The 144179-nt window shown below is 39.6% G+C and overlaps 2 protein-coding genes across 3 annotated transcripts; one reads left to right on the forward strand and one right to left on the reverse strand.

Moving 5' to 3' along the window:
* The first annotated feature begins 1596 nt into the window (after positions 1-1596).
* On the forward strand, positions 1597-34832 carry FRMD7 (FERM domain containing 7). Its single transcript, XM_060086400.1, is given in 13 exon segments — positions 1597-1606; positions 2091-2152; positions 9964-10068; positions 10876-10918; positions 13167-13200; positions 15826-15923; positions 23600-23714; positions 23937-24084; positions 28893-28988; positions 30362-30525; positions 31839-31907; positions 32250-32325; positions 33753-34832. Coding segments are annotated over 13 exon segments (2100 nt in total).
* A 1990-nt stretch (positions 34833-36822) lies between these two features.
* On the reverse strand, positions 36823-104977 carry STK26 (serine/threonine kinase 26). Of its 2 annotated transcripts, XM_060086594.1 has the most exons (12): positions 104796-104977; positions 104543-104693; positions 59212-59442; positions 50972-51028; positions 44368-44476; positions 44125-44282; positions 43023-43208; positions 41777-41925; positions 40647-40740; positions 40160-40222; positions 39941-40077; positions 36823-38891 (listed from the first exon to the last, which is right to left on the reverse strand). In XM_060086594.1, the coding sequence occupies exons 2-12, from the start codon at positions 104582-104584 to the stop codon at positions 38867-38869; spliced, it is 1251 nt and encodes a 416-aa protein (XP_059942577.1). In that variant the 5' UTR covers positions 104585-104693; positions 104796-104977; the 3' UTR covers positions 36823-38866. The 2 variants fall into 2 exon arrangements, with proteins under 2 accessions (XP_059942577.1, XP_059942578.1); XM_060086595.1 differs by lacking the exons at positions 104543-104693; positions 104796-104977 and adding an exon at positions 85083-85103.
* Positions 104978-144179: the final 39202 nt, after the last annotated feature.

Below are 144179 nucleotides of genomic sequence, written 5' to 3' on the forward strand. Positions count from 1 at the left end.
CTCCTTGGCAACCACCATTCTGTTCTCTATGTCCGTGATTCAGTTTCTGTTTCATAGATAGGTTCATTTGTGTCATATTTTAGATTCCACATGTAAGTGATATCACATGGTATTTGTCTTTCTCTTTCTGATTTTTTTTCAAGTTTCAAACCCAGCTTCCATATATGACAGAACATAAATTCATTAGAATATTCTGGTAAGCACAAAGAAGAAAATAAAATGCAAGTATAATCCCATCATCCAGATTTTAACATTCTGGTGTATATTTTATACATTGAAATACTACTTTCTTATGGAACCCTAAACTCCACATGTGTCTCTTGACTCCATTTAACTTGGAATAGTTTCTGAAATATTTTTTAAAAAGATTTTTTGTTCAGCCAACACGGATTCTCCATAGTAACCCTGATACATTGGGTTTCATGGCCTCTTATTAAGTAGACGTTCTAAAAGGAATTATTGTTTAATGGCTTCTTTATAGATTTTCTGTGAAATTCACAACCTGTCAGAACAGAGTGGCCTCCAACCTGCTCACAGCCTTGCTGGGCAACATAGTGAACACTTTATAAACGGAGTAAAACTGATTCTAGAAAGAAGAGTCAGGAATGTAGAACAATCAAGGAAAGGGAGGCTAAAGAAGGAGAAACATTGGAGTAATAAGCAGAAGAAGAGAAAAGTGAGTTAACAGTACAGTCCAAAGTTGAGAAAAGATGGTAAAGGAAAAAAACAGTGAACATGAAAGGAAAGAGTGAATCAAAGGAACAAGTTTCAGTGTTTATCTCTTTCTTGCCCTTCATACACCCAGATATTAGTTTTCCCTTTATATTTAAGGACAGGCCAGTGTAATAAAATGAGTCCATTACTGGAGGCCAGAAGACCTGGGTTCCAATCCCAGATCTGCTATTAACCTGCTGGAAGATCTTGGGCAAGTCTCTTCCTTTGTCTGGATCTAAATCTCCCCACTTGTAAAATGAAGGGCCCAGATTACATGACATTGAACGATCTCTGTTGTGTCCTGAATGTCTCAGATTGATAGATATGCACAGAATGTTTTACCAACCTGAAGTTTAAAAGAAAAGTCCGACTACCATTTGGAAGCTGGTTGTGCATCACACACAGCACGTGGATTTAGTGCTAAAGCATTAAGTGGAAACAAACAATTATAATTGTTTTAATTACCTGAGTAGCTAGTAATTTTGACAGGACTTGGGAGCACTGCCTTGAGAATTCATTATTACACTGTCACTTTTGAACAGCTTTTCCAATGTAGGCATGGTAAATTCAATGTCCCAGTAGTGGGGGCAAGATTGCTATTAGGGTGGTAATCTTGTTTTGTTTTGTTTTTTTCTTTTTTCTTTCCTTAGTATGAAGAGCAATTCTGAGCAAGGATAGTCTCTTAGACACATTCCAGCAAAGTGTATGAATCAGATGGAACATGTCCAGATCATTGCCAAATCAACCTAAGGCCTCAGGCAGTAATACATCATTCTCTTAGAGCTTGAAAAGGGTGTCTGCTAGGAAGTATCATCTATCAGGGCCTAGACGAGCTCTCTGACTCCCGAGTTCCCTTCTGAACTTAGTTTAATCAGTATCAACATGGCTGCAGGTAAAGAGAGTGGTATACAGGTATAACTGAATCACTTTGCTGTACAGCAGAAATTAACACAACATTGTAAATCAACTCTACTTCAATAGAAAAAAAAGAGGCGAGTGGTCAGTCAGCTGCTCAGGTTGATCCTTCAGGACCCCCCTAGGACAGCCACGTGGGCCGGAAATCTTTCTGAGCTGTTAATCTTAAGCAACTTTAAGCCTTCCATCAATCACACAGGCAGTACTTTGAACTGCTTTATGTTTTCAGAAATAAAATAAAAACCAGTTGTAATTTGGTGTGAATTTCACACGTGCACAAGAAACTACAAGGCTTGTTCTCTCTGCTTACCACCACCAGGAAGTCTTAAGTACCCATTTAAACTGTTCTTCCCTCCAGGGTTTATTGCTGAGTCCTCTGGGCTCTGGGGGAAGGGCCTCCCTTGACTTCCTACTTATTCTTTGTTCTTTGATGTGTCTAACTGCACCTTGCTCTCTACCAGATGCTGAAAGACTTGACTGCCTGCAGAGAGGGCTCCATTTTAGGATGAACTGCAGCTACCTGGTAATTAGCCTCTCACCACTCCCAGCAGTTCTCTTTTTACCAGGAGTTGAACCCCCAGGAGGGTTATAGCTTGGCCAGTAATTTCTTCTGCCCTGCCCCAAAGGAGCTCTGTTTCCTAGTTCCCTGGGTGGTTTACACAGTGTAAATTTTGAAAGTATGTTCAACTTCATTTTTAGAAAACTGGTTGCATCTGACTATATTGGTAGATAAATAAGATATGTGTTGGATTTTTGCTGTTGTTTGTTGCAATGTCAGGATATTTGCATTAAAAATTTTTTAAAAATTTATTTATTTTTGGCTGCGTTGGGTCTTCATTGCTGCGCGTGGGCTTTCTCTAGTTGCAGTGAGTGGGGGCTGTTCTTCATTGCAGTGCACGGGCTTCTCATTGCAGTGGCTTCTCTTGTTGTGGAGCACGGGCTCTAGGCACACGGGATTCAGCAGTTCTGGCACGCGGGTTCGTAGTTGTGGCACATGGGCTTAGTTGCTCCTCAGCACGTAGGATCTTCCCGGACTAGGGATCGAACCCTTGTCCCCTGCATTGGCAAGCGGAGTCTTAACCCCTCTGCCACCAGGGAAGCCCCAGGATATTTGCATTTTTAATGAAAAGTGAAACAGCCCTTTAAAAGGAGCAGTCCCAGGGTTTAACACTTAAAGGGTTCTGAGGTTTCTGGATGTAGCCTGCAGACAACAGGAATGGAGAAAGACTTACCTTCCTTCGGAAGGGTCCAAACTCTGTAAATGAAGTGTGTGCCTATTGCTGCTTATAAACAGAGAGCTGGATGGAGGTGAGGGAGTGTAGACCAAGATGCAGAACAAGATTTCTGCATCTTGGTCTACACTTTCTACAAGATTTCTGCCCGTCTTGGTGAGGCTCCTGCTCAGTGTCCCTGTATCTCCCTCGTTCCTTTAGCAACACCACGCTGCTTACAATCGAGTTGTTCACACCCTGTTTTCTAATCTCTTCTGCCTCTGACACCCTTCTCTTTTCCTCCTCTTCACCTGGCTAACTCCAACTCTTGCATCCTATCTTGGATTAGGTGTTCCCTCTGTTAAGAATCCATTATGCAGAGACTTCCCTGGTGGTTCAGTGGTTAAGAATCCGCCTGCCAATGCAGGGGACATGGGTTCGAGCCCTGGTCCGGGGAGATCCCACATGCCGTGGAGCAACTAATCCTGTGCACCACAACTACTGAGCCTGCACTCTAGAGCTCACGAGCCACAACTACTGAGCCTGCGTGCCACAACTACTGAAGCCCACACACCTGGAGCCCGTGCTCTGCAACAAGAGAAGCCACAGTGATGAGAAGTCCATGCACCGCATCAAAGAGTAGCCCCTGAGTGGCAACGAAGACCAAATGTAGCCCTCCCCAAAATTAATTAATTAATTAATTTTAAAAAAAGAATCCATTGTGCTATACCCTCATCCACGTTTCTGGGTTAGGTGCCCTTTGGGTATGATATCACATTACCCCCTGCATACAAGCTTAAAAGCACACTTAGCCACGACCACTGTGATCACCTGTTGATGCGTCTGCCTTTCCTGACAGCCTATGTGTTCCTTGGTGGCAATGCCTGGGTCTTGTTCACCTCAGTATCTCTGCAGTTCAGGAAAGTACCTGGCACAGAACAGGCACTCAATATTGTGTGGTGAATTGAAGGGGTGGTAGAAAGTGTCACAAAAGAGGAAAGGCATATACAGGAGGAAAAGGGCAAACGCATCAAAAGTAAGCCTGGAGTTCACGCAGGGGAAAATTACAACAGGAAAACAAAAAGAACTGAAAAAAGAGAATAAAGAATGGAGAGGAAACATGTTAAAAGAGAGGGATTGACTTTTAAAATGTTTATTAGGGAGAAGGTTAAGACTGGTGAGGCAGTTCTCTGTTCCTGGTTTTTTGTGTGGTTGTTACAGTTGAGCCTTACCTATAAAAATACGGGACCAGGGTTAACATGACTGAAAGGCACCTCATTCACTTGGTACTGGAGGAATGATCATCAGACACCGGTTTCTATGAGGGGAAACTGCTAGTCATGTCTCTGATTCTTAATATTCCAGATTTTGAATATTCAAATAAATGCTACCCTTGTCCAAACAGACCCCCTGGAGTGGTCCAAATGCAAATAACTAGGTGACCATACAGCAGAGTTTGTCCAGGACAGTCCTGATTTACACCTGTTGTGACAATATAATAATTACTAGTGCCCTGTCAACTCTCAAAACCGTCCCAACTTGGATGATAAATTATGTAGTTGCCCTCTAAACAGTCAACATTTCTTGAGCTCTTCCTTTGGACCAGATACTGTGTAAAGTACTTGACAAGAATAGTCTCATTAGATGCTCACTATGACCCTTCTTTAAAATGGAGATGCCATTCACATGCCAGAAGATTCATCCTTTTAAAGTGTACAATTCAGTGTTTTTTAGTATATTCATTGTTGAACAACCATCACAACTAATTCCAGAATATTTGCATCCTCCCCAGAAGAAACCCTATACTATTTAATAGTCACTCCCTATTCCCCTCTCCCTGCAGTCTCTGACCACCACCAATCTGTTTTCTGTCTCTATGGATTTGCCTGTTCTGGACATTTCATATAAATAGAATCATATAGTATGTGGCCCTTCTGTGTCTGACAGTCTTATTTTGCAACTGAAGAAGTGAAGGTTCAGGGAGATTAAATAGTCTGCCCAAGATTACCCCTTTAGCAGGTAGACAGGTCAGAACTAGAGCCAGCTGTGTCTGGCTTCAGAGCCCACATTCTTAGCCACCGTGATTAGCTGCCTTCTCCTATGTATTGCAGGTACTCAGCACATTTTGGAACTCCTTTTTGGCCTTCTGTAACTGGGCACATTGCTTCCAAAATGACTCACAAATCTTCATTATTTGAGAGTGGATTTCATGTTTGGCAAGAGTCAAAAATCATAAAGAGCAAGTATGGTAACTAAAGTGGGCTATCAAGTTGGGTCATTGCTATGGACTGAATTATATCCCCCCCACCCAGATTCATATGCTGAACCTCTAACCCCACTCCCCATGTGATTAATCTGACTGTATTTGGAGATAGGACTTTTAGGAAGTAATTAAGGTTGAATGAGGTCATAAGGGTGGGGCCCTAACCTGATAGGACAGATGGCTTTATAAAACAGGAAGAGACAGGTTTCTCTCTCTCTCTCTCTCTCTCTCTCTCTCTCTCTCTCTCTCTCTCTGCTATTTTGTTGTCATCACCGGAGTTTATAGTCATATTTTGGGATTAAAAAATGAGGCATAACCATAAAATCAGGAGAATGGGTGATTATTATCTGTGACTTCAAAAACAATTTCCTGAGGGGAGCATGAGAAATATTTTGAATGTGGGAAATCAGCACTGGAAACAAGAGAAGCATCTATAAGACTCTTTGTATGGCACTATGCTTTTAAATTTTATAATGTGTATTGTGTTTCTCTGGAAAATATAACAAATATAAGGAAAAATTAAAATGTCCTATCATGCTACTGTTAATAATACGCTGTTGTTCCAGCTTATCCTTTTCTGAAACCTTAATTCTGTAGCCTACATTGTTTTGAAGTACACAGTCATTATGTGGATGCATTAGAATCTCTGTTATCTAATGTGATCAAAGGTGATTGTTGATCAGTTAATTGATAAAATTTGCCAAAGCAGAAAATCATATAAATATGTACATTTACACACAAACACCTTAAACTTCTTACTTCGACATAAAACGTATACATTTATATTCATATGCCAAGCTTTTGATGCAGGGTCAAGGGCTTTTTGAGTAAGGACTTCTGACAGGTGTTTCCATTTTTCTTCTCTGACTCATACCCATAATGCATTATCTATGATTTCCAGTATTTGTTCATTTAATGTGGAAAAATTTGAGTACAGAATCCTTCCAGATTTTATCCCCCAATATTTTACTGCTGTCCTACCCAAAACTAATTGGACAGCATATTTTGGGGGATTCCCCCCTTATTAATTTTTTTTAATTTAGTTTTCATAGAAACTACTCTTGTTATTAGTGATCATGATTCTTGTGATACACATACAATATAATTAAATTGTATAATTACAATAATAAGTAGAATTGTCAAAATATGTTCAAGAAAATAATTATTATCAAGCCTGAGACTCAGTCGATGGATGTAGAAGTGCAAAGTCATATTAGCTTACTAGCCATGAGCTTTCATCATGACTTAGGCATCTGTCAATGTTTTAAAGGGGGAATGGAAAGCATTCTCTGTGCGTTGTTGAGTTAAAGTTTATTAAGAGAGTTTCTACCGTCCCTGCTCATTTAAAAAAAGAATCCAGACATGTACAAACTAAAAAGGTAAGGTTCCCTTTAATCTAAACCCCTCTCCAGGAATAATGCTGTTAACAGTTTGGTATGTATTCTTCCAGACTCTTCTCTCTATGTATCTATAAATATATGTGTGTATTACTTATGTCTTGTGATGTGCCAGGCATAGTACTAAGGCCTTGATGTGAATTATCTTGATTAATCCACACAACGACTCTGTAACATAATACTATTATCATCTCCCATTTTACAGATGAGTAAACCGAGGCTCAGAACGGTTCAGTAATTTGCCCTAGGTCACATAGTAACTAATTTCTTCCTCTTGAGAGGACTGTCCTGCTAATGCACATGAATCAAGTTAAATGTTTGGATCCATTCATCTATTTATTCAGTAAACATTTATGGAATGTCCACTCTTTTCCAATCACTGTATATAATGCCAGGTACTCAGACACATGGTTTCTGTCTTCAGGTACCTGGAAAAGGGAGATCAATCTGTGAGCTAAAACATTTGCCCCAATTCATCCAGTTAGTAAGTGGGTAGAGCAGGATTACAATACAGGCTTGTTTTAATAAACTGTTATATGACAGCTCTATGTGCATAGAAGATTTGGTGGGCTGTTTTTTGGAAACAGTCACCTTGAATATTTATTGTTTCCATGAGAAGATGAGTATGGAGCCCCAAGAAATCAGTGTCCAATGGTTAAGACCGAGTGTGTAAGCTGAAGATTATAAATACAAGTTCTGAAAAGTTTTAAATTATATGTGTGTGTGTGACTTTTTTAAAGGCAAACACTGCTCTACTGTAATCCAAGGGAGATGAATATAAGACAGGGTTCAGGATTGGAGTTCCAATTCCTTGAGTGGGAGGACCGGTGATAAATAATTTAGATCCACTAAGGAGCTTGATTAGAATGTTGAAAAGTGTCAGCTTAAACAAGAACAAGCAATGGAAAAGAGAATCAGAAGTCCAGAAAAGAGAATAGGGAAGTTGTATATAGAGATACTATGAGAAAAATAATCATAACATAAAAGTTGAGGAATTGGTTGAAAAAAATTAAAGGCTGCATGTTAAGACAGAACCAAGACCTTACCTACTGTGCAACACATTCCACTAGGCTGGCCAATTTCAACGTACACTACGGAGGGTTGAAGGGAAATGCCTCTCCCGGAGATGTGGGTAGAGAGCTTGAGCCACATGAGCTCCTGACCTCCTAATGCACAAATGCCAAAGGCTTTTAGAGCCAGTTGGCAAGATGTACAGGGGTGGACGAATCAGGGGATTATTCTTATAAACATGGTATGGGATCTTACAGAAGGGAGCAAAAAGGCAGCCTGGATTGGAAACCTTACAGGAATGGCTATATATTCTTTGTGACTGCAGAAACATTTAAATATACGAACACATGGAATGTGGCAGCATTGATGGCGATGATTAAGCACCCCAATGGTAAAAAAAAAAATAAAGAAAAAGAAAAAATGAGGAGGAAAAAGGAAAATCTTGAGTTTCTTAAATTGTTTGCAAAGAAACTGGAGTCTATGACGGAATTTGGTCCTCATGACTGAAATGTTTCTTTGGTGTTGGAAAAAGTATTGCTGTCATCTCTCTCTCTCTTTAGAATTTTTTTTTAATTCATAATAAAAATCCCGTAACAGCTCCTTGTCTGGAGGACTTTGAAAATAGGAGCGATTTCATCTGTCTGGAATGGTCTGTGTCAGGACTTGCCCTAGGCAAGGTTGCCACATAGGCAGAAGCGCCCCCTCCCTCCTCCCTCCCAGACACCCCCTCCCCCACTGCCCCCTAATGCCCTTCAAGCCCACGAACCCTACCATGGTCTGACCCCTTTTTCCTGGATCACAGCTCCAATGTGACCTCCCACATAAAATCAAACCCCCTTTCCCTCAGCTCTCTCTCCAGGCGCTAAGGATGCAGTAGCTTTCACCCTCTGCATCCTATTTGCATTTAAAAATAGGACCCTGGTTAACCCTCATGAATCTCAGTTGGTGGAGCTTTGGACTACAAAACTAAGTGGAGAGAAGTCCAAGGGAGAGGGGAGCATTTGGGGTCGTTGGGGGAAGGGGATGGGGGAGGTCGCCTTCCTGGAAGCTATTAAATCCCAGATGTGGGTTCTGTTCCGTGTGGGACTGCCTTGAGGGAGAGGGTGGGGTGTGGGAGGAGGGCGGCTGGACTCTCTGACCTCTCAAGGTTGGCATTAATTCTATGCGTCGGTGATTTCCAACTACATTTCCCTGCACCCAGCTTCCTTTGCAGCACCAGAGGCACCGTGTGACTTGGCTTTAACTTGGGGTTTTCAGCAGCGTGTCTTTGTGCCTATCAGCCAGGGCCCAATTTTCCCATCACCATCCTCCCTGCAACTGCAACCCTCGGCTTCAGCAATGCTGGCTGAAGATCAGCTGCAGCCCCACTCAGCTCATAGAGATTTTCACAGAGAGCTCTTTACAGCTCCTATTCTCAGAGAAGCCTGAGAAAGGGACTGTTTTGTGCTCCCAGTGTATGCGGGCTTTATGAAAAAAAAATATGTGTGGCCTTATGTGAAAGGAGTATGCTAGATGCAGTTATGGTGGGAAAAGCTGTAGAATGAAATCTCCTCACAGAGCTCGGAGGAGGAAGTTGGTCAATTTCATGTTGGATCAACCAACATTCAAGACCCCTAGTATGTGCCAGGCTCTGAGTTAGACCTGGTGAGTAACAAGACAATTAAAGCAAGGCCCCTGCTATGAAGGAATTCAGTCTAATGGGGAAGATAGACAGCCCGTGTGGGAAGTGCCGTGTCTGAGGTAAGCAAGAGTGTTTGGGAGCGCGGAGGTTGCCCTTGGCTCCAAAGCTCTCCCGGGGAGTGGCATCTGAGCTGAGTAGGAGGAAGCCAAAGCAAAGAAAGGTGGGAAGGGCGTTCTGTGTAGAAGGAATGACATGAGCAGAGGCATGGAGACATGAATTTACTTGACGTGTGGGGAAACATGAGCAGGCTGCGATTATTAGAAAGGAAGGGGGAAGGGAAAGAGATGAGGCTGGAGGGGCAGGCAGGGCCACATGAGGGAAAGGGCCCAGCCTTCCTGCTAAGGAGTAGAGACTTTATCCTGAAGGGAGCCACTGAAGGGTTTTAAGCAGGTCAGATTTGCATCTTGATTAAACTATCTGTCAATTTGGGGAAAATCTTTCAAATTGCCTGTGGGATGAATTGATGAAAGAATTCCACTGAAAGGGTAGATTTGCAGATCTAGCCACACGTAGTGAAGTGCAAGGCTGTCTTTTTCCAAGAGGGTTTGTCATTAATCTGAGGCTTTTTAAGAGGTACCGCTAAAACAATCTACAGATAGATGCATGTATTTATGTGTAAAACTCAACAAAATTTGGGAGGATACAGGGCCTGAAAACAGTGCTTAAAGGAAACGGAAGAGAGTCTAGTTGCTTCTACCCTTTACTCCACACTGCAGCAACAATATCAGCTTAGGATCGCAAACTATGCTATGGTCTCTTTGTTTTGTTTAGCAAAAGTCATCCGGGAAGGCGCTGTTTAACCTGAGTTGCAGCCATCTAAATCTTGCTGAAAAGGAATATTTTGGATTAGAATTCTGTAGCCATTCTGGAAATAATGTAAGTTGGTTTCATTATAGGGTTCTTTGTGTCTAGAATTGCTTCTAAATGCAGCTTGCAGCTAGATATGCAGGGCTCAAACCCCCAACTGCAAAAGGAAAAACCATTTAAACCCTTGCAAAATGAGTGGATTTAATAACTATTTCCCCTCCTTGTCTATTAAAAGTCACCTCAGTTTGCCAAGCACAAACTCTTTCACCCTCTGCTCCTCTTTTGCCACTGTGTGAAGAGGTCTCTGTGCTTTATTCTGACTTTCCAGAGGCTGGACCTCAACCTCCAAACTGAAGACTCCTAACCTCACCAGTAGTATTCGGGAACGCTCCTTGCCCCTCTCTCACATCCTAACATTCCCGGTGTTCTGCCCTCTGTGTCCTGCCTTGGCGGATCTGTTATCTGGCTCCTTCCCAGAAAGGCTCATTATGACTATTAAGCTGGCATTTGGGGGCTGTAGGATTCAAATGTGGAGCCAAGTGCCTTCATTCGTCTTTGTGGCAACTAATCAGCCTTGTATATGACACCTCTGTCATTCTCCTGAGGCAGGGGAGCACTGACTCAAATGTCAACAGCAAAGAGTTTATAGATCAACAATGTGCACTGTCATTGGGAAAATAGAAGGGGACGGATTGAGTGTGGTGGAAGCACAGCATTTCTTTGACGTTGCTGTTTCTTACTATCTTTAGAAGTCTAAAGAGTCTTGATATTTGTTTGTTTCATGTTGATTTTAATCTGTTACCAAAAAAACCCAAAGAAACAAAAAGCTATACTCAGTGCCATGTTCTACCAATTCTTTCATTAATGTTATTACAGGTCTGGTTGGAACTTCTGAAGTCCATTACAAAGCAAGTAAAAAGTAAGTATGGAAAATCACTTAAGGAATAGAATTCCCAGTTACAACTTGAAAACATTTCAACAATACCACACTGTTCCTCGCCTTAATATAAGCGGAGAAAAGGGCTTTGATGTATTATTTTAATCCTTCATCCATCCAGTAAATTTAACAATTAAAAAAAATCATTTTAACTTTGCCTGAGATGAGGAAAATCAGGCTGCTGGATCTTTGAGTAAATTTCGAGAACCCTGGTAATGACAGCACTCTGTGAATTGGCTCTAGGAATACATCTCTGACTCTAGACCTGCAAATCTTCGAGCATCCTTGATGTCAAGCAGCAATGCCATGCACCTTCTTCCAGGAGGTGTTTCAGTTTAATCCCGTCACAGACATTGTCCATCCATTTCAGGTCATATTTGAGTGCCTACTATGCATGAAATATTCCCCCAAACCCTATATGTCACAATCCAGTGCGGTGGTTCTCAAATTTCAGTGTGTATTAGGATCATGGGCCGGGAGGAGGGGGCCGTTCTTGTTAAAATGCATATTCCTGGGCCTTATCCCCGAGTTGGGGGCCAGCAACCTGCATTTTAAAAAAATTCCATAGGTGCTTCCGCTGCAGGTGGATTTCAGTCCACACTTTGGGAAAGGCTGTTTCGTGTCACTTCCCCCTCCTGCTCTCTTCGTGTTGGTGTCTCCCACAATTCTGTCTTTTCCCACCACGTATTGATAATCTGTCACATGATCCCAACAGCTTCCCAACTGACTCCCCCCAGTCCATCATGTACACTACTCCCAAAGGGAACTATTGCAAATACAAACCTGACCACATCAGTCTCCTGCTTAAAATGCTTCCATGACTTCCTATTGTCCTTAGAATAAAGTCCGAACTCTTTTTTTTTTTTTTTTTTTTTTTGTGGCACGCGGGCCTCTCACTGTTGTGGTCTCTCCCGTTGCGGAGCACAGGCTCCGGACGCGCAGGCTCAGTGGCCACGGCTCACGGGCCCAGCCGCTCCGTGGCATGTGGGATCTTCCCGGACCGGGGCACGAACCCGTGTCCCCTGCATCGGCAGGTGGACTCTCAACCATTGCGCCACCAGGGAAGCCCAGTCCAAACTCTTTAACATGATCCTCAAAGCACCGGACTCTGCCTGCCTTTTGAGCCTTTACCTCTGCCTCTGACCACTTCATACTCCTACCTCTCCTAATGTGAACAAAACTAACCTCAGGTGTAGGCTTCTCAGATAAAATAGAAGTTGCCCAACTAAATTAGAATTTCAGATCAACAGAGACTAATTTCTTTGTATAAGTATGTCCCAGGCAATCATTGTATATCTGAAATTCAAATTTAACTGGGAGTCCTATATTTTTATCTGCTAAATCTGGCAGCCCTACTCAGATGTCAGCTCTTCCAGGAAGCCTTCCTTGACCTCCTCCAAACTCTTTTCTCCCTCTTGTGCTTACCCAGTACTCGGGGCTTATAACACTTTGTGGTTCTGTGATTGTCTGTCTAGGTGTCTGCCTCTTCTACCAACCTTTGAGTCCTTAACTGTATTTTTATTTCCAGGAGCCTCTAGTACAATGCTTAGCATACAATAGGCACTCAACAAATATTTACTGAATGAATGGTGCTAATGCTGCATGTGTGTATTTGCTTTTGATACAGAGAGTTTCTTATTTTCAAATGCAAGTAGGAGTGAAGGCAAGTAGATATGTTTTCTTCATGTAGATTTTAAGATACACAGAGACCTCAGTCCCTACTACTTCTAGTTCCCTTTATGAATCCTTGAGCCAGCTGATATTCACCTGCCTCTATAGCTGGGCCCTTCCCTCAGCCAGGAATGCAGAATCCCAAGTAGCAAGTGGTATGTTTTTCTAAATGGAACACTTCTTAAGAGAGAACACAGTAGGCCCCAAACGAGGCACATCTTTACAAAAAGAAACTCAAAGAAAGAGAAGGGAGGAAGAGGGGCAGGAGAACTTTCCCAACTGTTATCCACATAGAGGCACAATTCAAAAATAGCAACATCTCGCAAATGTGAAAAATTGAAATTTAAATGAAAAGTCTGTGCGAGAGAGTGATGGGGAGAGGAGGGAAGAGGAGAGGGGAGTGCGTGTGTGTGTGTGTGTGTGTGTGAGAGAGAGAGAGAGAGAGAGAGAGAGAAGACCTGTAATTGTTGTGATGGACATTTAAATAAAACTTATGGAGATATTGTGTTTTAAGATCCTAAGGAGGTTGTTTTCAAATTTATGGTGAAATTTTTCCCAGTGGACCCTGGACATCTGCGAGAAGAGCTTACAAGGTATAGTACTTGCATGATGCATGATGTTACTTAATCATTATCCTCCATTTATCAGGGAATGGGCTTCTAGCCTTCTTTGGAAGGCTTGGCTCTCAGTCACTCTCTGGGAGATGGTAAGAAGTTGGTGACAAGGAGGACCTGGCTGGTCCCCAGTGTTAATCTTCCAAAGGATAGGGACTTCAGGGAGAAGGAAGGGTGGTGTTCTAAAAGTGGTAACCAGCCTGGGTGCCCACTTGGGGGTTAAGCCATTAACTGCTACAACAGTTAGAGTGTTTGCCTTCATTGCATCTGTGTTCTAATCAGAGGGCAGCTTGACAACTAAGTTCCCTGCATACTGAAAACGGTTGTGTGCACATGTGTGTGTGTGTGTGTTTGTGTATATCCCATAGGTAGAAAGTGATGATGACATACACTTATAAAACCTTTTTGAGAGTAGAAAAGTAAAAAATATAAAAAATAATTTAATAAATTATTTTGCATAATTATACATTATTGATATTTTATTATAATTATTAACAATTACAAATGATTAATAATTTATATAAGTAAAATACTTTTATACCTACAAAAATTAAAAAGCTAAAAAGTAAAAAACATTTTAAAGTATTTTTATATTTATAAAAATGCCCTTTAAAATGACAATATAAACCTACTTCTTCAAAAATACTTTGTCAACATAACACTCCCCCAAACCTTACTCTGCTTTCTAGACTTTAGACTCCAGACTCCTACACATAGAAAGGATGTAAGAGATAATCTAGTCCAGACCTTTTGGGTTACAGATGCAGAAACTGGTCCTGAGAACTAGAGTGACTTGATCCAGGTCACAGCGTGTTGGCAGTTATTCTACCTGAAATATTCCCCATCATGGTTCATGGCCAATTTTTCTTCACCCTTTTTGTAAAGGCGGGGGGTTCTTTTCTGAGGGGTCTTTGTAGAAGTCACTTTTAAAAGGTCAGTCTCTCTCTCTCTCTCCCAACCTTCTCCAAATTTGTGAGTTGTAGGCCCTTTTCCCAGATAACTTGATGTCTTGGTATCTCTATCAGTTTGCCTTTGCTAACTCATTTCAGTCGAGTCTCAAATTGTAACCAATTTTGATGGAGATAAACTTTCTCTGGGAAAAAAAAAGAATGAGAAAATCAATGTGATGATAAATGATTCATCAGCTGTTCAGAGGAAGGATTTGGTATTTGCAGCAGGCAGCTGCCTTCTTAACAGCAAGGAATGTGTCAAATGACAAGAAGGTTACTTTCTTTCTTGCTAGGAGTAAAATGAAATTCACGTCCCCTTTAGCAATTGAGGCTGATTATTCTCATTTACATCTATATTTGAAAGCAGGTAATGGCAAGGGCTAGACTTCCTTTATTTTTTCCCCATTGGTCCATTTGAGAATACTTAACTGTAGTTGATTTTACAAAGATGCCTTGTTTGGGGCCACTACGTGAGTTTCTCAGAGTGGTGTGCAAATATAACTTTTCTAATTGCATCATTTCTAATCCATTAAGAGAGATCACAATTTGAAGGATTATAATGAATGGCTTTGTAAATTGAATAATCACCTACTAATTTACCTGTTTTTTCCCAGTCTGATTTTCACCTATCACGTGCAATTAATTCTGGTTCACCACATTGCCGTCAAGTCTTAATTGGTTTAAAAAAAATCTAGATAGAACTTTACTCAGAAAATTACATCTTATATAGGGAAATGCCCACAGTAGATAGTAAATGTTCTAATATCTAAAATAAAACATTGGAACCAATTTTGAACCAAGAAGGAACATAGTCGGCAGTAGAATCTTAATTATACACATCTTTTCAAAAGTTGATTGCCTCTGATAAGGGCTTAAAAGTGTGGGGCAAATGCCGTCTGTTTTGCAAAGTTCTGGATACCAATGTGTACTTTATGGGTCCCTGCTTATCGGTAGGAAAACGGGTGGTCTGGCTTCATTCTATTCAATACACAGTAATCCCATACCTCCTCTGTGCAAAGGGTTAGGCTGGGCTCTGGTGATACGGAGACGGTGGTCCAGGTGAAGGGGCAGAATCTTGATTTCTGAAGCACAGTCTTTTGGATAGGAGGCAGCCTAGAATTGACAGGCAGACCTGACGTCTTGCCACAGTTTCACTGTCTTGGGGTGATATGACTCTGCCCAAATCGCCTAACCTCTGCCTTTCTGTAATTGGAACATGCGGTGATGATGCCAGCCTTCTAAGTTGTTACGATAGTGAGTAATTGATAGCATTTTGTAAACAGAGCGGTACTGGCCTCCTGAGTAGGCTTATTCTTGCTGAATCTCCCTTTCTCTCTGGCTGGGTATGTGGCTTTGCTACGTGGCAGAAATCACCAGAGGATGGTTGGCCAACTCCCTCAAGTTGGCGGGAGGATTTGGCTGGGGTGGTTCCTAATGGCTGTGAGGCCTGCTGAAGTGCTGGGTCAGCCGAGTTGTGGTCTAGTGCTGGTTAGGGGTAGAAGCAAAGCCTATGCATTACTCACCACCTCGAGAAGGCATCTCCCTGACTGGGGGCACCGTGTCTTTTTTGAAACATCTTGGATCTGGGAGAAGGGAAATGCTTCTTTCTTGTTCCTGTTTCTTCCTCAAGAGATTTCCCCCCACTTCTTTGCAGGTATCTTTTTACTCTTCAAATAAAGAAGGATTTGGCTCTGGGAAGGCTTCCATGCAGTGACAACTGTACAGCATTGATGATATCTCACATCTTACAATGTAAGTAGCAAATGTCGGCTTCGGGGCCTATCAGCCAGCTAGAGAACCAAGCAAAGAGGCTAAAGCACCCTCAACATCCCTATCATCATGTTAGCACTTCTCTGTAGAGGAGAGAAAGCCTGGATGAGATATATAGAAATGGCATGGCCCAGTAGAAAGAGGCTGGTTACTGTAGTCATTGAGATTTGGATTCAAATCCTGTTTGTACGTTCTAACTCTTGTAGCCTTGGATGAAGTCCCCTCATCTGTCTTTGCCTGAGTTCCCTAGTCTTTAAAAGAGTGACAAGAATGCCTTCTCACAGAGCAGTTATGTAGATTAAAAGTAAATGCTGATTTTCTTCTACCTCGGTCTAACCTTGGCCTCCCACTGCCCCGGGCTTGCTCTCCAGGAGCTGGTCTGGACTAATCTGGGCATGGACTTTGCTAGGCAGGCCCCCACTCCCTCTGCTTGCCCCAGGATCCATTTCTGGTACGTGCTTTCTGCGGCACATTGTCACATTTAATGTGATTCCCATGTTGCTCTTTATCATGATTCCAGAGAACAAAGCACAGAGTACAGCAGGTGGAGAGAGACTAAAAGGGAAAAAGGCCCCAGGCGTCTATTAGAGTTCCCCATATCCTAGCAGCCAAGTCGTTGGACTAGGCTGAGTAATGTAGGCAGGGAAAAGAGGCCCGGGGAACAGTGGGGCCTTGCCTGGGAGGGGGTGAAGCTGGGCACGTCAGGCTGCTCCTGTATCCCTGAGGGCAGGATTGAGGCAGTTGGAAATAGTATCTCTTCTTTTAGGGCTGGCTGGACTTCCTCTCTCTTCTAGAGAGGCCGTCCAAGAATAGGATGTTCCTTACAGTTCCTGAAGGATCATAACTTCATTTTTTTGTTTCATAAGTTCATTTTTGACCTCTATCCATTGCCTTCCTGACAGTCCAGAAATGGTAGATTTCTGATTTCACTGGGAACTCCAGAATGAAGGGCTTGGATAGAGACAGTATCTGAATCAATGTTTACCAAGTGACTCATAAGCGAGACAGGATGAGAGCCCAGGATCTCAGGAAGGCAGTGAGAGCAGTAGTTATCAGGGAAGGCTTATGGATGAGATAGCTTTTGCGCTGGTCCTGAAAGTGATGCATAGAAATTGGATATGTAATGATAAGCAGAGAAAACAGAAAAGAAAAAAGGGTGATGGTACAAGAAGAAGTATATAAAGAGGATGCAGCTCAAGTACAACTCGAGCATAGGGTCTGTTTAGGAGAGGTGGCAAAAAACTAAGCATCATTTTGAAGGGCCTTGAATGCCAAGGACACTAACTATATGTCCAGTATTGTTCTTGGGGTGGGGTCGGGAGATGGGGTAAGGCAGGTGGAGAAAACAATATTGGAAGACTTATCCTCCTCCGTTAGCTGCCTGTTTAAGGCAGCAGTCAGAGGACTGGGGGTCCCCAGACAGCCTCTGATGGGGGAGCCCAATTTCATTCTTAATAGTTCAACATTATGGATTTGAGCATTCCCTAGTGGCCATTTCAGGCATAGCACAGAACACTTCAGCTTTTCTAGAGGATATTTTGTTTGTCGATAGAAGCTCTTTCCATAGAAAAAAAGCTAAAGTTTCAAGGAGTCAGCTCTTCACAATCCATCCAGGTCAGATTATTTCACTGGTTGCTAAGACAGCGTGCAGAACACAGCCAGGCTGCTCATTCGTTTGCTCATTTATTTATTCATCTAATGTGTATGTTCTAGGCATTCAAGAACCTACACATTCTGACCTCACCTGCTTCAATCTCTCTTACACACCCCTCTGGCTCTAGCCAGACTCTTCCTCCCAAATACAGTTTGTACAATTCCAAATGAAGCCTCCCTTTTATGAATGCCCTTAGTACAGTAACTCTTCTTTGTCATTCATTCAGCAAATTTTATTAAGTACCTACCACATGCCAGGTACTGGGAACATAGCAGTGAAATAAAAAAATCCTTGCTCTCGTGGAGCTCACATTTTGGCAGTGGAGGACAATCAGACCAAAATAAGGAAATATATAATGTAAGTTTGAAGGTGATAAGTGCACTGGAGAAAATAAAGTATGGAAGGGAGAGAGGGAAATTCGGGGGGTGGGTACTGAATTTTTAAATAAGGTGGTCAGGGTAGGCTTCACTGTGAAGGTGATAGTTAAACAAAACTTGAAAGAGGTAAAAGACCAAGCTAAGCAGAAATCTGGTGTAAGGGAGTTCCAGGCAGAGAACATCCAGTGCAAAGGGCCTGAGGTAGGAGCATGCCAGGAGTATTCAAGAAACATTAAGCAGGCTTTGTGGATGTCTGGAACTGAAGGAGAGAGGGAGACGGTAATCATGGAGGGCCTTAAAAGCATATTAAAGACCTAGGACATTACTCTAAATGTGATGGGAAGCCACTGTAGCATTTGAAACAGAGGAGTGAAATGATCTGAATTAGGTTTTAACTACATCATGTTGGCTGCTGTGGTGAAAACAGAAATTTGTAGCAAGTAGTAAATAAGCCATAGTGATCTAATGTACAGTATAATAAATATAGACAATAATATTGTACTATAATTATGTAATGTGATAAATATTGCTACAATGGCAATCATATTGCAATCTATAAATGTATCAAAGTAACACACTGTACACCTTAAATTGCTGCAATGTTATATGTCAAATTTATTCAATTTTTAAAAATGAGAGAAAATAGACCTTATGAGGGATGGTGGAAGTGGGGAGATCAGATAACAGACAACAGCAGGAGAGAGAGAGATGATGGTAGTTGGGACCAGCGTGGTAACAGTGAAGGTGCTCACACCACGTGCTGCCTTCTATCACTAATGATATTTACTCATTTGTATGCCATAGGTCTCTTCCTAGATTGTCATAGTCCTGCATGGAGAGAAAAAGAAGCATGGTCTTATATGTTCCTATGTTTTCCTTAGGGTCAACGTAAGGTCTTGTGCTTAATACTTGTGCTTAATAAACAGAAAGATTGGGGTGTGTGTGTGTGTGTGTGTGTGTGTTTAATTTATTTTTTAAAACAGCTCTATTGTGGTATAATGTGCATACCATAAAATTCACTCATTTTAAGTCTGTAACTCAATGTTTTTTAGTAAATTTACAGAGTTGTGCAACCATTACCACAACCCAGTTTTCAAACATTTCCATCATGCCAAAAGAGCTCTCTCATGCCTATTTGCAGTCACTCAACCACTAATTTAATTTCTGTTTCTATAGATTTGCCTTTTCTGGACAATTCATGTAATAGGAATGATAAAATATGTGGTCTTTTTTATCTGGCTTTTTTCACTCAACACAATGTTTTTGAAATTCATGCATGTTCTAACATGAATCACAGCAGTTTGTTCCTTTCTATTGCTGAGTAGTATTCCATTTTATGGGTATACCACATTTTATTTATCTATTTACTTGGCCAGGGACATTTGGATTGTTTCCAGTTTAGCTATTACGAATAATGTTATGAACATTCATGTACAAGTCTTTGTATGGACACATGTTTTCATCTCTCTTTGGTAGATTTCTAGGAATGTAATTGTTTCGTCTTCAGGTAAATTTGTGTTTAACATTTTAAGAAACTGCCAAACTGTTCTCCAAATTGTTACAATAAAACCAGAAATGTATGAGGTTTCCAATTTCTCCACATCTTCACTAAAATTTAGTATTGTTTATCTTTGTGATTATGGTCATTCTAGTGCAATGAATCTCATTGCAATTATAATTAGCATTTTCCTAATGACTAATGACACCTTCTCATGTGTTTATTAACCATTCCTATGTTTTCTTTGGTAAAATGCCTACTCAAATTTTTGCCAATTTTAAAATGGGTTGTCTTATCGAATTTTAAGAGAGTTTTATATATTCCTATTAAAAATCCTTTATGAGATATATAATTTGTGAAATTTCTTCCAATCTGTGGCTTGACTTTTCATTTTCTTTGTGTGTGTGTGTGTGTGTTCTTTTTTTAAAATTGAAGTATAGTTGATTTACAATGTTGTGTTAGGTTCAGGTGTACAGCAAGTGATTCATATATATAGATATATATATATCTACATATAGATATATAGATAGATACATAGATATACATATACATACTTTTTCAGATTCTTTTCCATTAGAAGTTATTAAAATATATTGAATATAGTTCCCTGTGCTATACAATAGGTCCTTTCTGTTTATCTATTTTATATATAGTAGTATATGTCTGTTAATCCCATACTTCCAATTTATCCCTTCTTCCCCCTGACTTTTAATTTTCTTAATGCTGTCTTTTGGAGTGTGACAGTTTTTAATTTTGATGGAATTCCACTTTCTCAATATGTTTTAGTCAACTATGCTTTTGGTGTTGTATCTAAGAACTTTTTGCCTAACCTAAGGTCCAAAGTTTTTCTCCTAAGTTTTCTTCTAGAACAACTGTTTTAGGTTTACCTCTTAGGTTTAGGCCTATGATCCATTTTGAATTTTTTTGTATGTTTGTATGGTGTATGGTTGTGAGGTAGGAATTCAACTTCATTTTCTTTTCTTTTTTTTTTTTTTGCGTGTGGACGTCCCTTTCTCCTGTTTGTTGAAAAGACAATTATTTCCCGCATTGAATTGTCTTGCGATCTTTATCAAAAACCAACTTATCATAAATGTAAGGGCTTATTTCTAGATTCTCAACTATGTTCCATTGATCTATATGTGCTTACACTATTATCACACTATTTTGTTTACTCTAGCTTTGTATTCAGCTTTGAAATAGAGGTTTATATTCTCCAACTTTGTTCTTTTTCAAAATTGTTTTGGTTGTTTTGCATCCTGTGCATTTCCATGTTAATTTTAAGATCTTTTGTCAACTTCTACCCCCAAGTTTGGTGGGGATTGCATTGAATTTATAGATCAATTTTGGCAGAATTACCATCTTAACAATATTGAGTCTTCTAATCCATGAATATGAAATCTCTCCATTTACATAGATCTTTTAAGAATTTCAGCAATGTTTTGTAATTTTCAGGACACAAGTTTTACATATCTTTTGTTAAATTTATCGGTCTTTTATTTTTTATATGCTATTGTGAATGGAATTGTTTTCCTAGTTTTCTTATTCGATTATGCATTGCTAGTACATGCAAATCCAATAACTTTGTATATTGACCTTTTATCTTGCTACCTTGCTGACTATCTATTACTTCTAGTAGCTTTTTTGGATGCCTTAGGATTTTCTACACACAGGACCATGGTGTCTGATTGCACTGACTAGAATCACCAGTAGAATGTTGGATAGAAGTGGCAAGAGCAGACATCCCTGTCTTGTCCCTGGTCTTAGGGGAAAGCACTCAGTTTCTCACCAATTATTATTATTATGATGTTAGCTGTAGGTTTTCCAACTTTATCAGGTTGAAGAAGTTCCTTTCAATTTTTTTTTTTTTTTTTTTTTTTTGCTGTCGGTACGTGGGCCTCTCACTGTTGTGGCCTCTCCCGTTGCGGAGCACAGGCTCCAGACACGCAGGCTCAGCGGCCATGGCTCATGGGTCCAGCTGCTCCGCGGCATGTGGGATCTTCCCGGACCGGGGCACGAACCCATGTCCCCTGCATCGGCAGGCAGACTCTCAACCACTGCACCACCAGGGAAGCCCCCTTCAATTTTTTGTTTGTTGAATGTTTTTACCATGAATTGGTGTTGGATTTTGCCCAATGTTTTTTCTGCATCTATTGATATGATAATGTATTTTTTGGTCCTTTATTCTATTAACATAGCATATTACATTAATTAACCTTCACGTGTTGAACTGATCTTGCACTCCTGGGATAAATCCCACTTGGTCATGATGTATAATTCTTTTTTATATGTTGCTGGATTCAGTTGACTAGTATATTGTTGAGGATTTTTGCCTCTGTATTCATGAGAGATATTAATCTGTAGTTTTCTTGTGATGTCTGTGTCTTATTTTGGTATCAAAGTAATACTGGCCTCATGAACGAGTTGGTAAGTGTTCCTTACTCTATTTTCTGGAAGAGTTTGTGAAAAATTGGTATTTGTATCTTATCTGAATATTTGATAGTATTAACTAGTGAAACCATACGGGTGGGCCTGATTAAGTTTTAATGAGATTTGTACATTTATCAATTTGGGCAAAAAATAAATAGATAAAAGAGCCACTGATTTGGTCTTTTTAAAAAAGCTTGTTATATAAAGATTTTCATTCTAATGTGGTTTTGAAATATACAAATACACTTCACCTATCTAAAAATGAGCATGCCATCTGTCTAAAACACAATAGAAAACCAAGACAAAAGAGAAAATAACTTTCTAGTACTCAAAATTGATGCCCCCATGTCCATGAATTTTACTCAATAGGAGAGCACCACATGATTCCATGCAGAGTCTATTTACTCTTATAATTCATAAAATGCTAACAGGTTTGGATATCTGCATTCCCTTTTTTCATATTAAAATGTGAAGTTTAATTGTAAAAATTGTTTTGGGTGCCCATTTTATGGTAGATTAGAAGTCACAATTTGGAACCAAATAGAGACTTCTTCAGGGGAAGTCAATGACCAGGAAGTGATTCCTATTAATCTGACAGAGAGGGAAAAGGCATAAAAATTATAAAGAACACACAAGAATTCAAAAATCAAAACACTTCCAAGCCATTTACGGTAGGGGCAGATAATCCTATATACCTCAATTGCCTTTGTAGGCACAGTGCTATAATAGATGTTTATAACAATAAATTGGATAGATCTAGAATAGATTATGAGCAGGGATAAACTTCCAGTGATTTGGAAAAGTGAGAATTATTTCCAGAATTATTCACCGACTGGGGATTCCATATAGCAGCGTTTTACTAGATTCCCAATGTACAGAGTGATGAATGGCTGTGACTGTCTTGCATTGGAGTTGGCATTTGTATTCACCTTTCTTAATAATGCCTGATCAAGGCAGAGTGAGGTTAGAGGGCTGAATTAGTTTGCTAGGGCTACCATAACAAAATACAACAGACTAGGTGACTTAAAGGACAGAAATTTGTTTTCTCACACATCTGGAGGCTAGATATCCAAGATTGAAGTGTCAGCAGGTTTGGTTTCTTCTGAGGTCTCCCTCATTGGCTTGCAGATGGCTGCCTTCCTGATGAGTCCTCACCTAGTCTTTCCTCTGTGTGCCTGCATTCCTGGTGCCTGGTGTCCAAATTTCCTCTTCTTATAAGGACACCAATCAAATTGGATTAGGGCCCACTCTACTGCCTCATTTTAAAAATAATCACTCCTTTATAGGCCTTGTCTCTAAACACAGTCACATTCTGAGGTACTGGGGGTTAGGACTTCAATATATGAATTTGAGAGTGAGGTCACAGTTCAACTCATAACAGGGACTGATCAGAAGTAGAAGAGATCATAAACAGAATGTGGGAGAAGAAAATAACAAAATATTCATCTATGATCCTGGAGCCTTTAAGACCTGCACTGTGTCTGTGACTTCATAGCAACCCACTGCTTCTTATTTGAAGAAGAACCAGTTAGTTCCTTCCCCACCACCCATATCCTGAAACAAATACACATATATTCAGGAGGTCTAGGGCTGCCCTGGCTGCAAAGAAAGGGCTGTTTGGGGGAAGTCAGAGGGTCTTCTGGGTGCTCCATTGCTTAACTCCTCAATGGTAATGTAAAAAATGTCACTTTATGTCATGCAGCAGAACTGGGAGACTTTCATGAAGAAACAGATAGGAAATATTTGGCACAAACCCGGTACTTACCGAACCAAGATGATTTAGAGAGCAAGATCGTGCACTTCCATCAGAAGCACATGTAAGTACCTTCCCTCGCATCTGCTTCCACCTGTTCTACTGGCAGGGAAGACTGAAGCTGAGGACAGACTCTTAGAAGTAAGCTGTAAGTCAGAGAAACTTCAGGCTCAAGAAAACACTGAGTTCCTCTTCGAGCTCTCAGGGTAGAGGTGTCATTTTTTTTTTTTTTTTAGGCGTCATTCTTGCTGCATTTATTAGGCTCATAAATTCTTTCCCCTTGCAGTGGCAGGAGCCCAGCTGAATCTGACATTCTGCTACTGGACATAGCGAGGAAGCTGGACATGTACGGCATCAGGCCACACCCCGCCAGTGATGGTGAAGGGATGCAGATCCAACTGGCTGTTGCTCACATGGGCGTACTGGTGTTACGGGTAACAGCTCTTTTCCTTTAAAGTCTTCAGCTTTGGGTGTTATCTTGGCTCAAACTTGAATGTCCATTCTCAAGGTGACCCCACCCCTCAGTCTTACCACCAGCAAGAAAAGGAGGCAGTGCTTGGAAGAGTTTAGGGTAAGTCTCCTCCCCTTGATGTGCTTTGCTTCCATTTACAGTCTGGAACTGACTGTTTTGATTCTCAGGAGCTCACACATTAGATCAGGCCAGCATGGTGAAGAGATGAAGTCAAGAGGCTCTTTGGAACTTTTAGACCTTAAATAAGAATATAGGTTTTTGGCATCCTAAAAGCTTAGGCTGTGACATAAAGTGCATTCAGCCTGTCCAAATCCACCAGAAGCAAACTGAAGGGTTGTTCTCATTCAGTTAGCAGTTTTGTTGGAGGTACCCAGTGCCAGCTAGTAGGGAATTAGCGCCCAACCCTGAAAGCAATGGTTGCTGTTTACTGACTCATCCTTTTCCCAGGACTCTGTTTTCCAGAGAGGGCTCTCTCCATCACCATTAATTCTCACTCCTTGCAATGTGGCCAGAACATATCTTTCAACAGTTTTTCAGTCTATTTGGACTTCTTATATCTGTGAATATTCAATGAATTTAGATCCAAGTTAAGGTTCAAGAAGCTTCAGAATGATAGGCAGATACCTAGGCAGGTTTTGGAATGAATCACCTGTGACAAAGAAAGGGGTGGCTTCAGACCCACTGACCCCCAGGACTGAATTAGAGCACTGAAATAAGTCACAAAGCAGATCAGGTACAGACTTGGCAACAAGAATCTTAACCTTCTAATTTATTTGGTTATAAACTTTACAACATGAGAGCCACACCGATGGACAAAAGACCCAATGGATCACAGGCACACCTGTTCACCCAGGAGGGAATTTTTACCCAGTCCACTCAAACCCTGATTCTTTGTTATTTTTATTTATTTTTTAGATAAGCAACAAAGATATATTATACAGCTCAGGGAAATATAGCCATTATCTTGTAATAACTTATTTTTAATTTTATATTGGAGTATAGTTCATCAACAATGTTGTGTTAGTTTCAGGTATACAGCAAAGTGATTCAGTTATACATATACATGTATCTATTCTTTTTTTATTAATCTTTTTTAACATCTTTATTGGAGTATAATTGCTTTACGATGGTGTGTTAATTTCTGCTTTATAACAAAGTGAATCAGCTATACATATACATATATCCCCATATCTCCTCCCTCTTGAGTCTCCCTCCCACCCTCCCTATCCCACCCCTCTAGGTGGTCACAAAGCACAGAGGTGATCTCCCTGTGCTATGCGGCTGCTTCCCACTAGCTATCTATTTGACATTTGGTAGTGTATATATGTCCATGCCACTCTCTCACTTCGTCCCAGCTTACCCTTCCCCCTCCCCGTATCCTCAAGTCCATTCTCTCAGTCTGCGTCTTTATTCCTGTCCTGCCCCTAGGTTCTTCAGAACCATTCTTTTTTTTTTTTTTAGATTCCATATATATGTGTCAGCATATGGTATTTGTTTTTCTCTTTCTGACTTACTTCACTCTGTATGACAGACTCTAGGTCCATCCACTTCACTACAAATAACTCAATTTTGTTTCTTTTAATGGCTGAGTAATATTCCATTGTATATATGTGCCACATCTTCTTTATCCATTCATCTATAGATGGACACTTAGGTTGCTTCCATGTCCTGGCTATTGTAAATAGTGCTGCAATGAACATTTTGGTACATGGCTCTATTTAAATTTTGGTTTTCTCAGGGTATATGCCCAGTAGTGGGATTGCTGGGTCATATGGTAGTTCTATTCTTAGTTTTTTAAGGAACTTCCATACTGTTCTCCATAGTGGCTGTGTCAATTTACACTCCTACCAACAGTGTAAGAGGGTTCCTTTTTCTCCACACCCTCTCCAGCATTTATTGTTTCTAGATTTTTTGATGATGGTCATTCTGACCGGTGTGAGATGATATCTCATTGTAGTTTTGATTTGCATTTCTCTAATGATTAATGATGTTGAGCGTTCTTTCATGTGTTTGTTGGCAGTCTGTATATCTTCTTTGGAGGAATGTCTATTTATGTCTTCTGCCCATTTTTGGATTGGGTTGTTTGTTCTTTTGATATTGAGCTGCATGAGCTGCTTGTAAATTTTGGAGATTAATCCTTTGTCAGTTCCTTCATTTGCAAATATTTTCTCCCATTCTGAGGGTTGTCTTTTCATCTTGTTTATGTTCTCCTTTGCTGTGCAAAAGCTTTGAAGTTTTATTAGGTCCCACTTATTTATTTTTGTTTTTATTTCCATTTCTCTAGGAGGTGGGTCAAAAAGGATCTTGCTGTGACTTATGTCATAGAGTGTTCTGCCCATGTTTTCCTCTAGGAGTTTTATTGTGTCTGGCCTTACATTTAGGTCTTTAATCCATGTTGAGTTTATTTTTGTGTATGGTGTTAGGGAGTGTTCTAATTTCATTCTTTTACATGTGGCTGTCCAGTTTTCCCAGCACCACTTATTGAAGAGACTGTCTTTTCTCCATTGTACATTCTTGCCTCCTTTATCAAAGATAAGGTGACCATAAGTGTGCCGGTTTATCTCTAGGCTTTCTATCCTGTTCCATTGATCTATATTTCTGTTTTTGTGCCAGTACCATACTGTCTTGATTACTGTACCTTTGTAGTATAGTCTGAAGTCCAGGAGCCTGCTTCCTCTAGCTCCATTTTTCTTTCTCAAGATTGCTTTCATGTATCTATTCTTGCTAACCCTGATTCTTGCTATTCCCTATTGCAACCCTCAGAAAATGGGAAGGGTTTGAGAGCAAGACCGTCATGTTAGTTGTGATCGCTTTCATTGTGAATACTTCTGTGGACAGTTGGGAACAATATAGATGATCTATTTTGTCCTACCTGAAATCCAGTCAAAGTGTATTTATGTATTGAGTACCCTCTATCTGTTCTTCATTGTACTATTCTTTCTTTAAAAATAAAACAACTTTATTGAGCTATAATTTGCATAACATAAAAGTCATCTGTTTTAATGGTACAGTTCAATGAGTTTGAGTATATTTATAGTTGGGCAGCAATCCATTCATCCTTCTATCAGTATATTTATTGTACATCCACTCTGTGCCAGGTACTAGAGCTGTAGAGGTAAACAGGTATGACCCTGACTTAAATTCTAATAGGAACTTAAATTCTAATAGGAGGAAGACAGACAATTAAACAAGTAATTATAAACAAATGTGATGTGCTTTGTGCTAGAAGAATCACAGGATACTAAGGTAACACATGTGAAAGGGACTTAACATTTAAGCAAGACCTGAGGAAGTTATCCAGACCAATGGGATAGAGTTGGCTGATGAAGGAGGGTGTTCCAGGGAAAGGGCACACAGGCAAAGGTCCTGAGAAGGATAAAGGATGACATAATCAAGAAACTAACATTAAGCATGACACATGGCTCCTGTCATTACGATAGTCACAATTTGTTTTGAAAGACCAGAGAAATAACGATCAATATCAGACAATGAGTAATCAAAAGCTAATCTATCACATTTACTTCAGTTGCAGAAGTAGTATACCCAACAAAATAATGTGGTTACCTGTAGACAGTGGTTAGATGGGGACAGAGGTAGGAGTGACAGTGGTGGGCGTGAGACTTCTCAATATATTTATTTTTGTACCCCCTTTGATTTTTGGACTATGTGAACAAACAAACAAACAAACAAGAGAGTTAAACTGTTTGAGTAGTCCAGGAGAGCTAAAGGAGTTCAGAGGAGTTAGAAATGGGTGTAGGCTATGGCAATGCTATGGAATATCCTAGAGGAGGCACTAGTCATTCTGGGTAAGGAGAATGAGGAGACCTATGGGAGGGAAGGTACAGAGTTGGATGGAAAGGTGTTTTCTGGGAGCAGTGGGATCAAAGTTATAGCCAATATAGTTGGGGCAAGAAAATCAAGCCAAAATAGTTTAGAGTTGATGTAGGTGGTGCAGAGCTATTGAAGGGGTTTGAGTAAATGAGGTGGCAGAATAAATGGGATTTTTTTTTAAAGCAGTTGAATTTGGAAACATGGGAAGGGGGTGAGATTAGAGGAACTATTGCAGTTCAGGTTTCCCCTGCTATTTGAAAGTAGAGCATTCCTATGAAACCTTTCCTAGCTGAAAGAGTGTAAAGTGAAGAAGCATTACCTGAGGACACATCTTGCTAATGGGTGCACAAAATAAATCGAGATAAGTACCGATGTACGGTTCAAAGGTATGGTGGCTTGATGCTGAGCTGCCGAGCAGAGTGTAGTTCCTGGGGAAGGAGCTTAAGAGGTGCCATTCTCACTGCTCAGGGTGTGTGCTGCCTCTATAACAGCTCACTGCAAAACAAATGCTGATTTTTATTTTCTCCTTTTTTGGAGTAAAAGCAAAAATACTCTTTGGATTTCTTTCAGTTAGCGAAAACTTGTAATAATGTGGGTTTTTCGTAAAAGCGAAGTAAAAGCGAAGTGGCGTAAAGTGAACTTTCGAAAACTGGGGTATACCCGGATACCTGCAATCTTTTTCTACTGTGATCCCCTATCCTGGTTAGAAACTTTTCCCAGGCATGCCCCTTCTTACTTGCATTTCAGAGCAGGCTTGTGTCCCACCTGGAATGCCTTCTTTGGCCATAGCTTCTATCTGGTACAACTGGATCAGTCTGTGCAAGAGATAGATCAAGGATAGTCCTGTTCATGAAGTGCATTTTCCAACAGGTTTGCATTGTCTTACAAACCAGCTTGTGCTGACATTCATCCTGAAATCTGTCATGTGTTTCATCATAGGGAAATACAAAGATCAATACTTTCAACTGGGCTAAAATCCGCAAGTTGAGTTTTAAGAGAAAACATTTTCTCATCAAACTTCATGCCAACACCTTGGTAAGTAGCTTTTGAATAAATTCTTTTACTTTCTACTCACTTGAGATTTCTTGGTTGTTTCTGCAAATGGTTTGATTGTGAGTGATGAAAGCTGCCTGGCCCTGACCAATAATATTCTCCCTCTTTTGCTTCTACATAAATAAACCAGAGCTTTAGTCATATTTTTACTAAAGGCAAAACACTAAGAAATCCTATTGGCAGTTCAAAATGAATAAAGTAATAGGAAAATGGGGTGGCTGGGATGAAAGATAAGTCTCCTTAGAAACCATTTTTCAGGGATTTGGTAAGTCAAATGAAAGAGCCCAGATCTAAGACTGTGGACATATTAATTCAACGTTATTTGCTTCCTTTTATAAAGTGTTTTCATCTTCTTTCCTTAAGCAAAAGTAATTGAACACCTACTACATGCCAAATAATTGAACACCTACTCTTTCCCAAAGCAGGATGTGGGGAGTGGGTATATATTAAGCAAAAGAAGCTACTATTGGGCAAGACTGCATTGTACAGGGTGGGACAAAGGGGCTAGAAAGAATTTTTTATGACTATAAAGGAAATTAAAAATATGTATCAACTACATTTTTGACCTTCAGATAATTCAGTAGTTTGGGCTTGATTCTCTGAACCTTAGCCTTAGATAAAAGTGTTCATTTGAGCAGTTCAGAAGACTGAAGCCAGTGTGAAGCTTGTGACGAATCCCAGGGCTGCATCCAGGGACCTGGAGAGGAATGAGAAAAGGGGAGCAGCAAAGTGGAGTGCACACGTGCATGGGCAAATGGGGGTATATAGTGAGTCAGGAGATGGGGCAACCTTGCACTTTAGGTCTGGAAGACTAAGCTCCCCTACAGCCAATTAGAATACGCTAAATGAGCAACACAGAGCATCATAGAATAAGGCAGCATAAAGAGGGAGAATGTTTCTAGCTGGTGTGTTAGAAAGACTCATGTATATACAATCATCCTATAAAGCCTACCATTTGTAAGAAAGATCTCCTCCTCCCTCCCTTTTTCCTGTTGGTCATTTATAACTTCTTGTCACTTTGAAAGGATGTCCTTTGATGTTCATTTTAACCTAGTTTACAACTTCATAAATATGTTCCTGGCAGAGAAGAGGGGGTAAAAAAGCGTGTGAGGTGAGGAGGGTGTGCAGAGCAAGATTTGCTTCTTAGAGAAGGTTCTGTTTTTGAGCAGTGGCCCTGTCTGTTCCTTGGAAGTTTGCCAATCATTTGGTTTCAGTAGGTGTGAAGCTGAAAGGGAGCCAAGTGGAAAATCAGAAGCTGGATGGGCCCCTGGACCAATAGTTTAGAAAGCGTTGGGATGTGAAGGTCTTTGATATTCTTGAAGGATGTTTTGCTTGATGGAAATTGGTTTATACAGGTGTTGTGCAAGGATACCTTGGAGTTCACCATGGCCAGCCGAGATGCCTGCAAGGCTTTCTGGAAGACTTGTGTGGAGTACCATGCTTTCTTCAGACTTTCTGAAGAGCCCAAATCAAAGCCCAAAACCCTACTCTGCAGCAAGGGTTCCAGTTTCCGCTACAGGTAATTAAATATTGCACACAGGCAAACTAAACACACAACTTCTTTTCAATAACATGGAAGGCAGTAGGAGGAGCTTGAATTCTAGAAGCAATAAAGAATCAATTTCAATCACATAAAGGATGATACCCTTTACTGCTCATTCTCTGTGTGACTCATTAAGTCAATATTTCCTAACAGGGAGGTAGGGGCAGGTGTACACCCCACTTAAGAGGTTAGATCAGAATTTCTGCAAGGATAAGGGGGCATATGCTGTTTGAGAAAACGTAGTCAATGAACCTACTGTTTTCCTTACGTGCAACTTACATGCTAGCCATAGGAAGGACAGCTCAACAACATCCTAACCACCACCAAAAGGATGAGAAAGCACTGGAGGGGCTAAGGGATTTGAGAGGTGGAACAATATTGTAGTGGAGGCTCCTTACTACAAGTTAACACCTTGGAGGAAAGGAAGCGAGGTCAAAATAAGAACTTGTTTTTACTTGATCCCACCAGCCTAGGAGTTCTTTGGAAGACGCTTTCAAACTCTTAGCTAAGATAAAAAATTCAAATCCAATGCTTCCTGTGAAGGATTTTTCAAGTAGTAGAAGCCTGCCCCAGTAAAAAGTGAGATTTTTACAATGTACATATTTTTATGGACTCTTTCCAAAATGTATTCTACAAATCCCTGCCTTTTTAAACAGATGATACTGAGGATATTTTTCCCTTTTCTTAATGACCTATTATAAACATCACTTATTATCCTCTGCCGGCAGCTGTAGTGCAGGGGCAGCCTCAGGGCGGGGGAGGCATGTCAGACCCTGCACCACAGTGATAAATGGCCCAGACTTTTTGGATTTTATTATGTTAGTGATTTCTTTTTTGGCTCTTGTGTTTCTCCCAGCAATCAGCTGGCTTTCTTTGCTAGTGTATGTCTGACTGGAGCAACCTTCTTCTACTGTTTAGTTAGCTGTTTTTCTCCTGTCATGGATTGGGAAACCAGACAAATAGCCTCATTAGAAACTATGTGTAAGTTTGGAGGAGGGGGAAAGGCCTTTAAAGGAAAGTATATTAGCTTTCAAGGCCAGAATTTGTAACTGTTATAGAGCGCTGTTCAGAAACTTTTAAAAAATTTCTGGGTTCTGAATAGTTGAGGTTGCTCTGCCAGATCCTCGGATAAATGGGTATATTATTAATGTGATGGTCAGAGATTCACGACATATGTCATTCATCCAGAATCTTTCGATTTCAACAATAAATGACACTTTTGGCTTTTAGTTAGCCTACTGGGTTACAAAGAATGTACATAAAATTGTTTATCTTGTTTTTTATAATAGCGGAAGAACCCAAAGGCAACTTTTGGAATATGGGAAAAAGGGGAGGTTGAAGAGCTTGCCATTTGAAAGGTACATGGTTTTGTTTCTCTTTGTCACATTGATTTTTTCTTTTTTAACATCTTTATTGGAGTATAATTTCTTTACAATGGTGTGTTAGTTTCTGCTTTATAACAAAGTGAATCAGCTATACATATACATATGTCCCCATATCTCTTCCCTTTTGCGTCTCCCTCCCTCCCACCCTCCCTATCCCACCGCTCTAGGTGGTCACAAAGCACCGAGCTGCTCTCCCTGTGTTATCTGGCTGCTTCCCACTTGTCACATTGATTTTTAAGTTGAATTTAGAGATTTATAGGGATCCTGTACTCACATGAAGACTATTTAAATTCCTTCTCTGTTTGGGGATTTCAGGAAACATTACCCATCTCAGTACCATGAACGACAGTGCAGGTCCTCACCAGACCTCCTCTCTGATGTGTCAAAACAAGTAAGGTTTTGGAAAATTCCTTCTTCTTTAGATAAATGTAATGCATCCCCATTTCAAATGTTTCCAGGAATTGATTCTGCCAGAATCTCCCAGTATGTAAAAAGGTTACTCTGGTCAAGTTAGGTTAGCCTCCTGGGGAAGTCTGTCAACTCAGTCTCCAGCCAATAGAAGACCATTGGGTAAACTGGTGTGTGTGCCTTATAGACTGGAAAGATCTGGCACGTCTTTAAATTGCAAACTGTATTGCTAACATCTTGCAAAATGCAGATCCAAACGAATGTCTATGGCTTTGTATTTTTTAAACTAAAAGCTGCTTTTTTACCTATGAAAATCTTAAGGCTTAGAGGAAGCTATAAGGTCTTGGGTTAAGTTTTTTTTTAATAAGTAAATTTATTTATTTATGGCTGCATTGGGTCTTTGTTGCTGCGCACGGGCTTTCTCTAGTTGCGGCGAGCGGGGGCTACTCTTCGTTGTGGTGCGCGGGCTTCTCATGGCGGTGGCTCCTCTTGTTGCAGAGCACAGGCTCTAGGAGCGCGGGCTTCAGTAGTTGTGGCACGCAGGCTCAGTAGTTGTGGCTCATGGGCTCCAGAGCACAGGCTCAGTAGTTGTGGCACACGGGCTTAGCTGCTCTGCGGCATGTGGGATCTCCCCAGACCAGGGCTTGAACCCGTGTCTCCTGCATTGGCAGGCAGATTCTTAACCCCTGTGCCACCAGGGAAGTCCTTTGGGTCAAGGTTTTAAAGTACTTTTGCTATGTAATTTTGTTAATTTAAGAACAAAGTGCTATTCTCCTGGAACTGTGAGATGATGGCTTCATTTGAGTTTTATAGTATGAACCATGTTATTTTTCTTTTGCTCTCCCTTGAAAAAAAATTTATTAGAGGTCTCATAAACTCTGTCTTCATTCAAGTCAGAGGCAATTTTTATCTGAAAGGCATCACAGAGGTCTAATTCTGGAAGGTACCATCTAATGATTGACCGTCTCATGCCATTTACAGCCCTCCTCCCCACCATTTTACAGAAAATAGGGAGGAGGTTGGAACAGGGAGGTTAGGAGACTTGCCTAAGGTCACACAGCAAATAAAGGCAGAGCCAGGACCAAAAGGCAGAACTCCTAGCTCATGAATACAGCTACTCAACCATACTGCTTGAAGTACGATGCTGGCTCAAGTAGATAGAGAATGCGGAGGCTGGGAGTGTGATGGTGTTGAGAAAGGAAAGTGTCGTGTATTTTTCAGCACATAAATTGGGATGTGGTACAAGTTATTACCTTTTACGTATCTATTTATCAACCCTGGCATAGAACATGGGTTGAAAGGCCTTTGTGAAAAACTACCTTTGCAAAATTCAAGGCTGATTTAGATCCCTGCCCCCACCCCAACCAAATGGCTTTTTCCTTCTTTCACCAACATGTTCTTTCTCTCAAGGTGGAAGATTTGAGACTAGCCTATGGCAGTGGGTACTACCGAAATGTGAATGGAGTGCACGCCTCTGAGCCTGTGCTGGACAGCAGGAGGAGAAACTCTGCAGTGGAGGTGACCTTTGCAGCCGAGCTGGAGCATTCCAAACCAGAGTCAGAGCCCACATCATTACATCAGTCCCAGAGCAGTTCCTCGTTCCCTTTTATTTATACAGACCCTGTCTTTACCACCGACCCCGATCCTGACTACTTTGAGGAAAGGAGTCCTCTAAGCTCCTTCCAAACAAGCTGTAAGTTTGCTGACAATCACACGAGCACATCTTCTGGCCTTACAAGCAAAATGAGTCCAGCAAGGCAGCTAACTTACACAGATGTGCCCTATATTCCTTGTACTGGTCAGCAGGTTGATATTATGCCTCCCCAAGTCTTCTTTTATGTGGACAGACCACCCCAGGTGCCCAGACAGTCTCCAATCATGGCAGAGGAAAGGGAAAGGCCAGACAGCTGTCTACAGCCTACCGCAATGAAGCCAGCCAAACGAGGCCCAAGGAACCTCAGAATGAAGAGCTTTCAGCAAGACTTTCAAGAACGCCAAGAAGCTATGGCCCAAACTACTGGCAGGGGCAACCTCAATGTAGATCTAGAAGAGGAAGATCCAAATTTAGAAGATGCATTTGCATATAACATTCAAGAGCCATCCCCTAAAGGGTCCCAGAGCCAATCAGACATGAAAACTATCCGTTTTCCTTTTGGATCAGAATTTAGACCTTTAGGGCCTTGTCCTGCTCTGAGTCGTAAAGCTGACCTGTCTACATATGTGTTTGCAGAGCAGGAGTTTCCAACAGTTTTAGTGGATCAGGGAGCAGCAGAAGGGTGTGTAGCTAGTGAATCCAGTGATTCTGAATCAGAGATTCTTAAACCAGACTACTACTCTTTGTATGACAAAGGAATAAGTTCACCCATGGCCAGAATCCGCTTGTCTTCTGGTAGTCTACAGCTAGATGAAGAAGATGAAGGTGTCTCTTTCAATACATCAAGTGCTGAAGATAGGACTTTGTGAAAACCATGTAATTACTTTTTAGCTTAAAATGTGAAACCTATGAACATTTCCAGGCCAATTCCATGTTACTAACTTAGATGAAACATAAGGAACCTTCTGCAAAAACCACTTTCTTTGTTACTATTCATCGGTATTAAGGGACTCTTCTAGGATTAGGCACTTAGCTTATGAAAGATCCAGCTCTGCCCCGTTCCTCAAGCCTCACTCTTCTATTCCCTCTGAATCATTCTGGAACATGCCCTTTCCTCACCAGCCCCGTAGCAGAGTGAGGTGGGTATTTGTCATCTCCATTATACATTTCCCCAAAGAGACATTATAAACGAAGGTCAGGCTCTTCAACACTGAAGAACAGTGACAGTATGGATTGACCTACAGAATTGGGTTCTGATATCATTTAGCGATTTACTAGACTGTGAGTGTGTTGGTCATTTTGTTCTTAAACAACTAAAGGTTTCAGTCCTCATTATTCATGTGGGACCCAGTAAAAATGGCCCTGTTTTATGTTAAAGACTTCAATTTTTATAACATATATTAGGGGGAGCATGGCTCTCCTATATTTCAGGAACAAGAAGGAACATAGATTCTCTCAACAGAACACAAGTTTATAATTAATCTAGGACTTGGCAGAATTCTAAACCTCGGAAATTCAGGAATTGATCAATTTCTAAAGCCAGACATCTGCCTGATGGGGATAATATGATGTTTGACTTATTCTCTATTCTTAACTAGCTGTAATATGTAGTGAAAGATAAAAGTTAACATGTTGGTCTGTTTATGTAATCTCTCCTGCAAGCATTTTTTTTGCCATATCTTGTTGTGTGCATGTAGGCAAGGAAATGAGATGAATAGCATTTTAATAAACAGTGATGGAAACCCATTTATTTGAAAATTAAGTTGTAAGTATGAACTTCATTTTGTTTCAGTCAATTTCAGAAGTGATTGGCTCTGGCCTATAATTAAGGGAAGGGACATTTAGAGAACAAGGAAAAGGAGGGAAGCAGGTAAAAATGTATAGTCAGGGATGGAGAAGTGGTAGAAATGGGGTAGCTGAAAAAAAAAAAGGATAGTACTCCAGGCTGAGTTAATGAACCAAAATTCTATTCTTTTTTTTTTTTTTCAAAATTCTATTCTTAACCCATTCAAAATTTCTCTATTATTTCCCTTGGAAGGTATAGCATTCTATTTGAGAACTTTATTTTCTTTATTGATTTTAATGGTAAGTAAAACATATTTACAAGATAATGTTAGGTAGTGACTTCAAAGAAATGATGCAATTATGTAAGCAAGCTATTTTTATATATGACTGAATGGAGAAAAGATGGATGGAATAGTTTTTTTACTCTCCTAGTCCTTACACCACAAAAATCCCTTTGAATATACCTCACTCTACCTCTTCCCAACATGCTAGCACTTTCCTTCCTGCTCCTGGAATCGAATCCGGTAACTCACAAGTCTAGAATAGCTATTCAATAATAAGAATATATTGAAACCCAATCACCTATATATTAATCCTATAGATACTCAAAGCTATATTAAGTTCATCTCTGACCTTTTCTCTAGCAAAAACTCAAATTCTTTTAGGATTATATGCTATTTCTCATCTCAGTTTCTAGAAATCTTTGTGAAATTTGTTTCCCCCAGAGAAATACAGCATTCAAATCTGTATAAAATTTCCTAATAAAACTATAACTAGGGTGACCATAAAGTTTATTGTGTAACCTAGGAAGGACGTTTTTGAGTGAAAGAGGACTCTATTAATAATTCTGTCAGGACAGGAGGCAGAAATCAGGACATATTCACTGGAGCTATAATCAATGTTTAATAAAATGTGAAGAATACCTTCTAGTTTCCAGTGGAAACACTGTTGTTAAAGTTCCAACAATAAATGAAAGGGGACAGAAGAAATGATTTGAAACAATTAAAATACCACACCATACCCCCACCTCAAGAAAACGAACATTGAGGACCAGGAAATTTAAATATTTATTTTTAACCGCCCCCCCCCCCCCCCGCAAAACACTGAAGTATGCTTACCCAGAAACAGTTTACAGGACTAATAACTATAATGAATAAGCAATACAATTTTCTATCCATGGTGCAGCTGTGCTGTAAAGTTTCAAATAATCAATTTAAAAATTTGTTGCTTTTATTTTTACAAAAATATTCATTTGATACATGATATGAGCTGCAAAATTATTACCAGACCTCTACAAATTATAAACTGTAATTGAGTTTCAGTTACATAGCAGGTGAAAATTTTAACTGAACTATTACTTCAAAATACAATGTGTTAAAAGTAATTATTACAGTATAGGCACCAATGAAAAAATTTTCTTGGCATATGACACAAAAACAACTTATTCAAGTGTCTGTATTATTACAAAAAAGGAAGAGGTAATGGCCGCTTTGACTAAAAACTGTATTCTTCACTTGAAGAAAATCTTTCTTCTAATATTTGGCAATTATTCAGGTTTATTAAAATGACTTTTGTGCAAAAACCAAATTGTTCAGATCCAAACAATAAAACATTAACTATCAAAACTAATTAATATCAATAATTCTACAACTACTGAAATATAGCCCCACTTCAGAACTTAGGCAGGCATAATATATATACTGGGCTTAAAAGAAAAAGGTATTACCCATGTAACAGTACCATAAATATAACTGAAAATTAACTGTACAGTCTAACTTACCTTTGTACAGACAGAAATCATCCTGTACTATGGTTATTTTCATATGAACTAGAAAATGCTTATTTAAATACCCTTTCAAAAATGAACAAATGATGTTTATGTATTGGATAGTTATGAGGAAAAAAAATGTATAAATAGTTTATAGGACATTTTATGACCATGACAAAAATATGCTGGTGTAAATTATATTCATACCTGTTGCTCAGGTATTTATAATCACATGATAATCAGCTTCTTTTAAGCTCCCCAAATCCAAGCATATAATATGTGATTTGAGTTGATTTTAAAAATGAATCCTGACTAATTCTTCCGGTATTACCAAAAATCCATCCTTGGCTAATTAGTACTGCTTTAACTTTCCAACCATGTTAAATAAGGGTCAATTGTCTCTTCTATAAGAGAAAGTAAATACTGCACACCAAGAGGTACCTCTGTTGCTACATGTTGCCTCTAAATGTTTCAAACGCAGGGCTCTCAAATGTGATCATCATTGAGCTGCCTGGAATATCATACCCCCTTGGGAGAAGAGTCAATAGTTTTCCAGGTTTCATTTCTAAGAGCTTATTAAAAACTTCTGCTTTGGGCTTCCCTGGTGGCGCAGTGGTTGAGAATCTGCCTGCTAATGCAGGGGACACGGGTTCGAGCCCTGGTCTGGGAAGATCCCACATGCCGCGGAGCAACTAGGCCCGTGAGCCACAACTACTGAGCCTGCACGTCTGGAGCCTGTGCGCCGCAACAAGAGAGGCCATGATAGTGAGAGGCCCGCGCACCGCGATGAAGAGTGGCCCCCGCTTGCCACAACTATAGAAAGTCCTCGCACAGAAACGAAGATCCAACACAGCCAAAAAAACAAACAAACAAAAAAACCCAAAAATAAACCTTCTGCTTTAAGAACGTGTGACTTGTTTCCACCTCCCCAGCAGTAGTCATTTTTAGAATATGCTTGTGTTTAAAAAAAAAAAAAGCTTTTTGAGGCTTGATGATTACAAAAGTTGAATATTTAGGATGACTTTGAAAGACCTGTATGTTTCATAAGTGTACAGTTAACTAAAGATCAAAACATGAAAGGTATTCATCCTAGTAACTTAAGTAATAATGATACCTAAAAGCAAAACTGTATCTCAACATTTACTAGAATACAGGTAAAACTATAGTATTAAAAGTTATTCCTTACAAAATAATCTCTTTAAAATATAAAATGATAAACACCATCACAAAATAGTTGAATAGCTTCTTCCAAATCTTCAATGTCACAAAGATCCAAAAGGCACGTGGAGCTCATGAGTTAAGCAGTGTTAAGCTTGAAGTAGCTTTGGTGGGTTTCTCTGGGTCCATATGAAATAGAAGCCACTAACAAGAAGTTTCTTAGGGGGATTCATCTGCTGAACACCTATAAAATTAAGAAAAACTTAAATTGATATACAACTATGCATGTGTCTATTTTACATCTGTATGAACTCTGCAATGAAAGAATTGATTCAGCAAACAAAAATTGTATTGCGTCTCATCATGTAAACGTTAAAATATAAAGTGGTTCAAAAATCCCTTCTGGGTCTGATTTTACAACTTCCAATTGATTTGTTTGCAAATTGGAAAAGAGGGGAGGTTTCCACTAAAAACTAGGGATTTTAAGAGGGGCTTTAGCTGATGAGTATAAATAGGCTTTATCAGCCAGAAAGATCTAGGAGATTATGTGTTTTACAGGCTGTATGGTTTGTTCCAACTTGATCCCAGTGGCATCACAAATACAAAGGAATATAAAGATGCACTGAGAAGCAATATAATGGGATTAAGGCTAAGATTAGTAGTGCTTTTTATAACTTGCTTGAGCTAAGTAGTTGTGTTTGTATATGCGTACAAAAGTCTTGTTTTAAAAGGGAATTTAAAAATTAAATGTAAGAACTTTATTGAATGTGAACAAAGTGAAAGCAACAGTTCAACAGGCAGTATAGAAACTGAAATCAAACATAAGAACCTTTTAGAGTCTTCATTTGAGTTTCTCTACCGAAAATCCTTAACTTTTCTTATGGGGGCTAAACTTAATGAACTTTAGCACTGAAACAATGTGAACAGCAGTGTGATAAGAGTAGTAGCAAGAATGAAAGCATTCCTCAATGGCATTTACAAGGGTCCAAATAAGAATATGTCCCCTGACCTTTTGTCTGTACTCCTACTAACAGGGAGAAAAAAAAAACAAAAACAGGTCATTTCGTTCAGTGGAAAACTACCTTGTAATGCCCGAAGATAATAATTCCAAAAGCTAATGTTTAAGGTGGGCAACAAACAAAACAGTTTTCAAGCATATGACTATTAAGAATTGACTTTGTTAGGAATAAACGGAATGACTGAATCAAGTAGGTAATTATATTATCGCATCATAAATGAACATCCAACAGAAAATGTCAAAATAGTGTTTTAAAAATGACATTTCATGCTTACTTTTGAAATTTTTCAATTAATTTCTTCACCATTTTATCTGTGATGCCCGGACAGGCAGCTTCAGCCACAGCAATACTTTTCTCCAGTTCTTCGATGGCCTGATTCCTGCTAGCATTATTCTCATCCTGCTGTTTAAGCTGAGAAAGATCAATAGCTATAACATTTAAAATCACTATACTTCTTAAAATAGATATCCAAAGCTAATGAATCTGTACTTACTTCAGCAAATGCAGGTGTGATTATCATAGACAAACAGCTCAGAGTTTGTACAAGATCTTGCTCCTTTGAACAAATATTATAGATTATACACATGACATTAAAATAATCATTCATGTGCATTCATTGGAATCCTCCTCCCAAAAGACCCAATACAGGGTAAGTTTCCATGCTTTCTTCCCGTCACTAATTCCCATCCATCATCCAGAAGTTCTCTAACTTAGAGGATTACAACTGATATACATGATTCCACTGGGTTTAGATATCTCTAGGTAAAATGCATTTTAAAACATACCAATGGCCACTTAAATGACTTCTATGACCTTTTCTTAATTAGCTCAAAACGAATGGCAAATGAAACCTACTATGGACACAGTGAGGTAGATGAGCGTTTAGGGGTATTAAATTCTAACAATTTTTGGCCATTATACTCTCACTATATAGTTCGAAAAAGTCTACCAAGAGGAAGTGATCATCTCCATATACATACTGCCCCATTCTGCAGTTTCTTTGGATCAGGCTTCTTTCGCACGGTGGTAAAGCTCCATTCAGGATGAGTATTATTTTCCCTGCTGGTGGATTCCCTAAAGAGATTGCCAAAGATACTTCTATAAGTTCCTAAATGATACAGCTTGGTGAAAATACCTAATCAATGCAGCCAGACTCCGAACGGAGAATTGTCCCGATGTATAAAAAAATCATTTGATCTCAGTTTCAGATAGACACCACTTTTTACTGAAGAGTAGCAATGGTTCTCAACTCTAAGTGTGTACCAGAATCGCGCATGAAGGTCTCTTACTATATATAAAGCCCTGCCCCAACTCCTTCCCACTGACTAGATCAGGATCTCCTGTAGTGTGGCTTGTGATTTTTAAAAATTTTTATTATATGTTGGAGTATAGTTGATTTACATTTTTGAAAGGCTCCATGGGTGACTCTCATGGGCAGCTAAGGCCAACAACCATTAGAACAGAGTAAAAACAAGTATCCTGGTATTTTTTAGACCTTTTAAAAGTTGGGCAATTTCTCATAAATGCAACTAGTATCTAAAGAAATTTGGTGTTGCCTTTGTGTCAATTCAGCTAGCGAAGGAGTAAATTAAATTATGGACTTAGAGGCTAAAATGCTAGTATAAATGCTGCAGTTAAAAAACAGTGCAACTTTTTAGGGGGTACAAATGAGATATAAATGAATATTTCAACGTCCCGGTCTGATCACGGTTTGGTATATGGCCAAGAGTTGGGAAACGTTAGTTCTCCAGAGGGATTTTGCAGGTTGCCATCAAAGTAAGAGAAGACGTTGCTCCTTATCACTTTGGGCAAACTAGTAAAACACCTTAAATCGAATCTTGTTCCAAAATTTTGTAATATACTCAAGTATCCACTAGGGGTTAGACCGAGACCATTTAAAACTAAAGCAATTCGCTTCTAAGAAAAAAACGTGTTTCCAAATTCATTGTACTTCACAGACTGTGATTTTAAAAGATTTTCACAGTTTCTAAAGTCAGACTTTAGAATAAGGTTTATATGGTATGCTAGAGAAAGCATATTGGATCACAGTTAAAATATATGCAATATTAAAATGGGCTATCTACATAAAAATTAAATAAATGGTACATACGAATCAGAGCCCTCAGAATCAGAGTCGTCATCACTGTGCCCTTCTGCCTTCCATCTCTTAAATCGATCTATCAGTTCAGTCAGATAAGAAGTCTTCTTTGAATTTTTTACAATGAATTTATGTTTCAGAAGTTCTTTAGCTGTAGGACGCTAAGGAACAAAAAAGAAAGGATGCATGAATATTTCTAGGCTCTTTTGATTGCAAGGAGTGACAAGAAATCACTTCAGTTATGAAGCTGAAAGGTGTAAAAGTATGTCTGCAGGTATGAGGACAACTAAAATGCCATAGGACAATAGCTAATTCTATTTTTGAAGTGGCTCAAGGCAACCAAATTAAATTCACTACTTTGGTACCAATTTGCTAAAGCCCAATGGGCAAAAGGTGGCCTACCTACTAGCAACAGGCAGCAGGGCTTTCTTAAAAGCAGAGAAACACATGGCAGCACTTTGATAATTAAGTAAAAATTTAAAAACGTTTCAAAATAGTGCTTTAAAATACTTTTATTATATTTACTGTAAATTGGAAAAAAGGATGAAAACTAGCAAGGCTGTAACTTTGTTATTATCTGCACATATCATATGACCCCCTTCTTCATCACACATTAATTCATATTGCAACTAAATACAAACACCAGGTGCTGTGGGGGATATTTTCCCCCCTAGTATTTTATTAATATGAGAATATTCATTAGCAACTTAAAAATTGTCACATCAAATTCAGTTCTTGTATATTTCTAGTTTCTCGAAGTCATCGGGCAGCTTTATTTTAAAAACAGTAAAACAACTGTAATCAACTTTGCCAAGTAAATGAATGGAGCTCATTAGACTTCAGGAAACGTATACAACTTCATGTTGGAATATCTGAACATTAAATAAAAAATAGTGAAACGCAAACAACTTTTCATGAAAACACAGTTGAATAAAAATCATTGTGAATAGTTATACATATACTTTCATAATGACATCCTAGAAAATGAACTTTATTTCCCCCTGAAATAGGAAATGATCAACGGAATAAAGAAGCTAGGGACCATAGAAAAAAGAGAAAAAGATGCAGGGGAAGGAGAGAAGGAACTACAGATCTTGTCAACAACTAAACAAAATTAGCAACATAGAGGGAAGAATCACGTTCCTGGATGGATCTTAGACAGTTTTCACAGGCAATGTATTCTTCACTGTTGAACAAACCACACTGGCTCTATGTAGAGCTGATCATAGAAAATAGTAGTCATAGCATATATACTCACAAATGATGGATCTTTGTTCAGGCAAGCATCAATAAACTCCTTAAAGGATTTAGTAAAGTCTCCGACAAGAGTTGGAGGATTGTTTTTTGGAATAAGAAACAGAACTCTCATAGGATGCATATCGGAGTTAGGTGGCTCTCCCTTGGCTAGTTCAATAGCAGTAATTCCCAGTGACCAAATGTCAGCCTAAGGTAAGGAGGAAAGAACAATTACCTTGAAATTCCATTCCAACATACTGCCACAAAACAACATGTGGAGTCTAACGGTCATACAATATGAAAGTGTCTCAAGAAATGTGATGTTAATAAATTTTTATTAATATAATTCATTTATTTTAAAAAATGATCAAATCCCCTACTTTGTGCCAGCTACTGTATTCTAGGCACTGAGGACTCAGGTAGTGACCAAACCAGACAAAATCCCTGCTCTCAAGGGGCTTATGTTCTAGTAGAAGAGACAGATAAATAAATAAATAATAGGATGTCAGATGGTGCTAAGTTCTGTGAAGAAAATAGTAAATCAGGATAAGGGAATAATGAATAAGGTAAAAGGGCTGCAAATTTACACAGGATAGCCAGGGAAGACTGTTCTGTGTAGGTAATGTTTAAGCAGAGACCTAATTGGGAGAAAGGCTATTCCAGATAGAGGGAGAGGCAAGTGCAAAGGTCCTGAGGTTAGAGGGGACTTGCTGTGTTCACAGACCAGCAATGACGCCACTGTGGCTGAAGCAGACAGAAAATAGAGGGCCAATAAAAATTAATTTAAAAAAAGTGGAAGTGAAGAGAGATCAAAAAAAAGAAAATAGAGGAGAGTGATAGGAGATGAGCCAGAGGTAGACAAGGGCCAGACTGTAGAGAGCCACATATGTGATAGTAAGAACTTTGGATTGTATTCCAAGTAGGATGAAAGGCCACTGAAGGGAAGAAGGTCTAAATATTACCAGCATCAAGGGAACGTATGATTTACCAGCAACATCTGACATGACTCTAGCTTTAGGAATACTTTAAAAGGAAGGAGTATTAAGGCAGTTTATTAAATAGGATAGTACGCTATATAAAACTTAATATTAAAAGCAAAATAGTTTGTACAGGTAACACTTTACTTTTGAGTCATAAGCTGACTGCTGGATAACTTCAGGAGCCATCCAAAATGGTGTTCCCACAAAGGTATTTCTTTTAATTTGTGTATCTGTCAGTTGGCCAGCAACTCCAAAGTCAGCAAGTTTCACGTCTCCTTGTTCTGAGAGCAAGACATTGGCAGCTAGGAGGGAAAAAGAGATGAAAAAACCCTCAGCTTCCTCAGAATGCATCTGTTTTTCTCAGGTTCACATTAGACTTCTGTATACCTTTTATGTCTCGGTGAATTTTCTTTTCTGAATGCAGGTAGTCCAGACCTTTCAAAATTTCCTTTAGCATGGTAGCGATCTGGAACTCATCAAATGGACCAGCTCTCAGCTTAGGGGGAAAAACACATACATACATATACATGTAAAAGTTTGGAACAATGAAGTTCGAACTTGACATTCTCTTTGAAATAAGAGAATCGCTTAGATATATGAAGCAGTTCTGTTTATTAAACCAATATTTAAACAAATGAGAAAATTTTAAAAGGTGAGGAAAGTTAAGTCAAAGGGCAGAAAGGGTTTTTTAATGATTAGATTTAATCTTGAAAGACAGTACAACCTATATACTAGCTCCAAATACTAAGGTTCTTAAATATTTACATCAAAGATCTAAGAAACATGCTTAAATAATGACAGAACTAGCGTTCTTTTTCTCAGATAGGAAAAAAGAAATCAGCTACTTAAATTTTGGCATTTGCTGTTTAAAACTTCTTAAATATTTACACCGAACTGATTTTTAGATCAGACGGTCCATAAGATTTTTGCAGCAACCAAATTTGATCATATAGGTCAGCTGTAGCACAGTTCTTAGCATTTGTGTATTTCAAGAACATTGTAAAGCATAGAGCCTTTTTTGAGACTCAGATTTAAATTTTAGCTACGAATATAATAATTAAACTATTCAGACTTTCATTGTAAAAAAATATCAAATCATGGAGGGATACGGTTTTTCAAATAAATGTAACACATTTCCCTGTACTAAAGCCAGTAGTTTTAACTGCAATACAAGGAAAGCAATGATTAGGTTTCAGGAGAATTTGTAATGGAATATCTGAAAATCTCTCCTTAAAATAAATGGTTATTTTAAAATTCTGGTGCCTCATAAAGCACAAACAGTGGACTGTACAATATTATTACAGGAAAGGGTGGGAATCTAAAGTCAGAGCTGAGGTAGAGTTCTGTTTGCTGGAAGGAGGGAAGAGGTGGTGAAAATCAAATATTGCCCACTCTGCCTCACACTGGGAGGGATTCACAGCTCTTTGGCACCTTCTGTATTTCATCTTTCATGAATGCCATATTTATTCTGAATAAAGGGCACTTTCATGTTGAAATTTAACAGCTTAAAATAGAAACCACACTTCGGTCTCACCATTTAATATTAACTATGCTCTGGACATATAGTATACTCCAGGGAGGTTCATAGTTCAATAGGTGCCTTTCCTAGGTAACATTATCTGTTTACTTTCAAATATATCAACTTCCACCCCAAAAGTTTCTATTTAAACAGCCGTGGTTAAAGTCAGCTAAAAGGTGAAAATGGCATATTATTTTATTGATTGCTGGCAATGCAATTCTGAGGTACTACCAAATAAGTTAAAGATAAATGTCATACTACTTAAGATTAGTACTTAGTATCACTGATCATAAAATGTTGACAGGGCCAGAGGAGGTATACCCTCAGTCACTTAGGAAATTGGGCAAGGTCCATATAAAAGGTACTAGCTATCATTCTGAAGGATTTCTAAAAGTGCCCTGGATAACACAGAATTTTAAAAATATATTTAAGTAAAAACAAACAGAAAAGTGGTCCTACAGACCCATTCACTTATCTGGTATACTTAGGTCCAGTTTAAAATTCAGTAAAAGTAAAATCTCACTTAACTGGGTACCGGAGGGGGATGGCAGGGGCACCTGGGTGGCAGGGAAATGGGAATGGGGTGGTGGTAGAGCTGCGTTTTTCTTGTTCACTATCAGACAGAAAACTGTCCCAAACCTTGTGGTTAAAATGTTTCCTTAGCCATGATGATAATGATCAGAAAAGGAGGAATAAGGGAGTTGGAAAGAGAAGGAAGGTAAAGTAGATGGAACACAGATTGCTTTTTTTTTTTTTTCCTTTTTTTTATTAGTTTCTGCTTTATAACAAAGTGAATCAGTCATACATATACATCTGTTCCCACATCCCCTCCCTCATGCATCTCCCTCCCTCCCACCCTCCCCATCCCTCCCCTCCAGGCAGTCACAAAGCACCGAGCTGATCTCCCTGTGCTCTGCGGCTGCTTCCCACTATCTATCTACCCTACGTTTGGTAGTGTATATATGTCCATGCCTCTCTTTCGCTTTGTCACAGCTTACCCTTCCCCCTCCCCATATCCTCAAGTCCATTCTCAAGTAGGTCTGTGTCTTTATTCCCGTTTTACCCCTAGGTTCTTCATGACATTTTTTTTTTCTTATATTCCATATATATGTGTTAGCATACGGTATTTGTCTTTCTCTTTCTGACTTACTTCACTCTGTATGACAGACTCTAGGTCTATCCACCTCATTACAAATAGCTCAGTTTCGTTTCTTTTTATGGCTGAGTAATATTCCATTGTATATATGTGCCACATCTTCTTTATCCATTCATCCGATGATGGACACTTAGGTTGTTTCCAGCTCCGGGCTATTGTGAATAGAGCTGCAATGAACATTTTGGTACATGTCTCTTTTTGAATTATGGTTTTCTCAGGGTATATGCCTAGTAGTGGAATTGCTGGATCATATGGTAGTTCTATTTTTAGTTTTTTAAGGAACCTCCATACTGTTCTCCATAGTGGCTGTACCAATTCACATTCCCACCAGCAGTGCCAGAGTGTTCCCTTTTCTCCACACCCTCTCCAGCATTTATTGTTTCTAGATTTCTTGATGATGGCCATTCTGACTGGTGTGAGATGATATCTCGTTGTAGTTTTGATTTGCATTTCTCTAATGATTAATGATGTTGAGCATTCTTTCATGTGTTTGTTGGCAGTCTGTATATCTTCTTTGGAGAAGTGCCTATTTAAGTCTTCTGCCCATTTTTGGATTGGGTTGTTTGTTTTTTTGCTATTGAGCTGCATGAGCTGTTTATAAATTTTGGAGATTAATCCTTTGTCAGTTGCTTCATTTGCAAATATTTTCTCCCATTCTGAGGGTTGTCTTTTGGTCTTGTTTATGGTTTCCTTTGCTGTGCAAAAGCTTTGAAGTTTCATTAGGTCCCATGTGTTTATCTTTGTTTTTATTTCCATTTCTCTAGGAGGTGGGTCCAAAAGGATCTTGCTGTGATTTATGTCATAGAGTGTTCTACCTATGTTTTCCTCTAAGAGTTTGATAGTTTCTGGCCTTACATTTAAGTCTTTAATCCATTTTGAGCTTATTTTTGTGTATGGTGTTAGGGAATGATCTAAAGTAGCAGGTTACAAAATTAATGTACAGAAATCTCTGGCATTCCTGTACACTAATGATGAAAAATCTGAAAATGAAATCAAGAAAACACTCCCATTTACCATTGCAACAAAAAGAATAAAATATCTAGGAATAAACCTACCTAAGGAGACAAAAGACCTGTATGCAGAAAATTATAAGACACTGATGAAAGAAATTAAAGATGATACAAACAGATGGAGAGATATACCATGCTCCTGGATTGGAAGAATCAATATTGTGAAAATGACTCTACTACCCAAAGCAATCTACAGATTCAATGCAATCCCTATCAAACTACCACTGGCATTCTTCACAGAACTAGAACAAAAAATTTCAAAATTTGTTTGGAAAAACAAAAGACCCCGAATAGCCAAAGCAATCTTGAGAACGAAAAAAGGAGCTGGAGGAATCAGGCTCCCTGACTTCAGACTATACTACAAAGCTACAGTAATTAAGACAGTGTGGTACTGGCATAAAAACAGAAAGATAGATCAGTGGATCAGGATAGAAAGCCCAGAGATAAACCCACGCACATATGGCCAACTTATCTTTGATAAAGGAGGCAGGAATGTACAGTGGAGAAAGGACAGCCTCTTCAATAAGTGGTGCTGGGAAAACTGGACAGGGACATGTAAAAGTATGAGATTAGATCATTCCCTAACACCATACAGATTGCTTTTTAAAAAATTTCCAATGCAACCTTGGGAGAGATGAGGCAAGATCTTGGTCGACTGTCCCTGAAGCTCACAACTGAGCTTCTCTCTAAAGACTGAAGACCATATCATGTCTCTAATAGCTAACACTTCTGCCCCCGGGGCAGTGTACTGGCCTTGTGTGATTTGCCTCTGTTGTCAACTGAGGATATTCAAGAGAGGGACATTTTCCCTTTCAGAGACTATCTACTTGTGGGCTTGGGGGTGTTCCCCATACTCTTTTGACTTCCAGCCAGTCTCTAATGCACCATGTTTTGTTATGCTTTCTCTTACAGTTAGCATATTGTTTCCAACTTTTTCCCATGGTGCTCATGTTTTATTCTCTTAACCTTATTATTATATGTGTTTTTGTTGTAAGTCACTGCAATTCTATTTGGAAAGAAGGTATAATCAATTCAATAAAATAATGTATAGTATGCTCAAAGTCTGTTCACATACAACTAATTATTTTTGTTAGAATGGGAGGGAATCTTGAGGTATACACTATATAATGTTGACATCAATACTGGTCATAATCATGTTCCATTAGTCAGGCACCAGTTTAAGGATGAACACTCTCTACCCAGCATCCCTCCTGATTTCTCTTGTCCCTGGTAGCAGTGCCCTCCTCTAAGCCTGATCCTTTCTTAGATTCCCCCAAATGATAGCATTCATTCGTACAGGACTATATATGAAGAAGAAACAGCACATTTTCTCATCACTGGCTCTGCCTACAAAGTCCAGTCAAATGAGGTTTATAATTAAATCACAATATCATTAAGTGTTAGGGCTAGAAAAACAGAGTTCGAGAGATTACTCATCTAATTTCTTCATGGAACATTTGAGGCACAGGTTAAACGGCTTGCCCAGTATTAGCCAGCTAGTCAATGGCAGAACCAGGACTAGGATCTAGGTCTCTTGATTTTAAGAACATTTTAAGTTCATTGAATTTATGCTAATAGGTATTTGTTGTATTTACGTGGAGATCAGAATGGCAGAATGAGATTATGATCTCACAATCATTTCATTCAGAGATTTCATAAAACTGACCAAACTACTACTGGGGATACAGATTGTATTAGTTAGGGCTGGGCCAGTGTCCAGTGCTTCACATTGCTATCAGAAATCCGGATGAAAGCAGTGCACTAGCTTTGCCAATGTCTACAAAACAGGGAAGTGACATGGTAAGCACTTTTGGGGGCCAGTTAACTGTGATAAATTTGGAAAGGGTTCTTAATATTTAAGAAGTGGAAGGAGGCTTGTGGAGCAATTGTGAGGCTTCTGGTGGAGCTAATCAAAAAACTATTGTGTAATCAAACCATGTGACAAGAGAAATAGAGCTGAGATCATTTAACAGCAAGAGGAGAATGAGACCTGACTCCATATGCATGAAGGATTATTATCCAAAGAAACACCAGTTACGTTCTCTCACTAGAGAGGAGAGAGAAAGAAAAAAATGAACTCAAGCTTTAGGATATAAGAATTACATTAGACACAAGGAAGGATGACCTAACTCAGCAACTGATTAAACTGAGATGAATTCCTAGAAGATGAGGCTCTCCATCAAGTTTAATTACCATTTCTTTAGAATGGTTTAAGTATGGTTCTGTTTAAAGGGAAGAAAATCGCTTATGGTCATTTCTGTTCACAGGATTATTTGAAACTTTGGAGTCATTGGCAGTCAGGATGAAAGCCTTTGAAAAATATTTGATTACTTTCAGTCAGAAAAACTCATCTCCATTTTAAAAAATAAGAATTAAAATTACTTTTAGAAACAGCAGACTCTATAATTTCAAAGGCAGAAGCATATTATATAAAAGTCATGTTATATTAAACATGGAAGAGGAGCTTAGAGCAAATTCTTTGTTTTATAGGACATCCAAGTCCAAGGAATTTATGTGTCTGGTTCACAGTCACAGATCTAGTTATAAATAGAGCCAGCGCTAGAACCTCAAACTCCCACAGGCCAGCCCAGTGGTTATTCTACTACACAAACTTGTCTCTAGTCATTCATATTGCATTTTAAATACAATGTCATATTAATAAAGATTTAAAAGGCGGGGAACAACACTGACAGAATCACACCACTTGGGGAAAACAACCAGTGTTTCTCAAAAACATTTCATGCATGAACATATCTTCATTGGTTAGAACTTTTCCCGCATACTGCAGGATTGTAGCAGCCTGGTCCCTGCCCACTAAAAAGGCTGTGGCACTTCCAAGTCATTGTGACAAAGATGCCATCACATTTCCAAATGACCTATAGAGGGACAGAGAGAACTCTGCAGAGAGCTGGGTCTGTAGGCCTTCTTGGTCAGAACCCAAGAGCCAATTTTAGAGACAGTTATCTGAATGATATATTTTTAAAAAATCTAAGAACATTGAGTCTTCTCAGGGATAAGCATGTAAAGTAAAACTCTAAACTGACAGCAACTGTCACACACTCATTCCTAATTTGGGGGGAATTTTATTTTATTAAGCTGTTTGCATTTCTTATATACTTTAAGAATGCCAGCAATGTGAAGAACCCTGCAATATAGCTGAATCTATATAAGAGTAGTAGTCCTGAAGACAGAGTGAACATATTAACTAAACAACCGCTTAGCTTGTCCAAAAACCATTGCTTACTCCAATTAAAAGAAAAAAGTGCAAGTATGGATATATGTGTGTAATTATTTAAAAATACTTACAAGATCCAGTGCTGAACCGCCACCCAGGTATTCCATTATTATCCATAATTTTGAACCCTGTAAAAGCCATGAAATAGTTTAATAATTATAAACCTGAGCCAAGTAACATACTAGCATAAATGTTAAATCTGACATACTAATGTACTGGTTCTAAAAGACAGGTTTAAAATCAGTTGTTTGGAACTCATAATATATTTTTCCATAGACTATTACAAATGAAAGTCAAGTTCTGAGTCTTGGCCCTCCCTGAAACCTATTTAGCATATGATGTAGCTAAATAAATAACACATTATTGTTCCTTATTGTTTAACTGTTAGCAACTTTTATAAAACCCAGAAAAAAAAACATCGCTTTAAATTATTTTGAATAACAATACTGAAAGGAAAAGATAGTTACATTAAAGAATGAGGAGGTAAATAGAGACTTGTAGAAATTTTGAATGGGGCTTCTGGGTACTTCCGATGTGATTTTAGAGTTTGAGGACACTGGGTATTGTGCCTTATTTTAGCTTTTGGCTTTTGTTTTAATATACTTTACAACTTTTACCAACCAGGATTAACGGGGATTTTTCGTACACATATGGAACCTAGAAAGAACATTGACCCCCCTCTCCCCCGAGGTAAATGGATAAGAGAAAGGGAGCGTGTAGCTTAAAAAGCATTATGACTAACTCATGTAGAATTAACTTCACTGGAAGTTGTACAAGAGGAAATGGAGCTCATAGGGGGAACACGTGTATTTGAATTACAAAACAGGTGAACACACACACACACACACACCATTCAGCTACATCAGATAAAATTTGGAATAAATCATTAAATCATTTTTCTTTCAGCTATAGTTTGAAATACGGGAGACATCTCTCTCTCCGTACCATTTCATAAGTGGTATTCTCTGAATTATTGTAGGACCACAGAATTGACTGGAAGCGGAATGGTTGGTTTTGCTAAACTGGCCAATAGCCAAATTGTGAATGGATTGTGTTCCAAAAGTCCATTTTTAAGTAAGATGTTTGGAATTTGGAAAGCAAGCATTTTCCCATAAAGATAATGCCTAGGTTCCTGGAGCAGTGTCCTCCAAAAAGACAATTTAACACAAAGGTATCCATAGTATAGCAAAAAGGATACCAGAGACACTACCATTTATACCATAACAATGTTTCTAGGGGAAAATATATTCAGCGTCGTGCTTCAGTTTGGGATGCCAGGAACACATTTCTCACCTTTACAGTCCCAGCTGTGGAATGAAGATTCTCAAGCTGTTGCCAGTAGTCCTCAAACTCTAAAATCCCTGGGAAGTACTCAGGAGTTCCATTCAAAATTTCCAAGTGTCTCCATGAGACTGGGGCTTTATTATGGCAGAGAATGGACTCCAATAACATGATGATGAGTGTTTAGGGGACACTGTAGTGGGGGGGAATGGGTTGTGGTGTAGGGTAAGGGTCCGGGGAGTGAAGGCTCAGTTAAATTAAGATGCTGACATTATGTAGGATGTATAAGAGAAAGAAAGGAACAATGTCCCCCGCCCATCTTAACATCAACTCTCTCCTGTCACAGCAGGCCAGCTTGAACTGAGAAGAGAAAGAGTGGTGTATACAGTAGGCAGGAGAGGAAATAAATCCTCATAACAGCGGGAGAGGAGAAGAGTTCCAGGAGTGGTTCATGTAACTTGTTTTCATGTATAGAAATTAGGACTCAGAACATGAGAACTGTGAACCTGATGAGTCTTCATATTTTTTTCTGCAGAAGAAAAAAGTGTTTCTCACAATGCCGTACAGGCTGAGAAGTTTATCTTTTGCCACGTTTTTTTCCTAAGTACTACATTCTACCTCATGAATTCCGAATGCTTCCCATTCACCTGACATTCAAAGAAAAATAAAAAGATCTTATAAAACATGTTTATCTGTTTTGCAGTTCTGCATGAATGAAAGCACCTGTTTTCCAAGTTAAAAACAATGTGTGTCTTTTTTTTGGTACTGATTCAAAACAGAAACTTACCAAAATGTATTCATAGAAAGCTTAAAAAGTCATTAAACTTATGACTAAGCAAATTCCCGATCTGAAAAGAAGGCTTCCTCTTTGCAAGCGAGCTATTCAGTGGAACTAGGACTCTTCTGAAACAGGCAGGGAACCAGAGCTGCCTCATAGCTTTTCTGGCTGCTTCCTTCTGATTGTCACTTCTGCAGACAAACCTCGCTGGAGGATGGTTATAGGTCCAGACATTCAGAAGACTGCGAGGCAGGCAGGGGAACTGAAGCGAGGCCCGAGTGGGCACGGGCAGGAATGGCGAGCCGGTGGGGTTCCTCCCTACTCAAGCTTAACCCACACAGGCTCTTACTCGTTCCTTGTCTGCAGCAGGTCTTAATGAAAACACCAATCACAAACCCAACCCAACCCAAAAACCTAGACCCTGTGTTTGTATTCTTTTGGGGGACTACAATTTCTATCTTTGATTTCTGGTAAAAGATGTTTGTGTTGGAGAATGCAAATATGTATGTTTGGTTTGTTCTTAAATAATTTAAAAGGCTAAGTTGATATCTACATACTGGTTTACAAATCCAAAAGAGCCAAGTGACTCTAAACCTCTAAACCATAATCATATATCTGGCACATTTAAGTATAGGAAGTCCCTGAAGGAAAAATGTCACTTCTCCAATTATAAAATGATCCAAATGTTTTAACAATGGGTTGGAGGAGTTCAATTTAAAGCCCTGCATCAGGGACTTCCCTGGTGGTGCAGGGGTTAATAATCCGCCTGCCAATGCAGGGGACACGGGTTCGAGCCCTGGTCTGGGAAGATCCCACATGCCGCGGAGCAACTAAGCCCACGCGCTACAACTACTGAGTCTGTGCTCTAGAGCTCGCGAGCCACAACTACTGAGCCCACGTGTCACAACTACTGAAGCCCATGCACCTAGAGCCCGTGCTCCGCAACAAGAAAAGCCACCGCGATGAGAAGCCTGCGCACCGCAACGAAGAGTAGCCCCCGCTCGCCGCAACTAGAGAAAGCCCACGTGCAGTAACGAAGACCCAACACAGCCAAAAATAAATAAATAAATAAATTAAATAAAGCCCTGCATCAACGTGGGTGGTCAGTTAGGGGTTAGGAAATGGCTCTCTGTTCCAAAATTCAGAACACCTAAAGAGTAAGTACTTCAAGAAATAGTTACAGATGTAGAAAACAAACTTATGGTTATCAGGGGGTAAGGGGGGAGGAGGGATAAATTGGGAGATTGGGATTGACATACACACACGACTATACTATAAAATAGATTACTAATAAGGACCTACTGTATAGCACAGGAAACTCTACTCAATACTCTGTAATGGCCTATATGGGAAAAGAATCTTAAAAAGAGTGGATGTATGTATATGTATAACTGATTCATTTTGCTGTACACCTGAAACTAACATAACATTATAAATCAACTATACTCCAATAAAAATTTTAAAAAAGAGTTAAGTACTTCAGAGTTATACTGTTTACTGAGGAGAAGTTGGAGCCTCGTTTTAACAAATCACTGGTGTCTGGAGTATCAACTCCATCACCCCATGGGGCCTTTGAATTTGCCACTAAAGCAGACACTTGGCTAAAGGGGGGAGAAATGCGACTGTGGAACTTGGAATTCATTTGCTCATAGAAAAAACGTTTAAAAAAACATCTAAACTACTCATTATATATATTTATGAGATAATTATTGAACATAGATCAAGTACATGTTGAATTAAGTAGGTTGGTCTATGAAGCAGATAGCCAATCATAACACTGACCACATAAACCAGCATGTGTAAATAAAATAAGCCAGTCACCAAAGGGCAAATGTTGTATGATTCCACTTATATGAGGAGTCTACGGTAGGGAAACTCATAGAGACAGAAAGTAGAATGGTGGTTACCAAGGACTACGGTGAGTAGAGAATGGGGAGTTATAGTTTAATGGGTACAGAGTTTCAGTTGAGGAAGATGAAAAAGTTCTGGAGATGAATGCTAGTGATGGTTGTAAAATCACATGAGTGTATGAAATGCCACAGAACTGTACATTTAAAATGGTTAAAATGGTTAAAATGGTAACTTTTGTGATATATATTATACCACAATAAAAAAAGAAACAGAATGTGAAATCTTATATAACTGCAAGGAATAGTAGAGATCATCTTGCCAGATACTTTACCACCTTGGAATCGTTTTCTTCCAGTCTAGAATGCCTTGTCTATACTCCACCCTCACATCCCAAACCCTATCAAAATCATACTCAAGACCCACTTTAAATGCTATTCCCCACTTTTTGGGTTATTGCACTTGATGTACCTACCCAAAGATAAGTGGGAGATATGAGACAAGTTAGATATACCTATCTGGGGCTAAGGAGAGAGGCTGAAACCAGAGACATGAACTTAGAAATTGTCAGAATGAAGTAGATGAGACCGACCAGGGCAAATATGCAGAATGAGAGGAGTGCACAGAGTAGGTGACCAAAAAATAAATATCTGCTGAATTGAATCTAATATGGGGCTTCTTAGAGGTGTATTATAGGAAGTTTAAAGCTATTCTTATTTTGAGAAAAAAAACCCCACTGTACAAGGAGGAAATATTTCCCTCTCCAATTTCCTTCAAGTTTTATAAGAAAACTATGATTTTTAAAAATTAAAGAATATTCCAGAAATATTCCAGAAACATTCACCATACATTGGAAATAAGCACACACAAAAGTCTCAGGAAAAATAATGAGAAGGAAACAAAACTGTACAGACTCTATTCTGGAACATTTTACTTCAATCATTCAATTCTTTTTTTTTTAAAATAAATATCAGTTGTTGTGGTATGTGGAGGGGGGCATATTTCCTTAACATAAACAGAAATCTAAAAGCAATTTTCAGCAGCAAATAAAGGCATGATTCAAATTCTATTCAATGCCTGAGTGAGCTTCATTTTAAGATTTACATTGAACTAGAAAAATATTTTAAGATTATAAAAGATTCTTCCAACGTTATGAGATCAGAAGGGAAGGGTTTGCTTATTTTAGCACTCGTCATAAAGACTAACTTTGTCTGTCAAGAAAATCTGCAGTGAAGTAAAATTAAAGGAAAATATTGTGGTCATACTGATGTGTCTGTCTGGTTTTTACTCTTGTTTTTAAAAACGAAGTTATACAGTGAGCTCAGTCAAAATGAATACCTAGTACATTTCTGCATGTCTCAAGGAAAGTACTACAACTACATACAGTTTCAGAGAGCATATAATTTTCTCTCAAGTGCAATAAATTTTCCTCCAGCTAACAGTGAGGGCCTTGGTTATGTCCTGTGTTAGGACAACCTGAGAAGAACCTGTATCCTACTTTACTCAATTAACAAAATCTCCCGTATCATCTGAAATGGAAGGATGGGCCACAACAAGAACATAAGTCGACTGATGATGCAGTTGTCCGATGGTACTTAGAGGATGTAGCCTTGATTTCACTGACTGAACTAAACAGAACCCTGTTATATTTGATGTGATTTTAGTTTAAAAAAATTTAAGCCTGTAAAGTCACACTATGGTTTAATATAAATGGAAAATAAACAAGTGGTCAATTTAAGAAAGTAATTTAAATAAATGGTATTAAAGAGTTATAAAATCATATTTCTTTTTCTCTGTGTATATATATGTATATCCATATAGAGATAATATGTGTGTGTATAAATAATCTAGATACAAATGTAATCAACAGCAGCCATCTGTGAATTTCTACAATTTTATCATGAAGTAACATGTTCTTCAAAGTAGGCTTTCTCATCATGTATTTTAATTAATGACGGGTAAACGAGATAAAAATAATGCAGTTTAATTCTGTAAGAAGACATCTTGGATAACAGTTTTGTATCACTAACTGGCCTGAGAACATTCAACAGTCAAGATTTGGAGAAAACAAACTATCAGTTGGATTTATTAAAAGATTAAGTATTTTTTGGGTGACTGGTACATGTATACTATGAGGAAAATTTTTTTAAATGTGAAATCTTAGGAATAAAAACAGAGTTATAATTCATTTTCCATGCGAGTACTGAATATAAATAAAGAAAGGTTGTAAGCAAACAATAAACTCAATACCATGTCAGTACCCATTTTCAATATAATATACAATAGTGCATTTTAAATAGGGCTTCTTTAATATAAGTCAGTCACCAAAACTAGCTTATCTGATACAGGTGCCTAAAAATAGCAAGTGTTCAGATCTGCTCTAGAGTGGGTCTGGAATTACAAGGATTCAATCCAGAAAGAGTAAACCAGAATAAGCAAAACACACAGACACATCACCACCACCAACAACAAATTCCCTGGGCTGCCTACAACCACACCTGCTATGGAAATTAGAAGGGAGACTTAAAACCACTGAGATTGAATGACCACCCCCATAGGATTCCTAAAAAGGAATCTGACCCACTAAATACGCTTTTTAGGGAGGAATATAAAAGCAAAGTGAACCACAAAGAATCAAGTAATTAGGTGTACAGTAAAATAGAGTAATGGCTAACGCTTAAAAGTATATTGTATAGGAGCTACCAGCAGTATCACCGCCTCTTGGAAGCCTTTCCTTCATACCATCATGGAAAAAAAGGGTAGAGGTGACCATTTTCTTCTTTATGCTTCATCTGTACCTTGTACACATTCAATCACAAAATCTACACTATTTTAGTGCAATATGAGACTGTGAGCTCTTTAACGGCAGGAGTTGTTCACTTTTATATCTCCATAACCTAGTACCATGTGTGACACAGAGTGACTGTTTGGCTATTTAGTGATTCATTCTACTATGCATTAATGCCACAGTCACCTAATTCACGTACTATTAGAATAAATTAGGCTCTGTGGGGAATTCCCTGGAAGTTCAGTGGTTAGGACTCTGCGCTCCTCCTGCAGGGGGCCTGGGTTCAATCCCGCAAGTTGCGCAGCGCGACCGAAAAAAAAAAAAGGTTAGGCTCTGTAAAAAGCCATGGAAATCTATGAATTTCTATATCAGTATTAACTAATATAGTTTATCCTAGGGTATATTTGATCAGCAGAACATAAAAAGACAGCATCAATTTTTGTGCAGGCCAACAGCCTGATGGGTTATAAACACACCCTTTTGGCCTGTAGATAGATGGACAAACAAACAAACAAAATACCTTCCCCTTTGTAGGCCCTAAAAATCAAAGATCTAACTAATACTGCCCTCCTTTGAAAAATATCAATATGGGGATACATTTTTTTAAATTTTAAGGTAATTTAAACTCTAAGCTAGATTTTTCTAATTATTTATTGTTTTATATTTCAATAGACACAAATCCTGACTCTATAAATATGGAACCCGGGCCTCCCTGGTGGCGCAGTGGTTGAGAGTCCGCCTGCCGATGCAGGGGATACGGGTTCGTGCCCCGGTCTGGGAGGATCCCATATGCCGCGGAGCGGCTGGGCCCGTGAGCCATGGCCGCTGGGCCTGCGCATCCGGAGCCTGTGCTCCGCAACGGGAGAGGCCACAACAGTGAGAGGCCCGCATACCGCAAAAAAAAAAAAAAAAAAAAAATGGAACCCAAGAACTCTGGGTTTTAGTCACCAAAGAGTTTTCTGTGATGCAGTAATAACTCCATCTGCTGGAACTTCAGGTGTCTGCTAATTCCATAATCCTGGAAACTAAAAATCCAACTTTTTGTTTGGTGGGGGGGAACAGATATTAATCTATTTAACTCCATTTCAACAAATATTTATCATGTACTTAAGATGTGCCATGCTCTGTGCTAAGTGATGTGAAAACCAAGACAGGTTGAACTAAACTCCCTGCTGTCAAGAAGCTTACAACCTAGAGGGAGAGGGAGATGTGTTAATAACCACCATAACTCAATGGAATAGTGACATGCTTACATATGCCATCAATTCTGAGGTTGAGACAGACTGGACCATTGAGAATAATGTGTAAAAGCCCAGGAAAGCTCTTTCCAGGCAAAGGATATGTCTCAAGGCTCAGCTGCCTTTCTGTTCCTCCATCAACCCAAAAGTTCAGGTGTGGAAAAATGTTGCAGCTGAGTACTGGGATGCATTCAGGATACAGCTGCTAAATCTAAAAACAGTCTATTTTGGCACTACAAATGGAGCTGAGTTCTATCTGGAGGCCAAAGGCTGTCAAATCCTAATTTAAGACATTGCCTTTCAAAAAACAGAATTAAAAAAAAGAAATACTTATAATTAAGATACCTTATGACTTAAATAATCCAGCGTACACATTACCTTTAAATATGATCCATAGTATTTTGTTACATATGAGCTGTCACACTGACTCAAAACAGTTATTTCTTGCTGAATGTCTTCAATTTCATCTTCGGCTTCCTCGAGGTCTATGATTTTAATAGCAACCACTTGCTGGGTACGGTTATCAATACCTTTGAAAACTTCTCCAAAGGAGCCTTTTCCAATGCGTTCTAATTTTGTGAACAGTTCTTCTGGATCGGCTATATTATTCTAAGGGGAGGCGGGGAGAGAAAGAAAGGAAAGAAAACAAACATTTTGCATCAAGTTTTTAAATGAAGGAAAATAAATCACATAAGACAATACCACATTAAAGAAAAAAAAAGCATACAAACTCCCTTGACTCTCCGCATGTGCTTTGTTAGAACAACTGTATCCCAAATGGCCAACTAGTCCATATTCTATTGGATCACCCACACTAAGTGGGCTTAGCTGATCCTGCTACCACAATCTCCTAGAGCAAATGTTGTCTCTGGTGCACACCAAAGGGCCAAACTCTTTTTAGAATAAAGCAGCTGAATATACACAATTTGCACATTAATGTAATGGTAGTGATAATGAGAGAATACCTAATCTAAGCTATAGGTAGGTGAGTTGTTAAAATTGTTACATTCCACCAGCAAAATATTACCTTTTAATTCTCCTCTCTCTCCAACTTGGACATCCTAATCACTGCATCTATACTTCTAAACCACCATATAAACAACACAGAGAACAAAAGACCCAAGAATCTACAAGTCCTTTTTCTCTTCTTTACTTGGGATCCTATCTGTATGCAATGTTCTCATCAATGGCTGAAATAAGATTCTATGCTTTTATCATGATTGCAAGTACTCATAAGGAAATGGTAATATGTTGAACTTTCACAACACATCTCACAGTAGGAATCCAGAATAAATCAATATATATATATATTTTTTTTGCATTACGTGGGCTTCTCACTGCTGTGGCCTCTCCCGTTGCGGAGCACAGGCTCTGGACATGCAGGCCCAGCAGCCATGGCTCACGGGCCTAGCCGCTCCGCGGCATGTAGGATCCTCCCAGACCGGGGCACGAACCCGTGTCCCCTGCATCGGCAGGCGGACTCTCAACCACTGCGCCACCAGGGAAGCGCATAAATCAATATTTTGCTACAACAAAATCTGAATCAAGCATAAGGTTTTAGGTTAACAGATGTATAGGCATGACTTAGATTTATAAATTCACTGCCCTTTCCTGATTCAGAAATATCCTTTATCTAACAGTGTACAATTGTGAATTCAAATTTTACTCCCACAAGATAACCTTTAACCTTACTTAAACTCATATTGCTGAATATATACTACTGATCAAGTAGAAAAAAAGATTTCCAAACCTCACAAAAATGGCATGTTATTAATTTATTATTTTTTATTTATTTTTATTTTTTCATGGGAAGGCGTTTTATTTTAAATATAGCAGTGTATACATGTCAATCTAATTTATACTTAAGTGCTTTATTAGTCCAGACCTAAAACCTTACTTTGAGTTCCTTCAAAATATAGAAGGATGCTATATAATTCTGATGAACTGTCTATATTTAATTTGTTAATTGGACATAGATTATCTGTTCATTTATTACAGTTTAACCTGGTCATCAATTTCAGGGGACAAATTATTGAGATAGCATGTTCCCTTATATCTTCTTTTATTAGACAAATAGATCATTAAAGTTTATTATTTTTCTGTCAAGTTTGTTGCACCATCATCACCAAATAGACCCAGTAAACTGCCTGCTTTTGAGTAACTTAAAAACTTATGACTGATTTTAAAGAATTTCGCCAATTTTTCTTTTTTCAACCAGCCTAAATGACAGTTCGCACATGACCTGCTAAATTTATAAGCTTCCCCATTCTCCTTGATTGGATTTTTTCTATTTCTAAAAGACACTTTCCATGTATGCCATAGTTTCTTTGATATGGCAAGCTACTTGCTATACCCATCCACCTCTAGTATTCACATGGGACAAATACATCTTCAGCTGCCCATATGAGCTTTTAAAAATAGTTTAGGCTTCGTAGGTTGCAGATGTTTCTTTAATGCTAACATTTTGTTATAATACCTTCTCCAAAACTTGCGTACCATCGTTATTGATTTACTTGGTGCTTAATTTCTTACCAAGACATTGTGATTAGTATCACATAGTATAATAGCTAACCCACAGGTTACCTCTTCCTACTTTTGGTGATGGTTCTTGTCTTTCTAGTACCTTGCAGCAAAATACTCACCAAATAGCTCAGTGATAGGTTCACCACCCTATAACTTCCTAAATTCAGTGAATTTGGAAAAATAAAAAGAGCAAATCTTTCCGTTTTTCTGACGTAACTACAAAATAATCTAAAAGTTATAAATATACCATTGATTAAAAAGTAGAGGGCTTCCCTGGTGGTGCAGTGGTTGAGAGTCTGCCTGCCGATGCAGGGGACACGGGTTCGTACCCCGGTCCGGGAAGATCCCACATGCCGCAGAGCGGCTGGGCCCGTGAGCCATGGCTGCTGAGCCTCCGCGTCCGGAGCCTGTGCTCCGCAACGGGAGAGGCCACAGCAGTGAGAGGCCCGCATACCGCAAAAAAAAAAAAAGTAGATAGTATTGAATATATACTTTCTGATAACACATTCTGGACTAGGAGGTATATTAACTCTATGATGAGATTTTTTTGTTGTTGTTGGAAGAAACAAAGATTAAATCCTAATCTTCTTAATTCGTGTTTTAAAAGGATTTGACTGAAACAATCAACCCTAGGGAGAACACAGCTGTTCTTGATTTCTATAATAAATGGGTTCTTGAAAGTATGTAAATCAAAGATTTAAAAATCAAGTCACATTTTGAATTTTAAACATGCTCTGAAGTGAATCCTAACTCATCAATAAATATAATTTAAGATTTTCAATCAAGGAATACCAAGTTGGAAAAAGAGAAAGATCTCTCATTTACACAACATTTGCACTTCCCAATCTTTTATTTTGGGACTAAAACTTCTCATGCAAAACCCCAATTTTCGGAGTGGAGGGAACCTTGAAAACAAGTTTTCATTAGTATAACCTCATCTCCCTGACTCCCTGAATCTGGGATAGATAATACCTAAGTTCTAACTCCCCATTCACCACGTCGCCAGCTTCTTAAACAAAGTAAGACATACTTCCTTTTGGTTTTTCATGCAAGGGCAAAAGTCAAGTAAATAAATGGTAAACACTCCAAGCAATGCAATTTAAAAACCACCTTTATAAAGACGCTGGCTTGCCCAATCATTCACATTCACTCTTCTTTAGAGCCTCTAAGAAAATCAAGTCAGCTCCCTCTCAACACAAATCAAATAGTCTCTTAAGAATATTAAAATTTCTAAATCTTTCTATCTCTATTGCAAAATTAGTTTACTGCTATATCTGTGTTTGCATTGCCTTCTTAAAGCCATAGCCCAGGAAGGAGCTCTATGTTCTGTAGCAGCAAAAAGGATGAATGGCTAAATTAATGTCACATTGCTTTACAACTAATGGTAGATGACTATACACGTTGCACAAAAATGCATCTGTGAAAATGAAAACCTCAGAGATCCATCTCAGGACATTCTCATTATTCCTTGACCTTCATCACCTGTCCTTAGCTTGGATTTGGACTCTTCAGCTATAGGTACATTGTAACAAATTTAAGTCTTAGACAGTATCATCGCCACTAAAACAGCAAAGATAACAACAACCGTTTAGTATGGAAATACTCTGAGGAGTCCAAAGGGGAAAAATGTAGGATGATTATCTTACTTGTCTCCTGTGGCAAGTCAGGGGAGGATGGGAGGGAGATCAAGATGGCAGAGTAGGAGGATGCTGAGCTCACCTCCTTCCATGAACACATCAAAATATATCTTACATATGAAGCAACTCCTGCTGAAAACAACCTGGAGCCTGACATAAAGGCTCTTCTACAACCAAGGCTATAAAGGAAGAGTTGCATAGAGTTGGGCAGGAAGGGAGGAAAAGGATCTAGTTGGGGCAAGTGCCCAAGTAGGGGACACACAAGAGGCAGGGGATATCACAGCCTCAAGGATTCTCCGTGGGTAGTGATGGGTTCAAGCCACATGTTGGGCCTGACTCTGGGAAGACGAGTCCCCTTAGCTGGTTTGAAAACCAGTGGGACTTACCAGAGGGCTGTAAGAAATCGACACTCCACTCATGAAGAGCATGCACACACTTGCTTACTCCCAGCGAACAAGGCGGAGGAAACAGACTGAAAACTACCTGGAGCTCTGGCTGGTTTCCCACAACTGCCACAGCCTTCTCCTCAGCCTGCACCGGGTGCCCACTACAGTCTCTTTTGCTCTGGTGCAGCTCTCCACTGCCACAAAGGCTGATGCTGCCAAGGAGAGTGTTCACACTTAGAGAGAATGGAGCTGCCTCAGACCCAACCCTGCCTCTGAACAAGGGGAAGGCAGTCATTACCAGCATGCACATGAGGAAGCAGCAGATTGAAAATTGCCTGGGGTTCGGACTAACTTGCTGGGACTGTCCCAGCACTTACCCTGGCCTGTCCCGCAGGTGCCCTCTAGTACCTGTTGCTCCAGTGCTGCTCTCCACTAGGGCAGAGGTGCCACTGCCAGGGGGGTGGTGCACACACTTAGAGGGAAAGGAACCAGCTCGGACCTGACCTTCAGGGCTTCTGCTCCAGTACCTTGGGCACCAACTCTGCCTCCAGTGAGGCAGTGATGGCCACTGAGCATAGAAGAAGCCCTGGCTCTGGCTCTAGCCCTTCCATCTCCAGCACCACCTTCTACCAAGCTGATAGCTGCCATCACACCCTGGGGGAAGATGTGACTCTTGCTCACCTCATATCTGGCTCTCCTACCATACCCACTGGGCGCACGTAGACTGCATAGGGATGTTCCCACAGAAGCGTCAGATAGGTAACTCACCTAACTTCATAGAGACAGAGAAAGTTAAACAAAATGAGAAGACAGAAGAATATGTTTCAAATGAAAGAACAAGAAAAAAAACCCTGAAAAAAGTCCTAATGAAACAGAGATAATTAATTTACCAGAGAAAGAGTTCGAAGCTTTAGTAATAAGAATACTAGCTGAACTTGGGGAAAGAATAGATGAACACAGTGAGAATTTTAGCTAGTAACTAGAAAGTATAAAAACAAACCAGTCAGAACTGAAGAATACAATAACTGAAATGAAAAATACACTAGAGGGAATTAATAGAAGATTAGGTGATACAGAAGAATGCCTAAGTGATCTGGAAGATAAAAGAATATAAATCATGCAATCAAAAGAGCAAAAATAAAAACACATTTTGGAAAATGAGGATAGTTTAAGGGGCTTATGAGACAACATCAAGCATACTAACATTTGTACTGTAGGGGTCCCAGAAGGAGGAGAGAGAGAGAGAAAGGGGTAGAAAATGTACTTGATGAAATTATGGATGAAAAATTCCTGAAGCTGAAGAAGGAAATAGATTTCTGGGTACAGGAAACACAGAGAGTCCTAAACAAGATGAACCCCAGGAGAGCCAGACCAAGACATATCAGACTTAAAATGGTGAAAGTTAAAGATAAAGAGAGAATTCTAAAGTGAGCAAGAGAAAAATAAAGAGTCACATACAACAGAACCCCCATAAAGCTATCAGCTGATTTTTCTGCAGAAATTTTGCAGGCCATAAGGGAGTAGCATGATATATTTAAAGTGCTGAAAGGGAAAAATCTACAACCTAGGATACACTACCAAGAAAGGCTATCATTCAGAATTGAAGGAGAGATAAAGCACTACTCAGACAACCAAAAACTAACAGAGTTCATCAATAGTAAACTGACCTTAGATGAAGTGTTAAAGGGTTTTCTTTAAATGGAAAAGAAAAGGCTACAAGAAGTAAGAGTTTATAGGAAAGGAAAAATCCCACTAGTAAAGGAAAATATATAGTAAAGGATGTAGACCAATCACTTAAGTAAACTAGTATGGTTTGTGAACACCTAGAAGGGTGGAATAGGGAGGGTGGGAGGGAGGAAGATGCAAGAGGGAAGAGATATGGGTACATATGTATATGTATAACTGATTCACTTTGTTATAAAGCAGAAACTAACAACAAAAAAAAGAAATGAACTATCAAGCCATGAAAACACATAGAGGAATCTTAAATGCACATTATTAAGTGAAAGAAACCAATCTGAAAAAGCTACATACTATATGATTCCAACTATATGGCATTCTGCAAAAAGACAAGCTGTGAAGACAGTATCATAATCAGTGTTTGCCAGAGGTTAGGTAGGAGGGAGGGATGAATAGCTGGTGCACAGAGGACTTTTAGGGCAGCTGAACTATTCCACATGATACTACAATGGTAGATACAAGTCATACATTTGTCAAAACCCATAGAATGTACAATACCAAAGGTGAACCCTAATGTAAACTGTGGACTTTGGGTACTAATGATATATCACTGTAGATTCATCAATTAACAAATGTACCCCTTTGGGGCAGGATGTTGATAACGGGGGGAAGTACTGTGCATGTGTGGGCATGGGGGTATAGGAGAACGCTCTGTACTTTCTGTTCAATTTTGCTGTGAACCTACAATTGCTCTAAAAAAATAAAGTTTATTAATTAAAAAAAGACAACAATTGTAAAATCAAGTACAATGATACAAAAGTTAGAGACAAACATGAAGATGTAAAATATGTCATCAAAAACACACAATGTTGGGGAGAGGAGTAAAAAATGTAGATCTTTAAAATGTGGTTAAACTTAAATGACTACCAGTTTAAAACAAGTAGATATAAGTTATAGGTCAACATATAGGAAACCGATGGTAAGCATAAATCAAAAACCACGATAGATTAAAAAAAAAAACGAAAAAGAAAGGAACACACACATACCATTTAAGAAAATCTACAAACCACAAGGGAAGAAAGAGAAGAAGAAATGAACAAAGAAGTACAAAAACAACCAGAAAACAAGTAATAAAATGGCAATAAGTAGATAGCTATCAATACTTACTTTAAATGTCAATGGACTAAATGCTCCAATCAAGAGACATAGGGTACCTACTGTATAGCACAGGGAACTCTTCTCAATACTCTCTAAAGACCTATATGGGGAAAGAATCTAAAAAAGAGTGGATCTATGTTTATGTATAACTGATCCACTTTACTGTACAGCAGAAACTAACACAACATTGTAAATCAACTATACTCCAATAAAAGCAAAACAAAACAAAACAAAAGACATAGGGTGATTAATTGGATAAAATAACAAGACCTATAAATATGCTGTACAAGACACTCACTTCAGAGCTAAAGACACACAGACTGAAAGTGAGAGGATAGAGAAAGATATTTCATCCAAATGGAAATGACAAGAAAGCAGGGGTAGCAATACTCATATCAGACAAATAGACTTTAAACCAAAGGCTACAACAAAAGACAAAAAAAGGGCATTATATAATGATAAATGGATCAATACAAGAGGAGGATATTAAATTCATTAACATGTATGTACACAATACAGGAGAATGTAAATATGTAAGGCAAATATTAACAAACTTAAAAGGAGAAATTGACAATAATACAATGATAGTAGGGAACTTTTAATACCCCACTTACATCAATGGACAGACAACCAAGACAAAAAATCAATAAGGTAACAATGCTCTTAAATGACACAACAGACAAGTTGGACTTAATAGATATTGACTTACATGACATTCCATCCCAAAAGAGCAAAATACACATTCTTTTCAAGTGCACATGAAACGTTCTCCAGGATAGATCACATGCTAGGCCACAAAACAAATTTCTCAACAAATTTAAGAGACTAGAAATTAGATTAAGCATTTTTTCCAACCACAATGGTATGAAACTAGGAATCAATTACAAAAGAAAAATGGGGAAAACACAAACAAGTGGAGACTAAACAATATGCTACTAAAAGACCAATGGGTCAATGAAGAAATCAAAGAGAAAATGATAAAATACCTCAAGACAAATGAAAGTGGACAACTTTCAAAAATCTATGGGAAGCAGGGGAGACCTTCAAGATGGCAGAAGAGTAAGACGTGGAGATCACTTTCCTCCCCACAAATACATCACAAATACATCTACATGTGGAACAACTCCTACAAAACACCTACTGAATGCTGGCAGAAGACCTCAGACTTCCCAAAAGGCAAGAAACTCCCCACGTACCTGGGGAGGTCAAAAGAAAAAAAGAAAAAACAGAGACAAAACAATAGGGACAGGACCTACACCTCTGGGAGGGAGCAGTGAAGGAGGAAAAGTTTCCACACACCAGGAAGCCCCTTACTGGCAGAGATGGGGGTGGCGGGGTGGAAGCTCCAAAGCCAAGGAGGAGAAAACAGCAACAGGGGTGCAGAGGGCAAAGTGGAGAGACTCCAGCACAGAGGATCAGTGCCAACCAGCACTCACCAGCCCGAGAGGCTTTGTCTGCTCAACCACCAAGATGGGTGAGGCTTGGGACCTGAGGCTCCAGCTTCTTCAGAGGTCAGATCCCAGGGAGAGGACTGGGGTTGGCTGCATGAACCCAGCCTGAAGGGGGCTAGTGCACCACACCTAGCTGGGAGGGAGTTGGGGAAAAAGTCTGGACCTGCCTAAGAGGCAAGAGACCATTGTTTCGGGGTGCGTGAGGAGAGGGGATTCAGAGCACTGCCTCAACAGGCTCCAGAGAGGGACACAAGCTGCGGCTATGAGCGCGGACCCCAGAAATAGGCATGAAATGCTAAGGCTGCTGCTGCCGCCACCAAGAAGCCTGTGTGCAAGCACAGGTCACTATCCACACCTCCCCTCCTGGGAGCCTGTGCAGCCTGCCACTGCCAGGGTCCCGTGATCCAGGGACAACTTCCCCGGGGAACACATGGCATGCCTCAGGTTGTTGCAACATCATGCTGGCCTCTGCCACCGCAGGCTCGCCCCACATGCCGTACCCCATCTTTCCCCCAGTCTGAGTGAGCCAGAGCATCCTAATCAACTGCTACTTTAACCCCGTTCTGTCTGGGCAGGGAACAGACGCCCTCAGGTGACCTACATGCAGAGGTGGAGCCAATCCAAAGCTGAACCACAGGAGCTGTACAAACAAAGAAGAGAAAGGGAAATTTCTCCCAGCAGCCTCAGGAGCATCAGATTAAATCTACACATTCAACTTGATGTACCCTGCATCTGTGGAATACCTGAATAGACAACAAATCAACCCAAATTTGAGTCAGTGGATGTAGGGAGCAATGATATATACATATGTTTTTTTCCTTTTACTCTTTCTGTGAGTGTGAGTATGTTTCCTTGTGTGATTTTGTCTGTATAGCTTTGCTTTTACAATTTGTTCTAGGGTTATGTCTGTCTGTTTTTTATGTTTGCTTGGTTGTTTTTTTCTTTTTCTAATTACTTTTTACAATTTTTATTTTAAATAATTATTTTTTATTTTAAAAACTTTATTTTCTTTTTCTCTTTCGTTTTTTCTCCCTTTTCTTCTGAGCCATGTGGCTGACAGGGTCCTCGTGCTCTGGCTGGGTGTCAGGCCTGTCCCTCTGAGGTGGGAGAGCCAACTTCAGAACATTGGATCACCCGAGACGTCACGGCTCCACATAATATCAAACGGTGAAAGTTCTCCCAGAGATCTCTATCTCAACACTAAGACCCAGCTCCACTCAACAACCAGCAAGCTACAGTACTGGACACCCTATGCAAAACAACTAGCAAGAGAGGAACACAAACCCACCCAATAGCAGAGAGGCTGCCTAAAATAATAATAAGGTCACAGACACCCCAAAACACACCACTGGACACTGTCCTGCCCACCAGAAAGACAAGATCCAAATTCATCCACCAGAATATAGGGACTAGTCCCCTCCACCACAAAGCCTACACAAGCCACTGAAACAACCTTAGCCACTGGGGGCAGACACCAAAAGGAATGGAAACTACGAATCTGCAGCCTGCAAAAAGGACACCCCAAACACAGTAAGTTAAGCAAAATGAGAAGACAGAGAAACACACAGTAGATGAAGGAGCAACGTAAAAACCCACCAGACCAAACAAATGAAGAGGAAATAGGCAGCCTACCTGAAAAAGAATTCAGAGTAATGATACTAAAGATGATCCAAATGCTTGGAAATAGAATGGAGAAAATACAAGAAACGTTTAACAAGGACCTAGAAGAACTAAAGAGCAAACAAACAATGATGAACAACACAATACATGAAATTAAAAATTCTCTAGAAGGAATCAACAGCAGAATAACTGAGGCAGAAGAACGGCTAAGTGATCTGGAAGATAAAACAGTGGAAATAACTGCTGCAGAGCAGAATAAAGAAAAAAGAATGAAAAGAATTGAGGACAGGCTCAGAGACCTCTAGGATAACATTAAACACACCAACATTGGAATTATAGGGGTCCCAGAAGAAAAAGAGAAGAAGAAAGGGACTGAGAAAATATTTGAAGAGATTAGAGTTGAAAACTTCCCTAATATGGGAAAGGAAATAGTCAATCAAGTCCAGGAAGTGCAGAGAGTCCCATACAGGGAAAATACAAGGAGAAACACCAAGACACATATTAATCAAACTATCAAAAATTAAATACAAGGAAAAAATATTGAAAGCAGCAAGGGAAAAACAATGAACAACATACAAGGAAATACCCAAAAGGTTAACAGCTGATCTTTCAGCAGAAACTCTGCAAGCCAGAAGGTAGTGGTAGGACATATATAAAGTGATAAAAGGGAAAAACCTAAAACCAAGAATACTCTAACCAGCAAGGATCTCATTCAGATTCAACAGAGAAATTAAAAGCTTTACAGACAAGCAAAAGCTAAGAGAATTCAGCACCACCAAACCAGCTCTACAACAAATGCTAAAGGAATTTCTCTAGGCAAGAAACACAAGAGAAGGAAAAGACCTACAATAACAAACCCAAAACAATTAAGAAAATGGTAATAAGAACATACATATCAATAATTACCTTAAATGTAAATGGATTAAATGCTCCAACCAAAAGATATGCACTGGCTGAATGGATACAAAAACAAGACCCATATATATGCTGTCTACAAGAGACCCACTTCAGACCTAGGGACACATACAGACTGAAAGTGAGGGGATAGAAAAAGATATTCCATGCAAGTGGAAATCAAACGAAAGCTGGAGTAGCAATTCTCATATCAGACAAAATAGACTTTAAAATAAAGACTACTACAAGAGACAAAGAAGAACACAACATAATGATGAAGGGATCAGTCCAAGAAGAAGTTTTAATAATTGTAAATATTTATGCACCCAACATAGGAGCACCTCAATACGTAAGGCAAATGCTAACAGCCATAAAAGGGGAAGTTGACAGTAACACACTCGTAGTAGGGGATGTTAACACCCCACATTCACCAATGGACAGATCATCCAAAATGAAAATAAATAAGGAAACACAAGCTTTAAATGATACACTAAACAACATGGACTTAACTGATATTTATAGGACATTCCATCCAAAAACAACAAAATATACTTTCTTCTCAAGGGCTCATGGAACATTCTCCAGGATAGATCATATCTTGGGTAACAAATCAAGCCTTGGTAAATTGAGGAAAATTGAAATCGTATCAAGTATCTTTTCTGACCACAATGCTATGAGACTACAATCAATCACAGGAAAAATTCTGTAAAAAATACACACACATGGAGGATAAACAATAAACTACCAAGTAACCAAGATATCACTGAAGAAATCAAAGAGGAAATCAAAAACTACAAGAAACAAATGACCATGAAAACACAATGATCCAAAACCTATGGGATGCATCAAAAGCAGTTCTAAGAGGGAAGTTTATAGTAATACAATCCTACCTCAAGAAACAAGAAACATCTCAAATAAACAACCTTACCTTATACCTAAAGGAATTAGAAAAAGGAGAACCAAAAAAAAAAAAACCCAAAGGTAGCAGAAGGAAAAAAATCATAAAGATCAGCTCAGAAATAAATGAAAAAGAAATGAAGGAAATGATAGCAAAGATCAATAAAACTAAAAACTGGTTCTGTGAGAAGAGGAACAAAATTGATAAACCATTAGCCAGACTCATCAAGGAAAAAAGGGAGAAGACTCAAATCAACAGAATTAGAAATGAAAAAGGAGAAGTAACAACTGACACTGCAGAAATACAAAGGATCAAGAGAGATTACTAGAAGCAACTATATGCCTATAAATTGGACAACCTGGAAGAAATGGACAAATTCTTAGAAAATCACAACCTTCTGAGACTGAATGAGGAAGAAACAGAAAATATAAACAGACCAGTCACAAGCACTGAAATTGACACTGTGATAAAAAATTTTCCAACAAACAAAATCCCAGGACCAGATGGCTTCACAGGTGAATTCTGCCAAACATTTAGAGAAGAGCAAACACCCATGCTTCTCAAACTCTTCCACAATACAGCAGAGGGAGGAACACTCCCGAACTCATTCAAGGAGGCCACCATCACCCTGACACCAAAACCAGACAAAGATGTCACAAAGAAAGAAAACTATTGGCCAATATCACTGATGAACATAAATGCAAAAATCCTCAACAAAATACTAGCAAACAGAATCCAACAGCACACTAAAAGGATCATACACCATGATCAAGTGGGGTTTATCCCAGGAATGCAAGGATTCTTCAATATACGCAAATCAATCAACGTGATACACCATATTAACAAATTGAAGGAGAAAAATCATATGATCATCTCAATAGATGCAGAGAAAGCTTCTAAAAAAATTCAACACCCATTAATGATTTTTAAAAAAACCTCCAGAAAGTAGGCATAGAGGGAACATTCTTCAACATAATAAAGGCCATATATGACAAACCCACAGCAAACATCATCCTGAATGATGAAAAGCTGAAACCATTTCCACTAAGATCAGGAATAAGACAAAGTTGCCCACTCTCACCACTATTATTCAACATAGTTTTGGAATTTTAGCCACAGCAATCAGAGAAGAAAAAGAAATAAAAGGAATCCAAATCGGAAAAGAAGAAGTAAAGTTGTCACTGTTTGTAGATGACATGCTACTATACATAGAGAATCCTAAAGATGCTACCAGAAAACTACTAGAGCTAATCAATGAATTTGGTAAAGTAGCAGGATACAAAATTAATGAACAGAAATCTCTTGCATTCCTATACACTAATGATGAAAAATCTGAAAGAGAAATTAAGGAAACACTCCCATATAGCACTGCAACAAAAAGAATAAAATACCTAGGAATAAACCTACCTAAGGAGACAAAAGACCTGTATGCAGAAAAGTATAAGACACTGATGAAAGAAATTAGATGATACACACAGATGGAGAGATATACCATGTCCTTGGATTGGAAGAATCAAAATTGTGAAAATGACTACTACCCAAAGCAATCTACAGATTCAATGCAATCCCTGTCAAACTACCACTGGCATTTTTCACAGAACTAGACCAAAAAATTTCACAATTTGTATGGAAACACAAAAGACCCCAAATAGCCAAAGCAATCTTGAGAAAGAAAAATGGAGCTGGAGGAATCAGGCTCCCTGACTTCAGATTATACTACAAAGCTACAGTAATCAAAACAGTATGGTACTGTCACAAAAATAGAAATATAGATCAATGGAACAGGATCGAAAGCCCAGAGATAAACCCATGCACATATGGTCACCTTATCTTTGATAAAGGAGGCAAGAATATACAATGGAGAAAAGGCAGCCTCTTCAATAAGTGGTGCTGGGAAAACTGGACAGCTACATGTAAAAGAATGAAATTAGAACACTCCCTAACTCCGTACACAAATATAAACTCAAAATGGATTAAAGACCTATATGTAAGGCTGGACACCATCAAACTCTTAGAGGAAAACATAGGCAGAACACTCTATGACATAAGTCACAGCAAGACCTTTTTGATCCACCTCCTAGAGAAATGGAAATAAAAACAAAAATAAACAAATGGGAGTTAATGAAGCTTAAAAGCTTTTGCATAGCAAAGGAGACCATAAACAAGATGAAAAGACTACCCTCAGAATGGGAGAAAATATTTGCAAAGAAGCAACTGACAAAGGATTAATCTCCAAACATACAAGCAACTCATGCAGCTCAATATCAAAAAACCAAACAACCCAATCCAAAAATCAGCAGAGGACCTAAATAGACATTTCTCCAAAGAAGATATACAGTTTGCCAATAAACACATGAAAGAATGCGCAACATCATTAATCATTAGAGAAATGCAAATCAAAACTACGATGAGATATCATCTCACACAGGTCAGAATGGCCATCATCAAAAAATTTACAAACAATAAATGCTGAAGGTGTGGAGAAAAGGGAATCCTCTTGCACTGTTGGTGGGAGTGTAAATTGATACAGCCACTATGGAGAACAGTATGGAGGTTCCTTAAAAACTACAAATAGAACTACCATACACCCAGCAATCCCACTACTAGGCATATACCCTGAGAAAACCATAATTCAAAAAGAGTCATGGGGCTTCCCTGGTGGCGCAGTGGTTGAGAGTCCGCTTGCTGATGCAGGGGACACGGGTTCGTGCCTCAGTCCGGGAAGATCCCACGTGCTGCGGAGCGGCTATGCCCGTGAGCCATGGCCGCTGAGCCTGCGCGTCCGGAGCCTGCGCGTCCGGAGCCTGTGCTCCGCAACGGAAGAGGCCACAACAGTGAGAGCCCGCGTACCGCAAAAAAAAAAAAAATAAAAATAAGAGTCATGTACCAAAATGTTCATTGCAGCTCTATTTACAATAGCCAGGACATGGAAGAAACCTAAGTGTCCACTGACAGATGAATGGATAAAGAAGATGTGGCACATATATACAATGGATTATTACTCAGACATAAAAAGAAATGAAATTTAGTTATTTGTAGTGAGGTGGATGGACTTAGAGTGTGTCATATTGAGTGAAGTAAGTGAGAAAGAGAAAAACAAATTCTGTATGCTAACACATATATATGGAATCTAAAAACAAAATGGTTCTGAAGAACCTAGGGGCAGGAAAGGAATAAAGATGCAGACCTAGAGAATGGATTTGAGGACACGCGGAGGGGGAAGTGTAAGCATGGCTGAAGTGAGAGCGTGGCATGTACTTATATATACTACCAAATGTAAAATAGATAGATAGTGGTAAGCAGCCACATAGCACAGGGAGGTCAGCTCAGTTCTTTGTGACCACCTAGTGGGGTGGGATAGGGAGGGTGGGAGGGAGATGCAAGAGGAAGAAGAATGGGGATATATGTATATGTATAGCTAATTCACTTTGTTATAAAGCAGAAACTAACACACCATTGTAAAGCAATTATACTCCAATAAAGATGTTAAAAAAATCTATTGGAAGCAGCAAATGCAGTTCTAAGAGGCAAGTTTATAGTGACAAAGGCCTTCCTCAAGAAAAAAAAAATCTCCTACAGCCTAACCTACAATCTAAAGGAATAGAAATAGAACAAACAAACCTGAACATCAGCAGAAAAAAGGAAATAATAAAGATCATAGGGGCCTCCCTGGTGGCGCAGTGGTTGAGAGTCCGCCTGCCAATGCAGGGGACAAGGGTTCATGCCCCGGTCTGGGAGGATCCCACATGCCGCGGAGCGGCTGGGCCCATGAGCCATGGCCGCTGAGCCTGTGCATCCGGAGCCTGTGCTCTGCAACGGGAGAGGCCACAACAGTGAGAGGCCCGCGTACAGCAAAAAAAAAAAAAAAAAAAAAAAAAGATCATAGAAGAAATACATAAAATAGAGCCTAAGTAACAATGGAAAAAAATAAATGAAACCAAGTCTTGCTGTTTTGAAAAGATAAACGAAACTGATAAACCTCTACTAAGAGGAAAAGAGGACCCCAATAAAACAAAATACAAAATGAAAGAAGAGAAATTACAAGTGATACCACAGAGGTACAACAAATTATAAGAGAGTACTACCAACAGTTACATGCCAATAAAGTGGATATCTAGAAGAAATGTACAAATTTCTAGAAACATGCAACCTGCAACGGCTGAATTAAGAAGAAACAGAGAATTTACAGACTGAACACTACTAGTGCAACTGAATTTGTAATAAGAAAAACTCCCAGCAAACAAAAATCCAGGATTGGATGGCTTCACAGGGTAATTCTACTAAACATATAAAGAAGAGCTAACACCTATCCTTCTTAAACTATTCCAAAAAATTGAAAAGGATGGAACACTCCCAAATTCATTCTGCAAGGTCACCACTACTGTGATACCAAAACCATACAATAACACTATAAGAAAAGAATGTTTTAGGCCAATATTGTTGATGAATATAGATTCAAAAATCCACAACAAAATATTAGCAAACCAAATACAACACTTAAAATGATCATACACCATGATCAAGTGGGATTTATTCCAGGGATGCATGATTGGTTCAATATTTGCAAATCAATCACTGTAATATATCACACTAATAATAGTAAGGATAAAAATCAAATGATCATCTCAATAGATGCAGAAAAAGCTTTTGACAAAGTTCAACATCCATTCATGATAAATACTCTCATCAAAGTTGGTACAGAGGGAACACATATCAACATAATAAAGGTCATTTATGACAAACCCACAGGTAAAATCATACTCAATGGTAAAAATCCGAACATCTTTCCTCCAAAATCAGGAACAAGACTAGGATGCCCACTCTCACCACTTTTTTTTTAATGTCACATGGCTATATGGTTTTTAAAAAACATTTATTTATTTTATTTACTTCTTCTTTTTTTTTTTTTTTTTGGCTGTGTGGGGTCTTTGTTGTGGCACACAGGCTTCTCTCCAGTTGTGGCGTACGGGTTTTCTCTCTCTATATGTGGCGTGTGGGCTCTGTAATTGTGGTGTGTAGCCTCCAGAGCGCGTGGACTCTGTAGTGTGCAGGCACACGGGCTCTCTTGTTGAGGTGCGCCAGCTCAGTAGTTGTGGCACACGGGCTTAATTGCCCTGTGGTATTTGGGATCTTAGTTCCCCAGCCAGGGATCGAACTCACATCCCCTGCATTGGAAGGCAGATTCTTTACCAATGGACCACCAGGGAAGTCCCTCTCACCACTTCTAACATAGTATTGGAAGTCCTAGCCGCAGCAATCAGATATGAAAAAGAAATAAAAGGCATCTAAATTGGAAGGAAAGAAGTAAAAACTGTTACTACAATATTTGCAGATGACATGATACTTTCTGTATAAAACCCTAAAGTCTCCACCAAAAAAATAAATAAATAACATAGTTAAGTTACAGGATACAAAATTATATACAGAAATCTGTTGCTTTCTATAAACTACTAATGAACTATCAAAAAAAAAAAAGAAATTAAAGAAGCAATACCACTTAAAACTGCATCAAAAAGAATAAAACACCTAGTAATAAATTTAACCTAGGAGGTGAAACTCCTATACTCTGAAAACTATAAAACATTGATAAAGGAAACTGAAGATGATACAAAGAAATGGAAAGATATCCTGTGTCATGCACTGGAAGAATTGCTATTGTTAAAATGTCTATATTACCCAAAGCAATCTATAGATTTAATACAATCCCTAGCAAAATATCCATGACTTTTTATATAGAACTAGAACAAATAATCCTAAAATTTATATGGAACCACGAAAGACCCTGAATAGCCAAAACAATCTTGAGAAAAAAGAGCAATGCTGGAGTATCATGCTCCCTGACTTTAGACTGTACTACAAATCTACAGTAATCAAAACAGTATGGGGCTTCCCTGGTGGCGCAGTGGTTGAGAGTCTGCCTGTCAATGCAGGGGACACGGGTTCATGTCCCGGTCTGGGAGGATCCCACGTGCCACAGAGCGGCTGGGCCCGTGAGCCATGGCCACTGAGCCTGCGCGTCCAGAGCCTGTGCTCCACAGTGGGAGAGGCCACAACAGTGAGAGGCCCGCGTTCCGCAAAAAAAGAAACAAACAGTATGGTACTGGAATAAAAACAGACACACAAGTCAATGGAACAGAATAGAGGGCCCAGAAATAAACCCACACATTTATGGTCAATTTGACAAAGGAGACAAAAATATACAATGGGGAAAAGATAGTCTCTTCAATAAGTGGTGCTGCAAAATTGGACAGCTACATGTAAAAGGATGAAATTAGAAAAATTTTCTCACACCACATACAAAAATAAACTCGAAAGGGATTAAATACTTAAATGTAAGACTGGAAACTATAAAACTTCCAGAAGAAAACAAACATAGCAGATCACTCTTTGACATAAGTCATAGTATTTTTTTAGATCTGTCTCATCAGGCAAAGGCAATAAAAGCAAAAATAAACAAATGTGATGTAATTAAATTTAAAAGCTTTAGCACAGCAAAGGAAACCACTGATAAAACGAACAGGCAATCTACTGAGTGGGAGAAAATATTTGTAAATGGTATAACTGATAAGGGGTTAATATGCAAAATATATAAACAGCTCATCAACTCAATATCAAAAAAACAAACAACCTGATTTAAAAATGGGGAAAGGACCTGAATATACATTTTTCCAAAGACATACAGATGGCCAACAGGCGCATGAAAAGATGCTCAACACCACTAATCATCTGGGAAATGCGAATCAAAACCACAATGAGATATTACCTCACACCTGTCAGTATGGCTATCATCAAAAAGACCACAAATAACCAATGTTGGTGAGGATGTTAAGAAAATGGAACCCTTATACACTGTTGGTGGGAATGTAAATTGGTGCAACCACTATGGCAAACAGTTTGGAGGTTCTTCAAAAAACTAAAAAGAGAACTACCATATGATCCAGCAATGCCACTCCTGGGTATATATCTGAAGATAACGAAAACATTAATTGAAAAAGATATATGTACCCCAAAGTTCAGAGAAGCATTATTTAAAATAGCCCAAATATGGAAACAACCCAAGTGTCCATCAATAGATGAATGGATAAAGAAGATGTGGTATATGTATTCAATGGAATATTATGCAACCATCAAAAAGAATGAAGTTTTGCCATTTGCAACAACATGGATGGACCTGGAAATGGATGGACTTAGTGAAATAAGTCAGAGAAAGATGAACAGTGTATGTTATCACTTATATGTGAAATCTAAAATATAAAACAAATAAATATATATAACAAAACAGAAATAGACTCACAGATATAGAGAACAAACTAGTGGTGAGAGGGGCTGGGGAGGGGCAAGATAAGGGTAGGGGATTAAGAGGTACAAACTACTATGTATAAGCAACAAGGATATATTGTATAGTTCAGGGAATTATAGCCATTATTTTGTAATAACTTTAAATGAAGTATAGTCTATAAAAATATTGAATCACTATGTTGTAAACCTGAAACTATTATAATATTATAAATCAACTATAATTTTAAAAAAGGAAAAGAAAAGGAAAGTCAGGGGCAGATGGAAGAAGGCTTCTTGTATACTGAAATCACAAAATTAGAGGGCTGGAAGAACTCTCTTAAAGGCTTTCTAAGTACTCTCCAGTCCTGGCTACACATTAGAATCACCAGTATATCTTTTAAAATGCAGATACGTAGGCCTCATTCCAAAACTACTGATTCAGAATCTCTGAGACTAGGGCCTATGAATCAGTATTTGTCTAAAAAAGTACTCCAAACTATTTTTTATCTAGTCATTTTGGCACCAGTCTTAAAATCAGCATTTAGGAACCACTGAGCAGACAGATCTGAAATTTGAATCCTTCATTATAGGGAACTCATTATCCCTATTTTTCCCAGGCAAGCATGTGGCTCTCTCCTAACTCTGCACACTAAAAGTGGACATCTTGGAGATTAAAATAAAACCAAGAGGTTTTGGTATTTACATATACATACCTATATTTTAAAAATTAAGTCCTGCTATACTTGTTCTAAGGACACCTCGAATAAAACTGCAAATGTAACATTTACCCAAACTCATGCAACATATCCCATACTCCTTATGTATGTATTCTTGAATAATTTTTACCCAATACAGTCTATGTAATAATAGGGTATATAATAAGTTATGATATATTTGATGACCATTTTGAGTTAATAGTCAATATTGACAAAGAGTAAAAGTTTAGGTCTATTAGCTTCTAGAAAATGGGTACAAACTGTGGAGGGGGGTGTAGGGGCAAAAAAATTTTTCCTCAGCCCTCTTAGAGTCTCTGCCTAGGTTTGAAACTTAAACTAAGACAGATGAACAGAAGAAAATAATATAATTTAATAAAAGTTTTACATGACACTGGAACCTCCATAAGGAAATGAAGACTGAAAGAAATGGTTAAACCTGTGTGTTTTTATGCTAAGTTTGATGAAGAGTGGAACGTCGCAGAAAGAGTGACTGGGCAAAGGGTATGAGCTAAATACAGCAAACTGTGGGAAACTTAGCAACGCCTGTTTGTTCTGATTCTTTTTGGCATCACCTTGTCTTTGGGGATAAGGATGCTCCTTTCCTCTGGGCATAGGGAGAGCACCTCTCAAATGAGGGTTTTCTGACCTGCTTCAAGGCGGCAGCAGTGTGGGGGAGGTCTTTCTCAAACTCCTTCAACTTAAAATATTCAACATGCCAAAGTGCTATATTTGGGGGTTAGTGTGTCCTGAACCCCATCAGGGGACATTAGGAATAGGTGATTAGAAGGAACAAGAAAATTGTAGGCCAAATTAGAATTAGTCTTGGGGTTCTAGCAGTATGAAGACCTGGAAAGCCAAAGGTAGGAAAGAACCAAAGATAAAGAATCTAGTTTCTTTGAATCTGAGGTAGCTATGTAAGCCCTCTAGTCTGGAACTGAAAGTGAAAACATAATAGATTCAGGAAAAAGAAGATAGATTTCTCAGAGGTTTTTACCAAGAAGGGTTGAGTTCAGATGAAAGAACCTTCAAAAACCAAGAACCAAAGTAAGCAAGGTTGACCTCAAACTAGGTTTTGCACTTGCCTCCCAACCTTAGTAAAATCCATACTATGAGTGCTCTTGACTATAAAATATTTTTTGCACTTTACAAAGAATCATCTGTGTATAGGCCTATCAGTGACTCACTAATGAGGAGTGGCACACAGGAAATTATGAGCAAAGAATGTGCTAATGCTATCAAGGCTTAGAAAGGAATATCTCTTACTCATTCCAGCCTCTCAAGTGGTAACAACCAGAAGGGATCTGCAATGAACTCAGGATGCCCTGACAATCACAGAGAGTAACTAAAAACATTAGCTTAACAATGTAGTAAAAACTAGAGATAAACCCAGTTAGCTACCTCTTTAAGTTGCTCAGATTAGTTCTCCTAAGTTAAAGAGGAAATATTTTTCTAGATTACTCCCACGTCTGTACTATTACATGTCATTTAACAATATAGAATGCATAGAAATATAAGTCTTTCTCTAGTGGTTCCATAAGCCTCAAATTCAATTAGTTTTATTATGGTATGTTAAGATTTTTCAATTGCCCTATGAACACTGCCTCAAAAGTCTGTTGCGTGCTTCCTAATCAAGATATTGCCAGAAGAAAAAAGGGAAAGATTAAAAATCAACAGCCATCTACCCCTTAGCACTACTTGCGTTCAATACCACAGGACACTATCTGTCTTTTTAAAGTGCTATATATGATCTAAGCACAATTGACTTCTCTCTGGATAGAACCATAACAGTCATAGGCTTTTAGAGCTGGAAGGAAATGGTCATTTAATGCTACTCCTTATCACCACCGTCAGCAACAAGCATTTATTGTTTGCCTGCTGTGTCCTAGGTTAATACCACCAAACAGAAGCTGCGAAATTTAAGGCCATTTATGTCAAAATGATGGTAGATGTAGGGAGAGGTTAAAAAGAGAAACAGAAACCCTGGAATTAAAATAATTATAGAATCTCTGAGATGAACAGGAATTTAGCAAGGAATGAATTTAGCAGGATAAAAGGAATTTAGATTGATCCAAAATGTATTTTTACAGGGAGAAAAACTGTAGTCTAGAAAGGATACAAATTGTTCAGTGATATAAGGCAATTAACGAGTGGCAAAGCTCAAACTTGAGCCCAAGTCTCCTGACTCTTAAGTCTAAGTTTCTTTCACTACAGCTTGTAACCTAAACTATACCATTTTGCTATAAAACCAAAATTATTTTCCATCATGAACAGATCACACAACTATCTAATGTCTACATACTAATATCCCTACATTTAAAGAAATTGAAAAAAAAGAATTTGAAAAAAATTTAAACTTAGAAGAATTTGAAAAAACTTAAAATAGGACTTTCCTATTCTTTGAATACGATTTCTTATAATTTTTGAACCACTATGCAATTGACTGATCCCTGTATATATGCACAATTACCAAACAGTTCATATTAGAGTCTTACAGTATGCAATCTTGACTTTCTGACAAGGTTACTATACTTGGACCATTTTTTCCATGTCAATAACTAGACTGGATTGGGGTAGCCTCTAAAGTGTGGGAGGCAAGGTAGCAACGGTATTCTATACCACGATTCCCATAGGACCCAATGTCCAGAAGCCAACAGCTTCAATTCCAGCTTTATCAGTGATTTACTGTAGACTTCAGTAACCATTAACACTAAGGTTTTCAGTTCTGTTCAGAAAAAAAGACCCTCAAACTGATGAAATTATCCAAGAATAAAGATAATACTTCTGTGCTAGGTTTTATATAGGCATAGAATTGTTCAAATGACCATGTGAATACTCAGATTACTTTAATAATGAGAAGGATAAAGCAAACTCCTCATAATTTTTTCTAAATTTTTGAAGAATGTGATGTTAGCAGAGTATTTCTCTACCTTACCTCAGGTTCATATTACAAGTATCTGATGAAATTTTATGGAATTCTTAAGAGACCTCTGTGATTTATATTTATGAAGTAAAATATTTAGCTTCACTACATTTTGCATATAACAGAATAAGAACTAAGATCAAAATTAATTATGTCTGTATGTGTTTCAATTTAAACAAGAAGAATTGAGCTTAAAGTCAAATCTCTTGAGGTGGTCAGTCGTCTGAGTTTGTATTTCCATGTTTGTGAGAGCTCAAAATACTTGTATAAAGAAAATGTTCTTAGTTAAACTATTTTTATTGAATATCCACATCTCTTGAAGGTAATTATAACTTGCTTTTGCAACATAAAGTAGAAGTCAAATTATTCGATTTTATGTACATAATGACATAAATGAAATGTAGTCAGAGATATAGTTAAAACAACCCTGGGCTTCCTTGTGGTCTTCAGACAGCATTTTCTAAACTCACAGTTGAGTCCTTGTCTTTACTCACCCACTTAAAAGGCAGTTTAAAGATGGATGAGGCAGCAACAAGGCAGCCCTGGTCTTAATAGCAAAGCATAAAGTCAACAATTTAAACTTTCAGCAATACTGTGCACAGTAACAAGAAAAATGTGTTCATAAGGCAAAAATAAAATTAAATGTATAAGTACTTTTTCATCTTCCCTTTATTACTCCTGTTTTTTGGGTTTTTTTAGAATTTATTTATTTTTGCTTGTGTTGGGTCTTCGTTGCTATGAGCAGGCTTTCTCTCTAGTTGAGGCGAGGGGGGCTACTCTTTGTTGTGGTGCGTGGGCTTCTCACTGCAGTGGCTTCTCTGGTTGCAGAGCATGGGCTCTAGGCATGCGGGCTTCAGTCGTTGTAGCTCGTGGGCTCTAGAGCACAGGCTCAGTAGTTGTGGTGCACGGGCTTAGTTGCTCCATGGCATGTGGGATCTTCCCAGACCGGGGCTCAAACCCGTGTTCCCTGCATTGGCAGGCTGATTCTTAACCATTGCACCACCAGGGAAGCCCTATTATTCCTGTTTTTAAATGCACCTCATTAGCAAAAATATTTAGAATGCAAATATTTTAGTAAAGGATAACTCTGTTGAAATTATTACAAAAGATTTTGACATAGCTGTTTGAAGAGTTTCACCTGATTAATAATTTTGAGCCTACTTCATCTTTAAGAACAAAAGAAAAATTGATAATATTCCTTCATCTTAATTCCTCCTACTCAAGAGAGGATAAGAGAAGAGCTTCCTCTGCCCCCTAAGTTGCATTCTTCTTTTTACCCAACCTCAGATCAGAGAAGAACAATGAAGTAAGCAGGACACATTCTGGGATGTGAAGAATGCAATTCTTTACATAAGTTTGCAAGACAGTCCAATGTACAATCCGGTAAAGAAGAATGAAACATTTCTTTGATTCTATTGTCACTTTACCACATGCCACATTTTTCTCAAGAAAACTGAACTACAGAAAGACTGAGAAGAAATTTAATCATAGGTTACTCCATCTTAGAAATCCTCAAGCAAGAAACAAAGTCATAACAGGCAGCACTTTTATTAGCTCCATTTCCCAGACCTTTAAATTCCTATTATTTTAATTGCAAGTAGAAATGTCAGATTATTTTGTTCAGCCAGGTAAATCATCTTTGGATCTAAGACCTCTTAAATTAAAGGAAACAACTAATTTTGTCTTTTTGACTAACTCTCTGGGAGCTGAAGTTCCCTTAAACCTTTAATTATACCCATAGGTAAAGGGAAGGAAACATCCTGCAAACAATCACATTCTTCTTTCAATAACCAAAAGTCAAGGCTACCATCACAATAAATGCTGGATGCAGATTCCATTGCATCATTTAGCTCATTTCTCTCTGACCTCACAGCCATTCCAAAGGAAAAAAGGAGATCTGGTTTCTTATAAGTATTACAGAGGTAAACAGCAGAGAGGTCAGGCAAAATTGGCATAATTTTGCTTATCCCCGAAATTACACGAAATCAGCAATTAAATGTCGGCTTCACCATCTGTATAATGAGGGAGAGAGGTGGGCTCAGGGAACTGTTAAGTCCCTTACTGTTCTGACCCTGTGAATTAGTGAAGCATTAGCAGCCAAATCCCTTTGTTCCCCTCCTTCTATCACTAGCAGTTTCCAACTCTAGTTTTGAAGCAATCATTAAGGTAAGGGATGAACTGGCATTGGCCACATGGCCAACTCTACAGTGGTATACAATGGCTCAAATGAAAAGTATATGCTATCCCATTGTTCCAGTAAGAAATTCAGAATTAGAGTAGGCTGCATTCAAGTTCCAACTCTCTGATACTATAATGAAGCAGGCTCAGAAGCCAAGGATGGATGGATAAAGAGTAGCAGAGGGAACTACAATCCAGACTGACCTCTGGCCCCTCACACTGGCCATGCCCCATTATACATGAGTGACTGCTCCAAAGAAGTCAAGGGGAGCCAGGAGTTCAGCTCATACAGGACCTAAGGTTATATTCGTCTTCCTCTTCTTTTAATTGTAAATTCATTCAGAAAGTAAAGTGGCATGCAGAAACTAATGCAGTTATATTTGCCCATATACAGAACTAGAACATCCAACAAAACTAAAGGCCCAAAGGGAAAATTTCAGGGATATCTTACCATATCTCAAACCCAATGCTTCAGTAAGTAGTAGCTTAGACGTACAAACAAATGCAATGTTCCACTGGGGCACAATTCTACTTTCTTATGTTTGAGCCTTTAGGCCATGCCATTTTCGCAGTCAACAACACCCTACGTCTCCTCTGGAAATCCGCATCTCTAATTAAAACAAACAAACAAAAAAACCACCTTCCGAATTCCCCAGGGGAAACTGATCACCCAAACAAAATCAATTGTTTCACCCTCTGCCCTCCCATAGCCCTTTGCTTGAGCCTCCATTACAGCACGCATTTCATTATTTTTGCATTCTCTTTCATTGCCATGACTTTTCTATTGCTATTTTCTAATGAGTAAGCTCATTGAGGATGGGGCTCTATCTCACTAAGCACCAGGTACCCTCACAGCACCCAGTACAGTACTTCGTATACTGTGGCTCTTGAATGTTTTTAGGGTGCTTACCTGGGGGCCCTCCTGAGATGAAATCTTTGGCATGAGGTTATCCTTCCATTTGCAATTTGAGTTCTGACTTTCACTACAAGGAAGATTACATTCAATAAACTGAAGGATATTAAAATAGGTATGAGATTCTAAGTCAATCCCTACTCTCACATGTGATTGACATAATAAAAACTTTCCAAAGTGACAACCTGGAGTTTTTTCCTTTCTACCGGGGAGCTCTTTGGGTTGCAAAACAGCAATTCTTGAAATAATACGGAGCTATACTCAAAGGAGAGTTGGTAGGAACCATACACACAAGGACGCACCTCAGTGGCATATGGAAATCTGATTCTGGAAGCACATCTGTAATCACTTATAAACAGAGCCACATGACTACTGTACGTCCTAGAGAGTCTCGCATGATGTCATACATTAATGCAAAGATTAGAGGCCTCAAAGAGCCACAGTCTATGTATCACTCTGCCGAACATTTCTTTTCATTTAGTTGGGCTGAACACATATAGAAATGCACAATTCAATCAAGGATCGGGTTTAACCATAAACATTAAGGTTAAAGTTAAAGGGATTATTACTGACTAGACAGGATATTGTATAAATATGGCTTGGGATTGATAACAAGCTCTAATTATAAAATACTCATTTGGAAAGGAGGACAAGGCTATACAATGAGAGGAAGACAAAGATTCTGCTAATATATAAATGATAAAACAGGCCATTATTTAATCAAACCCACACAGGGCACTTTAACATGATGGACACTGACAGCCTCATTTTATGCTATCCATACTGGAGGCAAAATTAAAGGATGTCATTCTAGCACTTTCAGAAATAAACACCTTTGGATAGAATGTAAGGCAGAGGCCCCTTATAGCAAATATCAAACTATCATGGATAATGTTATGGTGAATCTTCAACACACTTATTAAAATGCATTGGATTAAAACAAAATTGATTTGCTCACTGTCTATCTTCCTTCTCGATGTGGAACTCCAATTAAAATCAATAGGTTTGAAACTTGTAAGCACAGCACTAAATTATTAACACCATGAGTTCTTTTAGAAAATTAACACTGAAAAAGAATTTTACATAGACTTACCTTTTCATTCTTCATGAGAAAGCGGTTGCAGTATAATTTCCTTCCAACATTTCCCTCTTTAATCAAATCTATACTTTGAACGAATTTAATCAAATAGTATTTGCAAGGAGTTACCCAATGGAATCTTAGGACTAAGGAAATTTATCTCTTGGGTCCTGCTGGCTTTAACATTCTTTGATCCCAAGAAAAATGATACTGATGGCATGATGTGTCAATAGCAAACAATTTTAATCTTGGCAAACCCTAAGAATGGAGCAGAGAGGAGATTATAGAATGCTCTAAAAGAATGCTCCCTAATTTTTCAACAATCCATCTCCCACTTTTCATTTCCCCAAAGTGAAAAATATCATCACAATGTGTGTTTATGTGTGTGTATGGGTGCATGGCTAAAAGAATAATGTTTATTATTTTTTATGCCCTATCTACTTCTTTAAAAGAATTGGAGCAGTGCATTAATAAATAGGAATGCACTCAGAAATGAAGTAAAGTGGGATGTATATGTGTAACAGTTGTACCTGAAAACCTAAGCTAAGAAGAACTACTACAAGTGAGCATAAGGTAGTTCTGTGCCCCGCACCACGATACACTCAACATATATGAGAAATTAGCTCGCATCAACAAATTTGTTACATTAACAAAATAGGGGCTGGATTTCAACATCCTCACTGATGAGGATTTTATCATCAGTATTCCCTTTCCTTTGCACAGGGAGTACCAGTTCATTTGAAAAAAAAAAAAGTCCTAAATACTGCCATATTTCCATTTTCCCAAAGAATTTCAGCTTAGAGAACTCTTCTTCTTTTTATTATAAATTAATCTCTGCTCAGAGTTCATCAGCTTTTCCTGAACTGAAGTTTCTCAAACCCATCTCCATCCTACCCTACACCCCACTGTCAATAACATTTGTGAATGTTCTAATCCCTATCCCTAAAGGTACAGATTCATCAGTTTTTAATCCCCATTGATCTGTGCTGACATTGCTGAAATCTATTCATGTCACCAAAGCACAATATTAGAAAAATAAATTTTCAAATAAAGGGGAAAGTGCTACTGAAAGTATGAGATACCTACTAATATGAGTTGAATTTTTTAATTTTTAAGAAATACCATTATAAACATAAGGCTGTTTACATGTTCTCCATAAAACCACGGCTAAGGTAATATATTTTAGTAGTTGAAATATATGGTCCTGTTCACTTTGCAATCAACTTAACGAAACTGTAATTCTCCAATAAGGATAATCAACATCTAGTACCAAGTTTGAATACATGTACAAAATCTGATTTTTTCCTCCAAAAAATATGCTATACAATCTGTTTAGAAACTTTAAAGGACCATAAGATTTTAGAACTGGAAGTGATCTTTATAAAATACTTGGCGGTTTTGATTTTATAATGAGTGATTTCTAGCTGGGGATGAGGTGGGGGGGCAATGACAAACAAGTAACCTCAGGATGCAGACAAATGGCCAAGTTCCTTAATTAGTTTTTGAATTGCCATAGTGAAAATAATCTTGATGAGCAATTCAAAGTAATTAGAATGCTTTGAACAGTATGCTACCCAAAAAGATCTGTGATCTACAACTTGAGCTGACTGGTACCCTATCATTTTACAGCCCTAACCAGAGATAAAGTACCATTCACCAAACAAATCTTTATGGCCCTCCCCAAAAGGACCCACAGAAGATTTTGAAAAACACAACCTTAGAAGTCCATTTGTCTTTTCTTGTCTTGCCTAATTTCATTCCCTTCCTTTCTTTCCCTTCTTCCCACCCAGTCTTAAAGCCAGCTCAGCCATCCAGTGATGCCTTTCCTGACCATCTCAGAAGCCTCACTTGTCTCATCCATCCTAGGAATTTCTGATCAGGTTAGTAGGGAGCCACTGAAAGCTTTCAGCCGATGAGTGAAAAACTAAAGTCTGTGTTTCAGGTAGTTTCATTATTTCTGCACATTGCCTTGGAACGTTGTCAACACAACTTTCCAAGTGTATTTAGTGACAGAGGCCAGAATGGCATGATAAAAGAAGGGATGATGTCTGACATTTCCCAAGAAAAAAACACTGCTAGGGGCTTCCCTGATGGCGCAGTGGTTGAGAGTCCGCCTGCCAATGCAGGGGACATGGGTTCGTGCCCCGGTCCGGGAAGATCCCACATGCCGCGGAGCGGCTGGGCCCGTGAGCCATGGCCACTGAGCCTGCACGTCCGGAGCCTGTGCTCCGCAATGGGAGAGGCCACAACAGTGAGAGGCCCATGTACCACAAAGACAAAAAAAAAAAAAATCACTGCTAGAACTTCATGATTAACTAAATATAGAGATAAAGGAAATCAGCAGCAAATTACAAATAATGCCTGCTTGTCTTTTTCTCCCTTGATAATTTTGTGATTGACCAATATATGTTTTATGGCTGATGGCACCTGCCCTACTAAATCAAGTAGTTAAGTGGCATTTGGTAGAGCCTGATTACTTCACATGCTATGATCTAATAATTTTAATGCAGTTTTGATTAAGTACTATTCTCCTTACTGCTGACAAGGTACCTGAGATGTTAATTGTAGGGTGAAGACACTTATTCACTACAAGGAAGGAACAAATGTGATTATATCTGACACCTAGTACTCTCTATTCACTTTCCTTCTCTAACAGATATAGCCCCTTAATTTAAAATAGTGATAAAAGCAATCAATGCCCTCCTTCATAGTCCTATAAAATTCAATCACTTTTATTTTCTTGCTATAGAAACTAAGAAAAATATTAAAATATATTTGTATATACATACACATAATTTATCATTCATTTTTGTTACCAACAACTTTCTATATCACTCAACCGTTAAAATTTTTGTCTAGAAAACAAATAAAAATGTATTTCCCTATTAACTATGATCTGGAGTCTTTCCTTGAATTAAGCATTACAATAATGGGACCAATATACAAGTCAGTTACCTCAAAAAGAGAAACTTTCCTATTATCTTACTGTATACCTAATCCCAGAGAAAATACTATAAAATGCTTCCTTTTTTTAGATCAGCAATTTTCAATGAGGTTCCATGCCCTAAGACAGGGTTTGGCAAACTTTTTCTGTAAAGGGCCACGTAGTAAATGTCTTAAAGGCTTTGTGGGCCAGGTACAGTCTCTGGTCTCTGTCACATATTCTTTTTTAACAACTCTTTAAAATGTAAAAAAAAATTGTTTTTTTAGCTTTCAGGCTACACACAGACTGCAGGCTGGATTTGGCCCTTGGCTATAGTTTGCCAACTGCTGCTCTAAGGAATCTACTGTGTGTAATAAATAAACTCCTCTCTAGTGCATCTAGAATGGTTTTAGTTGTGTCCTTCTTGGGAGAATTGAGAAAACATTAACTCATACCATTGTCTCTGTTTTGTGGTGCAGAATGACAATTGCAATTGAGAAAGGCTGCATTAGATTAACAAAGCTCCAAAAACACTACTGGAGGAAAGTGATCATTATTATTTTTTAAAAATACAGGCATTCAAAAATATTTACAAGGGAGAGGGGAAAATCCAAAATTTCAAGGAAACTTCCTTTCGTACAAAACATAAGCCAAACATTATAGCCTTCCTACCTCTTAGTAGAAAATTAATTACACATAGTAGAAAAGTAATTAAACACATCAATTGCCTCAGTAGAAAATTAATTACATCCAATTCAAAATTTGCTTGGAATGAATACATGATCTCTTATCTTTTATAAATAATAGCCTAGTCCAGACTCCTGAGCAGAATCCCCAAAGCTCACAGTTTTACATTTGAGGAGATGTGTGCAGGCATTATTTCACAGTATAAAGGAAGAGAATACACTACATTCTTCATTCTAGTAATTAGGAGAAGACAATTTAGTGTCCTACTAGGAAAAAAGAATTAAATTCTCAAACTCTGGAATCACTCGGCCATATTAAATAAGAATATTCTCTCACAATATATGGATCATCTTTTGAGTTAAAGGGGTTTTTAAAAAATCATCTAAAACTGTGCCTTATCTTTCAATCAGGATCATACTTACACTATGACTGCACAACACACTGTCATTAAAGAATAACACACAAGAGTAATCAAATTAAATTGCTTTGGGTTATACAGATTGACTCTGCCAAAAAACCCAGGCACGTGGATGGACAATGGGAGAAAGCTGTCTCTATCCTGGAAAGTGGGGAGGGGGCTGCAATCCCTGGGCAAAATACAATGTTGTTGTTGGCTTTTTCCAAGTATGAAGACATTTATACCTTTTAAACTATTGGAAAGTTAAAAGCCAACAATAAAATAATGTAGTATTTGGTATCCATAAGTCTTCTTAGAAAAAAGTAATTGGACTACATACTTCTCTAGAATTCTTCTCCCAGCCAAGACATAAATCAAGTGGTGCTAAAAAGTGATTAAGCAAACTTATTTTAAAGTAAATCTGAGATGCTACACAGCCTTGAAATGCTCCAAAAAACTGTTTTAATCATTCCCTGAGGGAGAATTTTAAGGCCAGAACCTACTGGAAAAGTAACAATATTAATTCCAGTCATTTGGAAGAAAGATTTCTTCTCTTTAGCCTCCCCTTCCCCATCCCCAAATAACAGTCCAAATTAGTCAAATATAATCCAGTGATAATCTGGCACTTTTCCTTGTTAATGAAAAGTATTCATTTTGCCTACAGAGGGAAAAAAAGGCCACCCAAAATGACTCCAAGTGTCTAGAAACAATTTATTGGTGCAGTACACACGCCACCAAAATTGCACATCTTAAACAGAAAAGCAGCTGAAATCACCATCCCTATGAGGTCAGCTCTTCCCCCTGATCTTTCACAAGCTTTCTCCCAACCACAAAAGACTCTTTACATTTTCTTGCCATAACAAGTCGATTACGTAAATGTAACTTTTATCACAGAAGTCATAAGCAACAAGAAAGAAATGAATTACTATTACCTCCCCAATTTCCTTTTCTGTTAGCTTTTTCTCCTCTCTGCAGAAAGTAGAGAAATTTCCCATTCTAAAAAATAGAGAGAGAATTCTCAATCTTTAAAGCAAAAGACTACTTTTTCCCTTCCTAGGAAATACTGTCTTTCTCTTCTTCCAGTGTCCAACACCTTTTCCCTTACCTACATTTTCTGTCTGCTCATGAGCAGCAGGAATCCTCTGGTATTATGAAATTCTACCTTCCCAAAGCACGGTTTACACTGCAGCCTCCAAAACGATGCCTGAACCTCAGCAGATAGAAGAGCCATAGCAACAGCGGTAATAGTTTTTTTTTCACTTGCTATTACCAGAAATCACAGTCCGAAAAGATGACGATGGAGGTGTCACCTATGCTAAAACCTGATTCACTATTTAACTAGTCAAATCCCACGTTTTCATTTTATGTGCCCTTTGGGAAGCCTGTGACAGAGTAAAAAAAGATCTTTCAGTGACAGTCACCATTTTTCATGAAGAGATAAATAGTTAAAAAAAAAAGCAGCTCTCCTGTATGAGATTTTGTTTGCCACTAAAACAGAATCCAATGCCCTAACCCCCTCCATTCCCTATCACCTTAGAATCTAGTGTAAAGTACCTATAACAATTTTAGCTTCAAAATAAGAGCTTAGACAATGATCACAAGTTTCTGTTAACCAGAAGTCATTTGTATACTACTCACATGCCTCTGATTTTACTAATAGGTAAACAGATTTGTATCTATCAAAAGCAGTTCCTTTGATGCAATGATTCTCTGTAAGACTATTCTATGGGAGGAAATTAAGCAGAGAATTGAGAATCTTGATAAATATAATCCTACGTAATGTTCAATCCAATTCTAATTCACTAAAACAGCTTAACACTGGTACTGAATTTCATTAAAAGTTGTTTTCCATGATCTGTTTCTTGTATGGAATAGACTGCTGTGAATCCAATTTCTTTAAGAATAGTAATAGTTTAAATATTAAAGACAGAAAAAGGAACTAGTGATGATAAAACCGCAACGTGTAAAATCCTGATAACACTGTTATGTATTTAGTCACAGGTACATATATGCATATGTATTTACCTTTTATAAATACATATTTAAAGATTTTTATAAATCTTTTTAAAGGTGGTAAAGAACTCTATATATTACTATATAATAAAAATATTTAGCAAATCCATGGATACCATAATTTTTACTGAGTACATAATTTTTACATCAATTTTACTGAATTCCTTTTATATGCAGACCTTCTTAAACATTACCAAATCATCATTTTCTGCTTCTTGAACTTAGTGACCATGCTATCTTTTACCCATTTTTATTTTGACGATGCACTTGTCTACTTTTTAAAATAGTTATGTCTAAATTTGGTACAGCTGACTAAAAACTCTACTGGCCAATGTTGAGCCTCATTTTCTTGAATAGATCAAAAGTGTTTTCAAACACAAAATATACTTCATGTACAATATACATTTCATGTGCATATACACACAGCCCCCATCAATTTTCCCCAATGAAAACTTAATTTACCGTCCAAAATAATGAAAAATGGGTCACAAAAGTAGTTAAGTATCCTGGAAAAGAGACAGCTACCCCAAAAGAGGTGAGAGGTATAAGGTAAACATATCAGAATTTTACACCCAAACAAATTGTATTCCCTAAAGGGGGAGAAAGTCCCCTAGGCACTCAAGGAACTTATTTTAATGGTAATTAAGCATCACCTAAAATGTGTTTAGAGGTACATTTCTACACATGTTTTTGAACATCCTCACTCGTGGCACATCTTCGATTCTGAAGGATAATTTCGGTTTTGTTAGCTGTGTGTTCATTTTAGAAATTGAAAAGTGACTTAGGTCCAAGGCTGGTGAATGAAGTGGGGAATCAAGTTTGCTCACATTGTTTGGTGTTGGCAAACTCATTAAGTAGGCTCATTTGCTTCTCTTATTTTCAGTTCTAATCCTTTGTTTAAACTGAGCTCTGAGCTTTCCTACATGGTACCCGTTGGCAAATGGTAATATATTAATCTGACAGGTATAGAGAATATTTTAGACAGCAGAAGCTGGAGTCAGAAAGGCCATTTAGGAAGTGGTTTGATATTTCCTTAATGATTCAGAAGTAACTTCCTCCCCCTCCAAGAATTTCCATATGTAAACACAAGGTAGCTTTGGAATATGATAACTTTGAATGGGTATTTTTGACATAATAGCAGCTCAGAGTTATTACATCCGGGTTTTTTTTTGGGGGGGGGTAATACAGAGTGAGGGAAAGGGATTCTGTACAACAAAATTGATGAGATGTATCAAAATTGGAAAAAGTCTTTAAAATGTCTATCTTTGGGGTAAATGGTGCCACTTACTGGCATTTAGGAAACTGGCATTTTATTTCACTTCAGCCAAATTGCATTTTCACAAGTATAAGCATAAATAGATTTCATGTTCTTAATAAAAGTGTTTGCATTTGAAGAGCATTTACTGAGCTGTCAAACCTACCTGGATCAAGGAGCTCAGAAGTGGTGGGTGCCAGTGAGATTTTGGAAACTACAAAACTTAATACAAAATTGAGTTCAGCTTCTTGGATGATTGAAAATCATGTTATTTTGATTTCTCACAATTTCATTTACTATCTGCCTCCATGTAGGACCTCCCATCTCCATCTTCACTCCTGAACAAACCTGTTACTAATTGCTTCTGCTTGGTTGTGTGGCCAGTGCTTCAAATTCAAGTTTTAAAAGTAAACCCATTTTCTCCCAAACTTGGCAATATCTTTGAGTCTTTACTCTCCCATCATGTTTTTGCCCTTCCCATATCCAATTAGTCACCAAGGTCTGTCAAGTCTTCCTTACATGGTGCTCAGAGTGGTCCCCAGACAAGCGGAGCAGCTGGGAACTCATCAGAAATGCAAATTCATGGACACTGCAGACCTACTTGAATCAGAAACTCTGGAGGCAACCTAAATGTCCATCGACAGATGAATGGATAAAGAAGATGTGGCACATATATACAATGGAATATTACTCAGCCATAAAAAGAAACAAAACTGAGTTATTTGTAGTGAGGTGGATGGACCTAGAGTCTGTCATACAGAGTGAAGTAAGTCAGAAAGAGAAAAACAAATACCGTATGCTAACACATATACATGAAATCTAAAAGAAAAAAAAAGGTTCTGATGAACCTAGAGGCAGGACAGGAATAAAGATGCAGATGTAGAGAATGGACTTGAGGACACGGGGAGGGGGAAAGGTTAGATGGGACAAAGTGAGAGAGTGGCATGGTCATATATACACTACCAAACGTAAAATAGATAGCTAGTGGGAAGCAGCTGCACAACACAGGGAGATCTGCTCGGTGCTTTGTGACCACCTAGGGGGGTGGGATAGGGAGGGTGGGAGGGAGATGCAAGAGGGAGGAGATATGGGGATATATGTATACGTAGAGCTGATTCACTTTGTTATACAGAAGAAACTGACACAACATTGTGAAGCAATTATACTACAATAAAGATGTTTAAAAAAAAGGAAAAGAAAAAAAGAAACTCTGGAGATGGGGCCTGGCAGTCTGTGTTTTAACAAACCCTCCAGGTGGTTCTGATACATGCTCAAGCTTGACCATCACTGCCCTAGATCACACCCTTAACAGCTAAAGCCTGGGCTATTACAACATCCACTTATTATATCTAGCCTTTCCCTCTCCAACCCAGCCTGTTAGGTTGGAAGCCTAATGTAATCTTCCAAAAACAGACAACGAACCATTGCTTTCATCAGTTCACTTTCTTGATTAAAAAAAAAAAAAACACAACAACAGCAACAACTTGCTGCAGACTGAGTTAAAAATAACTGTCTCAGTCTGGCATTCAAGGCCTTTCATAATTTGGTCCTAACGTAGTTCATGGCAACAAGCACCTACCTCACACCTCTGTTATGGAAGGAACCTTGTGTGTGTCCCTTTATGCCTTTTCCCCTGCCTGTTTCCCACTCTCCTTTAAGGGTCTGTTCAGGGATGCCCTGCCTAGAAGCAAGGTAGTGCAGTGGCAAAAGCACAAGTGCCTAGCATAAAGGCATTCTATAAATGATAATTCCCTTCCTTAGTCTGATCTTCCTTGGAATGCTACTATGTCAGTTTCTATCACATTTGGGATTCATTACTATTGCTCTGCATTGTTAGATGCCTAAATGTGTAGATGTCTAATCTCTTCAGTTTCTGTATAAACTTCTTGAGGTCAGGGACTCCTTTATACTTTTTGTATCTCAAAGATAGGTATCAAGCACTATGTCCTACACAATGTGGGTCTTCCAAACTTTGCTGCTAATATTTTTCTAGCTTAAATCACACCTAGTTGTTTCATGAAGACTAAGCGTGTAAAAACATTAAACCCGGATCACCAGCGTCCAACTTCGGAAAGTCTATTACCATTAACTGACAGGCACATAGGAAGGCTCAGAGCAAAGTTCAAACAAAGGATTTGAAATAGAACTAGAGAAGCAAACAGGACCCTAATTAATGAGCTTGCTCACTGTTCTTCCCATGGGGTCGGTAGCACTTAAAAAGCATACATTTGAAATATGCTTCTTTCCCTGAGGCTGCTAGACACACTGACTGTAGTCTCCTTAACCACAAGAGGTCAAAGTTCTATTTTCTATCCCTATACTTAGTAGCATGTGTGCATGCTTTGCTGATTGGTTTCTTTTATGCTTCTACTTAAAGTTAAGGCAGGCAGCAGGAAATTGAGACCAGGGAGGCCAGAAACATTCCCAGCTCTAGGGGGCAACAATAATGATGAACCTAGCTCTGGGAAGAAATTATGACTTTATGGTTTATACTGACTCAGCTGCCCAAAATTTTCTTGCATTAATAACAACCTATGCCCCACTTGATTATCTATGTTGCCTATCCCTTCCCCATCACCCACTGCTATGTTATTTATACTATACTGCAGCAAGCAGTTAAATCCTAGCTTAATATAACATACTGTAAAATGATATGTCCCAAAGCCAATGGCTTAATGGAAAGCCGGGGGAGGGGATAAAAAGGCACTAACAGAGCAACTCAAAAATGCATTTTCAAAGAAAAATCTGGATGCGTCTAAATGTCCTTGAAGTCTTTACTCCACCTGCCAAAAATTCACTCCTAGGATTGTGTTACCAGGCACTATTGAAATCTGGTAGAGTAATTCACTAGTGTGCTTAGAAATTCCCTAACATATCTAGTATGGTATGGATTTCAAATCCAGTAAAAACTTCATTAAGTTGATACTGGGAAGCTATTTCTATGATTCAAAGCAACTGTTAGTCTTCAGCTAGACACTCTATTGTTCCGTAATAAACAAATTGATAAATTCAATGATAGTTGATTTGAACCCTACTTTTTTCAGTCTTTTACATTTTAAATGGATAGGGTTTTACAGATTTCTTTTCCTCACTTTTTTATAAAACAGGTGAAAGGGAGAGAGGGGAAAAAATACCACTAAGAACACACGATCTCTGTTACAAGGATCTTAAAGAAAGGTTGAGAAGTTTTTTTCTGTAAACATTTTTCATGAGAAAAAGATAAAAACACAATGCCTTGGATTTCCTCAGCAGCACATTCTTGAAGTTACTTGATCAAAAAGGAGGAGAGTGGACATTTTAAAAAAGATAATTAGAATATTTTTAACTATTACACCTAAGCTGTCTATAGTTTTGTTTACTCTAGTCCCCAGGAAGTATGAACCACAATTTTGTTCATATTTTGCTAGAATATCCAAAGCTGTTGTACCAATGCCAATATTTTAGGACACGGATCATTCGAATCCATGATCGTATGATAAACGAAGGAAGAGAAAGGCCAGCGGGCTGCTGTCAGAAGTACGCTGGAACAAGTCCAGAAAAGGCTGAGGGGGAGTATAGCTCTATCCCCAGTAAGGTAAATGCTGGTGAGAGGTAATGGGGAGAGACAAGCAGGAATAGAGGAGAAGGATGGGATCTGCTCTGCACTAGGTTTCCTAGTTTCTCTGAATGTGCATTTCAGAAGATCTGCTTGAAATATATGGGATTTGGGGGAGGGACAACAAAGAGGATGATGGGTAGAGTTGGCCAGCAATGTGCTCTTCTGTTTTTAAATATAAATTTGAAGTCACTTTCCTATTGGAGAACTCTTCCTATTTCATAGGATTGTTGAGAGGAATTAGTTAATATCTTATTGAAATGTTTGCTTTCTGTGGTCCCTACCATATAACACCTTAGTCTAAAGTGGCAGATGACCAAATGAGAAATGTACATAAGATGGAGTGAAAATTTTAGCTGTGCATATTTTATTGACTTTTGTTCTTTTAAAGACGAGCTACCTCATGGCATTCCTCCAGAGACATTTGTTTGTTTGTTTGTTTGTTTGTTTTTGCGGTACGCAGGCCTCTCACTGTTGCGGCCTCTCCCATTGCGGAGCACAGGCTCCGGACGCGCAGGCTCAGTAGCCATGGCTCACGGGCACAGCCGCTCCGCGGCATGTGGGATTTTCCCGGACCGGGGCACGAACCCATGTCTCCTGCATCGGCAGGCGGACTCTCAACCACTGCACCACCAGGGAAGCCCCAGAGACATTGTTTTATATGTACCTGTGGTAGAAATTCTTTGGGTCTTAACTACAAGAAATGAAAAGGAGTTTGTTGCATCACACCTAATAATAGTGTTAGTTTTTGTTCTCCTAACTCTGCTTTTTAGCAAAAAATGAGTAAAACCACCACTCTTTCAGAAGATACAATTCATTCAAAAATTATCACCAAGCAGTTTGAAATTCTACTATTATATTTCTTTTTAAAAGGCATTACTTCCTGTAACATGTGAACATCCATGGGAGGGGTCACATAGTGAGCAATTAATCAAAAACACCTTAGTATCAGTGAAATGTATCAGATTCTTTCTAATGTGACAGCTGGGACAGAGAAGTAAAGAAGTTTCTTTTATGTATTTGTTTGTATTTTTTTTGGGATGGGGAAACAAAGGGAAGGAACAAGAGGTTATTTCTCCCAAAGCCATAAATTTGTCTGAAATCAGGCCTAGTTACTAGGAAAGCAATGAGGGCTCCTTTTTCTCTCAAAGGTCTTCCAAGATGAGAATGAGAGCTTCAGTGTGTGGACAGCTGATTAGTTACAAGTATATTTTGTTAGACCTATTAAATGTAATACATTAAAATCATTTTAGTAAGTATAAAATGTCTACATTGTACATACATAAATTAGCCTTCATGAGCTAGAAGAATTCAAGCATTACACAATATAGTTACAGAAACAGAATGGAAAAAAGTCAGAAAAGTCTAGTCTATATGTACTGCACTCACTAGCCTACACTTTTACATATAATTCATACCTAACGGTATAAAGAAAAGTAAGATACATGGTCCCTGCCTTCAAGAAATTTACAACCTAGTTCGGGAGACAAGTATAACATATATAATTAGGGAAAATCTAAGGCAGTATATAAATCAAGGACTGGACTGTCTGCTACTGACAAGGGATATAACAGGTGCTTGGAAATGGGAGTGATTTCTGTAGCCTGGAACATTCAGAGAAAGTTCATGGGGAAAGCAAGATGGAGATCTTGAAAATCAGGTAGGATTTGGCCAGTCAGTGATTGCTGAATTGCAACTGGCATGGTAGAACAAAAGGGATTGCTTGTTGGGGAGTAAAAATAACTAAGTACAGATCTGTAGAGAGGAGCCAGATAACAGAAAGTCTGGAAAGCTGAGCAGAAGACTTTGGGTCTGGGCTTCCCTGGTGGTGCAGTGGTTGAGAGTCTGCCTGTCGATGCAGGGGACACGGGTTCGTGACCAAGACTGGACCGGGAGGATCCCACATGCCGCGGAGCGGCTGGGCCCGTGAGCCATGGCCGCTGAGCCTGCGTGTCCGGAGCCTGTGCTCCGCAACGGGAGAGGCCACAACAGTGAGAGGCCCGTGTACCGCAAAAAAAAAAAAAAAAAAAAAAAGAGAAGACTTTGGGTCTGGTGGTGGTGGTACGTGCGTGGGTGTTTTGGGGCGGGGGGTGGGGAGACTGGATTTCAATAGAAAAACATGGGTTGTCAAGCAGGAGTGAGAGGGGATAATGACAGTGTTTTCATGTGATTAGCCTAGCATTGTTCTGTAGGATGAACTGCCCACATACATCATAACACCTTTGATGAAGGAGTTCAAAATATACTCCACAGATGATAGTTAATTCATCCTAAGAGCATCTCATTGAGGCAAAGGAAATGCAGCTTTTATTATTCCCCATTTTGTAGATGATTTGCTCAAGGTCACTGAATAAATGAAAGGCAGAATAAAAAAAACACAGTATCACAATGTTCAATGGTTCCTAGGTACCAGCTAAATTATATTCTCTCATTTTCTATAACTCAAGCAAGGGAGGTACATGATGGACATTTGTCCTCATGTGCCATTTTTAGACCCTCATTAGTGTTTAAGGCACATGTCCTACCATGCCCAATTCCTGTTTACTCTCCGTTCAGCCCCCAGCCTGCTTACCCCATACCCTGCAACTACCTCCAACTCTCCCAGCTCACAGTTGTCTTTGATTATTCTGTTTCAGCTGGTCTTCTGCCACTATCATTAGCATATTCAGCATCTCTGAATATGCTTCCCACCAACGAGGACAATGGTTTGGCTTTATCTATTAGTGCAAGCACTGCTCTCTACCTCTTTCCACCTCAAACTGCAAAGCTGATCAGTCCTTTCAGAAGGTGGAAGGAAGGTAAGAAGACTACATACTAGATTCTGACACGAAACTGAATTATTTCTCCAATTTAGGTTTCATGATGAGAGGTAAATAAAGAAGTGCCCCCACCCCTGTTAACTCCTTCCCGATCCTGACACATTTCTCATCCCCCCATGCACCTTAAGTCACCCTTCCTTTTCTTACAAGCCAACCCTCCACCTATGCTTCCTGCTTCACGAGGGCCCTCACTTCCACATGCTCTCTGGCATTATGACCTTTCCCTCCTTGGTGGCTCCCACCCTTCAGTTTCAAGTAAAGAAACTGGCATATAGTAAATGCTCAGTAAATGTCTGATGAATGACCAGAGCTCCAGATCTATATCTTCAAGTATTCACTGGACATTCTTAAAAACAGCTTTACTGAGGCATGTTGAGATACAAAAAAACTGTACATATTTAATGTATACAATTTGATGGGTTTGGACATATGTACACACCTTTGAAAACATCACCACAATCAAGATAATAGACATACAGCTCTACATTTTTATTTTGTCATCCCACTGTTACCTCGAACTTCACAAGCCTAGAACAGAAATCATTAATGTTCTACTGGATCTGGCTCTTCTCCCTGACTTTCTGATTTCTTTTGGATGTACCATAATTGTCCCAGTTGCCCATATTCAACATCACAAAGGCTTCGATTCTTCCTCCTGTAACTAGCTAATTACAAGTCTGGTAATTATATTTTCTACCTCATAGTACTAGGCATAGGGAAGGCAATCAGTCAATGCAAGGTCCATTGCATCTGTACAGATATGAATACCTTGTTGAAGTAGTCTCAGTAGATCAAACTGCCTCAAGTCTCTCAATCCTCCAGTTCATCCATTCAACCAATCTTAAGATTTCTCTTCCTATATACAACTTTGTTTGTTGAGCCTCCCTTACTTAGAAATGTTGAGTGGCTAGTCTGAAGGCCAAAACCCTTCCCTAGCATTCAAGAACCACCATAATCTGGACCCAGTCAAGTTTTCCAATCTTACCCCCTATTATTTCTCTAGTGGAATTCTTCATCATAGTCCAAGTGATTTTATCCCACACTCAAAGATTGTGTGCACGCACACACTTGCTCAGGGTATTTCCCTGCTTGGAAATGCCCTCCCCAATATGGATCCTAAAAATCCTTTGGGGGCAAGCCTTCAACTCTTCCAGTCAGCAACTTCTATTATAGAATAAGTATCACAGATTTTGCATTATTTTATATTTCATGTGCTAGATTTATCTCCCCAACAACATTTTAAGATCTTTAAGGGCAGACATCATGTAGTATACTTCTGTATCCTTCCCAGAACCCAGTAACTAGGTTCACCAATGCAAGGCAGTGTTTTCCAACTCTTAGATAAAAGTCTCCAATAAAGTGTTCATTAATCCTTAAACTTCATTTCCATCTCACATCTCAAATAACAACCATTTACAAACTGTATCACCCTGATCATATTTAAAGATACATGAAGACTAATGTTTAAATACTTTAGCAGGAAGTTCAAAAAATTCTTTCACAAAAGGCATAACACAAAGCATAACATAATAATACTTAGTACTCTAATTCAACATTTAACTTTATTCTCCCACCCACACTTTATGAAAGATTTAACACCCAATTTAGAACACTTGTCTTCATAAATACTAATGCAGGTTCTAAGGGGAAATGTCTTAAACTTAAGTATGATTTACAACTGAGAACTTCAAAGAAAAAACATGTTTTAAACCATTAAAGAGTAAATATTTGAGTGGAAAGAAACAGGTTTATTGGCTTATTTTTTTTAAGTTGTGCTTTAAATATTTTTCAAGAGTTTAGCTCCTGGTATGGAAAATTAGTTATATACTAGAGAAGTAAGCACAAATTAAGTACCCCCAAAATTCATACCCTCCACATTTGGTGTAATATGGCAAAAAAGTTCATTACCACAATATTAAGAAATATTAAAAATATGAGTCTGAATAACTAATTCACAAGGAAGGGTTTGAACTGGACCAAATCCTGGGTTTTCTTTCGTCACTCCAAGTTTCTTTTCTATTTTAAACTAGTGGCAACAGAAATTTCTTTGTTTGAAAGTCAGGAATGCTGGAAGTCTTAAGTGATAGAACAGGTAGCTCGACTTCACGTCTCTCCTCAGGGGGAGAAAAACACTGTGGGTAAAGTAAATTTGTTTTTATTTCTGGAAAAATCATTTTTTCCATCAATCTTCATAATTCCCTAAAATAAACTGTTAAAAAGTTATAGGCCGGTCGACCACTTCACCCAGATTTGTGGAAATACTATATAAGAATTTCAAGAACACAAAGCTAACTCACGTTTTCTTACTAGTCTAAAGGTCTAAAAGTTGCCCCTCTTTCACAAAACTCGAGGAGAATTCTACAAGCTCGTGATATATTTCTGCATCTCATCTGCAATATTTTTAAACAAAAGAATAGTCAAAGTAGTCTAGGCTCAAGAGTCACACTGCATGCCATCAAATTTATTTTTAGGATACTCCACAATTTTAAAAGTGGAAAACTTTTGTGTTGCACCAAATGCGTAAGAACCACATATACAAAGAAAATGGAAATAAGAAGTTAAGCATTTACCATTTCATTCAGACAGAGAAAATGACAAATAAATATTCCTCTCCTCTTTTCTAATATTGAGATGATTGCCCTCCCCAAATCAGGGTAGACAAAGTAATCACAACTTTGGGCAGACATAAAGTGAAAAGCAGAATTTATCATTCAAAATATGTGATTCACATTCTAAACCACCTTAATTAAGATTTTAAAATTCAAGAGATAGGGAACTCAGATAATGAAACAAAGCAGGGAGCCATAATAAATACTGAACAGCAAGCAGTTCCTACACCATATAAATCAAATGAAGACAAATCAAATAAGGACCAGAAACCATATAAATCAAATAAAGTCAAGACAAATGAAATAAAGACCAGAAACCATTTTCTCCTCAGCACACAGAGTTCCCCAGAATCACAAACTTGATGAACGGGAGGCACTCAATCTGCTGACGCACGCACGCAGGCAGCGCGTGCACACAATGGAGAGAGAAGTACCGAGACCCTCAGAGACAAACTACACAACCGTAACGTTCTACTCTTCACAGACCGGAAAGGAGAGCACGGTGGGAAAAATTTTGCACTTTCTTCCACATCAGACAAAGCAAAACTGTAGTTAGTAATGCAAATTACTAATTCTCTTGATATAATCAAAGGCAGAACTGAATGAATGGGGTGAGGGGCAGTGGCTGGGGGAAAGAGGGAGGGAAGGAGGGGGGTGGCGTGAGAAGAAGGAAGTTTGAGGCATTTTGTAAAGCTTGAATGGATCAACCTATAAAAAGGCCCTAATATTTCTCATTTCCCTTTTTCTTCCTTTCTTTTTTATTAACTACACAGCGACTTCCTGGGACTCAACCCAGACTTGCCCTATATTTAGCTAAAAGGCCTGGTGCTTAGGAGACACAGGCGTCCTAGGTTAGATATATGTCCGACACAAACAGTCCTTTTGGGGGAAAGTATTTTAAAAATCCCTTTTTTTGTGTGACCATGCATCAAATGTGACCAACTGCTTTTTTAAAAAAATGAATTCCATTAATTAATTAGTAAACTGAGGCCCCAATCCATAGCACTTTGATTTCTACTAGAAACATAAGCTGTTTACTACTCTAAACATTTTTTTCTGAACGCAGAAAAAGTTTGCTTTCACATTTTTAGAAGGTAATGAGGCTTAAGTGTTTCTAGTCTCTGACCTATTCATAAATAGGTTGTTTAGGCTGTCTGGCAAAGGAAAAAAAATAAAATGTGAAGGCTTAAAAGTTAGTAAACTTGGATAACATTTAGTAGATAGCTTGAAATGCACCGATTTAAAAACATAACAGCATAAAAAGTGTGTGGCCGTAGCTTATTTCTTCTTCAATAAAATGAAAATATAATGGGAGAGCTGGGAAGATGTCGAGGAAAAAGTTGGGTCCCAGGCAAGTAGTCCCTTGTTCAGGACAAAAAGCTTCCTTTAACCGCATTGCAACAGACCTCCTGTGGGAAAGGCAGGGGGCGGGGCGGGGGAGTCATCACCTCCGCTACTCTAACCTAGGACCCTGCATTTCTCACGCCACCCTATGGGCTGGACCAGGTTGGGGGAGCGAGATACAACTTGGCCCTGAAGCAGCAGCACCAAAAGGGGAAAAGAAGTCACCTCGCTCTTTGCTCTACGCACACAGGAAGAGCCCAATTCAAAGCCGCCACCGACACCCCGTTGCCTTGCTCCGCCCCAACTTGTGTCGTGTGTGTGTGTGTGTGTGTGTGTGTATGTGTGTGAGAGGGGGGAGCACCACTTGCGTTTTACCCCACGAATTCCGAGACACCTCCATCTCTCCCAAGTTAAGTGCTCCCACCTCCAACCCCCAACCGCACCACGCTCAGCCGGCGCAGGTGTCTCGCTCCGGGCCATTTTGTGCACCCCCCTCGCCCCCCAGCATCCCCACCTCGCCGCGCCCCCAGTCCCTCCGCGCCCGGCCGGCGCAGTGCACCACCTAGCTTACACGCCGGGAAACACTGAGAACGCTCTTCCCGGGTCACCTGGCCGGAGCGCCCGGCCCGGCTTCGGGGAAGCCCTGGGCCGCCTCTCGTCGCCCGTGCCCAGCGCGGAGCGCGCCCCCGGCTCCCGGGCAGTCACGTGGACGGCGGGGGAGGCCCGGGCGTCCTCACCTGCATCCCGGGCACTTGGACCGCCACCGGTGAGTGGGCCATGAAGGCGAAAGCTGCTCGGCGCGGCTTCGGCGGCAGTGGCGCCTTGGGCTCCGACTGGCTCCTCCTCCGGGGGTAGGTCGGCGGCCCTCCCAGGCTTTTCGACCGGGGCCTGGAAGGACACATACGAGTGGGGTTACGGGGCGGGTGGCGCGCGCGGCCCGGGGCCGGGAGGTGGGCGGTGCGCGGCGCGGCTCCCCGAGACTCAGTCTACCTTTCTGGCGCCCGCCCGCCGCTGTGGCAGCCGCCTCAGCTGCTGCTCCCCCTACTGAACGCTGGGCGCCGTGTGTGGCGGTGGCCGGGACCTGGGCTCGAGTGATGCCGCTTGTCTACTCCTCGCCGCTTTAGGAAGAGGAGGTGGAGGCGCCCCAGCCACCCGCCTGCTCGCCGGGCCGGGGAGGCGGCTGGGGGCGGTTCCGCCGCTGGCCCTGCCCCCGCCCCGCAGCCGGGCGGTGTCAGGAGAGCTAAGGCTCCGCGCCGGGAAGGGGCTCGGCTGGGGTGGTTGGAGCCCGAGAGGAGGGAGGCTCTCCCGGCCCACGGAGAGGAGAACCCGCGGACAGGGGGGCCTGGAACACGGCTCGGCCTGGAGAGAGAAGGGAAGAGTTCGGGTGACCCTCGGGGTCCGAGGGCGTCCCGGACGCGGCCACGTTGCAGGCAGGCGTGCGAGGGCTCGGGCACACGCGGCCTCGCAGAGGTCTTGAGTTGAAACTTGGCGGGTGTTGGAAGTCCTTCTTGACTCCCCGATCTGGTCGAGGGCGGGGACGCAGAGAGCCGGCGAGTCGGCGGACCCCTGCTCTTTCCCCAGCTTCGGGCCGCGCCACTGGGCGGGTCCGTGCCCACTCTCCTCTTTCCGGATTCCCCGCCCCCAGACAGGCTTCAGGTGACTTAGAACTGAGGCTACCCCTACCTATCTCTTGGTCTGTCAGTTGGGGGGTTTTGGGGGGCGACCAGACTGGGGCTTCTCTTCATCACAAGTTCTACACATGTAAGAGAGAGGGAAGTTGGAAAACAGATGGTACATCAGCAGAAAAATTAATGAGGAAATAGAGGCATGGGAAATGAGATTGGGTCATTAGATGGGCGTATTATTGAACTCAGCATACACAGCAGTGGTTTTAGCAACTCCCTGCCTCCACCCCATTTGAAGTTTCACTCCAGCAGGGAGACAGGCTCTTTTGAGAATAACCTAACACTAACAAGCGCTATAATAATAATAGCAATTATGGTCATCTCATTATGAAGGAATCTTTGAGAACCCACAAGGGGTTGTAATATGTAATATCCAAGTGCCAGTTTAAAATGAGGATGGAGTTCCCTAACTTGCAGGTTGTTGTAGGTCTGTACCCAGCACAGTGTTGGGGCTCTGGCAGACAATAAATGTTTCTCTTGTTCCTCTTGAATCTGTCTCAAAAGATAACAAATTATTGTTATCAGTATAGTTATTGTTAATGGGTGCCATTTGCTTTGTGCCAGGGACCGCTAAGTGCTATATATATGTTACCTTATTATATCTTTACAAGGGTTCCCTGAGGTCACATTGCTTTTCTTCCATTTTGCAGAAATGCAGAAAAAGGCTCAGTGAGGTTAAATCATTTGAGCCAAATATCACATAATTAAGAAGTGGTAGGGCTGGGAATTCAAACCCAGGTCCTTCTAACTTTTAAGATCTGCTGTCTTAGCAACTGTCAAGTAGTATACAAAATAGTATTGTTAACTGTAAGTCACCATGCCATACATTACATCCCCAGAGCTTAATAATCTTCTAACTGTAAGTTTGAACCCTTTGACCACCTGCACCTACTTCCCCCATCACCCTCCCCTGGCAACCAGCAATCTGCTCTCTGTTTCTGTAAGTTTGGTATTTTTTTAGATTCCTCATATAAGTGAGATCATACAGTATTTGTCTTTCTCTGTCTGCCTTATTTCACTTAGCATAATGCCCTCAAGGTCCAAACATGTTGTCACAGATGGCAGGATTTCCTTTTTTATTGCCAAATAATATTCCATTTCACGTATATACACCACATTTTCTTTATCCATTCAGATGGTAAAGGATATCATCCTCAAGTCTAGGCCCTCGCCACTTCTAAACTGATTATAGGCCACAATCCAGTCTCTATTTCCCACAAGCCCAGTTCACACTTAATGCCAGCCTGACCAGAAACCTGCAGTGCCATCTAAACTTCAATGTCCATAGAAATTCCCTGGGATATTTTTAAAGTGCAGATTTTGACTTAGCAAGTTTGGAGTGGCCCAAGATTCTGCATTGCTCTCAATTTCCCACGTGGTGCGGATAGTGCTGATTCTTAGACCACACTTTGAGTAGCAAGGGTCTGAATCAAGCTCCATCATTTAAGGCTCATCTCGAGTCCCACCCCCACTGACTCTTCCTCATGGATCGAAGCCATCCTTCAAACTCCTCCTGTTGCATGTTGGTGGAAGCAGCATTCACATTGTAGTTCTTTCTTCTTATTTCACGCATTTCATTTGCTTCTCTTATGTAAGAATTATTAAGATAGAATGTCAGCTTTCTGAGGGCAAGATTTTTGTTGGTTTTGTTCATTGCTGTATCCTCAGAGCCTAGAACAGTGTGTGGCACATAGGAAGCCCTCAATAGATATTTGTTGAATGAATGGATGGATGGATTTCCTTTGAACTCTTCACTGAGGTTGGCATAGTGCTAGTTGGTATAGTGTTTTATTGATGGCCTGGTTTAACTCCTAGGCACTGCTCTTCCTGAATCTTTAAGTTGTTCACTTTACTATATGTTACATCTCTCTTTCTTTTGTCTCCTAAATTCTTTTCCATTACTTTAATTTCACAACTACCTAAGAGCAGCTTGTGTAATTTTAATAAATAAGGTAAGCATATCTAAGAAGTGACTTTTCCTGACATGATTCTGGGCCAGAGTTATGTAAGCCTATGGAAGACTGAATGCTAAATTTTGAGACCTGAACTATTGAGAAATTTCCTTAAAAACACTGCTTTTGAGATCTTAGTGAACTTTCTGACCTTTCTTTAGGTTTCCTGCTATTAAATAAACTGTTGTTGTTATTATTGATAGAGATCACTTGAGTTTTTATATGGAGTTCCTTGTAGTTTGCTGATGCTTTTTCACGTGTCTATTTCTTAATTTAAACAAAATGACAAGAAATTCAAGTATGCTTTTGTTATTCCCCCCAAAAACGGCACTTGAATATTTTTACTCCAAAATGTCAGCCTAGAATCTAATAATATATTACAATGTGTTCCCACAGCTTGAGGGGAGACAACACATCTTATGTTCTGAGTAGCCCCATAGAGTGTGACATAGTGTATCAGATCGGATTTGGTACCTGCTTGATTGATGTGACCTGAGTGGGTATGAATACTTAATAACCATATAAATAAAGCAAGATTATATACAGATTAAGCAAAGTCAGTGAATTCCAAGTTAGACTGTGCCCTTGAACCCAATAAAAGTTACTAATTTAAATTTACAATCTGTGGCTTCAGTTTCCTGACATTTGTCATACCCTCAATATTAAATATTTAACTTTTCCCATGTTTATAAATATTTACTGAATGGACTGGGTTCATAGCTAAAGTGTAGGTAGACAGAAATGGCCAAACTTTAATGTAGGCAATAGTGAGGTAATGCATTAGGGCCATGGTTCTCAACCAGGAGCAAATTTGCTTCCTGGAGACATTGTTGGTTGTCACGAATGGGGGGAAAGGGTGCTACTGGTAGTGGGTAGGGGCCAGAGATGCTGCTAACCATACTCCAATGCACAGGGCTGCCCTCACAACAAAGGATTAGCCCGCCCCAAATGTCCATGGTGCCAAGGTTTGAAACACCATGCTCTATACTCTTTACATTAGGGTTTACTAACCAGGTGACAGACTCTTTTTTTTAAGTTTTTTTTGATGTGGACCATTTTTTTAACGTCTTTATTGGAGTATAATTGCTTTACAGTGGTGTGTTAGTTTCTGCTTTATAACAAAGTGAATCAGCCATACATATACATATATCCCCGTATCTCCTCCCTCTTGCGTCTCCCTCCCACCCTCCCTATCCCACCCCTCTAGGTGGACACAAAGCACCAAGCTGATCTCCCACATATCTCTTGGCCAAAAAAACAAAACATAAAACAGAACCAATGGATGTGGACCATTTTTAAAGTCTTTACTGAATTTGTTACAATATTGCTTCTGTTTTATGTTTTGGTTTTTTGGCCGTGAGGCACGTGGGATCTTAGCTCCCCAACCAGGGATCGAACCTGGACCCCCTTCATTGGAAGGCGAAATCTTAACCACTGGACAGCCAGGGAAGTCCCATAACCAGGTAACAGACTTAAGAATCCTTATGCCCTGAAGATTTTAGTTCAATGTGGTGGCTGGGGCTAAAACAAAGAAACAAACAATCCCACAAGATATCGGGCCACATCAAGGGGGTACCGGAAACAAAGCAGTATTTTTATGCCACCTTTGTATAGACCATAGATTATCTTCCCCCAAAGAGTGAATTCTACTAATGAAAAATGCTATTGAACAGAAAATAACCTTAAGAAAAATTTAATGATTTGTGTTAAAAAATTTAATCATAAAGCATGTTCTAATGTACCAGGCATTACCTAGGAGCCTTCAAATATGTTACCTCATCGAGATAAATTTGACCTCTTACTCCACTTTATAAAATTTAAAGGTAGGGTTTCACATTTTGGACTGTCACATTTTGAGACTCATGACTACATTAAAATGTATGAAGTGCATATATGTCTGAAGTGTAAGAGAAGTTGATATAATTATCTGAATTTCTTTCAATTATCTGAATATGTGAAACTAAAGGAAATTATCTGGGTAATTCTAGAACCTCACCATCCAGTGATAGGAATATTTTGATTTAAGCTACTAGACTCTATTGATATTTGGAAGTATAACATTCAAGGGTTCTTTTCTTTTCGTTTTCTTTTTTTTTACAAAAGCATATGTGATACCGTAACTCTCCTCTTTACTTTACTCTCTGTGGGTATCAAATTGGAAAGCACGAAATAATAGTTCTTGCAGATGTTGTAACCTCGCTATTGTTCCAGCAAAGCATCCCAAAGAAAAACATATTGAATCAATTCTTGGTCAAGGAGCATTAAACCTGTGCAATTGCTTAATTCTCCTGAATCACCTTGCACCTTTGGGGGGCTCACACAGTACTCTGCCATAGTATTATTTATAACAAAAACCTAGTATTTAAGACTCAGCACAGCTGAATTTTCTTGCTAGCTTTACTTCCTGACGCTACTGAGGGGAGTAGAGCAATGGAGGAGGTGGGTGGAAGCGGATGCTGCTTAAGCGGTTTCCTGCTTAGAACATTTCTTTACATATACGCTTACTCACTTTGCAATATTTGCATTTAAGTATGAAAAGAATTGAGCTCATTACTTCTTGCCTTCACCAATTGGTTACAGAACTGAGAGGTAGATGTGGCCCGAGCAATTTCATTCACATGGAGAGGTAGGAGTCGAAAGATAGCACGATAAGAAATAACTTCCTGGTTCTAGTTTTGCTGCCTGCCTTAATTCTCACACAGTTGCACTGTTGGTCTTTAGATGGCTTAGACCCAAGGTGAAGGCCCTCAGAAGCCTGCCGGCACTCACTCACAGTCTCCTCAATGATGACAGACCACTGCTTGCTGTACCATTCATCCTATAATTGAGTTTTGTGTTACCATAGGGGTACATGAGGAGACTGGGGAGTTTCTTAGGAGAGATTCTTTGGGAGACTAGGCTTCTTGTAATGAAGTCAAGTAACTTCTTTGTATTCTCCAGAGTGTAGTTTTTAGTCACAGGAGAACCATTCGTGGGTTACCATGAAATGATGCTAGACAACCGATTTGGGTGATACTTTTCCCCTCACAATTAACTGTTTTACATGCATTGAATTGACCACTTGTTCTTTAATTTGTAGGTTTCTTAAGAAACAGTTCTAGTCAAAGGTGGCAGTTAAAAACAGGAAAAACAAACTGGCAGTTGAGACCGAATAGGAAGTGACTATGCCATCAGCTCACACTGAGGAAAAGGAAGTTGTTGCCAGTACCTCTAAGAAAGGCAGTTGTGTAAAATTACCCTTCAACTTGCTTGCTGAGGTTCTGTCACCCTGTGGTAAAAGCCCCCATAGTTTTGTTACGTCTGTCCTCAAGAGAACATGAACAGAACTGCAGAATAGCAGGCAGCCCTTGCAGGACTGTTATCAGGGACTACCAGAAGTTTCTGGGACAGAAACTCAACATTGTAGACAAGCAGAGCTCCCTCTCTACTCATTTTTTTTTTTCTGGGCCAAATAGATATTTTAAGATTAGTTAAAATTCAGTATGTTCCCCCGTGAGGCCCACTAGAAGGGTCCAAATGTAGACTGCAACAGGGGATTTTTGCTGAGAAATAGAAGGCAGAACGTTTTTTTTTATACTTTTACTTGGGCCCCAGAGCCAGGCTAGGCCACACCACCTTTCCCTTTTTCCTTTCGTTTCTCTTCCGTTCTTTGCTTTTTCACATATTTCTCGAGCACAGTGCCAGGAACTGTGCTTAAGTGCTGGGAATACAAAGAAATGCAAGGGGTTTACTTTCTTGCAAGAAATACAATAAAAAAAAAAACAAGGATCACTCAGTAACCTTTAAAAATTGTATAAAATTTAAAAAAAATAAAAAAAACAAGGAGCACTGAAAGTGATACATAATGATAATAGCAATACAATTTTAAAAAATGTTACAGCAACTGGCACCAGAGAGCAATTCGTTTTACCTGCGTAAATCCTGGAAGGCTTCACAAAGAAGGTGATATTTAAGCTACACCTTGAAAAGTGGGTAGAGAATCGGGAAAAGGGAGTGGAGAAGAAAGGGGATTCCAGATAGAAGGAACAGCATGAGCAAATACCTATGCGAGGCGTGTGTATTCCCATCACCTGATGACCTGGTTAAAATACAGATCCTGTGCTCCATTTGGACAGATTCTGATTTTGAAGGTTTCAGATGAAGAAAGGGCATTTGTATTTTATTTTAAAAAAAACCACTCCCCAGGTGATTATGATGTGTCCTCTTGGTTATAAACCACTAACTTAGAGGAATGACAAGCTTTCTTTGAGGACAAGCTGGTAGTTTGGTCTAAAAGGCAGAGGCCTGTTACATGAGGCATCCCAGCAATGAAGTTGGAGGGAGGAATGGGGGACAGACTGTGAGGCTTGCCTGCCATGCTAAAGACTTTGGACTTGATCCCGTAGGCTCCCAGGAGTACTGAGTGGTTTTAAGGAAGAGAGGAATTTGCTCCAGATTTGTAATTTTTTAAAAAACTCTCTATTTAGTACATAAAAGATAGATTGGATATGGGAGAGACTGGAAGCAGAGGGACCTATTAAGATGCTATTAGGAGGCCATTGTAAAAGTACAAGAAAAGAAGTGAACTCGATTAATGGCCGTAGAATAAAATACCTAGGAATAAACCTACCTAAGGAGACAAAAGACCTGTATGCAGAAAACTATAAGACACTGAAAGAAATTAAAGATGATACAAACAGATGGAGAGATATACCATGTTCTTGGATTGGAAGAATCAACATTGTGAAAATGACTCTACTACCCAAAGCAATCTACAGATTCAATGCAATCCCTATCAAACTACAAAGGGCATTTTTCACAGAACTAGAACAAAAAATTTCACAATTTGTATGGAAACACAAAAGACCCCGAATAGCCAAAGCAATCTTGAGAAAGAAAAACAGAGCTGGAGGAATCAGGCTCCTGGACTTCATACTATACTACAAAGCTACAGTAATCAAGACAGTGTGGTACTGGCACAAAAACAGAAATATAGATCAATGGAACAGGATAGAAAGCCCAGAGATAAACCCATGCACCTATGGTCAACTAATCTATGACAAAGGAGGCAAGGGTATACAATGGAGAAAAGACAGCTTCTTCAATAAGTGGTGCTGGGAAAACTGGACAGCTACATGTAAAAGAATGAAATTGGAACACTTCCTACCACCATACACAAAAATAAACTCAAAATGGATTAAAGACCTAAATGTAAGGCCAGACACTATCAAACTCTTAGAGGAAAACATAGGCAGAACACTCTATGACATAAATCACAGCAAGATCCTTTTTGACCCACCTGCTAGAGAAATGGAAATAAAAACAAAAATAAACAAATGGGACCTAATGAAACTTAAAAGCTTTTGCACAGCAAAGGAAACCATAAGCAAGATGAAAAGACAACCCTCAGAATGGGAGAAAATATTTGCAAACGAAGGAACTGACAAAGGATTAATCTCCAAAATATACAAGCAGCTCTTACAGCTCAATATCAAAAAAAACACAAAGAACCCAATCCAAAAATGGGCAGAAGACCTAAATAGACATTTCTTCAAAGAAGATATACAGATTGCCAACAAACATGTGAAAGGATGCTCAACATCACTAATCATTAGAGAAATGCCAATCAAAGCTACAATGAGGTATCACCTCACACCGGTCAGAATGGCCATCATCAAAAAATCTAGAAACAATAAATGCTGGAGAGGGTGTGGAGAAAAGGGAACCCTCTTGCACTGTTGGTGGGAATGTAAATTGATACAGCCACTATGGAGAACCGTATGGAGGTTCCTTAAAAAACTACAAATAGAACTACCATACGACCCAGCAATCCCACTACTGGGCATATACCCTGAGAAAACCATAATTCAAAAAGAGCCATGTACCAGAATGTTCATTGCAGTACTATTTACAATAGCCAGGACATGGAAGCAACCTAAGTGTCCATCAACAGCTGAACGGATAAAGAAGATGTGGCACATATATACAATGGAATATTACTCAGCCATAAAAAGAACCGAAATTGAGTTACTTGTAGTGAAGTGGATGGACCTAGAGTCTGTTATGCAGAGTGAAGTAAGTCAGAAAGAGAAAAACAAATACCATATGTTAACACATGTATATGGAGTCTGAAAACAAACAAACAAAAAAGGTTCTGATGAACCTGGGGCAGGACAGGAATAAACATGCAGACGTAGCGAATGGACTTGAGGACACGGGGAGGGGGACGGGTTAGCTGGGATGAAGTGAGAGAGTAGCACTGACATATACACACTACCAAACGTAAAATAGATAGCTAGTGGGAAGCAGCCGCATAGCACAGGGAGATCAGCTCGGTGCTTTGTGTCCACTTAGAGGGGGGGATAGGGAGGGTGGGAGGGAGGGAGACGCAAGAGGGAGGGGATATGGGGATATATGTATACGTATAGCTGATTCACTCTGTTATACAGCAGAAACTAACACACCATCGTAAAGCAATTATACTCCAATAAAGATGTTAAAAATTGTATGAAAGTAATTCCAACTAAGGACAAAGTTGTTAATAAAAGAGTCATCTCTTGTAATTTAAGCAATTAACTCTGAAATTCAAAAATAAAAATAAGAATTATGGGGAGAAAAAGAGAAGCACATGTGATCAACAATAGTTTTTATCATATTCTGTATTATATTATTATGATGTACAAATCAATAACTTAATTAAACATTGATACAATTAAATTTTTAAAATTAATCAATTAATTAATTAATTAATGGCTGTGAGAATGAAGAGGAGGGGATAGATCCCAGAAGTAATTTGGAGGTGAAATCAACAGCATTCAGTTGATTGGATGTGGACAGGACCAGAGGGGGAGGTTTAAAATGCCAGAGACATCTAGCTTAGAGAAATGGGTAAACGTTGATGCCTGGAACTGAGCCAGGGCATACTGAAGGAGGACCAGGTTTTGGGGAAAGATAAGGAGTTTAGTTTGGATACACTGAGTTTGAGGTGCCTGTATGACATCTAAGTGGAGATGTCTAGAAGGCAGTTGACAATAACAAGAGGTCAGATTGCAAATACACATCTGAGAATTGCAAAGATAAATGCTTTGTAACCTCATGGCAAGGTGTCAATAGAGGGCATAAAAAATAGAAATCAAGTTGGACCCATTCACCTCCTATTTAGAAAATCACTTCTTGAATAATTTTTCTATGTTTTGGTCCAGTCAAATGCTGCCTGTGCCTACTGACATCATATCTATCTCAAAAAGTATACTATTTTCTTCAGAGTAATGATTGTTAATCTCATGTCTATAAGATGGTATTACCAAATATTTCTGCTGTGTCCCTGCATACGTAGATTGCCTTTTGAATGCATGATAATGACAGTAAAGAAAGGAATGGAGCAAAGGACAGAAATGATGTGAAGAGATCTGAATGCTATGTTGCCAGGTTTTCTGGGATGGTGTTCTTGCTTGCAACTGTAAAACAGATTATTGTGCGCCAGAACAGTTTGTATTATATTTCCCCTCCTACACTCAAAAGAAAATGAGGTGGGAGATGACATGCATGCCTGGTTTCATGAGGCCAAGTCAGTGTCTTCTACAACAGAAAGAAAAACAGGAACAATTTATTGCAATCTAAAGCACAGATTACTAGCAAAGTCATGATGTTTGCCTGCTGTGAAAGTGCACAGCAACCTTAGTTAATACTTCTTCAATTTTTCAGAATCATTCATGCCATTCTGGTTCTTCCATTCTTTCTGTGCTATTGACCTTTTATGAAACTTCACACATCCCTATAATTTACCATATGTGAAGGTAGGCATTCAAGTGGCTAAATGCCAACTTGAAATTAACATAGATAAATCATGCTTTTCATATAAATTGTGAAAATAGTGGTAGACATTTACAATCTGAGATCATGAAAGCAGATACAAATAGAGTATATTTTAAATGTTTTGTACAGTGCATTTTATTATGTGTTTGGGTTTTTCTCAGGTGTTACAAGAAACTGAAATAGGGCTTCCCTGGTGGCGCAGTGGTTGGGAGTCCGCCTGCCGATGCAGCGGATGCGGGTTCGTGCCCCGGTCCGGGAGGATTCCACATGCCGCGGAGCGGCTGGGCCCGTGGGCCATGGCTGCTGGGCCTGTGCGTCCGGAGCCTGTGCTCTGCAGCGGGAGAGGCCACAACAGTGAGAGGCCCACGTACCGCGCAAAAAAAAAAAAAAAAAAAAAAAGAAAGAAACTGAAATATACCAGCTCTTAAATTTTAAAGTAACTTTTGCATCTGACAGTATACAGATTCCTGCTATGCAAATATAGAGAAATGAGTGCTTACTATGTTGTGAAGGATGGATTTAGTTCATGAAACATATACGAAAAAGAGATTATTTTCTTCTTTTTTTGCCAGACTCTCAAAGCATAAAAAGGTTATTGCTGTATGGAAAGGTCACTTGTATGAACAATGACAAAAGAAACTGTCTGGATTGTAAAATGCTGGGTTGTTGAATATGTTTCCTACTAGAAAAAAAAAAGTAAGGTAATCAATGTGAGAATGCATAACCATACACTTCAATATCACTCTTCTACTTTGGTTCTGCACATAGTAAATTAGGTATAAAGTAGTTCTTTCATTGTCCTTTTTAAGGCAAGAAGCTCAAGCCAAAGTCATATTAATGTAAATTGAGGAATCAAAGCTATTATTTATATAGTGCTTACTATTATTTATATAGTGTCAGGCATGGTTGCAAATTATATATACACCCACGTAATCCTCAGCATGAATCCATGAGCTGGGTACTACTATCATAATGTCATTCCCATTTTACAGTTGATGAAACTAAGGCACAGAGAGATTAAGTAACTCATCCAAGGTGGGCTGGCAGATAAAGTACAGGATGCCCAGTTAAATTTTAATTTTAATAAGAGATGAATAATTCTACATGAGACATGTACTTAAAAAGTATCATTTTCTGAAATTCAAATTCAACTGGCTGTCCTGCTTTTTTATTTGCTAAATTTGACAACCCTACAAGCCAAGGTCATACAGTTATTAAGGAGTGGAACCAGAATTTGAACCCAGGGGGTGTGACATCAGAATTCATGCTCTTGACCACTATGCTTTTACTGGTTATAAGGAATGCAGGGTAGAGTGCTTTATTATCTATATGAGGAATATTGAAAAATATCATGACTCATGAATACCTCACGGGCAGGATCATAGATTTATAAGTTTGAATTTATTTCAATTTACTCTAATTGTTACTATTATTTGGGCACAGTATTTATAGTGAGAATTTTTGTTCTAAAACTAATAAGACCTATAACATTTTTGAACTAATTTTTTCTTCAGTGCTCTCCAAGGAGAGAGACTAAAGAAAAAGTGTGATTCAGTGTGATGTGTGGAATTAACTGATCAGTACTGTTATTCAAAACACCTTACTCTTCCTTCAGAAAGCAGTTTCGTGTTGTTTATAAAGAGTAAGAGCTTTTTAAAAGAAAAATATGTGATATATTTACTCACACCATTTTCTTCTCTCTTCCTCTGATATTTTTACTCTAGAACAGATAAAGGGGCATCGACTTTTTGCAAGGTAATGCAATTTAATGGAAAAAACCTGGGCTTTGGAGCCAGACAGACCTTACTGGCTGTGCGAACTTGATGTCTGAGCCTCATTTTCCTCATCTAGGAAACGGGGATTATTAATGCCTCTTTCAAGTGGTGATGATGAGGCTTAAATGAGATAATGAACATACACCGCTGTAATGTGGTATCTGATACAGAATTGACACTTTACAAATAGTGGTCGTTCCTTTCCTCTGTACCTTTGCCTCTTCCCCTGAGCCTCCACTACTGTCAGCAACCCTCATGAATCTTTGAAAATCTTCTGCTTATTTATGAGAGCATTTTGACTTGCCCAGAGGTTACATAGCAATCAGGGGTAGAGTCAGTTGGAATCCAGAGTGTGTAAAATGTTTTCTTCTTTTTGTGATTTGTTTGAACCCCTAAAATGTTTAGGTTAGAACGGAAGAGTACAGTGTGATTTATGCTCTTAAGAGATTCGTTGTGAGGATTTTGGAGGTGCTTTTTTCCCCCTACGTTGAGAATGTTCTTAGAGTTTCAGGGTGGGGTTTATATACTTCAGTTTCATGGGGAAAGTCACCATGGACATCTCTGAGGGACACAGAGAGGCACAAAAAGAAATGGCAAGAGCAGAGAAATTATGTCATTAAAGCATTTTCCTGTGTATACATGTGTACACACGCATGTGTGTTGAAGCACGAGGTGGTGATGTGTGATGAGGGAAAATACAAAAGTTACTATAATAAAATCAGATGCAGTTATGGTCAAATACAAAGTCATTATAATATTGAAAAAAATCAATTCGGGAAGGTGCTATATAGTGTGCTAAGTAAGAACATGGACTGTGGAGCCAGACTACTGAGGTTCAAATCCCAGTCTTGTTTACGTACTAGCTCTGTGATCTTCAGCAAGGTGTTTAGTTTTCTGTACCTCAGTCTCCTCATCTGTCAAATGTGGGTAATAAAAATACCTATCTAATCGAGTTTACTTAAGACCTTAAATATGTGCTATTTTTCCTTTAAACTTTTATTGAAGTATGCCATACATACAGAAAGTTGCACAGATCATGTGCTGAACAGCTCAATGAAATTCCACAAAATTAACACACTCATATATCTGTCACCCAGATCAAGAAACAGAACACTACCCACACCCCAGAAGTCTTCTTGATGCCCTCATCCAGTCAATACCTCCTCCAGCCCAAATGTATCCACCTCCTTGTCTTCAAACCTTGTGGATTCATATTTTCTACCTTTGAACTTTAAATGAGGATCAATGTGATGTGCTTAGAACAGTGCCTGGCACATAGTAAACAAAATATAAGCTTTCCAAAGTGATTTTAACCATAACAAGAAAGAAGGTATGTTTTGGGGGTAGAATTCTTAATAGGAATAACGAAATCGAAAGCAAACTTGTGAGCTAAAGGAAATGACAAAGTTAAATATAACAAGCTTCTTTAAAAAATATTAGAGTTCTGGAAAATATTTTGTTTCTATAAATTATGTCTATTGTGTATTCCATGGTAAGAAAAATACATTCCATTTGAGACATCAGAGAAAACATATGCCCAAACATTTTAACACAAACCAGAATAAGATTTTTATTCAAATTGTTAAAAGATTAATAAATGAAAAATGAGTTTGGCAGAAGCCTTTTCGGGCCTCAGTGTCCTCATTGTAAAATGAAGACAATTAGTCCATCTCTAAGGTTCTTTCCAGCACTGACATTTAATGATTATATTTTAAAAATTTCTTAAAAAGCAAAATCTGGAAATCTCTGAGCCATTGTTTTATAGACAAATAATAAATCTAGAGTCACAGTCAAACATCACCTTTCAGAAGAAAGGCAGCAGGGTTTCTGTGAGAGAAAATCATGTCTGATTAATCTATTGGCACTCAAGAGAGTAAATAACGTATGGACAAGGAGAAACCAGGGGATAGGATCTACACAGACTTTTAAAAAATCTTTTGACAGGCCTCCATACTGTTGACATTTTTGTTGTTGTTAAATGAGTCCCTGTGGGACTTGGGGAAACATTTTGCCATGGAAGGTGGGCTAACTTACAGAATGAAATGGAGGATAGGAAAAAGTGGGTGCTTCTCTGGATGGAGAAGTGTCAGCATTAAGATTCCCATGGTCCCAGGCTTATTTAAATGTTATAAGTCGTGTAAAATAAGGTGTACACAGTGGTATTTCTGTGTTTGTAGCTGGCACTAAGCTCTTCTCAGTAGTGAAGTGGTAAGCCAACATAGGATAAATTGCAGGAAAATCTCTCAAAATTGGGGGAGTAAGAAAAAGAAACAATAGATTACTTCAGCAAGGTAAAGCATTTATAGAAAAAAATTCCTAACTATACAATATGAATAATAAGATCTGTTGTTACTTATGGCTCTGGAAAGAGACCCAGGAGTTGTAGATATTTCTAGAACAATTTCAGCTGACTGTGCCATTTTGGCTGGAAAGGTCAACAAAATGCTGTGCGTCAATAGAAAACAGACTAGAACCAGAATAACACATTATCCTATTTTTGAAAAAAAAAATTAAACCTTCTACAGCCACATCTGGAACAGAATATTTAATTCTGGGGGTTTTAATTTAAGAAAGGCAAAATGTACCTCAAGGTGGTAGCAAGCAAGGGCAGCAAGAATGAAGGAGTGAGAAGGAGCTGTACTGAGACAGACTCAGTGTTAGGATTCTTTAACCCAAAAGGAGGAAGATAGAGGCAACGGCCAAAGTTCACTAATAGTGCTTATTTAGTACTCACTCTGTGCCTGGCACAGGTCTTAGCACTTGATGTTTACTGAATCATTCAATACCTATTAACCTTATAACGTAGGTCCCACTATTATTCTCATTATAAAAGCATCATAAAGGATATGTACAGAGTAAATAGTGATCAAAGCTACTCACTGGCTAGAGCTCAGCACAGACCTTAAACCTCAAAAGAGTCAAATCCAAGACAAGCAAAAGGAAGTGAGACTTTACACAGTGGGCAGTAAAACCTAGGGAAGTCACCACCTAAAGCAGCAGTACAAGTTGAGCTGAAAAGAGATTCCAAGAAGGATTTAGACTATATTTATAGAAGATAAAACCAAAATAGCTTATGAAGAGAATCTTGTGAAATGTCCTTAACCTTTGAGGTTGTCATAAATGAGGACAACCACACCCTCTCTCCTACTGCCAACGTGTGTCTGAATCCCCCTGTACAAATTCTGGGCTGGATGGGCCAGAAATTTGGCCAAGTGTGGCTTTTCCTTTTAATTATGACGTAAGTAGGGGAATGGTACATGAGTTCCCTGTGGGTATTTCAAGATGGTTGTAATTTATACTATACTTGAATGTTTTCATTGATAACTACACATAATCCTATTTTAAGCAAAGCTTTGCCCTGCAGAAATGGATCTTTTTCAAAAAATTATGTGCAGAAGAATGAATTGCCACACAGAGAGCAGGTAGAGGGTTTTTGCTTTAATATCCACCCTCTAGTCAGTGTTTATTTTGGGTTATTTCATGCCCATATATCTTAAAGATATTACATTTCAGAGAAAATACATTGCATACAAGGAAAAACAAAAAAAATAGCTTAAAAGAATATCCCTGTGTAAAGTCCCTCCCATGAAAATAGTACATAGTACCTTCTCTGTCACATCAGTCCTCATGAAACTCAAGCACAGACCCATCCAGTGTTGCTGAGGGCTTCTTCAGTCTTGTTGGTATAACACTGCTAGATTCCACAGAATACACCAACGTTCTCCCTTGGCTTGGTGACCTCTACCTTTTTGAAACACTGTGTGTGTGCCGGGCATACCATGAAAGAGAAACAGAGAAGAAAGTCTAGGAGTGAATGTGTAGTTCACAGAGAACTAACCTTATTTGTGGGAAGGAAGTATGAAAAGAAAAATGAAAAAAAAATTGGAAAGCTGAGAAACAGAGGAAGGTGAAAGGGACAAATGAAAAGATAGCATTGTTCTGAAGTATATTATACAATTAAAAATTGTTTGGGGAGTTCCCTGGTGGCCTAGTGGTTAGGATTCCAGGCTTTCACTGTTGTCGCCCAGGTTCAACCCCTGGTCGGGGAACTGAGATCCTGCAAGCCATGCAGTGTGGCCAACAACAGAAATAATAAAAATTAAAAATTTCTTTTAAAAATTGTTTAAAAGAGAGATAGGACTAAATGTGGATCTAAATGGTAACATGGATAATTGGGCCATAAGCAAAATGGCGAAGCTGACCAACCCCTTGAGCTATTCTACTTCTCATAGCAGAGGCTCTGTGCTCTCCTCACTCCCCTCACCCTGACCCTGTGTGCTCTGGCTGCCCAAAGCTCATTTCGACAGCTAGCGGTTAAGCCAGTACTTCCCCAGGCAGTGCCCTGGTGCTAGGCCATTCTCACCTCTCTTGGTCAAAATGAGTCTGTGTTCTGCCCATTTTGTTACCCTGGCTTGAGAACATTTTCAGCTTCACAGAGAATACTTATTAAATGCAGCTCTCTCTTTACTTCTAGTTGCAAGCAGAGATATTTTGGGAGCAGAGGCCTCCGGACACCCTCAAATATCTGGTAGAAAGCCAACAGTTTTTGTCTAAATCAGGTAACCACAGTGACCTTACGTTTCCTCATCTGTAGAATGGAGCTAATAATACCCTTCCTTTCTATTACAATTGACAACACTCTGACACACATTTACCTGTTTGGTCCTCAAAGCCACCCTGTGAGGTAAGGATTATTTCTCCGTCTTACAGACAAGGGAACTGAAGCTCAGTGAGGTTAAATAACTTGTCCTGGGATAATATGTGAAAGGGCTAGTGCGGGAGGAGAGAAGTCAGCTAGCCAAGACAGTGAGTTGATATGCGATGATAAAGCTGGTGATGCCTGGTGCAGGAGCCACGTAGCTGTGCGGAGGCAGTATGGAATCAAGGGTGTATGTATGGACTTTGGAGTCACAGACACCTAGGTATGAATCCTGGCCCTGCCTCATTTTACCTGGCATCCCTTGGGCAGGTCACCTTCTCTGAGTCTACATTTCCTTATTTAGAAGATGCAGATAATAATGCTTCCCTTATGGACCTGTTGTGAGGACTAGGTGAAACGCTGAGTGTAATGTACTTAGTACAGTGCAAGGCACATGAGAAACATGCAAAACATCTGGAAGCTTCTGGAATCATTAATGGTAGTAATACTTGGTGCGTGTGCTAGCCCAGAACATGAAGTCCACTGGCCCAAAGGTAGAGTTAGCCACTAGTAAGCAGGCCGTCAGCAAACAGAACCAAACATGGTTGGCACAAGGAAAGAAAAAGGAGACTGGTCAAGGCTACCTAGGACTAGGTTGCAGTTTCCTTGGAACAGTGGTTCCCAAACTTGAACCTGTACTAGAATTACAGGGCTCATTAAATGACAGATGGCTAGGCCTTACTCCCAGAGTGTCTGATTCAGAAGTTGAGGATGGGGCCTGAGAATCTGCATTTCTAATGAGTTCCCTGATCTTGGGAGCCCACTTTGAGAATCACTGTCACAGAATAAAGGATCCTGTCCAGTTCTAGGCATCAGAGTCTCCTTGCTTTTGTCTCCTCTTTCTGTCTTAATAAAAATTCACCTGAAAAATGCCAACCTGGTTCTGGTAGAACAAAGGGAATTGCCCATAACTGGTCCAGGAGAGCTTAGGCGATTAGAGGACTGCTGGAAACCAGGGATGGTAGTGGTAATGACTGCCCCAGTTAGAGGATGGGGAGAAGTCTTACAGCAGAATAAAGGTCAAAACTCAGAAGAGAAAGAATCAGAGACAGCTGTGATTACTGAGCCCTTCCCAGCTTGGATTTCCTTCACAAGCTTTTTCTTGCCTAAGCTTTTTATCCCTTTTGTAACTACAACTGTATTGGGGGTAATGGGAGAAAGATTCACTGTATTTTCTTTATGCACTTTTCCTACTTCCGTGTTTTATTCTTTGTCAACCACAAGGCTAATGTGAACTTGGAGAGCCTAGAGCAGCATGCACAGATTATGGCAGCCAGAGCAAAAAGTTTAACAAAATTAGACATGTCTCTTGAAGTAAAATACGTGCTATGTGCTCTGTATCATGTTACAGCAAATTTGAAAACCAGGGGCTGTGTTCCAAGTCACTGCCTGGCAGCTGTCAGTAACAAAGCCTCTGCTACCTGTTAACGACAGTTAATGAAGCAGTCTGTATTTATAAATTAGAGGATTTGTCTTTGAAAATAGTAACCTAATAGAATGAGAACGATAGATAGCCTTGGATTTAGACTTCTGGATTAGAAATCTGTCCCGTGTATTTCAAGGAGGTGAAAGAACTTGTGCTCTTACCTATCGAGAATATATATTTCTACTGCAAATCTTAGGAAAATGAAACACGAACAGGAACCTCTGCTATAATTCTAAGAATGTAAGTTTCTTCAGCTCTTGACACAGAGATACTTTGGACTAGGGATTCCATATACCGTGTCTGGGCCTGTTCAGTGCCTTCAGCTATCAAGTATTTGCCTGTACCAACCTACCCACATTACACGGAAACAGGCCTTGCTCATTCTTTCAGAATTCATGGCTTCTGTCCTGAACCATTCACCCCAGCTTATCTAACACTTATTCCTACCCCTTCCTCAGTCTGCTCTAATGTCTGATCTCGTGACTCATTTTTCCTCTTACCACCTTACCTCACCTTAGGGCCTGGCACTCGGTGTACTTCTCCAACTTGAACCTTTTTGCAGTCCTCTTTGGCCAGTAATCAGATTCCCCACTTGGCTAGACTGCTGTTGGCATCAATGAATGAGTGCCGCATGGGGACCAACCCATTCCCTGGGACTTTTATCCAGGTCCCCATGAAAGGTACCCCTGCCCCATATACCACATCCTGGGAACAGAACTCAGATTTGAGAGATTTGTGACTCCTTGATACTGCTCTCAGAAGGAACAGAAAACAAATGGAAAGGAAAGAATTTGATTGCCCCATCACTAGGTACAGAAGAGTCAACTGAATTTCTCTATTATCTAAAGTACATGAGGAAGAAAAGTGATGGTTTATAGTATGTACCGTTTAGTATTTCTGAATTCTTAGATGTGAAGAATTACTATTTTTTCCCCTTCTTCATACTCACCTCCCCCCAACAGCCCACCCACTGATTGATCGCCAAAACGTATTAATTCTATTCTCCATAATGTCTCCTGAATCCATCACCTCCTGCCTGAGCTATTTGCAATAGTATCCTAATAACTTGTCTCCCTGTGGCCAGTGTCTCTTGCTCCCCTGGTCCTACTCTCCCATGCCCCTTATCCCCTGCCAATCCATTCTCCACACTTCCACCAAAGTAATCTTTATAAAACATAGATCTGATCCTGTTACTCCTCTTCTTAACATTTTCATTCCCATATGTGTATCTGATTGTTATTTTATACATATGAGTCTGGGTTTCTAGAAGATAGACTCTTCCAATTAGGACAATAATATTGATCTACCATGTATTGTGCTTTAGAGTGTTTTCACAACTACTACATAATTTTTGAAAATCAATCCTATGACTTTAGTGTTGTTTTACCTCTATATTTGAGGAGAGAGTATAACTTTTGTATTTAGTGAATGGTACCAGTATGCAGTGGATATATTAAAAATTAAATATGTACTGGATCTATTTGGCTTAAGTGAGTAGATTAGGTACTCTTAAAGAAAAGTCAAACTTTCAGTTCCAGAGAATGAATTTGTTAAATCTTATTCGGATGCTGGCAAATCTCAGTTGTTTAGAGCATGCAATTACTGAGGTCAAAGTTGGTGGTTCAATTCCCATTTGTTTAAGTTAGTCTCATTCAGTTTCATGGACATAGTCTGTAACCCTAACCTCAGCCAGCTATTTCACAATTGCAGGTCCCAATGGAACATGGGTAACAGAATATGGATAAATCTACAGCATGACTCCATCCCTGTTACTTGAAAACTCAAATATAATGGTAACTCCTCAGGGTTATATAGATTTTTGTATATGCAGTTATACAAAGAAATTTTAGTAATAATCATCTAGACGAAGAGACAGTATGATTTTTCCAAATAGTACTTTGAAGACCCTTAAAGAATGTTCCATAAATATCTCATTCCAACAGTAGTTTCCTAATTATACACTTCCTGTCTAAATGCTAGTTTCATCTCTACTGATGACTCAGGTAACAATTATTAATGTAGCTTCACATAAATCCTGTAGCAATTCCACTTATTAATTTCTGCATTCTCTCTTAAATGAATAACAAAATATTGTACATATCATATTAGCTTTCTCATTCACAGAGGTGTGAAGCTGTGATGAGCATCAGGCTCAACCTTATGTACCCATGACATACAAAATACCTATATGGTAGCACTGAGAAGACCCTGACCTGAAATTTTCAGGATTCCTCTTATTTACTCTGGGTTAAGGTAAGAATCCATTGTTAACATGCAAATATCTCTGAGAGAAGTAATAAATTGTTCTCAGTCATTAGCACCCAGGTGTGAATTAATTTATCAGATCCCTTCCACTAACACTTAATTAAAAGAGAGGCGTCTTAAGGAAGACACCTGACTGGTATATTTTGATGGGAAGATAGTAGAGGCAAAGGTTCATATTCCCAAAGGACAGATTTAGATCACGAGGACACTATAAAGGCACAGGATGGGACATATAGGGGTGAAGTAGGAATGGTCCTAGAAGAGAGAAGTGGAACAGTACTGTAAGACAAGCTTCTCTTACATCCCCTTTTGGCTTTAGGCCAGCAGTAATAAGAATACATGAAATGGTATTATATTAACAGCATCCAATAATGGTTAAGAAACCAGGTTCTGGTATCAGACAGACTTGGGTTCAAATTATAGTTCTGCCACTTTGTAGAACTATAGAATGTTCTAGAACTATAGTTGTGGTCTTAGGCAAGTTTCCTAATCATTCTGAGCCTTGATTTGCTGATCTTTGAAGGTAATAATAGTACCTACCATACAGGGTTGTCTTGATAATTAAATGGGATAGTTCATGCAAAGCACTTGGTGGAATTTCTGAGACATACTAAGTGATCAAGAAATGTAAGCTATTACTATATAAATAAAAATTTAAGGTTGCTTATTCCCAGTATATATATAATATATTCTCAGTTGGAAGGCTACTTTTAGTGGAGTCGGATTTATGCCACCTCAAAATAAAAACTCTAGAAAATGTCTTTGATGCTAGAAAGAAATAAAACTGATTAAAATAACATAAGAAATAAGCCCAAGAAATACATGAAGACAGAAGAGTCCCTATGTTCCAACAGAGACCTGAAAGCTATACTTTAAAAAGATGAGGTCTAATCAAATGTGTAGAGTTGACAACTGAATTAGTACCATGAGAACTCAGAACAGTGTAGGTCAGCAGATGTAACAAAGCTGGAAGCAGAAGCCAACGTTACTTATTCACCTAGAAACTGTGTAAGATGTCTGGTCAACCTGTGAAAACAAGATGTAGTTTCCCTCACAAACACAATTTAGAGGAAGAGAATGAAGGTGCAACTCCTTTCCAAGATAGGAGTTTGAGGGCAAGACATCACTGATGACCAACTGAAAGGTCATGTTTATTATTATTTATGTAGACTGTTAATTGACAGTTCAGAGAAAATAACATTTGTGTTTGTGTCCTCCTTGGGCCTGAGGACATTTTTCTTGTTCCAAATCCGCTGATTAGCTGGCATAAACAAATCTCAAATCACCAAGTTACAACTGTTGCTTTTTTAGGACATAAACAAAGAGTCCTTACCTATGTGACTAAAAGCAGACCAAAGCACTAGGTTTGATGGAATGTTAAAAGTATGGCTGTTAACTGTCACCTGCATAATAACCCCTGACAGCCATTTCCTGCTTGGCAGCATAAGGAAGGGGGGGTGCTGGAGAGTGTGGGTGATTGACTTGTCATTATGACTTGAATAATCCCTTCTGCCTACCTGTCCTGAACAAGCAACACTTTCTTTCATTATGAGAGACACAGTGTCGGTAACTGGTTCTAAGGGAAAAGGTCATGCTTTAGTTTTGTTGGATTCAAGAAATGTGAGTTTTCAAGTCAACGGAAGAACAATTAACATTTGTATATGGTACCTTCCAGCATATAAAGCATATTTTCAAACATGACTTTAATTAACTCCTACAATAGATATGTGAGGTAAGTCATAGCTATTTTCGCTTCTATTGTGAGTACACTGAGTTTCCAGGGTGAAAAGACTTGTCCCAAACCTCACAGCTGTTAAGTGATGAACATTCCAGCATTGACTCCAAATTCTAGGCTCTTGACATCCCACCTAATCTTGATTAATATTATCTCCATCTACCAGGGTTCCTGGTCTATAACCCTTGTGTCTGACTTCTCCTTCAAACCCTTTCTTCTACTAGTCATGAGCTGCTATTCATTTCACCTCCATAGTGCTTCTCAAATCTATCCACTATTGAAATTCCTATCCCCATCTCCATGGCCCTAGCCCAAGCCACCATTGTTTTTAATCTGGATTATTGCAATAGTCTCCTAACTGGTCTGCTTGTGATCTTCTGCTCTGTTTACAGCAACATGTATGTTGCTGCTAAAGTGGGCTATTTAAAAGTGTGAATCTGGGCTTCCCTGGTGGCGCAGTGGTTGAGAGTCCTCCTGCCTATGCAGGGGACCCGGGTTCGTGCCCTGGTCCGGGAGGATCCCACATGCCGCGGAGTGGCTGGGCCCGTGAGCCATGGCCGCTGAGCCTGCGCGTCCGGAGCCTGTGCTCCTCAACGGGAGGGGCCACAACAGTGAGAGGCCCATATACCGCAAAAACAAATAAAAAATAAAAAAAAGAAAAAAAGAGAAAAAAAGTGTAAATCTGAACATGACACTCACTTGCTTAAAACCCATCAATGGCTCCTCAACACCTTCAGAATGAAATCCTAATTCCTTAGCCTGGCCCTGCCTCATCCCTTTCTTCCTCTTCTTTTTATACACCCTGTGCTCTGGCTAGACCTAGCTCTCTTCTCCTCCTTGAACCTCTCATGACCTTTCTCTTTTCTGTGTTTTTCATTCTATTGGAAAAATCTCTTCCTCCTGTTGTCTACCTTATTACGTGGGAGCAGCCCATAACAAATGTCTCCAGTGAGATATTCTAACCCTGACGTAGTCCTTCTATTCAACTTCATATAAACTCCTGTTATGGCATTTAACAACTTTAGTTGTAACTATTGATTAACATGTTCATCCAATGCACTAGACTCTGAGACAAGGGCCAAAGACTTGCCCTGTGAAACATATACCCAGCCTTTTTGCCTTCCACAGTGTTTGGAACATAGTATGGAGTAAAAAACATCTTTTTTACATGAAACTCATAAGCAATGATTAATTATCTACCATGTGTCCAACTCTGGGACACGTGGGAAGGTCCTAGGTCCAAGCCTTACTGAAAAGAGGAGAATTACACAGTTCATTTTGCCGGGGAGCAACATAAGATGTTTTATAATTGAGATATTGTGCGGCACTGACTAAAAGTCTATAGCAGTTTAGAAGAAGATTTGAAACTAGGGAGGCACCTCTTTCCTTTAGAAATGATGATTACTTAGGAAGGGCCAACAGCAATTGAATATTTGCCATCTGGCAGCTGTCACAGTACTCATTGTAAGTCAGATTTAATAAACCCAAGTCCTTTTAAAGGTGAAGGTGTTTTGTGTTATTTAAGGAGAAATACCATCCCCCAGGAGACTGACTCAAGGAAAGTACTCAGAAACTGAAACTAAATTCCTCCAAGTGTTAGGAGGCAGAATTCTACCTGTCTGGGATGTGGCACAGTTGGAATACTTTCTTTAAGGCAGCTCAGATCCATTATTTTCATTGAGAAGAAAGCACACTTGCTTTTCATTTAATCAAAGTTTGAATAAATCAGGGTGGACATTTGGTGCTCCCCATTGGGCGCCCTTTCCTAGGTTAGCACTGCCGAGTCTCCACGTAATCTCAAACAGAATGTGATGCCAGTGGTTATGGCTTGCACCCTCTGTAATACTGTGGCACAACCTGTAGAAATATTTCCCTCCACTATCAGTTAAGTTAGCTGACTGGGAGGCTACATGCCTTCCCTCAAAAGTGATTTTGAACAGCCCTCAACCTCCACTACACAGAGTTGAAAATAGTTGTTTTCATTGAAAAATGTGGGGCCTTAAGTGTTTTCCCAGTAAAGCTGAAGTAAATCAGAATTTTCTTTAAAACATGTGTGCACTGTGGAGCTCTAAATGCAAGATGTTATTCAAGAAAACCAAATCAACAAACCTTTATTGAGTATTTGCTATGTGTAAAGCCCGGTGCTTATTGCTGTGTGGGACATGTGGAAGCATAAATCAGGGTCCTTGCCTTTAAGCTGTTTAGTTAGGTGGTAGAGGAATCCCTTAGCTAGATCACGGATGGGAGGAAGAGGTAAAGTTGACCCTTAGTTGGTATGTTATGAACTTATTAATTGAGGCATTTAAAGAAAACAGAGCAGACAAGCTATGATAGGAGAATGTAGGTCGGGGGACAGAGATTGGCTGAAGAATTAAGAAAGGAAAAAGGAAGATTCAGAGCAGAGGATCCTAGATGCATGGTGGTGGATAATGCCAGGCAGAGTCTCCTAAGGCAGAAAAACACATAGGAAGGTTCATGGAGAGAGCAAGACCTGTGTCGTGAGCTGGAGTAGGAGGTAAAAAGAAGCAACATTCGTAGAGCAGAGTAGTCAGAATGTGCCAGTTGTGTTGGTGATGAAGGTATAGACTGCATACATAGAATTGGGTTCTACCAAAAGCAAATAGGTTCCATAAAGGGTTCAAACAAAACAGAACGTTAGGCCTCCAGAAACCAGAATGAGAACCAAAGATAATAGCTCCACGTTGGACTGGTGGGTGGACTTAAAGTGAACCAACCTGAATCCCATCACTCTAAGGAAAAGCCTATGGATTAGAAAGGAATGCCAGGAGATGGATCCTGAATTAGAATCCATGCATGGCTTATATCTGTGCAAAGTGAGCCACGTGAACTGTACCTGGGAGAAACTTCACTGGTACATAGTATAGAGCTTGGAATGTCTTTATATTGGAGGGAGGCTGAGTTATAAATTACTTGTGCTGGTCCTCAGTGGACAAGGTGGGGAGACGAATGCTACTGGAAAACCTGGACAGTCTGGTGAAAATGGGGAACTTATAACTCCAATTAAAGAAATCTCCAGCCCCATTACACATGGCATCTTAAGAACCTGAGATATGTCAAAGTGGGGGAAGCATGCCTGAGGGTCTGAAATCCCCACGATTAGATTCTATCTTCCATGGCCTTGAGGAGACAGATCTTTTAATTGAACTGAAACATTATTACCTTGGAGGATAACCCTCTATCTGATTCATTAGTTTTGTCTCCAAAACTTCTTTCAACAAACGTTGAGGGCCTGATACAATGCTAGGGGTACACATGTGTATAAAACCTAATCCTCCCTTTCAAGAAGCTCACAGTTTAGCTGCGCTTAGGGCCTTATGTGAGGATGGTACAGGAAAATTCGTCTTAGGAGGAGGTTAGGTGGGATGAGGTTACATGGAGGAGAGGGAGGGGGATAGGAAGAGGGGGAGGGGGAGGGGAGGGGGAGAGGGAGAGAGAGAATGTGCAGACAACTAGGAAAAGTTCAGGGCTTGGAGCTCTGTGGAGGCTGAAAACCTAAGCATCTGGGGACAAAGGAAGAGGATCATAGTAAAAGGTAGGCTGGGACGGGAGGATGGTAAATTCTGTGGATTGGAAGACCGATAACAAAGCCTATAAGGAAGAGAGAGGACCAAGCCAAAACTGGAACTAGAAGAAACTAAGTTTTCTGAGTCTAAGTTTCTGATGGATAGAATGTCTGTTGTTTCAGTATAATGCCTCTAGTGTGTGTGTGTGTGTGTGTGTGTGTGTGTGAGAGAGAGAGAGAGAGAGACAGAGAGACAGAGAGACAGAGAGACAGAGAGAAAGAGACAGACAGAGAGAGAACTTGAGATTCTGTCAAACTTTTTAACCATTGGTACAGGGTGGAGATTGTAACCACTAAAACAAAAGCAACTAGACCAGTGAGCCTAAATTGAACTTTAAAAAAGAGGAAGTGAGGAAAGTTTGTTTGTGAGCTTTGTGGCAGGAAATCCTGTGACTAACCTTATTTCACACATCTCTCATTATTCAAAGGGATCTGAACTTTCTTAACACCATAACTTAAAATGGAAGGGGCTGTCTCAGAGGTACTGATGTCTGAGAAGAGCTGACCCCCTTACTAAATAAACTAATCCAATATAGGTTGCCCTTTACTTGTGAAGAGATGCTTCAGGGAACATGCCCACCCCCCTAGTATTTCCAATCAATAGAGTAATGCAGCATTAACAAATGGAATTCAACTCTATTGGGGAAAAATGCCAATATATTGGAAACAAAATCAACAGGTTATCCATCTTTACCTGTAGAAATATTTTTATAGGCTAGTATCAACCACTGTGTATGTGCTATAATAATTTTCAATAGGACTGGTGGAAGTATGGACTATGATGAGGACTGCAGGGGGCTGAAGAGTTGGTGAGGAGGGGAGAGGATGGTGGTCAGGGTAAGACAATTACAAAACAACAAGCATCCAGGCAAGTGATGACATGTTCTTCTGCAAGGGCACACTAATAGGAAGGAGCCCCTATGCTGGGCCGGGCTGGCCTATTAGCAGGGAGAGTTAGGATTCCAACCACCTGGAGCTTTCATTTCCAGCTGAAGGTGCAAGTGTAGCAAGAAGGGGGTCTCAGACTTATCTTTTTTTTTTTTTTTTTTTTTTTTTGCGGTACGCAGGCCTCTCACTGTCGTGGCCTCTCCCGTTGTGGAGCACAGGCTCCGGACACGCAGGCTCAGCGGCCATGGCTCACGGGCCCAGCCGCTCCGCGGCATGTGGGATCTTCCCAGACCGGGGCATGAACCCGTGTCCCCTGCATCGGCAGGCGGACTCTCAACCACTGCGCCACCAGGGAAGCCCTCAGACTTATCTTTTATCAACCATGAGTGAAAATGTACCTCAGGCAACACTGAAGCCCTTGGCATTTTTAAAAATTAATTAATTTATTTTTGGCTGCGTTGGGTCTTCGTTGCTGCACACGGGCAAGTGGGGCTACTCTTTGTTGAGGTGTGTGGGCTTCTCATTGCAGTGGCTTCTCTTGTTGTGGAGCATGGGCTCTAGGCGCGCGGGCTTCAATAGTTGTGGCATGTGGGCTCAGTAGTTGTGGCTCGCGGGCTCTAGCGCGCAAGCTCAGTAGCTCTGGCGCACGGGCTTAGTTGTTCCGCGGCATGTGGGATCTTCTGGGACCAGGGCTCGAACCCGTGTCCCCTGCACTGGCAGGCAGATTCTTTTTTTTTTTTTGTGGTACATGGGCATCTCACTGTTGTGGCCTCTCCCGTTGCGGAGCACAGGCTCCGGACGCGCAGGCCCAGTGGCCATGGCTCACGGGCCCAGCCGCTCCGCGGCATGTGGGATCCTCCCGGACCTGGGCATGAACCTGTGTTCCCTGCATCGGCAGGCAGACTCTCAACCACTGTGCCACCAGGGAAGCCCAAGAAGGCAGATTCTTAACCACCGCGCCACCAGGGAAGTTCTGCCCTTGGCTTTTTCATATTTCAGAAGTGTATATAAAGCACGCTCAGTTTTCTGAAGACAGTACAAAAAGAAAGTGTGCAAAGTGTTGACAATGTATGCTGAGGACTGCCACGCTTCAGGCCAAGTGACTGCATTTTCTAAACAGCCAGTGGGACCCTCGTTACAGTACATCATATCACTGCTCTCCTTGATGGAGTCCACAGGACTCTCACCAAGAGTCTAGTCGCCCTTTCAAATAGAATCATATATCTAGAGATGCACAAACCATGTCAATACTCATCTTCCCACCTCCTGTCCGGGCCCTGTATCTCTGTGGGGGACATGCTGCAGGGCTGCATGTCTCTACAGGCAGCTGAGCCTTAGAAAAGGTCAGAATCCTATTTACAGGCCTGACTTGCCATTTCACTCATGGACTGATGAGGGCAGGGTTCTTTCTGTACTGTCTGAAATCGTTTGGGGAAACCTGCTGTGTTCAAAGAACTCAAACAAAAGGCAGGATGAGTAAATAAGTTAGATATTTGCAGGCACATGCTGGAAACCAGGCCTCCAGCGGAAACAGACATACTGGTGGCAACCTGTCAGGGTACTCTGCCTCCTTATTAGGTTCACACTGGCCAGCACCAGATCTGAGGGGCCAGGTCAAGGGTGGAGACCCCAGCAGGCTGAAGTAAGTACTCCCAGCTGGTTTGGAGAGCAGGGACTGGAGGCTGGGGCTGGAATTACATCTGCACCTGGTTCAGGCAAGGTTCATGAAGCTGAGACAAGAGCCAGGCAGAAGCCAAGACCTGGGGGAGGGGGATATTCCAGACCAAGGGAATACTGTGAACAAAGAGGCAGGAAGGCAGGGAGCACTTCTGAGGAATAGTTAGGATCTTTTGTCAGCGCCCAGGAACATTGGAACCTGAGGATCTAGAAATCAAGCTTTAGGACCCAGGAGAACACCTGGAAAATTGTCCAGGGCTGGGAAGGTGGTGGGGGGAGGTCAAAGAAGAAGCTTCTCATCACTGACTTCAGAGGAGAGAAAGCGATGGCCTGAAATCCTGGTGATTGGGTTGATTATAGTTTCAAACTTAGGCAAGGGCCTTGGGCCTGGAAACCAGTAAGGAAACTTAGGACTCAGTTCAATCCATTTATTGAAAGCCTACTATGTGCAAGTCTCTCTGCTAGGTTCTGAATCAGGAATGTGACAATTTGGAACTCAGTGGCCACATCAAAAGTATAAACCATGCCAGATTTGATAGTGTCAAAAAGCCAGGTGTATGGAATGTACAGACCTGATTGGGCATATGATGTGCTTTCCCACTCATTATGAATATGACGACTCTAACTTATGAATCCCAGATCAGACACATGATTTAAGGATTTTGTCTCAGGACTCAATTTATTTATATAAAGTTGTTATAAATTATTATAAGGTTTAAACATTAAATCACATTTAGTTCTACATTTTACAATTGATCTTTATTGAAAGTAATAAACACACATGAAGAGAAACACAGTAGACAGCGATAGAAATGTATACGAGTGAGAAGCAAAGAGGTAAATTAGAAAATGCAAACGCTTTGGAATAGAAAAACATGATTTCAGATCCTATGTATACCATTTATTAGCTGTGTGACCCCGGAAGCATTACTCAACCTTTCTGTGCCTCATTTTCCTCATGTGTAAAATGGGGATTAAAAAATAATACCTTCCAAGAATTATTGTGAGGATTAACTGAAATAATGTACATAAAACATTTAGCAAACTGTCTATACTTAAGTACTCAAAAATGACAGTTTTTACTTTTGCTGTTGATTTTGTCATTCATCTATTGTTGAAGCTGTTAGCATATTGTTCCATTTATACTTTCTTTTTAAAGGTATTCAGCTTGTTTCAGAAATATTTATCTTTAATTTTTTCAAAAAAACATTTTCAAACAAATCTTGGCAAGCATTTCTGTATTCACTTGGATTATTCAGAGAAAGTTCATGTTTTTTAGTGATCAAGAGTGGCTTTTTCTCATCCCCTTATTTGCCAATTTGTGAAAATGACCCTTGATCCCAACATTCCTACTTCATAGTAAAATGATGATTTTCCACATCTCTTAGATTTAGAAGATTGATATTCTCAAGAGGAAATTAGGTAAGTACATTATACTATATAAGATCTATAGTTACTTTCTCTATATCCCATTTGGCTGATAAGTACTCATTAGGGTATGACTTAAGATCCAAAGGTTCATTACAGAGGTTATTGCAAGACAAAATAACAAAAACACTTTGGGAAAGATTCTGCTTCACTCATGGTTCTTTATCAACTGACTCAAGGGTAATCATGGAATCTTAGCTTAGGTTCTCTAGGAATCAGACCCTGAGACAGGGATTTGAATGAAAATGGTTTGTTCAGGAGTTGCAGTAACACCTGTAAGGGAATGGGTTAGCTGTAAAGAAAATAAAGGCAGTCAGTAAAGAGTATGCGATTGATTTACAATGTTGTATTAGTTTCAGGTATACAGAAAAATGAATCAGTTATACATATACATATATCCATTCTTTTTCAGATTCTTTTCCTATATAGGTTATTACAGAATATTGTAAATCAACTATACCTCAATAATTTTTTTTTAAAAAGAGTATGCTATTGAGCCAGCTACCACAGTTGGGGACTAATACTTAATCATGTAGGGAACCTCTGGAAAATGGTGCAACACATACACCTCAGAATTATCCCACCCAAGAGGCAAGGGAACTGAAGTATTTATACACCAACTTACGAGCCACATCTTAGCACTCCTGCGGTGTGTTAATTCACTGGCATTTTTTTTAGATTGCTGCACATATAGGCAGCATAGAGATCTACAGTTCTGGGAAAAGAGTCCTCAAGCAGTCATGCAGATACTGGCAGTTGGAACTCAGCCCAAGCACATGGAAAGGACTGAGGGACATAGGTGGAGCTCCAACAACACCTGTTATATCAAGAGAAGCTGAAATGGGCTTTTATTCCATGGGATGAAGGGCTACTGGGCTAAGGTTTGGTTTAAGCTCCGACTCTGGTTCTGGCTCTTTTACTCCGTTGCCTTAATCTTTTAATCTGCTTCCCATTGACTGACATGTATTTTCTTGGTACCAGAGTAGAAATATCTAACAATTGAGGATGAAAGGAATCAAGCTGAGAAAGGGAGAGAGAGAGAGAGAGAGAGAGAGAGAGAGAGAGAGACAAAGGAAAGAGAGCTGATACCTGTTTAACCTTGTGGAAGCAAGAGGCTGCCTGGAGAGGAGGTCCCAAGAGAGAGGCAGACTCTCGAACTCCTAAGACAATGGACCAATAGTGTCCTGGAATGTGAGGACTCTACTGCTGTGCTACTCTTCTTCAGTGTGGAAGGGGGGTGCTGGGAGAAGGGAGAAGTTGGTTAACATTTGTTAGCATTTGTCTTCCTGAGGTCTAGGGTGGTAGCTTTCACACTGCACTCCTGGGTATAGTATGCATTTGCCATAGTTTGGTCATCAGCATTGAATTATTCTTTCTTAATAGTTCTCCAGTCTCCTTTTGAGGAATTTCCCATTGCGTGTGGTCCCAGTAGGAGACAGTACTTACCTTTCATTGCAGTATCCCAAGGGCTGGAACCTTGCTCACCACAACTCTTTGGAGCCATGGGGCAGGCATGTAACTGTCAGAAAAAAATCCTAGAATATCTTAGTACAATTATGGAAAACTTGGGACGTATGATAGCAAGTAAATTGAAATCAGAGGTTGAAAGAAAGAAGCTTCTTTACTTCCATGGATTTTATAAGTGACATGTTTCAGAGTTAAACAGTAAGGGTCATCTGGACAGTTTCATCACACTGGGAGAAGCAATGATGATGGTGATAATGATGATGGTGATGGTGGTGGTGGCTACTAGTTACTGAATGCCTACTCTTCACGGGGCCAGACACTTCACATGGGTGATATCGTTTATCTTTACAATGATCCTGTGGTCTAAGTGCTATTATGGACCTCCATTTTTCAGAAAATGGACATTGAGCCTGGGAGAAATTATGTAACTTGCCAAAGATCATACAGCTAGCAAGTAGGCTTTAAATCCAGTCCTATCTGACTCCAGAGCCTGAGCTCTTTACTATCATGCTGGGCTGTTACTTCCCATAGCCAGGAATTCAAATATGTAGTTGGAATGGGCTTCGCTGAAACATGAACAGAAAGTTGAAAGGAGGGCACCATTAAATTAGTTGACCACAGAGTGTGACCTGGGAAGGGAGGCTGTTGTGACCAAATCATGTGGTCATGATTCAGTGTCGCAGGGAGGGTGACAAACCAGGGAGTGACGGAGACAGTATGGAAGACTGATGTGATTGGATACGGAGACTGCTGTGTGGATAGTGGCATGTGCTGTTCTATGGCTTACGTGGATTTAAAAGAGCTAGCTTCTCTATCTGCCGCAATTATCTTCTTCAGTATTCTGTTGATTTCCTGATTTTACAAAACCCACTGGAATGCTGACCTCACAGTTTTGTTCTTCTCCTACTCGCTCAAGTACAATTGACGTTAAGCTTAAACCTCTGTTTTTTAGACATCCTCATACTATGAATTCCATTGGGACAAAATTCTGATAATGATTTGGGGTGTGTGTGTGTGTGTTTGTGTACACGTGTCCATGCGTGCTTGCATAGTATGTCCCAGCTTATTTCTCTTTAGTTTCATATATCTCTGTTGATAGGGAAGTTATATTCAAGAATGCGCAGTTCAAATATATGTGATATTGCATGCTTGAGGGGCTCTAATAATGATGATTTGCGTATTTCAAACATAAAATAGTGAGCTTAAGATTCTTTTCTTCTTTCGTCTAAGAGTTTCTAAGGGTTTAGAGAAGTTGTTTCTGAGTATGCAATGACAACATGAGAATTATGGCTTTATGCTGGGTTGTGCAAGTGTGTGTGTGTGCACGCACGTGTGTGTGCGTGCACTCATGCATGAGTACATGCGTGCATGCTTCTCTCCATCCCTGTGCTTTGCTGTGATTGAAACATCACAGGGTAGCCCCCAGCAGGAAGCTGGCAGATACCCTGAAGGCTACTAGTAGTGTGACATTCTCAGAGTTGTGAAAAAGAAACTTGAGAAATCATGATGAAAAAAAGTTTTTTAATCTCCTTGGGCCTTAGGGTCTATAATAATATGGATGGATATAAAATTCACGCAGGTGTCTAACCTCAGCATAAATTGGAAAGGATTAGGCACAGTATTCCTCCCCCACACATATTCCTTACAAACACTTCCCAGGATCCCTTGTTTACATTAGTTGTTGGGAAAATGTGTTTTCACATGAGGGGCAGAAAAGGTTAGAGGAGAACGAGTGTATGTTCAGGTGTCTTAACAGCTGTGTGAGGGACATACTTGTTTGTAGAAGTCAGTTGTTTGCCAAGGTCCAAGGCCCCTACCTATATCTAGCTGTACCTCCCATCCACACTGTTGTGAGACTCCAGACTGATGAGAGTGAGCCTTGCAGCCTTGCAAACTGGCTAAGCCCCAAATCAGAGGTTCATTATTGTTGAAAGGAACCATAGGGTTTATCCAAATTACTGAGATAAGGGTCACAATGGGGACCAAATCCAATTTCCTATTTTGGGAACTCTGTGATGAGAAGGGTAAGCTGTCAGGAGTCTTATTTACATAAGGACACAGGACACGTAGGCCTCCTGGGATAAATAGTGAAGGCTCTCAGCACAACAGTATTAAAAATGTGAACAAAGAAGGGGAGACAAAGGCTGTTCCAACAGTGAGGGTTGACGGGAACTCACTTGAAAGTAGGAAAGAAGTGAGGTCCCTGGGCTCCTTCCTGTGACACTAGCTTGGAAGCATTGAGAAATGCACTAATGGGACTCTGGAGGGCAATGCTCACATGCCCTGTGGCCTGATTCTTCAGACCTTATAGCACAGCAAAGGAAAGAACAAAACCCAGAATAGTCAGGATACCTTGCCTCGCACAAGATCGTATGCATCTGAGAATAGATCAGGTTAGGCTGGTCAAGAGAGTGTTACTGAAAGGAAGATATGCTCCCCATTGGGGACCCCTGTAGCAGTAGTGGTTGGAGCAAGAGTAGCAATGGGGTGATGACGGTTGCATTAACAGAGTGCTGGGTGCAGTTAGTGGTGCACCACAGATATTAATAGCAATAACACCACTTCTCGAGGCTTACTATGTATCAGGCCTCTTTCATACTTTATTACCAATCCCATGCGGTAGGTACTAGCTTATCTCCAATTTACATATGAGAAAACAGAGAGGGTAAAGCATCTGGCACAGGGTCATATAACTGCTGAGTGGCTGCCCAAGTTCAAAGATTTTAACTTCAAACCCCATGCTTTTAATCACTGAGCTATATGGTAGCAAGAGTTATGAAAAAGAACATGATGGCTTCCCTGGTGGCACAGTGGTTAAGAATCCGCCTGCCAGTGCAGGGAGCACAGGTTCGAGTCCTGGTCCCAGAAGATCCCACATGGTGCGGAGCAACTAAGTGCGTGTGCCACAACTACTGAGCCTTCACTCTAGAGCCTGCAAGCCACACCTACTGAGCCCGTGTGCCACAACTACTGAAGCCCGGAAGCCTAGAGCCCGTGCTCCGCAATAAGAGAAGCCACTGCAATGAGAAGCCCGCACACCACAACCAAGAGTAGCCCCCACTTGCCGCAACTAGAGAAAGCCCGTGTGCAGCAACGAAGACCCAACACAGCCAAAAATAAACAAATAAAATAAATAAACTCATAAAAAAAAGAAAAAGAACATGAGCTCCCTGGTACTAGCCTTGGAATTCCAGAACATTTCTGATTGGAAACTCTAAGTGGAGCTCACTGAAAGGCTGCTATGATCCAGCAGAAGAAAAGACCCCATGATGTGATCCTTGGTTTCTCTGGGAACTGCTTTGTCCATGGGGGAACTAAGGCCAGTGCAGAGCAGAGGTTCTCAACAGGGCTAGTACTGCCTTCTAGAAGGGGTTTTGGAAATTTTTTGGGACAGGCTTGTCTTCTTGTGTATTTCTGCCCAAGCCTTTACATATAGAAACAAATATTGCTTTATAATAAATCATTTCCCCTTTTCCCTCTTTTATATCACAGGACATTATTTTTTTATTTTTATTTTTTAAACACGTGTAGATGGGTTGAATCACCTGTTTTCCACTTCAGCATAATGGCAGGAGTTAATTTGTTTTTTCTTATTAAAAAGAAGCATTAGGTTAAGAACCACTGTTGTAGATACTTTATAACGGCCCCTCCAGTTGTGATAATCTATGTTCAAATCAGTCTTGGGGCAAGTAAAGCAATGTAATGCCCAGTATCAGTAGTATTGCAATGACCTGACAGCTGAGGCCTGCCTCCCTGATATGGATGTACCTGGATTGCCTACACCTAGGGCACCCTGCTGATAAGGTTCTCTTGCCACCATCTAAGGTCACAGAAGTTGCTCCACGAACGATCACATACATAGCTTTGGACTTTGGCCTCTTTCTTTTTCTCTCCAGTACAAGCCTCTGTCTGCATCAAGAGGCTACAGGGAGGACAATCTTTGCTACTCTGGGCCAGAGGGACGGTATAACAGAGGAAATGCATTAAAACAAGTGACAAGTATGACTCCTGATTTCTCTTAGTTTAGCTTAGGTCACATTGATTAGGTTCAGACCATAAATTTTCTGTTATACGCACCTAGCTCCACCCGTCCCATCCATGATGGTGGGCTGTTCCTTACTTCTAATTTAGGGGACTCGCCATCCTTTCTTCTTAGGCCAGCCCCAGCCATAACCCTTGAATTTCAGCCTAAGACTGCTCACTGGGCAGGCAGCTGAACTCGACTCCACAGTTGTGTCCTTCCAAGGCTTCTGCTAACATCTCTTCACAAGTCTCTCCTTAGAGCCTGCCTACCAGAGTGGCCTACGAAGCTACTTCCTCTTTGAAGGCTTTTCTGAACTACCCCTAACTCGCTGCTTCCCCCAGTCATTCCAGCCTGAATCAAGCAAATCAAGATGTGACCTCAGTTTCTCTGCACAGCATGTTTTCTCTCTGGCGTGGGCTCCATTGACTTCAGTCATCGTATCTCCATCATCCTCCCAAGCAGGGGCCTTCTTAGTTGTCTTACTGGTGACTGCACGTGGTATCCAGGAAGTTCCACGAGAATAGGGGTACATCTATGATGTTCACTGTCATATAACTCCAGCCTACTAGCACAGATCCTGACACCGAGGGAGCACTCAATGAATGTATTTCAAGTCACTGACTGACTGTGAATTCCATATGTCCAGTTCCTATTAAAAGTAATCGGGGGACTTCCCTGGTGGTCCAGTGGTTAGGACCCTGCACTTCCACTGCAGGGGGCATGGGTTCAATCCCTGGTTGGGGAACTAAGATCCTGCATGCCACGCAGCACAGCCAAAAAATAAAAATTAAAAGATTTTTTTAAAAAAGGTAATAGGGACCATGGTATCTGCTTGGACCCTAAATAACTATTAAATCCAGGATTTCCTATAAGGAGCCATGGATACTAATCAACACTGGGACCTAGTCTGGTTCCCACGAGGAGCCTAAAAATCTCATGGCCTAAATTCACAAAATCTTTATCCTACATCTATTTCTAGAGAGTTCCACTACCCCAAGGAATAGTCCAGCAAGGCCCACACCAAGCATTTTCAATAAACAACTTGACTCGGAGTTGGGTGAGAGATGAGAAGGGGCACTCCTCCATATGCATTCCTGTCTCTGCCGAGCTGGGAGTGAAGGCCAGCTTAGAGCTTCACTGCCCTGGTCTTTCAGAGCTGCCCACAGCTTGGAATTCAGTTTAAATAGGACTCTCGAGTTAAAATTTGGTTCAAGCCACACAGTGTCTTTTTCTCCTCAGAAAATGGGAAAATAAGACTGGCCTATGAGTCACACATGGAAAGTGTTCATCATGATGCTGTGAAAAACTATTTCCAAAGGGCGTCCAGACACTGCTGTTGTTTCCACTCTGCCCTAGTGGCCAAGGAGGGTGATGTGCACCCTCAGAAGAGGACAGCAAAATTTCCTGCTGCATAGGGCCCTGCTGGGGTTAGCAGTGTTCTCCTCACTCTGCTTCCTTAGAGTATAGCCACAGGAAAGCTAATGAAACCCGTGACCTTGGGCAAGGTAATTCATGCTCTGGGCCTCAATTTCTGCATTTTTAAAATAAAGGAATTGGACCTATTGAGGTCGCAGCTCCTTGAAAGAGACAATATTGAGAACATACAGGCTTTGAAACATAAAAGCAGATTTCATTCACATCTCTGCTACTCAGTGGCTGTGTGACCCTGAGCAAATCAATTAACATCTCAGCCTCAGTTTCCTTGTCTGTAAATTGGAGATCAAACCTACTTCATTAAATGAAAGGGCATGAAAGAAAACACCTAGCACAGTGCTGGAATGCAGCAATTATTAGTTTCCTCCTCATCTCACTTCCTTATTTTGTCCCTTCTCTGTGTGGCCATAAATTACTATCAATGGAGTATTTAGAACAAGCACGGTGGATGACACCTTCCTGTGCAATGTCTAGACACTTATTTAAAAAAAAAATTTTATTGGGGTATAGTTGTTTTACCATGTTGTGTTAGTTTCTACTGTACAGAGAAGTGGAGTTCCCTGTGCTATACAGCAGGTTCTCATTAGTTATCTATTTTATACATATTAGTGTATATATGTTAGTCCCAATCTCCCAATTCATCCCACCGCCCTTTCCCCCCTTGGTGTCCATATGTTTGTTCTCTACATCTGTGTCTCTATTCCTGCCTTGCAAACCAGTTCTTCTGTACCATTTTTCTAGATTCCACAAATATGTGTTAATATATGATATTTGTTTCTCTCTTTCTGACTTACTTCACCCTGTATGACAGTCTCTAGATGCATCCTCGTCTCTACAAATCACCCAATTTCGTTCCTTTTTATGGGTAATATTCCATTGTATATATGTACCATATCTTCTTTATCCATTCGTCTGTCGATGGGCATTTAGGTTGCTTCCATGACCTGGCTATTGTAAATAGTGCTGCAATGAGCATTGGGGTGCATGTGTCTTTTTGAATTATGGTTTTCTCTGGGTATATGCCCACTGGTGGGATTGCTGAGTAATATGGTAATTCTATTTTTAGTTTTTTAAGGAACCTCCATACTGTTCTCCATAGTGACTGTATCAATTTACATTCCCACCAACAGTGCAAGAGGGTTCCCGTTTCTCCACACCCTCTCCAGGATTTACTGTTTGTAGATTTTCTGATGATGCTCATTCTAACTGGTGTGAGATGACACCTCACTGTAGTTTTGATTTGCATTTCTCTAATAATTAGTGATGTTGAGCACCTTTTCATGTGCCTCTTGGCCATCTGTATGTCTTCTTAGAGTATGCCTGCTTCCATTCGCAGTGGAAAGTGAAGAAGACACTGTGTGCTCTAGATCACAAGGAAATTGTCTTCTGGGAGCATCTGGCCATGGACCCAGAAGCATTAGCTGAATTCCTGTCTCAATAAATATGTTTTCTCAGATACAATGTAATATATCCCACTTTCAGGTGAGCAAAACCATAAGTTTAAAATTTGCTCTCCCAGTCACTGGTGTATATAAATTTGGGAGATTGGGATCCACTCTATTGACTAAAGGTGAGAGGTCAGAGTCTCCCTTAAATCCATTTCAAGAATTTTGATTTCTGGGCCTATCCAACTAGGAAATATAGAGTGAGTGTCAGCAAATATACTTACATAGTCTCATTACCCATGGAATGTATACCCTTGTTGCTTAGAGTAGATTATGAATGCCATAAAAAAAGGGCTTGTTTGTATGGATTTTAGTAATTCCCCATTGTATGTGCTTTGGTGCTCTTGCTATAAATAGGAAGTGTACATTGACTGTTCAATTTCTGACTACTGGGTAGTATAATTTTTTGTTGTTGTGGCAGTGTCAGATGTTCCTTTATTATAAAATTTTTATAACATCTTTGTTGGAGTATAATAGCTTTACAATGGTGTGTTAGTTTCTGCTTTATAACAAAGTGAATCAGCTATACATATACATATATTCCCATATCTCTTCCCTTTTGTGTCTCCCTCCCTCCCACCCTCCCTATCCCACCCCTCTAGGTGGTCACAAAGCACCGAGCTGATCTCCCTGTGCCATGCGGCTGCTTCCCACTAGCTATCTATTTTACGTTTGGTAGTGTATATATGTCCATGCCACTCTCTCACTTCGTCCCAGCTTACCTTTCCCCCGCCCCGTGTCCTCAAGTCCATTCTCTAGTAGGTCTGCGTCTTTATTCCCATCCTGCCCCTAGGTTCTTCAAAACATTTTTTTTTAGATTCCATATATATGTGTTAGCATATGGTATTTGTTTTTCTCTTTCTGACTTACTTCACTCTGTATGACAGAATCTAGGTCCATCCATCTCACTACAGATAGCTCAATTTCGTTTCTTTTTATGGCTGAGTAATATTCCATTCTATATATGTGCCACATATTCTTTATCCATTCATCTGTTGATGGACATTTAGGTTACTTCCATGACCTGGCTATTGTAAATAGTGCTGCAATGAACATTGTGGTACATGACTGTTTTTGAATTATGGTTTTCTCAGGGT

The sequence above is a fragment of the Mesoplodon densirostris genome, chromosome X, assembly GCF_025265405.1.
Source record: "Mesoplodon densirostris isolate mMesDen1 chromosome X, mMesDen1 primary haplotype, whole genome shotgun sequence".
Classification (NCBI taxonomy): domain Eukaryota; kingdom Metazoa; phylum Chordata; class Mammalia; order Artiodactyla; family Ziphiidae; genus Mesoplodon; species Mesoplodon densirostris.

Excerpts from the sequence above, each read along its gene's own strand:
- STK26 (XM_060086594.1), bottom strand. The coding sequence starts at position 104,584 with ATGGCCCACTCACCGGTGGCGGTCCAAGTGCCCGGGATGCAG. Across the intron at positions 43,209-44,124 it reads AGTCAGCTTATGACTCAAAA|GCTGACATTTGGTCACTGGG; the intron begins GTAAAGTGTTAC and ends TCCTTACCTTAG. Across the intron at positions 40,078-40,159 it reads TCACACCTGCATTTGCTGAA|CTTAAACAGCAGGATGAGAA; the intron begins GTAAGTACAGAT and ends GATCTTTCTCAG.